The 114,425-nt window shown below is 38.9% G+C and overlaps 7 protein-coding genes across 13 annotated transcripts; 3 read left to right on the top strand and 4 right to left on the bottom strand.

Moving 5' to 3' along the window:
* Positions 1-858: 858 nt before the first annotated feature.
* Positions 859-15,449, bottom strand: slc26a11 (solute carrier family 26 member 11). 3 transcript variants are annotated; one of them, XM_041785114.1, is made up of 15 exons: positions 15,309-15,448; positions 14,219-14,436; positions 13,876-14,112; positions 11,331-11,523; positions 10,759-10,844; positions 8,179-8,401; positions 7,770-7,948; positions 7,573-7,645; positions 5,122-5,233; positions 4,976-5,031; positions 4,436-4,576; positions 4,232-4,359; positions 2,515-2,614; positions 2,180-2,313; positions 859-1,565 (listed from the first exon to the last, which is right to left on the bottom strand). In XM_041785114.1, exons 3-15 carry the CDS (start codon positions 14,083-14,085, stop codon positions 1,455-1,457), a joined length of 1,746 nt encoding a protein of 581 aa, XP_041641048.1. In that variant the 5' UTR covers positions 14,086-14,112; positions 14,219-14,436; positions 15,309-15,448; the 3' UTR covers positions 859-1,454. The 3 variants fall into 3 exon arrangements, with proteins under 3 accessions (XP_041641048.1, XP_041641049.1, XP_041641050.1); XM_041785115.1 differs by having other exon boundaries at positions 14,219-14,310; positions 15,309-15,430; XM_041785116.1 differs by lacking the exon at positions 4,436-4,576 and having other exon boundaries at positions 15,309-15,449.
* Positions 15,450-15,510: 61 nt separating this feature from the next.
* sgsh (N-sulfoglucosamine sulfohydrolase (sulfamidase)) lies at positions 15,511-26,685 on the top strand. 3 transcript variants are annotated; one of them, XR_005991799.1, is made up of 9 exons: positions 15,511-15,799; positions 17,157-17,335; positions 17,428-17,533; positions 17,631-17,962; positions 18,161-18,242; positions 18,330-18,533; positions 20,933-21,099; positions 21,194-21,526; positions 26,364-26,490. XR_005991799.1 is itself a non-coding variant. In XM_041785117.1 (9 exons), the coding sequence occupies exons 1-9, from the start codon at positions 15,721-15,723 to the stop codon at positions 26,545-26,547; spliced, it is 1,551 nt and encodes a 516-aa protein (XP_041641051.1). In that variant the 5' UTR covers positions 15,512-15,720; the 3' UTR covers positions 26,548-26,685. The 3 variants fall into 3 exon arrangements, 2 of the variants coding, with proteins under 2 accessions (XP_041641051.1, XP_041641052.1); XM_041785117.1 differs by having other exon boundaries at positions 15,512-15,799; positions 21,194-21,411; positions 26,364-26,685; XM_041785118.1 differs by having other exon boundaries at positions 15,514-15,799; positions 17,175-17,335; positions 21,194-21,411; positions 26,364-26,685.
* Positions 26,686-27,577: 892 nt separating this feature from the next.
* Positions 27,578-28,666, top strand: npb (neuropeptide B). The gene is made up of 2 exons (XM_041786112.1): positions 27,578-27,964; positions 28,506-28,666. The coding sequence occupies exons 1-2, from the start codon at positions 27,698-27,700 to the stop codon at positions 28,632-28,634; spliced, it is 396 nt and encodes a 131-aa protein (XP_041642046.1). The 5' UTR covers positions 27,578-27,697; the 3' UTR covers positions 28,635-28,666.
* An 18-nt stretch (positions 28,667-28,684) lies between these two features.
* On the bottom strand, positions 28,685-70,832 carry gnav1 (guanine nucleotide binding protein (G protein) alpha v1). 3 transcript variants are annotated; one of them, XR_005991838.1, is made up of 10 exons: positions 69,935-70,831; positions 66,649-66,740; positions 55,647-55,739; positions 54,926-55,086; positions 49,208-49,336; positions 38,936-39,065; positions 38,692-38,763; positions 33,690-33,777; positions 29,323-30,415; positions 28,685-28,774 (listed from the first exon to the last, which is right to left on the bottom strand). XR_005991838.1 is itself a non-coding variant. In XM_041786111.1 (10 exons), exons 2-10 carry the CDS (start codon positions 70,062-70,064, stop codon positions 30,225-30,227), a joined length of 1,086 nt encoding a protein of 361 aa, XP_041642045.1. In that variant the 5' UTR covers positions 70,065-70,180; positions 70,265-70,832; the 3' UTR covers positions 28,805-30,224. The 3 variants fall into 3 exon arrangements, 2 of the variants coding, with proteins under 2 accessions (XP_041642045.1, XP_041642044.1); XM_041786111.1 differs by lacking the exon at positions 28,685-28,774 and having other exon boundaries at positions 28,805-30,415; positions 69,935-70,180; positions 70,265-70,832; XM_041786110.1 differs by lacking the exon at positions 28,685-28,774 and having other exon boundaries at positions 28,805-30,415.
* Positions 70,833-72,545: 1,713 nt separating this feature from the next.
* Positions 72,546-88,351, bottom strand: pcyt2 (phosphate cytidylyltransferase 2, ethanolamine). The gene is made up of 12 exons (XM_041785826.1): positions 88,059-88,351; positions 84,947-85,035; positions 78,327-78,488; positions 78,073-78,224; positions 77,446-77,487; positions 77,159-77,297; positions 76,442-76,524; positions 76,070-76,147; positions 75,591-75,656; positions 74,670-74,735; positions 73,804-73,892; positions 72,546-73,714 (listed from the first exon to the last, which is right to left on the bottom strand). Exons 1-12 carry the CDS (start codon positions 88,181-88,183, stop codon positions 73,597-73,599), a joined length of 1,209 nt encoding a protein of 402 aa, XP_041641760.1. The 5' UTR covers positions 88,184-88,351; the 3' UTR covers positions 72,546-73,596.
* Positions 88,352-89,938: 1,587 nt separating this feature from the next.
* On the bottom strand, positions 89,939-94,660 carry sirt7 (sirtuin 7). The gene is made up of 10 exons (XM_041784255.1): positions 94,526-94,660; positions 94,234-94,371; positions 93,573-93,677; positions 93,426-93,496; positions 93,271-93,343; positions 93,084-93,182; positions 92,615-92,851; positions 91,890-91,970; positions 91,692-91,798; positions 89,939-91,466 (listed from the first exon to the last, which is right to left on the bottom strand). Exons 1-10 carry the CDS (start codon positions 94,628-94,630, stop codon positions 91,265-91,267), a joined length of 1,218 nt encoding a protein of 405 aa, XP_041640189.1. The 5' UTR covers positions 94,631-94,660; the 3' UTR covers positions 89,939-91,264.
* An 11,759-nt stretch (positions 94,661-106,419) lies between these two features.
* LOC121508812 (ubiquitin carboxyl-terminal hydrolase 42-like) lies at positions 106,420-113,096 on the top strand. Its single transcript, XM_041785905.1, has 12 exons — positions 106,420-106,750; positions 106,867-106,977; positions 107,100-107,199; positions 107,635-107,702; positions 107,816-107,886; positions 107,998-108,080; positions 108,198-108,309; positions 108,437-108,577; positions 109,830-109,930; positions 110,057-110,446; positions 110,758-111,756; positions 112,907-113,096. The coding sequence occupies exons 1-12, from the start codon at positions 106,420-106,422 to the stop codon at positions 113,094-113,096; spliced, it is 2,697 nt and encodes an 898-aa protein (XP_041641839.1).
* Positions 113,097-114,425: the final 1,329 nt, after the last annotated feature.

Genomic DNA, 114,425 nt, shown 5'->3' with positions numbered 1-114,425 from the left:
AAATTGTTCTGCCAAAAACAGTGCAATTTGTTTCTCCTAAATGGAAGATGAGAAAGACAACTTTACAAAAACATTTTTCGGTAGACTAGGTATACTGTCTATATTTAACTGGCTTTGATCAGGAGCTTTATGAGGTGCAATAACAGTCTGCTAAACAGTAACTAATGATGGACACAGCTGATGACATAATCTGGAGGTCAGTGAAAGTTACGGTAAAACTAATATTTAGTGCACACACACTTCCCTGAATTATGTAGTCAGCTCTTTTTGGCTGGACTTTTGGACTATACTGTTCTAAAAAAGATCAATCAACATGTGTAAACTAGGTGTAGTAAAAGATGTTATATAAGTTAGATGTTGCAGATTTCATGTTTACTTTTGGCATATGTTGAAATTCAAATTAATGATGTCCTCAATATTTTGAAAAACAAACAGCTTACCTTGTGGTCAATGCAATCTCTATAGCCCTTTGGACACATGAACACAACTAGAAAATAACTTAAAATTCTGAAAAGCATGTGTGTCCAGTTTTCAATGCTGAAACTTACAGTCTCTGCAAATCCACCTAAACTCTCTGCATGCAAAAAGTTGAATTTTGTTGATCTGTGATACAGTAGGTTATATTCACCAATTCAAAGGGAGCAAGAAGAGGCAACGAAACTGCTTTGTTATCATATAAGCATGTCCTGCCTCCTGCAACACACCCAGGAATAATGAATGAGCAACTTTAAAGGATTCAGAAACAGGTACATTTTCCCAAAACTTCAGAAGCACAAACAGTTTATGAAAAAGGTTTCTAAAAACTTCTTACTCTCTTTGAAACACCTTTGGCTTTGACCATCAAATTAAAAATCAAAATTCCTTTTGAACACAGCTGAACAGAATATATTTATTGCTAATTTTAAAACAGATCTCTTAAAAGTGATCAAATTAAATCACACACCAAACACAAATAAAATAGTGTTAAAGTTTACAATAACTTGTATATTTGCAGTTTAAGATATTAATAACATCTGTAACCTCTGCTTTCAAGAGGGCCAGTCCACTCTCTGACACTGATGCTCTGCAAGTAAATAAAGCGCTCATTTCTTTTGAGACCTTCACAACACAGGGAAGTCTCTGTAAGTAAAAAATGTGCAGATATTTAAGTCATATCTTTTATCTAGTTATCCTTTCATACTAAAATGTTCTCAAAAATATATATAAATATATATAAAACACCATCATACACTTCAAAAACCATTGTTTTTTGTGCGATCACAGTGTAGCGTTGGAATGTCAAAGATTTCTCAACTTCCAGTTTTTCAGTTCAATGCTCCCTTCAACAGGAGAAAGAGAGGAATGACTTGGTTACTAGCAGGTGCCATATGTCTAACAGCCAGTAAGTCAGAGTTTGGAGGTAGTTTCGAACTGTTCACCTTCAGAACTGCCAAATAATCCCAGATTAAGAAATGTCATTGATCCTTAAGGCGGCCTCTTGACTCCATCTGCAGTGCTGCCTCGACGGTGTCTGTGTACCTGAGGCCCTGAAGATCAGCCGCGAGGAGAACATCCAGAACAGATGGCTGAAGATGGAGGAGAACAGAGGAAATGAAGCGTAAGGAAATAGACCAGCACAGTGGAAGGAAAATATTTTTGGTAAAGGAATAAATTCTGGATCTGAACAAAGGCAATATCTAATTTTAGTGGACAAACATCCATCTGCAGAAATGTTCCTTATGTGTACTCCAGTCCATGAAAATATCTCTTGTATTGCCAGTAAAAAGCATGTCATGGCGTTGCAGTAACAAAAAAACATTTTTTGTTGCGTTTACTGTCTCTTTCAAATCAGCAGATTTAACCAACTGATCAGAACTCATACAATATGCTACAGAGCCAAAGTGGCCTGCTAAAAGCATTGAGAATATTCTACATAACAAACACTTAACGCTGATATTATTTTATGTTTTTTCCCCTCAAAATTAGCTGTATTACTTGGCACAAATGGCCGTGTTTGCAGCCACATTTCACCTAGTGCCTGTGCCCTTACTCTAGCTAGTTTCCCAATAGAGGGGCAATTTTAACCAGAATTAATCTACTATTATCAAGTACCTCATACAACCCCCCCCAAAACAAACTATCCCTTTAAAGCTAATACTCTGTCACTCTTCAATAAAAGGGGGAGAGCTGGAGGTCTTACCCGTAATCTGGAAAAGACCAGCTGCACTTCTCGTAGTTTAAACTGCCTCATCAAGTCCCTGAGCTCACTGATCACTGAGTAATCTATGACGCTGACATGATGGCAATCCAGGACCACCGACAGTGGGGGAGATACTGTGGAAGAGACAAAACTCAAATGTCACACACACGTACAGAGGCTGTAGTCCTTGGAGCAGGCAGCCTGGGTTTAAGTCTGACATGAGGCTCCTATCCTACATGCTATTTCTCACTCTCTTCACCATTTCCAACTCCATCTATTGTGTTGTCTCTCAAATATAGGCACATAGAGAAAAAGACTATCATAGAAATCCTCACCCTGCAGGGCCTGAGTGTGAATCATGTGACTGAGATATTCTGTAGCAGGAAAGCTGAGTCCGCTGCCCAACTCCATCAGTAGCACACCATGATCAGACACCTGAGAAAAGACGCACAGCTAAGGCATAAACTTGAAGTAAAAGTGTTTAAAATTTGTCAGTATGCAATACAAATATGTATTACAGTATACAGTGGGGAAAAGGGATACACTAACATTACATACAAAATAAAGAGATATGTATATCCAAAAATGCTGAGAATGGCGTCTGGAAGGTAAATTACTAAAAATTAGTGATGGGCAAATGACACCGAAACTCCAGTGTCAGTCTAGCGAAACGCCTACTTTGTGTCAGAGCTCGTATCAAATGCCATGTGACATTTGATGCCAGTTTCGGCATGAGCTTGCGATCATTATGGGTGGGATTTGCTGGTGTATCCAATGGCTGCAGTCGAGGTAGCTGTAGGACAGTGACGGTTTAATCACAAGTGGACCAAATTCCTTTTAAAAAAAGAGGGTTACACTGAAAGTCTGTCTTGGCAGAGAAGATGTTTGTGCATGCATCCTGACTGGCCTTGGCATCTATTTCATTCACTGAGAGGCTCCGCCATTAACAATCTATGGCAGCGGTAGCCTGTCAGCTCAAGAGTAGCTCATGCACAGAATGTCATTTTGTCATTGCTCTGATTGGCCCGTCATGAATGTGACAGAACGTTTCTCCGTTTACCTTACGAGAGTCCTGCCCTTCCCAAACGCTTTCTATGGGATCTTTCCCAGATTAATGTGAAACATATCCATGCGGTAGATATATGAAAAAGTATATCTACAGTCTATCAGTCACAAGCATGCTCTTTTGTGTCCTAATCATTCAGAAGTGACTGATAAATCAGAGTACCACTATGATCCCAAAAGCTGCAGTTATTTTAGTATGCCACTAGACGTCATTGAGAATGAAACCCCAAAGCTTTATGAGGCTTTGTCTACCCATCACCACTATAAATGCAAGAACTGTATATATTACTAAGAGGTGAGCTGTACTGCACAGAGATTCTCACTAATGGATTTATGAAAGTGTATGGCCGTCAGAAGAAAGTAAATCTAAGAACCTAACAAACAAGGATACATCTTATGCTTTTAACCAGGGGTATGATGAGGCACTTTACTCACGAAACGAGATGAGACAAGATTTTACGTAATTTCTTTTTACTTTGATAACAGACTTTATGACTAACCAAAAGCTTTAAAGAGGAAAAAAGGTAATAACAAAACCAGCACCGATATGTACAGCCCTAGACTTAGACTGTTTTTGAAGCAAGTTGTGACAGCGTTTATAGACATACTGGGCCATCAGTATTAAGTTTAACATCTTTCAGATACAACTAAAAACTCCTCACAGGAGTTTAAGGTCAGTTATGGCAGGATATGTCCTCCTATGCCTGATTTTAAATTAAGGAATGTGTATCAAACCACATTAATTGCTCAATTTACAACCCAAGTTTTTGGTTAGATCAAGTGTGAAAAATATGTTCCAAAATAACAAGACGCAGCAGAGAAGTTATTTTGATTTAACCTTAGTTTGCATTCAAAGATGCTTTTGTAATACTTATGTTGCCTCTAATACCAGTTTATGTGAACAGAGAACAAACAAAGCAACATTTGGCTATAACAGTCTTCATATGTCTGAAAATGAATTCCTCCTCAGGGTCACACACATGCTACCTTAATTTTTGGCCTTGCCGTATTGTAGAGAAGCAGTGCTCCTGATACAGCAACACCGCCCACAATTCCATACTGCACCTGCCAGAAACTCATCAGGAACGTCACCACAAATGGCAGCAGGTCCAGTTCTGAGGAAGACATGTTATCATGACACTATAATTAAATCAACAAATGTGACATACTTCAACACTGACAGACACCTACTGTGTATCCTCCACATCTTCCCTACAACACGGTAATCCACCATAGGAGCTACTGCACAGATGATGACGGCAGCTAGAGAAGCTTTGGGGATGTAGTAGAAGGCTGGCATGAGAAACGCTAGAGAAAGCAACACAATCACGCCTGCAAGTCAACACAGAAGAAAAGGTGACATTTAGAGGGATCCCTTATTTCTAGAATTTAAAAAAAAAAACAGAGAGGAAATCTCCACATATATGTACTTAACAACTAAAGTACCAAAATACCATTTTGTTGTTGTCCAAGACTCTCTATTACAGTTGAAGTGAAACATGTGTTTTTTATGCCCACATGCTGCTTCTATATAATTTTTCCACATCTGCTAGCTTTTAAAATTTGCTCTCTAACATGCAGGTGTACATGACAAATTTTACTGATCACAACAATAGCGAATGAGAGAGAAAAAGCAAAAACACAAGGTAAGTAGAGGGAAATGATTGCTGACACAGACCGCCACCAGAGGTCAGAAGAGATACCATAGTGGCTGCAAGGGTTCAAACTTACTGGTGACAATTCCTCCAGCTGGAGAGCAAACACCAGTCTGAGAGTTCACAGCCGTCCTGAATGTGAGGTGAGAGCACAGCACTTTAAATATAAACATCTGAACGCTGCCTCTGTCTTACAAAGCAAACACATATGGATACACAAACCTCCCAAAGCTGCCAGTGACAGGGTACGCTGACACAAAGGAGCCCATTATGTTTGTCACACCGATGGCCAGCAGCTCCTGGTTGGCGTCAATCCTGTAGTCGTTCTGACTGGCTGAGGAGGAGAAACAGGAAGATAGAATGAAACACTTTGCTAGCCACATTTATGATTTAATGCTTGAAAAGTGCTCTCGTAAGAAACATGACTGTTTCAAGAATTTTAAAAAATGCTGATCTTAAGTTTTATCTGATAAAACTGCTGGCATTGTGTAAACTTAAGTGTAGAGCAGTCTTTCTCAACTGTTGGGGCATGAAGCTGTTTGCTGTGGGGAATTTTTAAGGTCAGCATTTTTCATTAAATGAAATGGAGTGGTTGAAAGTTTGTGTAAAATTGGGTCTGTTATTAAGTAGGTGTTGGTGGGTCCTGAGGCTAGACCAGTAGAGAACCACTGGTGGAGCGACACTAGCCACACTGTCAGGCTCATTGGTGCTCTTATGGTGTATTGTGAGGTGCATAAGTGAAATGCTAACATCGATCTATATGCTCAGGTTAAACAAATACAATGCTTACCATCAGCGTTAGGTGTAATGTGGTACAAAGTAACACATTACTCTAATCAATTACATTTGTAGCGTGTAAATCCTCCAACTACATGTAAAATGGGAGCACAAAGAAGATAAATCAAACATCCCCTATAAAGCGCGCTCATGTGACACTCACTGATTCAGATGAATGACACATTAGCTAGAGTCTGTGGAGATGGGGGAGGGAAATGGCCAGGTGGTTCGAATAAGGGCATCTTTAAATGCATGGAGATATGAACACTACTTTGGGTGCTAAGGTCAGAAACAACTCCCAAATTCTGTGAACTCCTTATCAAATATATCCAAACACCTACAAAGGCAGCAACACAAAGAAAAAAGCTAAACAAGCCCGAGTAAGGCTCAAGATGACCAAATAAATACCTACCAATCAGCCAAAGCTCAATTTTCAACAACAGCAACAGGAACCACAAAATCTGAGATAAATAGGCTTGTGCTAGCAAATATGGTAGGGGATATGTTACCTACTTTGGACTTCTTCTGGACATGTTTATCTGTGAGGCTCTGTTTTGGTCTGATTTTCACAACTTTGCCATCACATTTTTGTATAAAAGAGCAGAAAGGAGAAATCTTCTGTATTTCCTCCTTATTGGAATAAGGATTTATGCTAAATGTGGTGTTGTTTAGAGTTATCAGGAAGCAGTCACTATCTGTTGTTGAATTTATTAACACAACTTGACTTAACATAACACATGACAGACGGACTGGACAGCTGACTAACTCATTGTGGAGCGCATACACACTAAGTCCTGTCTGGTAACATCACTTCTTGTGTTGACATCACTCACATATCCTTACAACTTTCCCTGTCAGTGCCATTACATTATATGACACTAAAACGGAAATATGTAAGGTTTAGAATTCTATTTCTATTTGAGAAAAAAGTTACAGAAGATCTCAGGTGACAAGAAGAAATGCAAAAGTAATGTAACTAGTAGTGCAACTAGATACTTTTAACTGTGAGTAACTAAGTAATGTAACTCATTACTTTTTTAGAGGGTAACTGGTGATGTGTAATGGATTACTTTATTAGTAAACTACTGTGTTTTTGGATTCCTTGTGAGCATTTCTACTGTTCTACTGTTCATACACTGCTTTTTTCAAGTCCCTGTAAACATAAAAAGCTTCAAGAGTTTTGGCACAAAAAATATTAGATCCTGACAATAATTTAAACTTTTTAAATATTTTTTGATGGCACTACTACTTTATTGTATTTAAATTGTATACATTTTATTTACAATGCACTTTAGGATTTACCAATTCTCCAAGTTTGTCCGTGTCTTAACATGACACTTGAATGCACTAAGGGTTTCCCATGACAAACAATAAAAGGTGTTGTAACTTTGTCACACCTTGAATACCCCCTTGTGCTTTTATTTTCCTTTACTTCCCTTCAGCCTCAGTTCATCATGTATATTTGTCTGGTGTTGTCATGTATTGGTCCTCATATTTGTTAATTTTGGGGGAAATTTTATTGGACACAAGGTTTTGCCCTTAATTTATTTGTTAAAATATATTTTTGTTTAGTTTTGCATCTGGATCTTTTCTCTGTTAAATCTTAACCAAGCATGCCAAATGTAAGCAGAAATCATCCTTTGAGGTCGTTAAAGCCTTTATTAAATACATATAGCTGTAAATATAGCTGTGGACACATTTGACTAAAAATCCAGCAAGTAAAGACCACAAAATCACCAGGATTTATCCTCTGAGGACCATAAATTCCCTGCCAACCCTAATGAAAATCCATCTTAAAGTTATTTCAGCTAGGATCAAAGTGATTGATAAATAAAGTGACAGAATGACCACTTTCATCCTTTGATCAATTCATCTAGAGTGACTAAAAACACTTACCAAAAGCTTTAGCAATAGCAATGCTCTCCAGCAGACCCATGAAGGGAATCACACCCAGCCCTCCTCCAAAGCCCTGCACAGAATCACATAGAGCCAATGACAGGCTCATAAGTTGCTCTCTTTGTGAAAAGGGAAAGGTTTAGTGAAAGTTTCATTTCAATGATTTAATAACAAAAGGATAATCTTCTCCAGTTTACCTCAATAATCTCTCCAAAGGTGATGACTGTGCCGTTGGCTGTGATGTCTGAGGTGGGTGGAGGCTTGAAAGGTGGGAGCCCCTGAGATGTGTGCCCAGTTATTGTGAAAACTTGATAACCGTAAGCATCCCATGAAAATGCTACACACGATGCAGCCACGACCACCAGAGCATTACGCACTGACAAAGATAGAGATGAGGAAATTTAGCACAGACACACAGTAAAATTCACATTCTGAAAAGTTATTTTTGTACCTTCAGGTAACACACACACTCATACACTGAATAGATTCAGATTTGCAAATTTGATGATGTTGCTGTGCTGTTTCTGTTTTTGATGCACGTTCAGAAACAGCACAATTCTATTCACAGGTAAGCACACACTCTGTCCCAAACACACAGGTACTGACTGGTAGCAACAGTCCACACTAGTTTCCTGGCGACACGGGAGCAGGTGGAGTCGTCAGAGTCGTCAGTACTCAGATTCTTCTTCATCACCACCAACATGGTGAGGAGAGTGAGGCAGAGCAAACCCAGCACCAAGTCACCTATCCTGGCCTCTGGGATCTTGTCAAAGGTGTAGTACACCTGCAGGAAGAACTCCTGAGGAACGCCCTTGAGTCCCAGAATATTCTGAAAAAAGAAACATCACTGCTGTCAACCAAAGTCACTAATGTTATCAAGAGGAATGGCTGAATGATAATGGAAAATGGCTTTGCTGTGTCTACTCCTTTTTGGAAGCATATTTTGATATGGGAAACAAATACAGAATGCAAATGAACGAGGCTGCAGTCTGTGGGCTTATGGTGTATTCAGCCTCATTCACTTTTTCATTTTTCTTATGTTGCAGTCCGATGATACAGTGAAAAAAAATCATATCTATTCTATTGATCTATACTCAGCATCCTATAATGACAACATGAAAACCAAATTTTAGATTTTTTTTTGCAAATTTATTTTTTTTTAAATGGAAGTTTAAAAAAAAAATAAATTAGTAACATTTTCTAAAACTCTGTTTTCACTTTTGTCATGATGGATTACTGAGTGGGAATTAATGAGATTTTTTGTTCCGACAATTGCATCAGGCTGCAACATAATAAAATTGAATGCACTGTACTGTATATATTGGATATGAACACTTGAATCATACAATTATGATTTATTAAGTCTTTACTAATCTTCGTACAGCACAGTATGAGAAAAAATGGGATGTGTAATACTGTTCTCTACTGTGATAAGTACATGGAGTGTAAAAAATAAGCAATATTAAATATTCTGTAAAAGTTTTAGTTATACATGTTTACAACATGTTCTCCTGAACAAAAAATAAATCCAAAAAGGCTATTTTTTTTCACCACATAATTCATACCAATTCATCTGAGGGTAGCTTCACTGAACTTGATCTGATTGCATCAAAATGGCATGAGAGAATGATTGCAATACTGAAGCCTCCATTCAGCAAGTAAAATGTACATGTGCTGAGGAAAAAGTATTACTTGTTTCATAATTATTGTCTGTGCAGTACACTTTAAATGGTGCATAGGCTCATACTGCAACAATGATACAATTGTGATTTACTGTACAGTCACAAAAAAAGGGTGAGGGTGACACACAGGAGTCTCACTCTGCTTTGTAGATCAAACAACGTAAACGGCTGTTTATTTACAATTCACAATTTATACTCCGGGTTGAGATTTGGAAAAAAGCTCAGGGCTAGCTAAAAAAAATGTTTTCCTGGAACTTGTACATATACTACGGGACACAGGCAAAGGAAAAACAAAAAAAAAAAGCTGGGCATGTCGAGATTAAAGTTAAAATGACAAGAAAAAAGTCAAAATTCAAGAATAAAGTGGAAACTTTTACAAACAGTGGATCTTAGACACTGTGTTTATGGGCTGAAAGAGAAAGAGCTATAGTTTCACATGTTCATCGATACAAGGCATTTTTTGGGGGGCATAACAGCGTTTGTCTCCCTTTTCCTCTTCCATACATAACGGGGGGAGCCAGGGGAGATTGTTCACTCATTTATTGATCATAAACAGTGTCTAAGAACTGCTGTCTGTAATAGTTTTGACTTTCATTCTTGTCATTCCGACTTTTTTCTCATAATTTTATCTCAACTTGATCCTCCAAATTTTGACTTTAATCTCATCATTTCGACTTTAATCTCGAAAGCCTCAGCATTATTTTCTTTCACCTGGGTCCCTAATCTTCTTCTGTAAATGTGGTTACAAGTGGTTAAATGGAGAAAACGCAGACATACTTACTGCTAACAGTAAAGCTTTTAAGTGAGTAAACTGACTAATATCTATAAACATGTGCAGAATCTACACAAAATGATGCTGATGATCGGGACTAATTCAAGATCAATATAAAAGTAAAACTTGACTTATCTTTAGATTTGTTGTGTGTTTAACTTTCAATTTGCACTGGTTGATAAAATTCATATTTTGTCTTATTGTGGTTATGTTTTTATTTTATCTTTAAATTGTAAAGACCTGGGCTGTTTTATGCTTCTGAGCAATTAATATTTTTATGTACTGGGTCCCAACCAGGGACAAGAGCTGGAAATTAGCAATAGTTAATCTACAGTGTCCCTATTGAATAAATACAAATTAAATTAGATTCAAATTTAAAAGGAAAAATTAATCATCATTATGGACTTCTAATTTAAAACAATGTTATACATATTTTTCTTTTGCGAGGTTGTTTTTTTGCTTGCTGAGTTCCTCCTTTCCAGTTTTATCTGTAGACATTGATTCATTTTATCCAGTTTTTATTGCTCTACTATTAAGCTTTCAGTCTTTGCTATGAGGATATAAAACTGTGATAAAACTGGGAATAAACTGGGAATGTGAAGCTGTAAAACTTATCATCTGATAGCAGCAGGAGGTATTAAAGCAGGATCTGGTTCTTCTTGTAGGTTTAGGTACACAAATATGTTGTTTTAGTTACTTTGTCTTGTGTGAGTGTGCGTGTTTAACTCTTACCTTAACCTGCCCAAAGCCAATGGTTATTGCAGCAGCACAAGTGAAGCCTTTTATTACTGGGAAAGAGATGAAGTCCAGCAGAAAACCTGCAGAAGCCAAGAAAAATCATGAATAATTGACAGAGACACGACACTGACCTTGACCTGAAATGTAAGCATGGCTGAGATCCACTGATTGTGCAGATTGTGTGTGTGGTTAAGAAAAGGAAGTCGTAGATGTGATGACAGGAAATGGTTCTCCTGAACACACAAACCAGTGTTTCATGTCTTTCAGTGTTTAGTTCATGACCATCAAATCTGCAAACATAACGAGTTATCGGTCTTTTCTTAATCAGTCATTTAAAAAAAATTGCTGCACAGAGCTCAACCTAAAACCTAAAAGCAGGGAGATGTAACCAAAACAACATCCCTATCAAGGAAAAACAACGCCTCACATTAAACACAAAACCCTTTTTACATTTTTCAAAACTTTGTTTTGCACATTCTTTGGGGTCACAAGTTTTGGCCAGTTTTAGAGAACCACCAAAATTAGCGTCACAGGTTTTTCACATGACTACAGCCCCCCTCCCTTACCTAATCTCAGTAATGCCATAACCGCCTGGATGAGTCCACAGAGGAGGCTGAGCAGCACGGCTTGGTTTGGGTGTCCACCCACCACCGAGAAACACAGGAGAGACATAATCGCTGTGGGACCCAGTGTCACGTCCTTAGAAGTCCCGAGGAGGGTGTAAACGAACCCCCCCATGAAGGCAGAGAAGAGACCATACTGTGGAGATTAAATAATAAATGGTGAATAGAGCTGCAATTAATTATTATTTCAACAAGGTTACTAAGTCAAACTGATAAAATAAACTCTTAAGTGTAAGGAATGATAAACCAACAAAAAGACTTCTTTTAGCCCAGCCTGTAACTCCACTAACTTAATTATTCACACAGCCAACATTTCCTGATCCTGAAGGATTTATCAAAAAGTTTTAGGGCACTTCCTATTCATCACAAGGCCCTATGTGCCACAACCTGGGGTTGAAAGGGGGGAGGAGGCAGAGTCTGTGTCTGTGTTTTGACACACAGGTGTGTCGCTTGGCAGCCAAAGTCAAGCTCAACAAAATTCCTTTTGTCTAGGCCCTTTCACCCCAGGTAATAGATCCATGGACTGCCTGTGGTTTTCGAGCCTTTGGGACATCCACAGCACGACCAGGGGCTTGTGGCAACCTTACTGTCCACCCGGACAGTACCCTAGGCCGTGCTTACACCCAGGGCCGTTTCTAGCCATTTTGGTGCCCTAGGCGAACTTAAAATTGGGAGAGCTGCATTGGGATCAGGTCTGAATTTAATTTTTGATTGCACTAAAACTGTTTAAATTAGTAAAAAAGGCACAGTCTAATTTCTTTAAATGCACACAGAAGCTTTAACGCTCCTCATAGCGCTGCAGACATACAGTATGAGCGTCTACACTGCTCTGATGTGCGTCATGACACACAGGAAGGGACTCTGGCGCCGAGATACTGAGCCAACATTCTGTTATTTGAGGGGAAATCCCTTCTATCCATAAAAGTTGGCCTCTTTTCATAAAGCGTTTAATTTACAGACAAGGGCAGGAGAGGACAGAGCAAACAGTAAAAACGAACTCTCAGAGAGAGCTGACGGAGCGCTGCGCTTTTTGGCACTTGCAAACAATGATCAGGAAAATAATTCCACCTACAGCTTAAACAACAAAGGATATGTACATAAAGTCTGTAAATATGACCCTAACATTACTCTTATTAATATAACCAGGGTTAAATTAGTCCAGGCTTCCAGTTGTTACAGTCGATGTTTTTAGAGTGTAATGGCTGATGAGGATGTGAGTGTTTTCTTTCATGCTCCATTCAGTGAGAAAACTGACTAGAACAGTGAAAAAACATTATTTGTCAAGGGCAGTGCTTAAGTGAACATAATATTATAATTTCTTAAACTGAACGCAGCTTCTGTCATTCTGTGTTTTACGTGGATGGTCAGACTTTAGGAGGAATTGGACACGCATGTTGCGGGTGGGATGACACACACTGCACACGCAGGTGTTAATGGTCAGGAAATCAGGGGGAATGGGCAGGTAGGGTGTTAGCTGTCCGACGCAGGGCTCTATCTTTACATCCTGTCCATTCAGCGCTGTTTGAACGAGGAAAAAGAAAACTTATTTTCTCTAAATGTCTTGCTCGGTTCCCAGTGTGTGCGTGCCGGGGGCACGCATGGAGAGAGAGTGGCGGAGATGAGGCTAGACTGTTTTCACATACGAGGGGAGCAGAGGTTACAGGTGTGCAGGAGATGATGATCTATTACATTGCTGGAACTATTCAAAATGTACAGGTCTGATGACGGCGCCCCTGTCAGTGTGGCGCCCTAGGCAACCACCTATATCGCCTATGCCCAGAAACGGCCCTGCTTACACCCCATATCCACCCCTGATTTCAACCCTAATGTGTGGACTTTGACATTTTTTCAACAGATTATTTTCCCATTTATTTTCCAATGCCCCTGGTGATATGCAGGGGCATCCAGAGCATGACCTGGGTTGTGTAAATCCTCCTTTCCACCCGATGGTGTCCTCAGGTGGGATTACTCGCCTATACAGGCCTGATCTCAGCCTCAAAGATGCCTGAAAGTCACTTGAAATAAACGTCTTCTTCATTGTTTTCTTCGTGCATCTCATCTTCTTATGGTAGTAGAAGATGAGATATGGCGGCGATTCTCTGACTTCCGGTGTGAAGTGGAGGTCAGCGACTGCAGCCAGGTACTCTTGAGAAATTTTGATATCTAGAAATTTTGTTTTGTTACCATGTTGATGATACAAGTATCTGTATTTTTATTATTTTTAAATTATTTTACTAGTATGGTACTGGTTAATATCAATACAAGAATAATACAGAATAATATGTTTTGATAGGGTGCTGTTATTATTGTTTCAAAATTTAAAATTTCAGTATTTCTATATCCCTTATTGTACGCAAAAATGATGAAAAGTAATATTGCAAATGACAGAACAATTTATGACTTTTTCAATTAGTAGTTAAAGTGAATATAAGACTTTATAGTAAATATACTGACAGAGTTTAATCCAAAAGCCCCAGTGAGGATTTACCTGCACAGGAAGCCCGGCTATTTCAGCATAAGCCAGCACCTGAGGTACACAGGTCAGGCCAACAGTGACACCTGCGAGCAGGTCCATCTTAAGCCACTTCAGGTTGTACCTGGGCAGCCAGGATAGGATTGGCAGCCAGGCCTTCAGGGTGCTGTAGGTGCAGCATCCCCGATTGCTGTCTGACCCCTGTGCTAACAGAGGCTCGTCCATCGCAAATAGAGGCGAGGGTGGAAGAACCTGAAAGGAAATGTGAAGAGACAGCAGCAAGTGCACAGAGATAAAAACATGTTATGTAATTTAAATGTGATTGAGTCAGATGACTGAAGAATAAAAAAACACTTACACGAAGGGATTAATTTTCCTCCTCTGCTTTAAATGTCACTGCTCAACATGTACAAAGTGCTGCTGCTTCTTCCGGCCTTCTTTCCCCACAGACTAGATAACAGAACAAAGAAGAGCTCTGTGTGCATGCATGTGTCGGTTTATCTGAGTGTTTTTCTTGACAGACACATGCCAAATAGGAGGAGGATGGACACCACATCTGCAGGTGCGTGCTATGATCTGTGTGCAGTGAACAAACAGAAGTCATCAGGGAGGAAAATTTGAAGCCGCCATCATGTGACAAAGATGAGTGACCACACCTCTATTTACAATTGAGTTATTTCTTAAATACCTGATGGCAGGTATTCCATGAATCTCTCAAAGGACCCTTGCACCTTTAAAAGCCATGGTATTTTCATAATCATATGATGGTCACATGGCAGGTCAGTGCTTTATGTAATTGTCTCTGACCTGTGATTGTTTTGCACTAGAAAGCTGTTCTTCTTCAACTACAGACCAAAGGACTTCCCATAAAAAAAGTCCATAAGCGTTCCTCAGATTCACTTAGTGACCATCAGAACAATAACGCATTAACTTCAAGAATGATATTCATGTTGAAAAATTTAAAGAACAGAAATAATCAAAATTAACCGTGCGTTACAAAAAAGGATACAAAATAGAGATAATAGGGCTGTCAAAATGTACAGTTACCTTTACAATTTCTGATGTCACATGTTTTAAAATAATACAATATCTATTAGGTTAGCTATATGTTATACTTAACAAAACATTTGATCGATTGTATTGGGAAAACTTCAGCTCATAAGGCATATTTTTCTCTTGCAGCATACCCTCTGTTGTCTCTCACAGAGCGAGCTGTCTAAATTAGACAAAAACACTGAGTAAAAATAAAAGAAAACATAAAACGAACACTGCATAATGAAGTAGGATATTAACAATTAAATAAAATCTAAAAAGAGCATAAAATAATCAACCCATGAACAGAATACAATCGAAACAAGCTGAATAACACGGGCAAATAGAGAAGAAAATAGCAACAAAGAACATAAAACACTGCCGAAAAAACAACGGAGTTCTAGCAAACCTCTTACCAGGCCTCATTTCTCCTTTTTTTGCATTATCAACCACCTCAGCTGTGATTTTCTGTCAAATATCTGCTGTTCCTTTCACTGAGCCCACTTCCCAAATTTAACATTTTTCTGATGAGGTGCCAGACTGCGGTTCCTGCTGTCTGCTCTCACGTGACCGTTGTCATGTGACTGTAAATGGGCGGGTCTAAAGTTGTTTGAGGAAGAAGTTGAGGAACTGCGCTGTGTTTTCTTAGATTTTAATGTCAGCTCTATCAGTCAGTAACTGTTCACCATGCATTGATTTAAACGAATACAATGACTCTATTTAAATGATGTATTTATTATGAGTTAGACGAAATGTTTAAAATCATAACCAGCGCAGTTTTTCAGCCTTTATAGACAGGTTTTAGGGAAGGTCTGAGAGAAAATCATCATGGTCAAGCTGCTTTTTCTCATTTTGGCATCATGTTGCATCGGAGAGTCAAAGAGGAGAAATGTCCTGTTAATAATTGGTGAGTGAATTTCAGTCTGGTGTTAAATAGTCTATCTGTCTATCATTGTGTCTGTTAAAAGACCTTCAATCCTTTACATCAGAGTTTAAAGTACGAAACCCGCCTTCCATTTATTAATCCACCTAGCTACACTGATAGGACAAGAAAAATCTGTTTACCGATAATTAACATACGTTACTTGATATGAACGGAATTAACACAATTATATAAATATCCTTCTGTAAAAAGCAACATTCAGAGCAGGGGTCAAACTCAATCACAGCAGGGGCCGGATTCTGAAAATGGGTCCAACCTGAGGGCCTAACAGGGTCAATATTTAACCAATGAGTGTCAACCTAAATGATTTTGAAATTAAAAGGTCAACATGACAAATTAAAAACTCAAAATCTAAGTTAAAATGTCGAACTTATAAGTTTTAAAAGTTAAAAACATGACATTTAAAGTCAAAATATTGTTTTTAAAAGGCAAAATATGAGATAAGATACTGAAACTATGATTTTTTTAATAGTCAAAAAATGAGATAAAAGTCAAAATCATAAGTTTTAAAGGTCAAAATATGAAATAAAATTATAAATCATGGGTTTTAAAGGCCAAAATATAAGATAAAAATGAAAGCTAGGAGTTGAAATGGTCAGCAAAACTTAGATAAAATTCTAAATCATGATATTAAACCATCAAAATATGAAATAAAAATCAAAATCGTGAGTTTAAAATGTCAAAATATGAAATTAAATTTCAAATTCATGAGTTTTAGAAGTCAAAATGTTACAATGTCATTTAGCAGACGCTTTTATCCAAAGCAACGTACATCTTAGAGCAAAATATGAAATAAAATTAAAAATCACGAGTTTTAAAGGACAAAAAACTGAGATAAACATCAAAATCATGACTTTTAAAGGTCAAGATAGGATTCAAAATTAAGATTCTGAAAGGTAAAAATATGAAAGTCAAAGTTATGAGATGTAAAGGTTAAAATATGAAACAAAAAGTCAAAACCAACTTTTAGTCATAACGTTGGGATGCAAAATTGAAAATATAGGGAAAACATAAATTTCTCCTACGTTCCTGACTTTTTATCAAGTTATTTTTAATGTTTACTTTTTCCAATTTTTATGTCTCAACAAGGATATTTTAAATAATCAAGATTAAGTTTACATTTTTATACTGGAGGAAATCTGCAGACCTCATACTGGTGGGCCAGTTTTGATTAAGATAACACATGATCTGGTGGGCCAGGTATAACTATACCACTGGCCGGATTTGGCCCCTGGGCCTTGAGTCTGACACCCCTGATTTAGAATTTAGGTTGTCAGTTGAGCAACATTCTGCTCTTTAGTGCAGAAGCTAAGAGAAGTAGGTCTTTTCTCTCCACCAGCTGATGATGCAGGCTTTGAGACGGAGGTGTACAACAACTCTGTGGTCCATACTCCACACTTACGATCTCTGGCCCAGCGCAGCCTGGTGTTCAACAACGCATTCACATCTGTCAGCAGCTGCTCCCCCAGCCGCTCCACCATCCTCACAGGACTTCCACAGGTGAAGAAAACAACAACACACAAATGTTGATAACATGCTCTTCTAAATTGGGTCATTGGAGTAAAAACGTCTACTTGGTTTTTGTTTTAAAGCACCAGAATGGCATGTATGGGCTTCATCAGGGTGTTCACCACTTTAACTCGTTTGATGGAGTACAGAGTCTACCGCTGCTCCTTGGCCAAGCAAACGTACACACAGGTAAAGAATTATTATTTTTTTAAATGCTTCCACACAGTCTTACATATTAGCCAAATTCCTCCCTTTCTCACTCTCTTTTCTCTTCTTCTCTTCACAGGTATAATTGGGAAGAAGCATGTAGGTCCTGGATCTGTTTACCCGTTTGATTTTGCCTACACAGAGGAGAACAACTCTGTGCTACAGGTGGGAAGAAACATCACCCGCATCAAACTTCTGGTCCGCAAGTTTTTCCAAACCCATAAGGAGGAAGACCATATAAAAGATGAAGAGAGGTCGTTTTTCCTCTATGTTGCCTTCCATGACACCCACAGATGTGGACATTCACAGCCTCAGTACGGGGCTTTCTGTGAGAAATTTGGAAATGGTGAAATGGGAATGGGAAGAATACCTGACTGGACTCCAGAGTATTACACCCCAGAACAAGTGAAGGTCAGTGAGGCTATTTAGGTACTTTACGTTCACACAAACTGATCTGATGTTAGAAAAAAATACATATGTTTTCTGGTTTAGATTAATGAATAACAGTGCATCTGAGAAATACAGACTTGAAACTTTGACACATGAACCAAAGACAAAACTAATACAGAACACTATGTTGTTGTCCTGTCTTCAACTTTTATATCTCAGGTTCCTCCTTTTGTGCCAGACACGCCTGCAGCACGAGCAGATTTGGCTGCACAGTACACAACAGTTAGTAGGCTGGACCAAGGTGTGTAATAACAAAAAAGAAAATAACAGAAGCATTTTTGTCAAACTCTCAGCTATAATGGGTTATTGTTGTAAATCTTCTCTACAGGTATTGGTCTGGTCCTGCAAGAGCTCAGGGACGCTGGATATGAAAACGACACTCTGGTCATCTACAGCTCAGACAATGGCATCCCTTTCCCAAACGGCAGGACTAACCTGTATCACTCTGGGACTGCAGAGCCCATGCTGGTGTCCTCTCCAGAGCACCGGGAGCGATGGGGCGACATTAGCCAGGCCTACGTCAGCCTGCTAGGTAAGAGTTTGGTGCTTGAAGAAGGCTGAAGATGTGTGTTTTTTTCTCAAGAAAACAGGAAAAATTAGTTGTACTTTGTCATGTCAGCGGTGTACAAGAACTAATTGAGATGAAATGTATGTTCCTCAAGGACTGTTGTGATGGTTTGACTTGTAGATGCATTTTGATTTTATTTCCATTATTTTTATTGGGGTTGCTTACTTGCCAGATAATTGTCTCCTGACATTAATGATATGTCCTCTCTTCATTTAGAGTTTAGGTTGTCCATATATCCATTTTCCTCTGCTGAGCTTAGTATTGATTTCAGCAAGTCGATCCAGACATCCCTCTCCCCAGCAACATTTTCCAGCTCTGCCCAAAAGCCCTGGGCACGTAAAAACTTGGGCAAAATTTACAGAAAAAACTTTAATGTCAAAGGGACAACATATTGTTATACAAATTAATATCAGTTAAATAAAAATATGTCATGTAAAAAAAGTGACTGCAGATATTCTCCCCATTTAAAGTGACTAACCTAATTCAAAAGATGTCAAGCCAACTGGTGCTAGTAGTCTCTCCATTAGAGAAATTGGGATCACCTGAGTGCAGTGAATATGTCTCAAGTATAAAGATACCTGTGTCTGGAAGGTCCAGTCACTGGTTAATCCATATTCCTGGCTACCATTACACCGTGAAGACAACAGAACACTCCAAGCAACTCAGAGAAAAGGTAATTGAGCAGTAAAGTCAGGGGATGGATACAAACAAAATTCCGAGGCACTTAACCCAGAGTTCAGATAAATCCATCATCAAGAAATGGAAGGATAATGCACATTTGTGTGTCTGCCTAGATCAGGCAATCCTCACAAACTGATTGAGCATGCAAGAAGGACACTAGTGAGAGAGTCCACCAAAACACCTTCAACTACTCTGAAGTTAGAAGCTTCAGCAGCTGAGATGGGAGAGACTATGCATACAACAATTTTTGCCCAGGTTCTTCACCGGTCAAAGCTTTATGCAAGAGTAGCATGTTGAAGAAAACTCATATTATCTTGACTAGAGTTTGTCAAAAGGCATGTGGGAGACTCTACGGTCAAGTAGGAGAAACTTCTTTGGTCTGATGAGACTAAAATGGTGCTTTTTAGGCCATCAGACAAGATGCTATGTTTGGCAGAACACTGCACATCAACACAAACACACCATCCCTACTGTGAAGCACAGTGTTGGCAGCATCATCTTGCATGATCATTTTTTTAATTGACATTTGTAGAAATCAGTTTGCAATTTCACATTAAAGAGAGTTTTTGTTAAAAAAAAAAAAAGCTATATCATATTGACCATGACTGATTTAAAAAAATCAATAAAAAGGGTGAATACTTTTTGTTGGCACTGTACATGGATGTTGCTTAGGGCTCTTGTTCTTTTATTTTTTGAAGGGCACAATTGCAACCCACTGAAAACAGCACCACAACCAACGTTTGAGTCCCAACCCACGAGTTGTGAAACACTGCTGCAGAAATGTCCATAGATAGGCCAAGACATAGATGGCAAAACATGAAACTATACACTTCTCTTTTATCATCTCGTGACCACTTACCTTAGTGTGAGGTCCAGACCTCAGATGTTGATACAGCACAGATAAACTAACAGGGATGTCAGTGTGTTTAACTTTGGTTTTAAATTGGCCACAAGAGGGAGACTTAACAACAAACATCAGCAGATCTTTGATGGATTCAAATCCATCTCCTAAAGTTAATGGGATGAAATAAATGAATTAATGTAAACTGAACCCCCCCCCACTCAAACAGGTTAAAACAAAGAGAAGATACAGATGTGATCCAAATGTGTGAAGAAGATGAAGTTAACAAATACAGTGAAAATGGCACATATTTAAAATAAGCAGGTGTTGTGATTAACATTGTGAACTACAGTACTTATTAACTGTATCCTTGATTAAAAATGTACTTTTTGACACATTTAAATCCGTGTGTTTCACTGATAGATTTACATCAACCTCAAGAGGGAAACTAACGAGTAAAGATGTATGTATAGTGTATAGTGATTCATCAAAAGATCTTAGCTGTACTGAGAATGATCTCTAAAAGATGAAAACTAAATGTAAATGGGAAAACAGCATCACTCATACTAAATCAAATAAAGAGGAGAAACAAGTGTGATCAAAATGTGAGCACAGGGTAACTGAAAAATTTCAGATACTATAAAAATGGAAAGTATTTAAGAGAACAAGTGAGGTGGTGTGATGACCTGTACGAGTTTGAGAATATATTTCTTGTCACTTTTTGAAATGTTAACCTAAATATACATCTAAGGTATTTTGATAAGTCATTTATAACATGATTAAAAGTTAAGGTATGACTTTTTTAGATAAATCTTACTTTCCCTTCTTCTTTTTTTGGCAGACATAACTCCCACCATTCTGGACTGGTTTTCTGTCCCCTACCCGTCCTACAGCCTCCCCGGCAGCCCTTCAACCCCCGTCCACCTGACTGGGCGCTCCTTACTGCCCGCCCTTGTCTCTGAGCCCAGCAGCTGGCACACGGTCTACGCCAGTCAGTCCCTCCATGAGGTCTGTGAGCCCCACTGTATTCAGACAGCTGTGATTGTAACTCAAGATTTGGGAAAAAAGCATTAGGAGAAAAAAACTGATGTCTTTTTTTCAGGTTACCATGTACTATCCAACCCGCTCTGTCCACCAGGGGGCGTACCACCTCCTCCACAACCTTCACTACCGCATGCCCTTCCCCATTGACCAAGATCTGTACGTGTCACCCACCTTCCAAGACCTGCTGAACCGCACCCACCTCAGAGAGCCCACACACTGGTTCAAAAGCCTGCAGCAGTATTACTACAGAGAGCGCTGGGAGCTGTACGACTCCAGGTCTGTCACTGCACTACCATGAGAATTGTTCTGATTCATACATACAATCATCCACAGCTTGTCACGTACTGGGTCTCAGGAGGCTGGAGTCAATCCCAGCTGCCCCCCTCGAGAGGTGGGTACTTCCTGGACTGGTGGTTAATCAATCACAGGGCTGACAAACAGGGACAGACAAGCAGTGACACTCACACTGATGGGCAACTTAGGCTACATTCATACTGTAGTTAAAAGTGACCTGAATCAGATCTTTTTGCTCATGTGTGACTCGTATCTGATTTTTTTCAGCCGCTGTGAACAGCACAAGTCACACTGAATCTGACCTTTTCGAATCAGATTCAGGCCACTTTCGTATCTGGTTCTAAATCAGATATGTATCTGATCTTCTGGAAGTTGACGGCAGTGTGAACAGGCAAACAAAAAAGTCAGACCTGCAGTGTGAACATAGACTTTGAGTCTGCAATTAACCTAACGAGCATGACTGTGGGAGGAAGCCCTTCGCACAGAATGGCCGTGACTGGCAGGGATATGAACCAAGTACCTTCTAGCTGTGAAGTATGGCACTGTTTAGCCCATATTATATTCCATTTTAGAGGATTTAGGATAAGACTGGAAACAGTATATTGATTGATATTTTAGGAGTAACAAACATCCCTGTATCTTATCTTGGTCCCTACTTCCCATGGTCTAACCTCTCACCTTGCAGCAATAACTAACAGGCGTACTTCACCCTATGACCTGAGACAGGGATGATGGTCTGCTTGCCAGAGCAGGCAGCTAAACGCTGCTTAGTAAACTAATCATATTTGCCACTGTATCCAGCAAATATATGTGTATTTTAAGATAAGGAGTTGTCAGCGCTGAAGAAGACCATGAGTCGAAATGCGTGCATTGCGCCTTACCCTAACAAAACTGCTAAAAGGACATTTTTGAGTGCTAACGTTCTCAATTCCACTATGACCTACTGTTGGAGGAACTTTCCTTTTTGCTGTCACTCTTACATGGAGGTAATACTCCAGAGAGGAGTTCATGTAAATGATAACTCATCTGACCTGTGAGACCGCTGACAACCACTCTCACAACTATTTATCCTAGACGCCGCATGTCTTAGAACGGAAATACACAAGCAACCTTCGATATAAAATTGGCTTAAACTTCTGTTTTAGGGTCAGGGTAAGAGTTAAGGTCAGGAAACCAAAAGTTAAAAGTCAAAAACCCAACCTGATAAACCTGATTACAAATGTTTAATAAAGCTGAGTAAACAGTCTGCTTACAGGAAAAAAACTTGTCCTCCATGAAAATATTCTAACGCTAGTTACATAGATCCATTAGCTGTATAGGTATGTAGCTAACTGAGCTATGTAGCTAACTGAGCTACATAGCTATGTTTTCTAAAGCTAACTTAGCTATAGATAACAGAGCTACACTGACATAGCTAAAGCTAAGATCACGAAGCAGTTACGTAAGTTGTGTAGGTATGTTATCTATGTAGTTATGTTGGACTTAGCTACAATTGCTGAAGCTCACATTGCTAAAGCTAACTAAGCTACACTGGCTCATGTAGAAATGTTAATTATGTAGCTATGTTAGCTTTAGCTGGAGCTAACAATGCTAAAGTGAGCCATGGTTTGTGTAACTACATGTAAAACAGGTCTACACATAATTTAACCCTAGATTAGACCTCTGACCTTTCTCTGTTTTATTTATGAAAGGCTAGTCTATAATGTGGTGATTCAGTGAATGTAAATGCCAGACTTTGTTTATGAATAAAGTTTAAGTTAATTTAAAAGACCTAAAACTGGAAGTTTGCTGTACCAGGAAATTACAGCATTTTCTATCTGAGATGTAGGGTGTTTCACATGAATGGTCTGTGAGAGCGACTATCAGACATGTACAGTCTACAGCCAGTCCCCTCCTGTCAGCCTTGGCACTCCTCTGTCTGTCTCTTTTAAGCTTCCAGTGATGAAATTTCAGCTCCACAAACATTTAGAGGTCACTGCACATTCTCTTTTCTTTGGATTCAGTGTCTGCTTTTTTTAGATTCAGAAATGATTTAACCTAAGATTTTGTATGCAACATTTCTCCCAGCTTTCAGATAAATATTCTCATTGTAGTTTAAGTAAAACAGCTTCAATATTTTTCAAACCTTATATAATGTGTAGAAAAGAGAGCACTTACTTTTAAATAACAGAAAACTAATGTTCAATCCACAGAAGAGCTCAGAAATCAACACTTGGGGGAGTAACATAGATATTTATTTACATCTTTCATGCTTCCTGCCATGCTTCTCACCTGTTTTTCCACATTGCCTTTGGCTGCTGCTCTTGCTGCAAAAATTCAAACAGCGTGAAACATTTGAATTTATTCAGATTGTCACAACCATTCATCACAGTGGCAGTTACATTTCTTAAAATACATATGGCCTTAGTAAATTGTAAATGCACATGTATAGCCCTTTTCTTGTCATCTGTCTACTTGGTTTAAGGCCTGTTCTGCATGACTCTGGACTGTTCAGATCTGTAACTTTAGATGACATGAAAACATGTTTTTGTATATTTCTCTGGCTATTTGTAGTTGCACATGGTGGATTTATTTTAGTACCTGAGTTTTTAGATCCAATGTATTTAAGTTTTTTCATGATCTGAGATACTAACACAAATTTACGGGTCATCCCCCTTGGCACTTATTTGTCCTGGTCAAAACTTGTAGATGTACTGTCGACACTGTTGTTAATGAAGTTTGAAGATCAATAGCTGTTTTACAGGAAATACCTTAGTCCTAATGTAACTAAGATTGCTCTGACTCCTCTTCTTCTTTTCTAGATTATTGACAGATAATTTGGGCAAATACCTCCAAAAAGTTTGAGCAGGCTTCAGCTTGTGTAGAACAAGGCAGCATGCCTTGCTCAGTGTTTATATGACACTAACATCATCAGCATGAAGTTGTCTTGGCTAGCTAAAGATTGAGGACAAGAGACCCCTTTGTTCATACTTGTAACCAACAAAACCTGTTTCAATACCAGTACAGTCAGATAAAACAGAATTTAGATTTGTATAATTATACCACCAGACAAGCAGCAAATGGCAGGGTTTCATTACCAACTAACATCTGTTTCCTTAAATGTAAAGATATACAACACAGATGGTATTCAGATCCCCCCTTTTTTCTCTTTTTCTTTACACCCTGTATCCCATCATGACAAAGTGAAAACAGAAATTTATAAATTTTTGCTGATTATTAAAAAAAAAGAAACCTCAAAATTGCTTGGAGTTTGCAGAAAAATCCACATGAAAGCCAAAAGGGCTTTTATGTTTTTTGCAGTGAAAAGAGAGTCTTGCCACATTGATGGAGGGAGGCTGTGATGGTTGTCCTGTCCAGTTAGAGTCACCATCCAGTTCTTGGTCACCTCTCTCACGTAGGCCCTTCTCCCCTGACTGCCCAGTTCAGCTGGACTACCAGCTCTTGGAAGAGCTGCCATTTGAGAATTATGGAGGCCACTATGCTCTTGGGAGCCTTCAGTGGAGCACAACTTTTTTTGTAACTTTCCCCAGATCTGCGCCTTGCAACAGGATCATCAGCCTGGCCAGTTATTTAGGCCAATATTTAGAATTTCACCGATTATTGGTATCTGCATTTTAATTTACCAATACATGATCAAATTAATCAATAAAAAAGTGTGCTTCTTTGGTTCCATTGCACAATGTCTTCCTCTTTTGCTCTATTTGAACTTTCCACAGTCTAAAAAATGTCCTTTATATATAACATAATCTGATTGGCAAGATATCCCATGAGCACTAGCAAATCATCACCTAACCCTGGGTACCACAGACACAGTGAGCCTTTGGCATTACTTGCTGTTTTCCTGTTAGTACTATGCTGCTCTGTGCTATTTCTCATGCTGATAGAGCTAGAGCTAAATTATTTATTTTCCTTCATTGTTTTGATAATGCAATTTGACTTTTGCCAAATTAAATACATTTTGTATGTCATAATCAATGCATATTGGTACCAAATATCAATGATCAATCTCATGAACAACTAATAATCGGTATCAGACCTGAAAAACCGATATCAGTCAACCCCTAATCCTGTGTCTGAGCTCTGCAGACAGTTCCTTTGATCTCATGGCTTGGTTTTTGCTCTGATATGCATTGTCAGCTGTGTGGCCTTTATGGAGAGGTATGGGCATTTCATGTCCAATCAAATTAATTTACCACAGGTGGACTCCGGTAAAGGTGCAGAAACATCTAAAAAATTAAATCTAAAATTCAGTTTTCTCTTTGTCATGATGATGACCTGAATGCAGATTAATGAGAAAAAAATTAATTAAATGACTGTAGCATCAGGCTGCAGCATAATAGGGAAAATAATAAGGACCAGTGAAATCATGAGATTCCTTACTGCTGTTGACGAAGTTAACAAACTAATCTTTTAAAAGTAAACAAAGAAATACTTTTGTGCATTTTTTAAGATATCATGCTCATATGTTTGTAGCTTGTGTTAATTAAATTTTAATGCATGTCTTGTGGTTGACGATATGTTTGTTAAAAAAATTACTAAAGTTTAAAGTATATTTTCACATTTCTTGACCCCTGTAGAGTGCATTTCTTAATTCCTTTTAATAAAAGGAAGTTTTTTGTGTGGACTGTGATACTTAAACATGTTTTCAAATGTACATTTAATATGCCTGTATGCTTTTTTTTAATGTGGACTGAAGGAAGTCAAGCTGTGCCCTAGCTGTATAGCTTATGGGGATCCTAATAAATACACATTTAAGAGTAACATTAGAATAAATCAAAATGTTCAGTGTATTTTCCAGCATAATGGCAGTCTTTGGGGGGATTAAACAGTAGTTAGGTCATCATATAGAGAAAACAGTGAACGGAAGTACTAAAGTGATGTCATGTTGTGGTTTGATAAAAGCCTCGACTCTCATTGATGTTTTTCTCTTACAGGGCAGATCCACTGGAAACAAAGAACCTGGTATCAGACCCCTCCTACAGCACCGTGCTGGAGAGCCTGAGGCAGAGTCTGCAGAAGTGGCAGTGGGAGACAGGAGACCCCTGGGTCTGTGGACCTGACTACGTCCTGGAGGACAAACTGGAGCCGCACTGTAGACCACTCTACAATGGACTCTGATGATATTTGTACATTTCTGACCGACTCAAAGTCTGCTTAAAGTGACACATTCTTCTAATGAAATAAATTACTTTTATAGGCATTTGTATTATATTAAAATGTTGCTGCTTTGTTCAGAAATAAAAAAAACTTGAATTACCTACTGTTTTAATACCATATATTTGCCTTTTTTTCTACCAGATATAATGTCATCATTTTCCTTAATGGTTCCTCTCATCTGTTTTTTTTATAATAAAGGTACATTACCCATCATCCAGACCCCTCTCATTATCCTGTTTCATTGAAGGGCAACGTGAATACACACTACTCCACGTTTATTTTATTCAATTAAACGTTTTCACCTCCATCACTGTTCTCCTGATCAGCTGATTACACAGGATATGGCCTTCATAACGCATGACCGGTGAGGTCGACAAATCAATCAGGAGAAAGTGTTTTTTTTATTGATTGATCAGGGATCCACTTTGAAGTGAGACAGATTCTCAATCTCGCTTTGTAAAAAGGTTTTAGTACAATTTGGATTAATCGATTATTAATTTATGTCAATTGATCCATGTCTTTTACTCAGATGTGTCCATTTTCACCCATGCTGAAGTCTGCTAGTTCTGCTTTGTTGTTCATCTTTTGATGGCGAAGCACTCAACCTCTTTAACTAATGTCTTTGCTTTTTGTGTCTTTAACATCCTCATCTTCTGACTCGTTAGTAAAAAACACGAGTTGTCTAAAAATTAAAAAGTGATCAGACTGATGCTTAAAATGTGACGTTTTAAATGCATAGAAAATTAACATCTGTATGCTGATCGTAAGTTTTAGGCTTTCTAGACATTTTTTAGTTTTGACGTCTGACGTCAGCGTCTTCCTCTTCACTTATGTTAATCCTTTTAACTTTCACCTGCTCAAACGTCAGAGAAGAGCTGACGTCCCCATACATTTCCAGCCCCCTCATGCTCTATACCACACACATGCCTGATCATAATCCACCCACGTCCATTGTGATTTGACGAACGTCCTGGGTCATGATAGCGTCGCCCAGTCAGCCTATATAAGCAGCACAAAGTTTCCTCAGACCAAACAAGACAGAAAGTCATCCAGACAGACGGAAAGAGCGCAAAGTCTCTTCTGCGTAAAAAGCGCCAAGACAGTTCCAGACATGGAGAGGTCCGTTAGGTTTGCCGTGGTGTGCGTCGGAGTGTCTCTGCTCATTTCATGCCCACCAGCAGAAGCCTGGTACAAGCAGTCCACCGGGCCCAGCTACTACTCAGTGGGCAGAGCCTCCGGTTTGCTGTCCGGTATCAGGAGGTCGCCCTACGTCCGGAGGGCAGAGTCCGAGGAAACTCTGATGGACAGCGGGGAGACGACAGGTAACAACAACGTGCTTCCAGAGACTAACAGGGAGATCTCCATTCTCAAAAGCCTGGTGAGTACATTAATTACTTTATTTTTATAGACCGCTTTATTTATCATTTCTAAGCTCGCACGGATGATAAGGTGAAGAAAAGACGCGCGTAAATGGCGCGTAAATATGAACATTTTATCTTCGAAATATTTAAGGTGAAATTTTTTATATATATATAAACATAGGGCTCCTTTACTCTTGGGGGGTTAGAAGACAATCGAACAAAAAGCTGAGATAAAGAAACTGATGGTAAAAAAAATGTAACAACTCGTGCGTAAAGGCGCACACCACCGAGAGCTAACAGGTGAAAGCACAGCAAAACATGTTTTAAAATTGTACAAAAACGATCATTTACACGTTGAGTCAAGACATTTGAAGCAATTTACATCAACATTTCATGTAGAAAAATATAACGTGAAGAAGTATGAGACTAATTTAAGACTTATATCAAAAACGACATTAAATTTATTTCAGTGTCCTATAGCCTGCCTTTATTGCTCTGCAAAAGAAAAGTTAAATTTGCACAACAATAAAAATATCTCTGTTCTCTTGCCCCCTTAAGGCCATCTGCGTAAGAGACATCTCTCCAAACCTAAAGAGCTGCGAGCTGCTGCGAGACGGGACGGGCACCTTCAAGTGCCAAGCGGACGTCTACCTCACCCTGGACTCCCTGGACTGCCTGTCTGCGTGAGCCCCGGGAGTGCCTCTCTGGGAACGACACATTTTGAGTAAGGAAGGAAGGAGGTGTGGTGGAGGGTAGGCAGGGGAGGATAACGGCGCAGAGGGAACCCCTTCACTGTCGACGATGGACCGCTGCAGACTCTGAATGTTCTTATTTAAAGGGAAAAAAAAGACCACAAACGTTGTTCACATTCTGTTTAGGTTTCAAAAAGTACTGTACATGAAAAAAGAAAAAAAGGTGTTATTTGAAACCATATTTTTCAGTGACTTCCCATCTTTGCTGTATATCCCTGACATGTACCCACAGTTGCCAAAATGTATTAAATGTCCTGAAGTTTGACTGCAGAGCAGATTTCCTGGAAAGTACTTTTATTTATTTTATCTATTAAAATGAACAAACACTGGTGACTGGTTGTGTGGCTTACGTTTGTCATAAATTAGATGCAAAAGTGAAATAAGAGATTCTAGCACTGCTTTATTCTTCAGTTTATACTGTATTTCTCAGAATAAAAGATACATAAACTTACCAGTTTATCATTAATTCTGTATTGCAGTTTTAAGTACAACACAAATCATAATCTATACAATAACATTCTGAGAACACACTACATTTTGGAATTGAGATATGATCTGGAGCAAACACTCTGAAAGTGGAAAAAAATCCCAAATCACACAAATGAAGATTCTAAATTACTCACCAGCCCGTCATCAAAAAAGGCACTTAAGGTTGTTTTCCTCTTGTTTTCTTTCGTATCAGCCATCACCTTATCTTGTTTACGACTGGAGTCAGAGAAGTTGGTGTAATAGAACAGCCCCCAGCAGGGTTAAAGCCACACAAATCACACATAGGAGGTCTGATCCTGGTTTACAAATCAGGGTTTATGACTGTGTCTGTGTGTGTTTGATATTGGAAAAATAATATCCAGAGGAAAACAAGTCAATTAAAGGCACGCTGGAGGAGCAAGAGATGTTTCTAAACAGTTTTGAATATATAACATGAACGTCATCACTGACTGGTACGACTTTAGGGAACATGTGACTTCATCTGGGAGTAAGTAAACACATTCTAGGAATATTCGGAGGGAGTGTGACGCACACGATGTGGACAGCAAAGAGACACAGTGATGGATGAGCAGGCAAACACACAGCCGTATGCATGAGTGAACCCTGTGCCGAGGAAGTAACGGACAAACAGTAAATCCTAGCACTCTCTGTGTCCTGCCCACACATGGAAGAAGAGACTGGTAAGTATATGGCATGTGTGTGGAAGAATATCAAACAATATCACCATTTAAAGTCAGGTATAGTACAAAAAAGAAAGCAAGTTCATCTTAACAAAAAAGTCAGCACATTAAGGCTCAACCCTAAAGTCTGATGACAAGAAAGAGGCCCTTCTCCTTCAGTATTTCCCTTCTCTGAGCTCCATGTCATCACAGAGCTTACAGGATACAATGCGACACTTGCAGAGAGCATCAAGGATTTAGACCAAGTGATCCTCATCTTCTCTTCCATCCCTTTTTCTCTTTTTGTCTCTATAAATGAAAAATCCCAAGATGGTCAGCGAAAACAGTTCAGTGATATTTCGGACCTCCGCCTGCAGCTATAAGAGCGACACGGCCTCCAGGTTCTCTCTAATGATCGTGTCCATTACCACCTGAAACACCACCTGGATGTTGGAGGTGTCGGTTGCTGTAGTGAAGTGGTGGTAGATGAGTTTGCTGGGTGTGGCATTGAGTGAGATGAAGGTAGCAGCGACGAAGCGGGCGGCAGAATCCACGTCACAGTCTGCACCTGGAGGACAGGTGATGGAGAGGGAATAAGGCTCTTAGGCAGATCAAATGGTTGCTTTACATAGAAAACTGAACAAGTGGGTAGGCTGGATGTACATGAAAAAAGTAGTAAAGCAGCTCTGTGTATTCCTAAAAACGGAAATAATGATAGACACGTTTGTGCTCAGGAAAGATGATAAAACAGAAAAAATAAAGATGACTTGTAGTCGATTTATTGTGACAATAACCAGTGAGCTCCCTGCTTTGAATAAACTGTTATGAACTGTAAACTGCCAAACTATATTGAATTGTATAGTATAATGGTGCTGAATTATGTATATATTTTTAATTTATGCAAATATGCTATGCATGTCATAAAAATTTTTCTTACTATTATTAGGGCTTTTAAGTCCTTAGTTTATACTTTGGTTGTTCCATCAAGTGTTACAAACTCTAAATAATCACAAAATAAAACTTTGGAGTAGTCGGATGATAAAGTGGACAAAGAAAAAAAACATTTCACAGAAATTTGTTTTAAAATGCCCGTCTTATCCTTTCCTCCTTGTTTGTATTTCTTTTTTCTCTTGGTAAATAGCTCATCTGTCAACATTTCTACATAAATCAGTTGTCTCTACAGTTCAGGGTCTGAGCTGGCACTAACACGCAAATAGTTTGGTCCAATCCATCCATCCATTTTCTATACCGCTTATCCTGTTGGGGTCACGGGGGTCTGTAGCCTATCACAGCTGTCATTGGGCGAGAGGCATGGTACACCCAGGACTGGTTACCAGTCAATCACAGGGCTGACATACAGAGACTGACAAGCAGGCACACTCACACCTTAAGTGTCACCAGTTCACCTTAAGAGCATGTTTTTGGTGCTGGGAGGAAGCCGGAGTACTCGGGGAGAACCCACGCATGCACAAGGAGAACATGCAAACTCTGCACAGAAAGGTTTATAAAGACCAGGAACCTTCTTGTTGTGAGGCAACAGTGCTAACCCCTGTGTTGCCGTGCAACCCCCAGTTCTCTTTCTCCTATCTGAAAAGATGCTTTTTGATCAGAAGTACCAGGAACTTTTAGAGCTAAGAACTTCTCCCAAAGGCACTAAATAGTTCCTGTGGCCTACTGTTGTTTGTGTGTCCATAAGGGCACAAAGTCCTGAAAGACTAGGCAAATCAGGCATCCTTATACAGCCAGGTTTCAGTATGACAAAGTACATTAATATGAACATTAACTATTAAAAAGATTTAAAATTTAACAGACCAAATGTAAATGCTTTGACTTGGCCACTCCAGAACATTCACCTTGTTTTCTTTAAAACATTTCTGTGTAGCCTTCGCTGTATGCTCAAGGTCATTATCTTCCTGGAAAATAAATATTCTCCTAAGCTGTAGTTCTCTTGCAGAGTGAGTAAGATTGTCCTCCAGGATTTTCCTAGATTTTGCCACATTCATATTACCCTCTACCTTTACAAGCATTACACAAGCATCTCCACAGCATGATGCTGCCAGCACCATGCTTTACAGTGGGAATGATGTGTTTGTGGTGATGTGTAGTGTTTGATGTGTGCCAAACATACAGGTACAGTGCTTAACAAATTTATTAGACCACCTGTCATATTTGTCTCAAAGACCATCCAGCATCATGAAGTGCTTTAATGCGGACTCTTTCATTTTCAGTGAGCTCTCCAGTCAGTGCTTCCTTCTGCTGACAAGCTTCATGGAGATGCTGATTTCCTTTTCCAGCAGGACTTGGCACCCGCCCACACTGCCAAAGGTACCAAAAGCTGGTTCAATGACCATGGTGTTACTGTGCTTGACTGGCCACCAAACTGGCCTGACCTGAACCCCATAGAGAATCTATGGGGTATTATCAAGAGGAAGATGAGAGACACTAGACCCAACAATACAGATGACCTAAAGGCTACTATCAAAGCAAGCTGGGTTCCATTACACCTGAACAGTGCCACAGGCTGATCGCCTCCATGCCATGCCGCACTGATGCAGTAATTCATGCAAAAGGAGGCCCAACCGAGTACTGAAGGCATAGACATGAACATACTTCTCAGAAGACTGACATTTCTGTTTAAAACATCCTTTTTATATTGATCTTATGTAATATTCTAATTTAACTCTAGTTGAGATTTCAGATTTATGTTTAATGTGGTGTAATGGTAGCCAGGAATACTGATTAACCAGTGACTGGACCTTCCAGGCCCAGGTTTCTTTATACTACAACCACGTGAGACACATTTCATTGAGTGAGACTACTAGCACCAATGAGATGGGCCTCTTTTCATTGAGGTCAGTCACTTTAAAGTGGGTATATCTTCATGCAGTCTCTTATTTTACATTACATATTTTTTTGTTCAGTAGACATTACTTTGTAGAAATCTGTTTGCACTTTGAAATTATTATTATTTTTATTATATTGACCATGAATGATTTATAAAATCAGTAAAAGGGTAAAACATCTATTAATTTTGCACCAATATTGTAAAAAAACCCAAATGATAACCAACCCCAGTCTGAGTGGACAATTGTGCAAGGTTTGAAGAAAATTCCTCACAGCATGAGGGATGAAGATTTGGGCCAGTGACTTTGACCTCTGACCTCCAAAATTTAATTAGTTTCTCCTACATTAGGGGTAAATTTTCTTTTTCTTTTAATGTTTTTTTGTTTTTTAGAAAATAAATAATTGTTGAAATATCGTTATTATGAACTTTGATTTTATTAAAAATCATACTGTACAGAAAACATGTTTGATGCCAATGCAATAAAAATAGAAGTCCTAGTCACCAATATTTTTGTCAGTTTTTCCTTACTCCTGCCAGCTGTCCAAACTGAACCAAAACATAGGCAACACTCCTCTATCTTGAAGTATTCAAAACTGTCTTTACTGAATGCCATGTGTTAGTCAAAGTGCATTGAGCAGGGTTTTTTAGGGCCGTGCTGGGGGGGCCTAATGTGAGGTCTTTTTATGAGGCCAATAATTCCTAGCAGAACTGCTGGTGCAGTGAAGCAGCAGCATAAATTATCACCTCGTTAAAAATATATTGTTAAACTGATGAGTCTTTGACCGTGTCAATCAAAACTGAAATTAATCATGTCTAGATGTAGACTTTATGGCAGAGCTTATTTCATGGATCAGATTTATCAGAAGGTGTAGTAAAGCGGTCATGAGTTCAGTTTAACTGATGAATGATTATAGTCTTTTGAACATTGCAGCAGTCACATCAATGTCACAAACTAGGAAGTTAAATATATGAGACAGAATGAATGAGACAGTCCTACCTTTAAACTGTGCCAGGTAGAACCTCAGGTGTCGGCCAGAGTGTAATATCTTGTCCTGAAAAAGGTCTATCTTGTTCATGAACAAAATCTGCAATAAACACAAACAAAGACAATTAGTGAAACAGAAGAAGCTCACTACAAGTCAAAGGCCTTCTTCTCAAGTGGAAAGGGAAAATCAATTCTGAAAATCAGGAGAAAACAGAAAATGCTGATTTGATTTAGAGATTCCCACCTGAAATGCAATGATAAATGAAAAAATTAACAATGAAACCATTACATCAGAGCCAACACAGTTTCAGTTACTGTCACTTTATAGATATTTACAGTACATAAAATGTTCAAATCAATGGCTGTGCTGATGACGATCATGGGGGATCAATAGACTTGCCTTACACATCAGTGTGATTAATCACCCATGTTGTCACCAGTGTCGACACTCAACAAGCTCAGATACGTCTTCTTTCAATCTAATTCTCTTGTCCTGCTGCCTTCATGTTTTACGCATACTTAGTCAACCAATTTAAACTGCACGCAAGTTCTCTCTGTTCCAGCCGCTTCTGAGCTCAAAAACAGACCCCCATCCAGAAAACATACCCGGATAATAACACTGATAATAACAGAAGCGGATTGAGGTAGAGCAGATTTTCAGTGAACCAGATCCTGACTAACGTCTAGGTGTGTAATTAGAGTTAACTGAGGTGGAGGTTACAAATCTCCCTCCCACGTTTAAAAGGTATCATTAAACACTTTTGTTTAATGAGCCTGTTAGCCATGTTAATGTGCGAGCCCACACACTACCTCGCTCATAAACACATCACACACTAAACACTGAAACACCCATTTGGCTCTAATGAAACCATGAATGGAAGTCTTCATGAGTTTTTTAATAAAAGGTCGTTTTTGTTTGTATCTTTAATATCTTCCTTGTTTTGGTGATGTTTTCATTGATCAAACACCAATTTCAAAATGTTCATAATCTTAAAGACTTTGTCACTAACTTTCACAGTGCCTTGGTGTGGTCAGAACTGAAGTTTTTTCTTGTTAAATGCTCGCTTAAGTTCAAACCAGCGTGCAGGAGTGAGTGAAAGTTGGCACGTCATCATGCAGTGACTTGTGTTTTAGGATAGCTTCAAATGCAGAGTTAAGTGGAATAAATTGAACAAGCTCGTTACGTGCTTGTTTTAATATGATCATTTACCGGAAATGAGGATGGAAAAACACAGAGAGGGGAAAGTGTCACCTCGCCAAAGCTCAGCCTAATTACAACTCGCTGTTTAATTACGAATGACAGAGGACGGGGGGACAAAGGGCCGAGGCTGGGCCCTGTTTGTGTGTGTGGAAACAGCATTCATCAAACACATTAGTGTTTTTCTTGTCTCATGGTGTCATAAAGAACAAAGAGACATTTTGCTTGTGTCTCCCCTTCTCATCTAGGCACTCTGTCCAGCCGAGCTATGGTTCCACCCCTGAAGCTGAACTTTGTTTTCTGGCTTCTGATGATGCAGATCGTTGCTGTCATACCTGTCAGAATTCACAATTTGAGCTTGATCTTAGTACAGGGCGCTGATGCATCACACAAGTGCATCAAATCCCTTATCTTAAATAGTTAGCAGAACATAACCTTCGTACAAATTGAGGAACAGGCCTTGGGGATTGGATTTATCTTAACTCATCATGGAAGTGTTTGAGTTTTGAAAGAAAACATGTCAAAATAAAGCATTAAAGTGAGGGAAATGGTTCAAACACTAAGCTTCTGCCACTGCAGGTGGTGGTTATCATAGAAATGTAAAATAAATGTAAATATATCAGTTAAACAAGAAAAAGACAGAAAAGAACAGCAGTACTTCCCTGTTTGTGCAACAAGCAGAAGTGTTCATTATGAACCTGCTGATGACAACTCGTTCAATGAATCTGTTTTATTAGTGAAGCACGAACTCAAGGCAAACATTCATCTGTTGTCTGTTTAATGGCATCAAAAATCTTAAACAAGAAACAAAAAGATCAAAAAGGTTAAAGGTTGACAACTAAAGCCCTAGCATATTATACATTTCCCTTTTCCATTATTTTTCAGCCCCCTTTGAATTTATACAAGGCAGTAGAAAAATAGCTTTCCTGCTAGCCCTGTGATATTTCCCCATCCCCCACCCCTCCATTGCTTGACAGGTAAACTGCAGAAAAACCTCCAGCTGCCTTAATATGTGCCTCTACCCAACTTGCATAGTAACTGCTCTCTACAGGTTGAATCTGTCTGCTGAAACAGATTTTTTTTTTTTTTAATTCTACTGGTTGTGCTGGTGCCATCTGTCACCACCACAGAGCTCAACATAACCACACACTTTTATCATGACTGTTAACTTCACTGATATCAGCCAACAGCCAAAATTTGAGTTCCACCAATCAGAGACCTTGCTGTGACAGTGTAGGATTGTAGGTAATGAAGGGCTGCCACCTGAGATTGTGAATAAACGTGTCCTTCTTAAACAAAGTCAATGATAAACTTGCTTGTGTCTTCTACATTATAGTACATCAGAGATGGAAAAAGTGCACAGCTGTTGTAATCCAAGTAAATATACAATTACCCTGGTTAGAATTTACATAAGTACAATTAAAATTACTGGTTTATAAATCTACTCAAACAAAAGCAAAAGTATTCAGTAAGAAAAAGTTTATTTTTAAGTACTGAGTAGCTACTGAGGAGTTGCACAGAAAAATATGATTGTTCCTTAATGGCTAGAAAAACAAGAGATTAGCTCTTAGCTACCAGGTTTTTAGGTGAAGTAACACCTCTTAACCTTGCAAAGCAGATGGATTCGCCTGTTTCCATGTTTCTCACTGGTAAATCCATCTTGCAAAGCTCCTGTCTGAACAGATTGGGCCCAGTTAGAAAGTTAGAGAAGTGTCAGCACTCAAAATGTCCTTTATAGTGGTTTTTATTCAAGGCAGCAAGGCACAACGGACGCGTTTCGATTTAGTCTTCCTCAGCATTGTGACAACACTAACTCTAGTAAGTATTTTGTCTAGCACCTTTTAAAAAAGTTTTTGTGCTTGGAGGGTGCTCCTTTTTTTGCTTTTATGTGACCCGGTTAGAAAGTGACAGGACCAGTCGGTGATGAGGGACAGTACATTGAGGCGCGGCGGAGCTGTGACGTAAGCAAGCAGCAACAAGAGGCCGGTACAATTATGGCAGAAGAGATTAGCGTGGATGCTGCTAAAACATACGTTTTATCAGAACTTGATGACATTTCTTCGTTAAGAGAAGAACAAAGAACAGCATTGAGTTGTTTTCTTTTCAAAAATGACAAACATCGTGTACTGACATGTCTATAGTCGCCATGGATCGCATTATGCAGTTCTCTGAGTTAACTCCTTCGGTAGGGGCGCAGCTCGGTAGCGGCTACATCACGTGTTTTGTTGCTCTTATTGGCCCGTAAAGATATGACAGACAGTACGTTTATCCAATCACCCCCTGAGTTTTTTTAAAGGCTCTGACCTTCCTCAAACACTGTCTATGGTGGTTTACCAGATGGATGCGTGCCAGGTTAAACACCTCTATAATAAAGTAAAATACACAGCAAAACTGCCAATGTTGATTAAACTCCTGTAAAGCTTAATTTAACACTTTAAATTATCTAAATTAGTCCACACAACATAATTTTAAAGTATTTTATCTTTTACACTTTGACAGAGCTGTTATGTGTCCATTAGGAGCCCCTAAAGTCATAAGTTGGTATTCTAACTCAGTGAATAACTTCACTCATGGTGTAAATGTGTCTCACATCAAAAACAACAACAATCTCATTGAAACATAACCAAAAGAAAAAAAACCATCAGGGATCACTGTACAACAGGAAACATCCAAACAAAACTAAACACTCTGCCTGAGGGCATGATGGGAAACTGCCCACACATCCCCCCGCTTTAAAATCACAGTATGGTCAAAAGGTAGAAAACATACAGGACTATTTACTCAAGTAAAACTACAGTTGCTCTGGTTAAAACATACTTAAATAAAAGTAAAATGTACTGATTTTAAGAAGTACTCAAAAAATACATGTACACAAAAAATACTCAAAATCAAAGAAATTTAAGAAAAAAATAGTTACTTTCCACCTCTTCCATAATTCATTGTTTCCCCCTTTTTTTTTTGTAGGTTTGTTTTTGGGCCTTTTCGTGCCTTTACTAGATAGAGGATGACAGTGGATAGACCTGGAAATGTGACGAGAGTGTGGGAGAGACATGCGGCAAAGGGCCTCAGGCCGGAGGCAAACCCGGGCTGCCCGCGTACATGGTGCATACCTTAACCACTCTGCTACCAGCGCGCCACATTGTTTCCCCCTTTTAAACTGTGTTTCGCTGAAAGCTAATTAAATTCACTAGTAACAGCAGTGCCGGACAGATTGCAGAAGAATTAAGAATAAACCATGTTTTTCTAACAGTAAAGTGGATAATATATGGACTCATGTCTTCTACATGATCATATTTTTCTTTTCCCCTTTTTAAACTGTCTCTTGTGAAAAAGGATAGTTAAATTCACTAGTAGCAGCAGAAGTGGGCAGAACATTGAAGTTTCAAATGTAAAGGGGGGAAAAAACAGAGATGCAGCTGTGACACTTTAGGATTGTGGGTAATGTAGTGCTATTGATTGAGATTGCAGCTAGACCATGTTTTTTCTTGAAACGGGGTTGATAACATAAAAATTTGTGTCTTCTACATAGCCAGATTTCATCATCTCACACTAAGGTAGCTTGTGGCAAGTCTGCATTGAACAGGGTTGTTTAGTCTTGAATATGTGTGCTCTGGGCTATGTGTAAGCAGCAAGCTTTAAAATAAAAGCTTTCGTGCAGCTTGACAAAATACCAGCCAAGTGACACACCAACACTGTTGATTATTTTAACTTATAGAGTTTTCTGAAAAATATCACCAACACTTGTTTTGATGTTTTCATGTGTTAGAGTGTGTTCCTCCTGTGGTAGAGGAAACAGGTGACTGATGAAAATCTCACCATTGATGTGCTGCGGAAGAAAACGTTGTTGCAGATAGAAGAGAAGAGTTTTAAACTCTCCTGAAGACGGTTCTGCAGACAGAAGAGAAATACAACATTAGACATCTGCAGAGGTGCAGAAGAGCAGACACTTGGATGTGTTAACAATCTTAGTTTCATCTGAGGGATTGGCTAAAATTTCACAAATGCTGTCTTTAACTGGGTAGGGTGAACATTCGTGTGTCAGCTTGCGTGCTTGCTGTACCACAGAGGCGTCTTCTGCCAGTGTCATGTCATAGTCACTGAGCGACACGACAAACAGCACCGCCCTGACTTCCTCAAAGCAACCAATCCACTTCCTCCGCTCAGTTCTCTGGCCTCCAACATCGTACATCCTACACACATAAATGAAAACAACAACAGGAAAATATTACTTACAATGAGAAAAAAAAACTCAAACATTCAAGAAAAATGGTAGAATTTTTGTTACTTTTGTTTCTTTTTCTTTCTTCCATACTGCCGAGTTCTTAGCTGCTTAAAATCAAACCATGACCCCAGTATTTCCACCTTTTTAATACATGACAGTTGAAATGGATTTCTAAACTGATTTTTGAGTCCTAAGACATGCAGACAACACAGAGCAACCCTTAAGTATGGAGATTCTGGTGGGAGCTAAACAAAATGTGTTTGTCTGTAGAGTAGATCTGCAGTCGAAGATAATTGATAGCTTAAGGCTATATATCATCACATGCTCCTTGCAGATACATGCATTGATACAGGTGTTACAGAATAGATATCACTGCAAATGCTGGGATAGCGGTTTTTAAATACACAATCACTATGGGTGGGCAGCACGACGGTGCAGGGGTTAGCGCTGTTGCCTCACAGCAAGAAGGTCGCTGGTTCACTTCCCGGTCAGTTTGCATGTTCTCCCTGTACACGCGTGGGTTCTCCCCGGGTACTCCAGCTTCCTTCCAGCACCAAAAACATGCTCATTAGGTTAATTGGTGACTCTAACTTGCCCATAGGTGTGAATGTGAGCGTGCCTGGTTGTCTGTCTCTATATGTCCTCTTAGCGATTGACTGGCGACTAGTCCAGGGTGTACCCTGCCTCTCGCCCAATGACAGCTGGGATAGGCTCCAGCCCCCCGCAACCCAGAACGGAGTAAGTGGTACAGAAAATTGACGGATGGACAATCACTATGGTGCACTTAACCAAAAAGGCAGCAGATGTGAACTGCTTGATGCAGCACACGCCTCAGACCAAAACAACAGTACAGTTCAAAACAACAGATGAGAAAGACTGTCTATTATTATCTATTATTGGACATGAGTCATACAATATACAAGCTGTACAAAAAACAAGGTAAAATACTGCAGCAACACCAATCATTATCCACACATGACAAGAAATCTGGCTAATTAGCACTTAGCAACAGCAGCTAGGCTCACGTCACTGGGCCAGTTTGTGCTGTCATATCCACTACTGAATGAAGCTGTAAAGTCAAAATCCCCCTCAACTTCGGTGGGATCAGGAGATCATGAGCATAGTATTTAATCCCAACTTGTCAGTTCATTACAGAAACTTTGGAGCTGTTTTACAGTCTATAGATGTAAAGCAAAAAGACATTTATGCAGATACAAGTGGACTTATAGCAAAGTGAAACCAGATTATTATTGTAGTATGACAAACAGAGAGGGTGTTTTTAAGTTGCTATGTACTTGCATTTATTCATAGCTCAGTGATTATAAATAAGATCTATTTTTTAATTTACCTACTGGATCTCTGACTGAGGTGGAAAAGGAGAAACAAAGAGGAAGAAAGAAATAGAGCCAATTTAATACATGGTTTCATTTGACGTTAGACTGCACCATATTCAATGCCTATAAAAGTTCATTTTTTTTCTAATGAGGCTTATTTGCATGTGAGGGGAGCAAATTTTGAATACCCCTCCTCCTAAATCCTCATTTATGTACATTTAAACAGCATTTAAACAGCTGAGCAGTTTGCATGCATTTTGAGAGCAGTTTGCATGGTTTCCCCTTTGCACTTGCTCTGTGGATCCATTTCCATTTGCACAGCTTAAAAAACGTGCAAAAGGCAGTGCAATGCTTTGGTTGATGTGTCTGAGGTTTCTGAAAACGCAGGATCCTTGAACTTTTGCATTGTTGTTATTCTCTACAATAAAGTACAGCTGCTGCAGTGAGTTCATCATAATACATGTTTATTATCCAAAATCAACCTGTATCGTGATACACACATCTTAGCCTCTGTGTTGGGACATGTCTTGTATTGTGAGGCTGTGAGATAAACCCAGCCCTAGAGGAAGACCAAGAGGAGGTTTACGAATCTGTTTATACAGATATATATTGTATGTGCTAGTGTGTGTGTCAAGTGTAGTGTGTGAAATGAAATCTCATTGTGACTGACATGTTCTTTATCAGGATTCAATCTCCAGCAGAGAAGCATGCAGCTGTCTACGTGTATGTGTTCATGACCTTGCATACTGATGGTACAGCCTACTGTAAGGTGGCTGATCAATAACAGATTGTTAGTTTTAGATAAGGTCACATACTCCTAAAATATGGGATTGCACTTACACACAGCATCCCAGCAAACCCAGGAAACCTTTTCTCAATTTTCCCCGAGACAATCACAACATTTTCCCTGAGACAATCACAACACGACAGCACAAAGAGCGTAAAGGTCAATGCTCTACGAAAACGATGAGAGAAAAACAAAACAGAGAAGTGCAGAGAATCAAACAGAGGAAAACACTGAACCCTCATATTTTGCCAATTTTTTAAAACCAGCTGTGACACCTTCTAGCTCCCATCTGAGCATCCGTGGAGGTAATGCAATTCTTTACTGAGAGGGAAAATAAACATGTGGAAACACACTCACAGAGCGGGAAACAAACAGCAAAGATGCCTTTTCCAGTGGAAATTTTCTGTGGAAATGGAAGAACTGCACTGACTGTGTTAGTAAAGCTGATGCTTCATTACACAAACATACTCACAGGCACATGTGCTTGCTTCCCTCATAGCTACCTGACTGGTGATAAACTGCTGCTTTACAAGTGCTGACACAGGTGAACAGCGACAGCAGACTCCTCCTGCTGCTTCTGCACTGCAAGCTTTCAGATGTCATTTTCAACAGCGGAAAGGATACAAATGATAAAAACTGAAAAAATACTACATTAAATCAGAAAGAACCATGCACAGGTATGTATCACGACAAGACTTGGCCTTAGATCAAACTTGTGACATGAGTGAGAACTTTAAAGCAGGATAGGGCTAGTTGTTAACAGCTTTGCTATGGTAGCATTAAAATAAAGGCCTTTAGGCAAGACTATGCTGACAGTGTGCTAACATCAGGACTTTCCATAAGCAGAAACTGTCAGCCAAACATCAGACTGGTCACATAAACACAGCTGGTTAAACTTTTTTTTTTAAATAAATAAAGTAGTTTCAATAATGCGTTAACTTTGCAAAATAGATGGATTGGCCAGATTCCATGCCCATCATCAGTTAGATCCATCTTGCTAATCTCAATCTGTAATGATTGTGACAGGTGTGAGAACAGACCAGACCAATCAGGGTCATTTCAGGAGAACGAGGCTGTAGCTATAGATGGGGTTTATTTACTGAAAGGTGGTAGCAATTGCACCGTTGTAGCAATTAGCTTTGATGTAGCTATAGTATGGTGGCAGTTTATTCAGGAATGGACAACATTTCTTTATTAAAACAAGAGCGGGGAATGGCACTGAAACCTTTTCATATCAGACAAGATGTTTTCACTCTTTTTTCTTTTCTTTCTACATCATGACTCTGCCATGCCAGAAAGTACTGCCCCTCATCGCTGATTGGTCCTGTCACTTTCCAACCAGGCCCAAATGGTTCAGATGGGAGCTTTGCAAGATGGATTTGCCACTTTCTGGCCTTTTTTCCACTTTATGCCTACTTTGCCCCTTTAAACCCAATTTTGCCACTTTTTTTTGCCGCATTTTGACCATTTATGGCACCTTTCACTTATTTTTATGTCACATTTTTGACCACTTACATTGTGGCCCTTGCAAATGTATTTTTCAACTAGAAAAGCACTCAGAGAGCGCAGACCTCTGCCATTAGCCTTATCTCCCAATAGTAAAGAATCCTTTAAAAAATTCCTGGATCCAGACAGTGATCCGGATCACTCCCAAAATCTGATCAGTTCTTCCTTATGCCATTTCAGACATTCCAAACTGACAAACAAACTAACAAACTGACTAACAAACTCTGCCGATCACATAACCTCCTTGGTGGAGGTAACAATTTGGCTCTTTTGTTTAGCAGGGTTGAGTAACACTGCTTTAGACAGAGACTTTATTCATTCCTGCCTACTGCTGTTTCTCTGTGAGTTAAAAAAAAAACACTTCTTAGAAAAAAAAAAAAAAAATTGCCAGAATATTTCACTACTTTCAGGACACAAAGTAGCTTAAGAATTAAGAATTTTTATATTTTTACGCTTTGAACAATTTGCATAGTCATTAACAGCTCAAAACTTGGCCTCTTTGACAGCATTTCTCTACGTAAAAATCACCTCTTGCTCCACAAGGGGAGTTCACAACGTCATCTGCAAACAAACTATTCAGACTGCAAATGCAGTATGCTGAACACTTTGAACACGGCTGTATTGAGGACTTTGTTTTTACCTATAACACCTTGTCTTCAGTCTTCATCTCACAAGCTCTGACTTTCTTGAGTGTATGAATTCATTCGCCTTGTATAATTGTAATTATCAGACCTCTTTATGTTAACGATGCAGGAAAAGACCCAGACCCTGGTTACAAATAGGGGCCAATGGTCAAACAGGACATCTGTATGCAAAGTAGGCTGGGTGTAACGTTTCCAGACGTCACGCTCCTCCACACACATAATTCTCACTTGCATACACTCACACACACAGAAGAGATAATGCTTTGATGAAGGACTACAACCCTGTCTACTGCTCATTTATAAATATAATGAAACCAAGATAATTTATCAAGAATAAAACTTTTTCTGAATTTCTTTCTTTTTGTTCTTTTCAAATGAAATATTCCAACTCTTCAATGAAAAAAATTAGGCCACCAATGCTTTAAATGGAAGTTTTTAAAGGTTTTTTCTTTATAGTACTTATGGGAAGCTTATATTAGCTTCCAAACCCCCTCAAAACCCCCTACAGGTTTCAAAATGTATGTTTATAGAAAAACATTCTGGATGTGAAGGATTGTAATTAGAGAAAACCTACATCATGAGTAGAGAGATATAGATATTTTTATTAGATTAAAAGATTATTATTGAAAAGTTATTTATGATATCAGCATATATCAACATTTCTGCCCGTGTATTAGCTGTTAATATCAGCCTATATTGGCTGCAAATGTCTGCTGTGTGTTTCAATAAGTTTATGGATTTTAAGGCTGGACCAACAGAGGTACGCAGACATAGAAATATTTTTCTTTGTTCACTCTTAAAATTTAAAGAACTCAAATTTGTCCTTTGGCTTTAAAATGTGTTTAAGGACTTAAGTTTAAGTTCTGAAACACATTTAAATATCAGTATAGGTTAAAATAAATTCGTAAATATCGTCATTTTATCTATTGGCAAAGATACTATATTGTGCATCCCTAATTTAAAGCCATGAAAGTTTGATTCCTTATTTATGGTTGATAGGAAACGTTATTGGATTGAAACACATCCTCCACCGTTACAAAAAAACTGTAAAGTTCAAAATGAAATATTTCTTACTGAAAGCAGTGAAAGCATGAAGCAGCAGATGCAGGCTCAGAGGAGAAATCTCAAGTATGAACAAATAAATGAGACCGTTTCACACTGTGTTAGCTACAAGTGCAGCCTCAAAATTTACAAAACAAGTCAGAGCAGAAATCTCCATCGCTGTATCGCCTCACTGCTTTCTAAAACCTCTGCTCTTAGTGCAGTGTGGTATTTTAGGTATAAATACGTCACTGGAACAACACCAATAATTCTGCTTAGGATGAAAGTATTTTGTAAATGTATTATGTAGGTTAGTCCTCTACCAGACAATTGTCGGGTGTCCCCTCCGGTTGAGGAGAAAGTTTTTGCCCCAGGTGAAGGAGTTCAAGTATCTCTGGGTCTTGTTCACAAGTGAGGGTAGAATGAACCGTGAGACTGACAGATTGGTGCAGTGACAGCAGTTTTGCAGGCACTGTACCATATGGGTGAAGAGGGAACTGAGCCGAAAAACAAAGCTTTACCAATCAATCTTCAGCACACAGCAGAGCATGTAAAGCAGGCAATCGAGGATGGGGGAAGCACACTTCATTTTAAAGTAATAGTCGGTAAAGAAATGAAAGTGAGGGAGGAAAAAGTGATGTAGTAGCTTGTTTCACTTTAGAAACTGCACTGTAATAACAAGAGTGCCTTGTATTTTATTTGACATTTCGGTTTTATTGTAATGATAATGTTTTGGTTCATGTAACAGATTACGCTGCTACATTTTAAAAGGGATTGTTGTTTTGAACCTGTAGGATTTATATGTTTTGATCCTATTCAAATTAAACTGTTTACACCACTTTAAAGTGGAGTTAGGATGTTTTTAATTCATTTTTTGAGTTCTGTTTTTGTTGTGACTAGTATAGTCAAGTCCAATTACCACTTCTAAGCGGATTTATAATATTTCAAATTCATTTATTGAATTAATGTTATTGTGACTACTGGCTAGGCTTTCACCACCTCTAAGTCAAACTGAGGTTATTTGAGTTCACTTTTTTTTACTTTTCAGGTCTGTCAGCTGTTTTGACCACTTTAAAGTGGATTTTTGATTGTCTGCTTTAAATCAAACACTGCACTAAGTGAAAAAGTAACTTCCTTTTTTTTTTTTTACAAATAATTAAAGTGAAACAGAGCTATTACACGATACTGAGCAGAAATGTGATTCTATGTTTTTTACAACAATATTGACTGAACTAAGTTAAATCGAATAAGTTTGAGATATCTAGTAGTTATTCAGTTTACTTCAGTTTTTTTTGCAAACAAAAAAAACTGAAACTCAAATCTAGGTAATTACGAGTATCGGATCGGGACTTGGTATCAGTAGATGTTCAATATTAAAAAATCAGGGACAACCCTAATAAAAATTACAGTTATACTTTTTTTTTCAATTTTCATTTAAACTCGAAAATCATTGAGGGCAAGCCCTCATTTACAATGACGTCGAGCATGAAAATAATGAAAATGCATGACATCAAACATATTTAAAAGACATATTGTACATTAGCAAGTAAAAATACATCATATCAATCAGAAAGGGCACATTAAAGTCAGGTAAAACAAGTGCAATCAGAGCACAAGAAATTCAGCAATAATTATTTGAAATGCCCCACAGTAACCAGTTGACTAGGATAATGCTGCCCTAGGACAATGCTGCATATTTTCCTGGTAAAGAGTACAAACAACTCTTTGACATAGCATTTTAAGGCTCCTGGCTTAACACCCTATGTTAGCTATTTGTGTTGCCTCCAGCTTCTATGGTGGATATTCGTGCTCTGTCTGAAACATCAATTGTGTGCTTGCTTTCGGCACAGCTCTTCTAAATCCCTTTCATATCCATTTTGTTGCTTAGTCTAAAGTCATAAATCAACTTATGCAAAGCTCTTCATCAACCCCAAAGGCCTGATCTCTCCATTTCACAAACATGAACCTGCACACATGGCAGTCTCAAGGTGCCTTGTGTCAATTATCCTAACTGCATTATGATCCAGAATTTCTGCAGATAAGAGAGAGTGTATGAGAGATGGGAGGGTGGGCTTCATCCTGCAAACCACCTGGGACTCACCCTCGCCTCTTTAGATCTGGCACTGTCGCCCGGTGACGTCATTGTCACAATGTCTTACAGAAAAACCTCGGACACAAACAAATTAAAAAGCAAAAACGAGTAATGACTCAACAGTGACGCAAACGGTAAAACTGTGGGGAAAATGCAGCATTTATCTGCAAAGTCCATACATATATGATTATAATGAGATTTTGTGGTGTGATGTTTCCCTCTTTTGAAATACTTCACATCAAATGTGTGAGAATTAGACACAAAAACACGTTTGTTACATTGGGAGATGTACAAGAAGAATTTAGATATGACACCAGACTGAAGTAATCTGCTGACAAACTGACTCTCTCCAGTGTTTATATGCTAAACAGAAACCTTATGAAAAACTGAGTTTATGTGCTTTATTGGTATAATTCCATGTGAGATGTGATGTGGAGCACACAGGAAGGGCAGGTTGTTTTTATTGTGGCTCCTCAGGTACACATTATTGAGAAAAAGGAAGAAAGGAATTAGATTTTCTTGATATGATGGATACACTGTGGACGGACACTGACACAGACAAGCACAACGATATTTGTACTGTGCTGCCTGCAAACGTCCTCATTAACCCTGCACCACACATTAGCCTTCAATTAAAAGCAAACAGTGGAAAATCACCCATAATCAATCCTTCATGTTGAATTACGAGCCAACACTCAAAATGACTTTTTAGTTTCTCTTCTACAGACCACAAATGCTCTGAAATTGCAGTTTAGTTTTTCTCCTCAGGATTACTGTGACAACTTTAATCATTTTTAAAAGGCCAATAAGAAGCATATTAAGTCAAAATGAGTCCCATACTTGGCTTAATGAAAAAAAAAAAAACCTGCAGAACTAATGACAACCCCATCATCATCCTTTATTGTTTGTTTGCTAACATACGTAAGAAAAAACTCAAAAAACTCCTGCACACTTGTGTTTATTTGCAGTGTAGCACAATAAGATAGGGTATGATAGGGACTATCCTGTGGCTGTGCATTGGAATGATGCACCACATTACACCACTACGTTTCTGTGGGATTGAACAAGTTACCCTCACATCAAGAAGGACTATCTTGAGAAACTTTTACAAAAGGGTTCTAGTGTTCAAACGCCTTTTCCAAACACTTTTCAAGTACATTTACGCTGCATTATCAAGCATTTCAAACAAATTAAAGCCATGGTAAGTTCTGTGTTTATATGAAACATGTATTTTTGGGATGCAAGATATCAGATTTTGGCTCGTATCCAATGGGCTTATATTTTTAAACTCATTTTAGCCAATACTGACATATGCACACCTTTTTTTAACTGTAAAAAAAACACCAAGTGTCTTTTGTGCCTAGAGCAAATGGGTCAAGCAGAGCTGAGACACCAGCAGGGAAGTCTGGTAGTTGCCTCACGTTTGGGACTTCTTTAAGAGTTCACAGATGGCTCCCTTGAGTGTGTGGCACTTTGGGAAACCACCTACAGTTGTACATTTTGCCCGACTGGCATACACTCCCCTCCAAAAGTATTGGAACAGTGAGGCCAATTCCTTTATTTTTGCTGTAGAATGAAAACATCTGGGTTTGACATCAAAAGATGAACATAAGACAAGAGACCAAAATTTCTCCTACTATTTCTAGGTATTTACATCTGGATCTGAAAAACAACTCAGAAGATGGCAACTTCTAAAAAAGCTGAAATGTTGATCTCTTTATCTCATATTCATCTTTTTGTGTTAAACCCAAGTGTTTTCAGTCTACAACAAAAATAAAGGAATTGGCCTCACTGTTCCAATACTTTTTAGGGGCGTGTATATGCTGTAAAAATTGGCAAAAATGTACATCTCTAATAATACAGATACTTGACTTTTTAAGTAAATATTGCCAAAATATAACTATACACTTTCATCATTTAAAAACAGATATCATGCTAGAAACCATCACTATAGTCACAAATGCTCTACAGAATGAATGGGCACAAATTCCCACAGAAATACTCCAGAAGACCCCTAAGAAGAGTGGAAGCTGTTTTAGCTGCAAAAGGGGGCAGCTACATAGAGTACATGAATTTGAATCATTTCAGTCCGTGTTGGTGTAATAGTCAGGCAGCCAAAAACTTTTGTCCATATAGTGTATAAGCACTCAAACTGAGCTAAGCACTGCCTACACACATTTAATATTTTATTCATATTATGAGCTTTTAGTGTCATCTTTGATGTTGGTTTACTGTGCCATGAGTCAGGCTGCAGAGAAATCCCGTTCATTAACATCAGCCTGTCATGCCCATTGGCAGCTTCAGGAAATGAGTTCAGCCACTAGAAGATGATAAAAAAGTTGGTATTATGTGACAGCAGCTCATTGATTAGAGGTGAATATGTTGATCTGACATCAGCCTACAGCACTCAGATACCTGCCCTCTGCTGCTTCACTGATAAGAATTTTCAGTGTGTGTGTGTGTGTGCAGCCAGGAGATGAGCGTAAAATCAGCTGATAGGTGCCTTATTGACTTATTGAATGAAGATGCAAATCTCCATCTCTCATCTTGGCCCTATCACACATGTCGACAAAGATAAGAGAAGCGAACTAAGTTGGTGAGACAGTGGATTGCCTACCTTGCAGCAGCTCTAAGTGAGTCAGTGATCATAAACATCCTCTTTCTCTTGTATGAAGTATTGAAGTATATATTGTGAAAAGTGGCTACCTGAAAATGAGGTGGTTGACGTTGAACTGGGTCTCTATCACACCTGTCGTCCTCAGCCGTACACGTAGAACATCCGTCTCTGTGGGCACGTAGTCTGGAGATGTGATGCGGGTCATGTTCTCAAAAAAACTATGGGAGAGGAGGTAGAATGACACAGACAGGAGGAGAAATAGGGAAAAAACAGAGAAAAATTATGAGGAACCTGCAGACAAACTTGAGATCAAACGAGTACAAAATCAGGTTTTGAGTACTGAGTGTGAAAATGTGTCCAATATGCATGTGTTGAAGTTGTGTCAGCTGCCAGGCTGCAAGTTGGGTGTGTAGTGATAAGGCTGAAGCCCTAGGGGAGCAGCTGTTCATCACGATGAATTCTAATTAAATTCATTTTTACTGGTTTACCACAGTAATACACTGAGGTTAAGCTTTCAAACACAGGTTCATTATTAAAACAGACTGATCGACTGTATCGTGTGTGTGGACAGGGAGATGTGATCTCTCTCAGAACACACACCGCAGTCTCTCTGTGACATTCTCTCGCAGTCATCCTGAATCAGTTTCCTGGACAGTGTAAAACATCCTGCTGCTAAGAAAAACTACAGCCTGCCTATAGGATGCTGCACCGTGCAGAAGCAATGCTTTGATTTTCATTCTCTTTAGACCATTTTTGCATAAAAGAAACTCATCAGGTTAATCTTTATTCTTTTGAAGGATGTATTTAGTGGTTTTAAGATACTTGAAAGGAAGAGAGGTAAAAACTCATTTTGGACAATCCCTGTGAGGTCTGTCGGGATACACTAGGCAAAGGCTTCCTCACAGCTCTTTGGTGAAAGCACCTGAACTCATCAAGCTAGAAGGAGGCATCATCTGTAACCAAATGGTCTGTATGGTTTGGATAGTTTTATCATCAATAAAACAAAAAAGAACCACATAATGTGCCAAAATAATCAGATGGAGAAAAAGCAGAAAAGTGTGTTACTAATCAATTATAACCTGGGGCGGGGCTTATGCTGGCACAACAGAGCTCAATTGCCCCCTTTGGCTTTTACATGGAGTTTTTTTGCAAACTCCAAACAGGCTTACATGTGTTTGCACTGAAAGGCCTCTGTCTAGACACTCTGCCATGAGTCCATATCATAGGAGAGATGCAGTGGTTTTCCTTCTGAAACTTTGTCCCATCTTTACACATAGGATCTCTGGAAACCAGTCAGAGTGACCATCAGTTTCTTGGTCACCACTCCTACTAAGGCCCTTCTCCATCGATTGCTCAGTTTGACTGGGTGACCAGCTCTTCATGGTTGTGCCAAACTTCTTCCATTTAAGAATTATGGAGGCCACCAGGCTTTTGGGAACCTTCCTCAGACCTGTGTCTTGCAACAATTCTGTCTCTGAGTTCTGCAGGCAGTTCTTTTGACCCCACAGTAGGGATGGGACTGATCTGATCCAATATTGTTATCAGGTCCGATATGGACGTAATTAACAGATCGGATATCTGACTGACGGCACCGATCCAAATCCATCCTACAGTTTGCGGTAGACCATGAACACACCGGAGTCTAACACGAGACAGTCTGTGTGTAACTGAGCTAGTATTAGTAAGGATGTTCTTAGCGGTATAACTACCTAGTCAATTAAACATAAATCTATATTTAGAATAGTCAAAACTAGTCTAAAGATGAGAGAACACAAAGAAGAGTGGGTGTGACGTTAGCCTGATAATACTCTCTACAGCGTGGCTAGCATTGAAAGATAGCGCCGCCCGCCTTTGTTCCTCTTTGCAGATTAATATCGTGCTTTGATATTTGGTCTCTTTTCACTTCAGGTGAGTAGTCATACGTGAGCTTAACCCTTGACAGCCCACATACCACTTTATTTCCATTTACTACTTTGGAAAACCGTCGTACCGTGGTCTTCCTACTATACACTAACTGCTTAGCCACTGCCGAGCTTCTCATTGTTTATATCCAGTAAAGGGTCAGAGAGGAAGGCTGCAGCTATTAAGGTACAGGGGTCTCTAGTGGCGGGAGGTTCATTAAAGAGCATTATAGACAGGGATTTCAAGCCCGTGTTCATAAAAAATGATATGTAATTAGTTTAACCGACTAGTAAATCCCTACTTGAGTTATGATATTTAGGGTAAGCATTGTTGTTAATAACTTAAACTCAGTTGTTGTTTTTTTGGATAATGTTGATATTTATTTTTCAGTAGTTCAAATAAATTTGTTTGGAACACATTTAAATTCAATAATTTTTTTTTGCTTTTTAATAAGAGGAGCTGGGTGGTTTAATACAGCCTCATGTAACCTCACACATTATACCAACAACAATAATAATAATTGTAAAAAATAAAAAATAATAAAACATATATATACACACACACACACGTATATCTGAATCAGTATCGGCACATATTTATCGGAATCTGATTGGAACTGAAAAAAAGTGGATCGGTGCATCCCCATAGCTCGGTTTTTGCACTGATACGCATTATCAGCTGTGAGGCCTTCTACAGAGAGGTGTGTACCATCACAAATCATGTCCTGTTATATAATGACATGCTATCTAAATATGTTTGCTTTTTCAGGTCTCTTCATCTGTCACATGTATTGCTCCATATAAGGTTGAAACTTCAACATTTTTATTAAAGTGTAAGTTAACACCCAGCTCAAAGCTGACTGCGTCCACTTCAGTAATTCAAAAAATGCACAGAAAGTGAGCAGTTTGGTTCTGAGAGGAGGGAGAGGAAAAGGACAGGGTTTTCCCTGAGGCGGGAGTGACAGTGACGTGCCCTTGCTAGAAAGTAACACAGAGTCCTGCAGAACTGCTGCCTCAGAGCGATCTTTAGAGGTGGAGGATTCTTCCTCTCCAAAATCCCCTGAAGCAGGCTATAGTGTTGTGGTTGCCTGTGGTGGTCCTGAGCACTGCCCGTTTGGGCCGTTGACTCCAGCACAGCGTTACTAAAGCCGTAGCTCTCTGAGCTCTCCATTCTTGAGCCAAGTCTTTCCCGTCTCTCTCCCTACATTTCCTCTCTCTTCAGATGTCCTATAAAATAAAGGCAACAGGGGCCTGAAAGAAAATCTTTGGAAAAAAAAGAAGCTGTTTTTTCTTTCAGTGGATTCTTGCCATATTTCCAGATTTCTACAGAAAATACTTTATCTCAGAGTCCGGTTATGACTCGTAAGAAAAACAAATGAAAACTCTAGCTGTAATTATGTGGAACCTCCCCTAATTAAGAGTCTGGAGACTTGTTCTGCCAATGAGGGTCCTCACAGAAACAGAAGCACTACTCAGAGTGTGTGCGTGTCGAAGGTTTGTTTGTGTGTGCATATGTGTGTTCGAGCAGAGGTGAGGGTGATGTACGGTGATTCTCAGTGGGAACCAGGGAGCCTGTCGGTGTAGATAACCCACAGTGGAGGCCTCTCATCGGGATAGAGGATGAGAACAGACGGCCTCCTGGTGGGATCACCTCTGCCGTACTTATGCATCACACACGCCATCCCCTCAGCAATTTTTTTATTTTACTCTTCATCCTCTCTCTACTTAATAACTGATCCTTCTAATTTCCTATTCGCACAGGATTAGTATTGCCTCTGGGCACCTCTGGTAATTTGTAATAATCGCACAGGACGTCTGTGTTTTTAATCCTGTTTGAATCGACAATGTCTGTAATTTGCAGAGTAAAAATTCCTGGGAAAATTACCAACTATATTTCAGCACACAAGGTACGCAGGTAATTCTAATACCGTGTGAATCAGCATCTCTGATATTTAGGGTGGTAACTGTGATTTTTTTAAGGTCTTTACGGCTTTTTGTGTGCCTTTTCCTGATCGAAAAAATAAAAGTAACATAGGAGATAGTAAAAGTTTTGGCACATACAGATTAGAAATAGTGCTTCATTTTCATTTAATTTCAGCTTATGTGTAAAATTGGCTTTATTTTACTTAACTTATTTAAAATTATGCTGTCAAAATGTGTGTATGTGCACCACTTCTTCATGCACAGAGCTTCTGCTCTGATCTTATATCGGTGATATTTAGCTCTGTATGTCTCATACACAGATAAAGGCATAATGACAAAGGTTTCTGCCAAACAAATATATTGGATTAAGAGAGCAGATGCTAAAATGTCACTACAAAGCAGCAAACAGGTATTTGAAACTGCTGGTGCATCTGGAGTACCATGAACTTAAAGGTGTAGGATCCTCCAGAGGCTTGCAGTCATGCATAAACCTACTATTCAGCCACCCCTAATCAATGCTCACATGCAGAAACGGGTGCAGTGGGCCCAGAAATAAATGAAGACTAATTTTCAAGCAGTCTTGTTTACTGATGGGTGCCGTGCAACCTTGGAGTAGTGGATGGTTGGCTGATGGCCATCATGTCCCAACAAGGCTGCAATGTCAGAAAGGGGGTGGCAGTCATGTTATGGGCTGGAATCATAGGGAGAGAGCTGGCAGGCTCCTTTAGGATCCCTGAAAGTGTGAAAATGACCTGGACAAAGTATATAGAGTTTTTGACAGACCGCTTTCTTTCATGGTACAAAAAGAAGAACCGTGCCTTCCACCGCAAAATTATCTTCATGCATGACAATGCACCATCTCGTGCTGCAAAGAATACCTCTGTGTGGCCCCCATCCTCCCCTGACCTCAACCCTATTGAGAACCTTTGGAGCATCCTCAAGCAAAAGATCTATGGGGATGGGAGGTGGTTCACATCAAAACAACAGCTCTGGGAAGCTATTCTGACGTCTTGCAAAGAAATTCAAGCAGAAACTCTTCAAAAACTCACAAGTTCAATGGATGTAAGAATTGTGAGGGTGGTATCAAAGAAGGGGCCCTATGTTAACATATAATTTTGACTGTTAAGATGTTTTGATTGAAATAGCTTTTGATTTCAGTAAATAAGACCTCCTAATGCTGCATATTCAACAAATGATTAGTTTGAAACTCTGTTGTGCATTATAATTTGAAACAGTGCATTTTGAGTTTTTTTATTTTTGAAAAAAAAAAAGTTATTATTGGGAGGTTTGTTCAATAAAATTTGATTTATGCTCTAATTCTAACAGTCATTTGCATCGAATATTTAGGAAATTCAGAAAAAGTATCATTTGCATTTACATTATTCTGGAAGGTGGTGTCAGTCACTTCCAGTAGGGTAATACACCCTCTTTACTTTGTTGTAAGACTCAAAGCATTTTGTCAAAGGACTGAATGAAAGCTCTGGTCATTGTGCTTGCACATGCACGCCTGCAAGTGCCTGGCTGGAACTGCTTGTTGTTAATGTGGGTTTTAAACACCTTGCAGTAATACCAAATAACACTGATAACACAAATTTAGGGAAGGTTTAATAGTATTTAAAAATGGATACTGCTCAATTCTAGATCCTTCACATTTTTGTATTTTATTAAATGTGCACATCTTAAACCACTGTGATCAGATTTGGATGAATAAAAATGATTTGCATTCAATTGATTTGGTATGAATACACACAGGTAATATGTTTATATATTACTGATAACTAATATTAATATCTTTTGTATATTACTGGTGTTATTTACTGGCCTGAGAGCTACACCCTTCTTGGGTGTCTCCTTTCTCTTCCTCCCTCTCATCAGACTAACTCCCAGTGACACTGAGCACATAGCCAGACATCAGACAGTCTGGCCAATTAGGCTCCTGCGTCTCCTCAGCAGAGCCGCAGTGTTCTCCAGTGTAATACTCACTAAAGCGCAGAGTCATTGAGCTCGTACTCGTAACCTCTGGACGCCGCCATCCTCACCCCTTGGTCAGCCCAAAGGCAGGAGAGGGCGTGGCCGAGGAAAGGAAACAGCACCTGATCTTCATCAAAGCACCGCCCACACGACAGCACAGAATGAGCGTGGACCTGCGAGGAGAAACGGAGACAGATATGTGGACAGGCGGTGTGGGAAAAGCAGAGGCCAGATGGAAAAAGGATGTGACAGAAAAGTTCAGTCTGTCTTGGGTCTTTAGACTCTGTAATTAAAATAGATGAACAAATGAATGGATAAGCACACCAACACACACACACCAGTGACATTTAATAGAGGAAATATGTTGGTCATCATCTTCCAGCAGGATGTGTGGAGTGGGTGGGGAGAGAATGAGCATCAATAACTTTGACAACAAAGTTAAAATGTAATTGAATCCCACATTCAAACATCCACCTATTTTCTAACTTTTGTTTTCTCACATAGAAACAAACTGCTGCTGTTTGTGGGTCTGTCTGTGTGCATTTGTGTTTCAGCTGTAGGGGTGCTGAGCTGCTGCTCTCTGGTGGAGATCTGGGTGAAGTGCAGGAAAAATGAGAGAAAAAAAATAGGAGGTTGACAAAGATGGAAAAGAATGGACACATTTAGGATAACTAATATGTGGAATTAAAGAAAGATGATGAATCAGCAACAGGGACAAATTGGGACAGCCTACCTTATTTCTGCTGTTAGCCAGGTTGATCCGCAGGATGCCCATACCATGAAGGACGAACTTCATTGAGGTCAGGAGGTTATCCAGCACTGCAGGCTGTTAAAGACCAAACATCACAAGTTATGTTCGTGAATACCCTCGGCAATGAGAAAAACTTATCATTCAGACAAAAGGCTGGTTTGCCCCCCATACAAAAACTTCAGTGTTGACTGTAGATCAGTTCTGGGGCGACTGTGGTTTAGTAGGTAGAGTTGACTGTCTCGCAGGCGGAAGGTCATAGTTTTGATCCCCAGATCCTGCTGTCACATGTGTTCTTGGGTAAGACAATTAACCCCAATTTGCTCTCACTGCTGTGTGGATGGTGTGTGAATGTATAGAAATGGGATTAGCTAATCATAAGCAACCTCTGCCATCAGTGTGTGAATGTGGAGTGAATGGGTAGGTGTGAGTTGCAGTGTAAAAGCAGTAGTCAGATGACTAGAAGATACAAGCTGAAGTCCATTTATTAATTATTATTTTTTATCTTGATTCACTAAAAACCAACACTGTCCATCAATGTTAGATATACTTTCCTTGATCAAAACTAACAACCAGCTAACTGAAGTTTCCCCAAAGAGGAGTGTGGATTTCTTTGTTGTGTGTGAGGGCTGTATGGTGGCGCAGGGGTTAGCACTGTTGCCTCACACTGCTTCCCACTGCCATTCAGTGCAAAGTTTGCATGTTCTCCCCCGTGCATGCGTGGGTTCTCTTAGGGTATTCCAGATTCCTCCTACTGCCAAAGGCATGCTGGTTAGGTTAATTTGTGACTCTAGATTGCCTGTAGGTGTTAGTGTGGGCGTGCCTGGTTGTCTGTCTCTATATGTCCGCTCAGTGATTGACTGGATGCAGGGCAGATTGTGAACAGAACACAACATCCAACTGTGCTTTAAGATTGTCTGAATCCTGAACTGAATCCAAAGGAAAGAAAGTTTAAAGGCTTCAGATCAGTTATATGATCTGCATCCCATGGCTCAGTCACTCAAAATAATCCAGATAGACTATAACTTGCAGATAGGTTTAAATCTTGAAACTTTTTTTTTCTTTAAAGAAAAGAAAACAATGATCCCATGATCAAAAAGGAATAAACTGGTCAAAAGAGACAGAAAGCAGAAAAGATAAAAGAGTGTTGTTAAAGTATGGAGGATTTTGTCCTTATAATAATAATTCCTTCAAATAGCACCAGAGTCAAACATTAATAAATATCGAATTAACACATCTTAAAGTTTATGTGGATTTCACTCCATGAACAGCTGTTTAATGATGTGTTTAAAACTTGTTTTAATTCGATGATCCAATTCAATTTATATAGCACATAAATAAAAACGTGGAACCACAGTGGACATAAAAACATCATAAAATGCATTAAAAACTTAACAGAAACTAAAATCATTAAAAACATGTATAGTAAAGTAATAAAACCAGATAAAAGCAAGTAAAGAAAAAGACACACAGGGGATCACACAACTCTACTGCTGAATTAAAAGCCAAGGAATAAAAATAAGAAAAGTCAGAATTAACACAAACACAAAGACAGCTGACAGAGTCAGACGGCGTGCCACACTCTGGTGCCATCTTCCAGTTATCGATGATAATTCAAAGCTGGCTGTAGAGTTTAATGAGGTCCGAGAAGCAGCCGTAAAAAGTGACAGTGCTGGCTGTAAACACGCCGCAAACTCAAATGCCCTCACAAAGTAGTGACTACACAGAGACTTACAAAAACACTCTTCTGTGATCTAATACTCAAACATCAGTTCAGTATGCAATTACAGGTTTGTTTTAAGGGGAGAAGGGGGATGCAGTACCTAAATATGCATTTCAATTACTCATCTCTTTTAGTTTTGTTATACCTTGATTTAATACCATCACCGCAAAAAGCAACGGAAATGTACATTCCTTCCTGATATATCCTGTGTAGTTGAAGCATTGATGTATTAAGAGGGTTTTTAGTTTTAAGGGATATCTACAATGTCTACAAATTTACTTTTTATACCATGTTACACTTTTGTTTTAAATATTCAGCTTGCTGCAGTAGAGCTGTCATGCTGGGCTACTGCATGAAATAGCAGTTGCTGCTATTTTCACATTGTACTGCATTTTTAAATGCTCAGTCTGAGAACATTAGGTTTGTTGCTGCTAGGGCTGTTGCCTCACAGCAAGAAGGTCCCTGGCTCGCTTTCTGATCAGGGCCTTTCTGTGTGTAGTTTGAATGTTCTCCCCGTGCAGGCATGGGACATGGGTCATGTTGGAACAGGAAGGGGCCATCCCCAAACTGTTCCCACAAAGTTGGGAGCATGGAAGTGTCCAAAATCTCTTGGTATGCTGAAGCACTCAGAGTTCCTTTCATTGGAATTAAGGGGCCAAGCCCAGCTCCTGAAAAACAACCCCACACCATAATCCCCCCTCCACCAAACTTTACACTTGGCACAGTGCAGTCAGACAAGTACCGTTCTCCTGGTAATTGCATCAGATTGCAAGATGGCTAAGTGCGATTCGTCACTCCAGAGAACGCGTCTCCACTGCTCTAGAGTCCTGTGGTGGCGTGCTTTACACCACTGCCTCCGACGCTTTGCATTGCACTTGGTGGTGTATGGCTTGGATGCAGGTGCTCGGACATGGAAACCCATTCCATGAAGCTCTCTCTGCACTGTTCTTGAGCTAATCTGAAGGCTACATGAAGTTTGGAGGTCTGTAGCAATTGACTCTGCAGAAAGTTGGCGACCTCTGTGCACTATGTGCCTCAGCATCCACTGACCCTGCTCCGTCATTTTATGTGGCCTACCCCTTCGTGGCTGAGTTGCTGTCGTTCCCAATCGCTTCCACTTTGTTATAATACCACTGACAGTTGACTGTGGAATATTTAGAAGAGAGCGACCCATTCTTTCACAAATGTTTGTAGAAACAGATTGCATGCATAGGTGCTTGATTTTATACACCTGTGGCCATGGAAGTGATTGGAACACCTGATTTCAATTATTTGGATGGGTGAGAGAATACTTTTGGCAATATAGTGTATATCAGTGATATAACAAGATCACATTTATTGCATTTAAAAATATATTTATGGTCTTCAATAAAAAAATGGTTTTAGGTTTACTAGAGCTTTATGTTACCTTACACATAATGCCATAAACAGCAATAAGAATATCGATTATGATTTTAAAAAATGGAATTAATATCAAAGTCGGTACGTACCAGAACTGGATATGGACTGAAAAAAAGTGGATTGGTGTATCTCTAATTCTTGCCACCTTTTCATAAGTTTTTGGCCCTCTGCTGCACTTACCTTATTCTGCCTACATGATACAAGTTATATCATATTACTGTTTGTATCATATAAAGTTTTATGATGGCTGACCTTTAACACAAGCCCAGAGAGATAAACACGTAGGCACATCGACTCTGCAGCTACACCTTAAATTGTGCATCATAAGCATAAAAACATGAGGTTGAATTCTTTGTGTTCATATAGAGTGCAAGTATCTCACGTCAATTAAATTCATAACTCTTCTTAGTGTTCAGGAGCTTTGAGACTTCAGCGACTCCTGCAGAGAGTTGTGAAGTGTGTGTGCAGCAGTGTGTGTGTATTGTGTGTGTTATACACTTTTTGTTTCTCCTGCCAGCCAAAGATAAGCCTCACATTCCATCACAGTCTGGCTGCTCTTCTCTGGGAGCGTGTCTTTGTTTCCAGATTGAGATGTGTTGTTCTCGAGGTGAAATGTGTGAGGGGAGATAACTCAGTGAGGTGACACAGCTTCATCTGATGAAGAGAGCAGGGTGGAGTGCTGCTGACACCACAGCATGAGGGACGAATTAGTCTGTTTAAAGAGCACCTTTGCTGACAGCACTGCATTGATTTGTGTCACAAATAAGCTGCTTTGTGCACTCGTCTCCCTCACTCAATCGACACTGTCATCTTCTGAGATATGCGGTTTTATTCCACACAATACTTATAACAAAATCTAAGCACATTCTTTAACTCTAAAAAACAGAGAGCATTTGTGTTGTAATGAAACTGATCCTTGTGTACTTTGATCATCTCTTAGTTAGTTCACACCTAATGGACAGGATGTTTAACAGACAGTACTAATTCTGACCAATTCTGGTTTGAACCACTGTCTGCTAAGCTGTGACATTCTGCCACTGGCAACTGCAAACAGTGCAGAGTTTTGTGCACTTTAAAGGTACAGTGTGTAAGACTGCACAGCAAAATCACCAGTGTTAGATTAACACTGAGATTGGTAAATCTAACACTAGAAAAGTGTACATATGTGTCCACACTTTGGAGTGTTTAATAACACTTTTCAAAGTGTTACCTTTTTTTTTTACACTGAACCAGTGTTGCTCCAACACTGTATGGTGTTAAAAATTTACACTGGTGAACATGGAGCTAATAGTACTCTACACTAGTGTCTGTGTTAAAAAATTAACTCCATCAGACTACACTTAACTCTGGTGTGTTAACACTAATGAGTGTATTACAATTAACTCCAGTGGGTGTACAATATTGTGGATGACCACTGCCCCTCTCCCCTATTAAAAACAAGAAACAACTTACTTAGTTTGATCAGCTAAATGCTACAAGGCTACATTTTACACACTGTACCTTTAAACTGAGAGCACATTTTGCAAAGACCAGCAATGTCAAGACCTATAAACCAGAAAGAGCATGCTGCCAAAAAGAGAGACCAGCTTTGAAAATGAGGGCCAACACCAGTAATAACTTATCAAACTGCTGATAAGACTGACATTGTGATAGTTTTTCTTTCTGCAAATGATGCAAAATTAAATTTATGTTGCATAAAAACTAGTCTTATCAGCTACATATTTCTATTGTGAAACAATTCTTATCAGTGATCAGTGTCTTGATCTGGGATTGCTGTGTGTCTAAACCTATTTTAACTACGATGTCTAGTCGATAAAATACAGTAGTGTTGTAGAGGGGACATTAGACTGTGGTGAGTCAAAAAAAAGGTGGAGGGAAAGGTACACATCACAGTGGATCCAAAGTAGCACAGTTTCTGATAAATTTATTTGATCTATAAGACAAAACAGTCAGAAATGTCAATATGCATTCATCTGTGAAAATATGAATGCATTAATGGTCATATTCTGCCATTTGTTTATAGCTAAACCTGATTTAGAAATTATTTTGATGTCTTTCAAAGAAAAAACTGAACCAGATTTGTAAGATCTCACATTTGCACACAAAGGCCCTCATTTATGACCTCAGAGAGCTAATGATAATACCTGAACAGAGGTTTACAGCCACTCTCACCTCAGTCTGCAGCAGTTTCAGCCTGGCCTACTGTTTGGCTGCTGCTTCTTATAAGAGCTGAAACCCTCTTTAAATCCCTTTCTTAAGAGCTGAAAATGTTTTTAAAACCCACATGTAACAAATATCTATTATATCATAATCTGAATGTAAAGAATTATGATAACATCATATACAACTTATATGTCACAGACATATAAATGAAATATTCTAGTGTCACTGGCGTTCGGTTGACTGCAACAACTCTGTGAACCACAGCAGTGATTTCCTTCCACACACAGTGCTTCTGATTCCTTTAATGCCCATCTTTAAGCTGAAAAACAACATTAAACACCAAACAAATGTAGTGTTATAATCCTCACTGGATCTATAAATAACAAATTTAGTGTATATAGTAAATTTTCTTCTATTTTATGGATATTAATGTTTATGTGTCCATCCTGTGGGCAAACAACAAATGATATTACTGCCTCTCTAATGTCACAGATATTTCTTAGCCTTCTTCCTTTTTTAAATGAGTCAACTCTTTTTCCTTCCTCCTTTTCTTCTTTTCCATCCATTTTTGTCCTCCTAAAGTGATTTTAGGTTCCTTCCCCTCTGACTTAAAGCTTTCTTTATTTTAGTGTTGGCAGAAAGGTGGACAATGCCGTCTTCCTCTGGGAGGAAGAGAGCATGGTGAACCTCTAACATCAGGAATATTGATCTTCTTGATATGTGCAGAACATTTTGTAGCATTTTTAAGCAGCTGATTTTCAGCTTGCACTTTTTCTTTCTTTCTTTCATTAATACCAATGCCACATGTTTGTTTCCACACCCCGGGGCCACAGGTGTGTCAGCGTATGGTAATCTGAATCTACCATCAGCCATACGTCACCTCTCTGGAAAAGCATCGAGTACAAAGACACCGTGTTATTGTGTGTGTGTGTGTGTGTCATTTCAGAGGAAATCCAGCAGACAGAAACTCTCCTTTGTTTCCTTCAGGACACACACTCACAGCAGCACATACCAAAGTGGGAACTTTGCAGCCGAATGTACATCAGTAGAGATCTGACAAATCAACAGTGTAACCTCTTCAGCTATCCAGATACAGAGACATGCAGTGTTTGCCAAAATAGATCATCTCTGAATACAGAAACAAACAGCTGCTGACTTTCCTCTCAGCATTCACACTGAAAACACAACAAGAAAGAATGTGGTGAGACCAGCAAGGGTTTTATTTAATCATTAACCTCTGACTGCTCTGCTAACAATGCATAACTAAGAACACATCTAAATCCTTATTGCTGTGCCAGGTGAGAGAGCCCAAAGACTTCAGGAATGAACTGTCTCCTTTATATCCATACAAACACCTAAAATCAACAAAGATCAAGCGCAGGAAAATTAATCAAGTTTTAAGTCCATTCACAGTTTTCTCTTCCCATGATCATGCTAACAAGCTAATCTTGATTGAACAGTTACTCTGCCACATGCTTATTTATGCTCATTTTGTCCATAGGTTTTGTCATGTGGTAAATGTTTTAGTGTTTCTTGTTATATTTGGACCATGATTCATCGTTATTATGTCTCATTAGGGCCCGAGCACTGACCTGGGTTGGTGACCCTATTGAAATTGAGGGGTTCATTATCAATTTTCTTAATCTTCCAGCAAAATTGTGAATTTGGGGACTTTAACTTGCCCCCAAACTCACCAAACCTTCCCCAAAATTCACCAGTGCGAGATTTACAAGTCAGTTAAACTAAATCACCTATATTTTTTAAACACAGACTTGAAATCCTGGTCTATATGTAATGAACCTCCCGCCACTAGAAGCCGCTGTAGCTTCAGGCCACTGCCTTCCTGCCTGACCTTTTATGAGAAACTTAGCAGTTAGTGTGTAGCAGGAACAGCACAGTACAACAGTTTTTGAATAATAAATTGAAATGAAGTAATATGTAGGCTGTCAAGGGTTGAACTCATGTTTAACTACCCAGTTGAAGTGAAAGGAGGCCACATATAAAAGCAGAATATTAATCTGCAAAGATGACCGAAGGCTGGCGGTATTTTCTTCTCTTTGGATTAGTCGGTTAAATGCCATATTGATGGGCATTGAGCCAAACTGGGGAATAGCGCCTAGAAACATCCCTACTTGGGACCATCCTCTAAAATGTAAGGGAAGCAAACAGCTAAAGGTCACATTTTTGAACAGGGTGCACATTTTAGGAAACTAGTCTGGGGGGTTTTATCCAATTGACTCCAGACGTGTTTTGCTCACTAGACTACTTGGAGACCCAACACGACTTTTTGTACATTTTTTGCAGGTAAAATTCAACAATAATACCTTATAACTTTTAAGTGCTTATATCATCACCAGCCTTCACAGGCATGAGCACACATTGATCCTGAATACATTCAAGCATCAATATCATTACTGTGTCACAGCGCTCCCATCTGCCAGTTGAACCTTTCCATCTCTGATTTTTGATTTGAACCTGAAAAACATTCAGCCCTCTCGAACCTTTTATCCTAGGCTTAATATTTTGGGTCTGCATATGGCTCATCATCAGACCGACAAAAAAAAAGTCCCTTGGACCTGTGTCCAAATCCCAACAGAAAGTCAACCTGCTTCATCTTTTTTTCAAATAAGTCATTTTTTGATGGTGCCAAACCACTTTGACCTGTTGTAGCTTGTATACACTATTCTGTGTTATTCAACATTATCTGGCAACCCCACAGTATCACTCTGGACACACCCATCAACTCCTCATCATAGCGCCCTCTACTGGCAACAGGAAGTGACCCAAATAGGCCATTTCATTATTTATCATACTGTACTGAACCTAAGCTTGACTTTAAGAGAACAGCCTTAATATTTGTCTATAACACTGACATGTTTTATTAAAGAACGTCTCAGTGGTGATGGTGAGTATATCAAGATCTTGCCAATCTGACAGGAAGTTTGTATAATTCTTACATGCCACATACGATACTCATATTTCACATGCATGATCAAGGTCTGCCCCGTATACATTTCAAGGTCAATTTTATGCTTTTGCTGTGCCACCTACTGTAAGAAGTCAGGAACACATTATAAATTAATTCCAAACTTCTTTGAATTTTACATGATAAAAATTTCAGTCCTGCCCTGATCACACCAACAAATTAGTATTATACTGTCCCCTAGGGTTGACAGCCAGTACTGCATCATATACAAACTGCAACATTTTCATTATTTTTTAATTTCATCCCGGTCATGGCAGGACCTCCCTGCTCTCTCTGCTGTACATGAGCATACTGTGTGGTTTACAAACACCCAGCAGCTTTACACCAGCAGTTGCCTGATACCCCAACATGCCTTGGGGTGTGATGTCCTTCAGTGCTGCCTGCTGCCCTGGTTATGTTTTATATATTTTTGTTTTTTTTCTACTCTTTTATTTTCATTTAATCCTTGTTTTTCCAGTTTCAAGAGTGTTAAAATTTGTGATCTCAATACAAATGAAAATAATAACCATTTTGATTTTCACCATAATCATGCAGCTCTGGAAGATCCTGGACTGAAAAACAAAAGGCCCACTTATAAGAGTTGTCCACACCAAAACATGCACACACACCATGATTTGTTGGCTTAGAGCTGTGTGTTTTGGAGGAAATTGAAAAGAAAAATCTCAGTCAATCAGCATGTTCGTGGCAAAAACAACACCATGGCCTCAGGCTGCAAATAAAAGAGGGATGAAACCAAGACGAGGACCTCTCCTCTTTCTCCTCCTCTCATACAAAGTCTTGTCATGATCCTGATGCAACACAAACCTGTGCACAAAAGCTGGACTAAAAGGACTTTTTCTCATTTTACTGGGGGAAATTTGAGAGTAGGAAGACCTCTGAGTAGGGGATAACCTGTCCAGCCAGGCAAGGTCAAAGTGTTTACTACACACACTGAAAGATAGCAGTCAGGATGTCAGAGACCCACACAGGTCTGATCAACAGCGATGAAAAGCTCATGTTTATGTGAGAGAGTGTGCAGGAGAGGGTGTGTCTGTTTGTCGTTGGAGGTTGGGGCAGTCAGGACAAGAAGGGAAGGGCAGGTTTATGGTTAGTGTCATTTTTTCCTTCAAAATAAGGGCGTCACCTGAGAACAAACACTCATCCAACTGACAGTGAAGACAACAAAGACATTTGACAACTGGTGTTTAGGAGTTTAAATGCACAAGTGCATGCTAGCACACATTTAATATTATTGTATAGAGATTAAATAAGTACAGAAAAGCGACTCTAAAGAGTCCTGAAATCTGTAGACTATGTTCCTTGTGATAAGAAGTCAGTTTCTGAAGTATCTGACAGACAGTAAAGCACTAAGAGACAGTGGAGAATATTTTAGATTAAGCTGGGCCAAAGTCATTTTAAATAAAAGTTCTATTTTGTGACACTCACACTGTAACTGTTGGGTGATCATCAGAGTAACTCTGTGACTGTTGAGTATTCATCTGAGTAACTCTGATGAACACTCAGAAGTTAATAAGTAAACATCTGCTTTCATAGCCTATCAAAACAAATGACTGAAGACCTTCATTTTTGTAAAGCTTTGGTACTTTTGATACAAACCTGTTACAACACATAGTATCACAAAGAATTAAAGTATAAAAGATTCATTAGTACCAATAGTTGTGGTTTAATATCCAGCCATACCAGACAGTTTGATGCTATGGTGCAGGACAGTAAAGTGATGACAAGATCACAGAGAGGCACAAGAACTGAGGCGAGCACTCGGGAAAAAGAAGCGTCTTCAATATCTAAGAATGCATTCAAATATAACAGCTGCCTGAGAAAACAGCTGAGAGTTTCATATTTGTGTGAAGGAGCATAAACTTTGAGAAAAGTTTCAATCCAGTTGTTGATTTTTCTTGTGTCCAGTTTCCTCATTGTAGATTGTTAATATTTCTATAAAAAATAAAGTTAGTGTAAAATGTGTTTGGATAGGATGAAAGCTTGTGAAATGGTCCCGGCTCCATTAACAGGGTTGTTGTTATGAAGAGGGTATTTGAGTCATGCTGAAGGAACAAAAAGGCCTCTTCTGTCAACATAAACTCATTATGAATAACTAGAAGAAGAAGCAGGGGAAGAAAAGAAGGAAAGGATACAAATTAGCAAAGGGGAAAAGTGGGAATAAGGCAAAAATATGAGATGTGGTTGTTGGAGGAGGCTTATGAATAAGATAAGCTGTAAGTAAAAACAAGCTGGTGTGTGCTGAACCGTTTCCATTTCCCCCTCATCCCACCCTTGCATACAACAGAGGAATTTGTCTTTCAGTCTCTCTCTCACACACACAAAGTAAAGAGAAAATGAGAGCCAAACCACTGCATACCAACTTGGGTCTGACCCTGATATCATAAGAAGTCTCAATCCCCAGCAGGAAGCGAGAATTGCCTCCATTACCAGTACCATCTCTATGGCTGATCCCATCTTTATTATCATCCAGTGTTTCACTTAGTTTCTCTGACTTCCCTCATAAAAGTGAAACTGTGATGACGACTTAAACAAAAGACACATTGATCATCTTAAATCACTGATTTCATCTGATTACAAGACAATTAATGAATGTTATCCTGGTCTTCTCCTAAAGCCCAGAACAACAAGCCCACTGTATGCTAATAGATTATCTCATAAATAGGGTCAACCAAGTGTCCTGGGTGAGTGTGGGTGAGTGAGTGTGGTTTTCCAACCTTGAAGCTGGTGAGCTCCTGCTTTGTGAATCCATTACTGTGGATGATCTTCATCTGTTTGACCAAAGTACTTTTACCGCTCTCTGCTGCACCTAGAGGAGGTACAAAAAGGTTAAACAGGGTCTACCTGTCATTTATATAACAGTAAATAAACAACAAAGGGATGTATTTTACAACTCTGATTCAAAAAAGTTGGGGGGCTGTGTAGAATGCAGCGACATATTAAAAAGTAGGGACAGGGAAACTAAAGGCTGGAAAAGTAAGTGGTACTAATGAAAAACAGCTGGAGAAGCATTTTACAGCTAATTAGGTTAATTGGCAACAGGTCAGTAACGTGAATGGGGAGGATTTAGAGATGCAGAGTCTGTCAGAAGTAAAGATGGGCAGATGTTCACCAATCTGTGAATGTGGAACTATTTCAGAAAAATGTTCCTCTACTGAAAATTGCAAAGACTCGGAATATCAAACCATCTACAGAACATGATATCATCAAAAGATTTAGAGAATCTGGAGAAATCTCTCTGTGCAAGGGGCAGGGCAAAGGTCAATATTTAATGCAGGTGATCTTCAGGCCCTCAAGTGGCACTGCGTTAAAACAGGCACAGTTTGCCCTTTCATCCACAAATGCAAGTTAAAGCTGTATCATGCAAAGTAAAAGCCATACATGAACATGATCTAGAAATGCTGCGGTATTCTCTGTGCTAAAGCTCATTCAAAATGGACTGATACAGAATGGAAAACTGTTCTGTGGTCAGATGAATCAAAATTTGAAATTCTTTTTGGATACCAATGACACCATGTCCTGTGGACTACAGAGGGCAAGGACCATCCAGGTTGTTATCAAGGTACAGTTCAAAAGTCTGCATCTCTGATGGTATGGGGTTGCATTAGTGTCTATGGTGTGGGCAGCTTACACAACTAGAAAGGCACTATCACTGCTGAAAAGTATACATCGATCTATAGCAACATATTTTCCCCTCCGTGCTGAACCGGCCAGCCTGTAGTACAAACCTTTCACCAATAGAAAACATTCTTGCACATGTACTGTTGAGCAGCTAGAATCCTACATCAGATAAGAAAGGGACAAATTCTTCTCCTAAAACTCCTTAACCCAATTCCTAGATGTTTACTAACTGTTGTTAAAAGAAGAGGGGGTGTTACATGATGGTTAACACGGCCCTGTCCCAAGTTTTTATTAGATGTGTTCCTGCCATCAAATTCAAAGTGAGCTAATATTTTTCCTGAAATGGTAAAATATCTTAGTTTCAGCATCTGATATTTTGTTTGTGTTCTACTGTGAATAAAATATGAGTTCATGAGATTTGCAAATTATTGCAATCTGTTTTTATTTACATTTTACACAGTGGCCCAACATTTTTTGGAATTAGGGTTGTAATTATAAAATGCATATTTTTGGCTGTAGACAGATTTGATGATATAAACTGGTGTCAGTGATGCCCCTGTTTACAATGCATTACCTCTCTGTACTGTAAATGTGTCAGTATCTTTGTGTTAACTGAATTATCTCCTTTAAATATTTTGCCTAGTCTGTGAAAATTTTGCTGTGGAAACTGTAAACAAAAGCCTGTTTTGGCAGCAACAAGTTAACACATGATGCATGTCCACTAAGCAGTCCAGTTTGTTTCAGTGCAGCTTGGCACTGTTTGGTACAGTAAACACTAATCTTACTTGCATTTCCACTGCCAATGTCCAGCTTTATTCATAGTAATGGGAATTCTGGCTCCCCTGAATCCAAATCATTTGGATCAACTTAGTAATGATAACCTATCTTTTGGCTCCTAAGCAGCTACTTATTTGCTACTATTTTGACTTTTAAAAGTCAATAAAACAACAAAAATGGAAACTAAAGAAAAAATAAAACTCTAAAATCAGAGTTAGCCCCTTGTCATTCTAATATAAGAGCCGGCGCTTCGAGGCAGCAAACAACACATTACTACGGCTCACTACTTGTTGTCTCGTTCTTTCAGTTTAACCAGTGCGCCACAAACTTTCGTTCCTAAATGGTGTGTTATTCCTTTATTCTAAAGCTGGGGTGTCAAAACTTTTTCCATTGTCCATTTTTCCACAGAAATATATAATGATGCTGGGGCCACTTTCATACACCTCACCTTGGTATTAAAGTAAGTAAAACCAATCTAATGTAGGTTAAAATATGCTCAGTGATTGGGTGTGCTTAAATGGCTAGGTGATGGCTGACAAGGCAATAGCCAATCATTTTTAAGGATTTTGGGGAGGCCAATCAGATTTAATGGGGGGCCCTGGTTGGCTCTGGCTACCACTGGCTCCGCCCCTGGAACATCATTAGTGCTGCTATTTTCTGCTGCAATCCATTAGGGTGTTATAAATCAAGATATCTTTATTATTTTGGTTGACAGTGTTTACTATTTGTAGTTTTGTCCAATTTAATCCTTAAAAAACAGCATAAAAACTTGTCAAAATGTTTGTTTACAGTGCTAGTATGGTAGCACTGCCTTTTGCTGAAGCTAAGAAGAATAATACTGTCTAACACAAGCTTCATGCTCTGTTGATGGCCATATTCATTTAATTTAAAGAATTTTTCGGGGGGCCACATTTGGCCCCAGTTCATAGTATGAACACCCCTGTTCAAAAGGATGTTTCTGACAAAATGAGGGAGTAAAGCTATACAAAACATCCCATTTTGTTTTTGTCTATTATATCTGCTGTTGCACAGGAAGTGAAGATTCTTTCGTCCAATCAACGGACAGCAGTGAGTCTAGCTTCACTCTTTAGGTCAGACAAGTCGGCTTGGTACCCCAACAGAAGGGTGCCAAATAACAATGGTACAGATCAGTTGGTCTGCTGCCTTTCCCAACTTTTGACAGTGGAAACGCACGATTGCATATCTTATCAAACCAAATTGAACCAGAATATTTTGTGGAAGTGTAGCTTTAATCTAAAACCTGCTCCTTTTTAAATTACTTTATAGAAATGATCTGTTTTGTTGATTATGATCTTGTTCACTTTAGTGGCTCATATAGAGGCATTGATGTTACATTCAGCACATTTCACATCCATCTATAAATTCATCCCAGGAGCTTTAAATGTTTATTGTCTCATATACAGATAGTAAACTTCAGAGCCAGTGGATATTCCTTATTTTAGATATGTATCTCATAGACAGAATGAGGATTTTATGATGTCATCCACAAGGATACATCCGGTTAAGGACACTGGTGCCGTTCATAGACTGTTACATGTGCACTCAGGTAGGTTTAAGGTGTGCTCGTGCTCCGTTCAGTCTCACCTAGCAGCAGTATTTTGACCACATTCATCTCCCTCTTAGCGGACTCGTACAGGTCCCGGTCTATCTTCGCGCTGTGGATCTTCGCCTTCTTCTCCTCCGTGACTTCGGTGCCGAGACACAGTCCCATCATGAGCACTCATCTCCCCCCGGGCCGTCCTGAGAGAAGGGCTGATGCAGGGAGTCCAGACCGGGATCAGCCCAGCTTGTTTGTTCGTACAGGCTGCATGCTCAGAGCTCTGCTGTTCTCTACATCGAGCGGAAAAGTGAACTCTGTAGCAAACAACCAAAACATGCTTCAAACTCAAGCCGTCCGCACTAAACTCAACTCACACATCGCTCCCACACTTTCCTCTTCCTGGTCCAGACAGATTTTTTACAGGATGCTAACTTTTCAGCGTCTCTCGGCGAAGAAAACACCCTCGGTCCAGAGTTGTCACTGACCGCCTCCGCGGTTCAAACTCTGCTCTGCCGCCTTGGCAGAGACCCCGATCCTCCTAAAGGTGCCTCCTCCCACCGGGGCCTGCTGCTGCCCAGATGGAAAAGTTTTGGACTTCCCTGGGAAGTGACGTGCCGGGGACCAAAACTGCTGAGTGCACATTTCCACGTTTTTCACCTGCATCCAGGGGCGGTTTTAGTAATTTGGAGGCCCAAGGCTAAGACCAACATGTTCTTAACTGGGGGGTCAAAGTGGATAACAGAGCTGCTTTCACTAATTAATGTCTGGAAAACAATTGTAGCAAAGTAGCAAGAATGTATAGAGGTTCTTGGCTGACATGTTTTCATTTATTTTTATTTCACTTTGTGTTGCTGGACAAATGTGGAGTAAATTCTTGTTTTTTTAAATTTAGAATTTGACTTGAGAATGTCTTGATTTTTGAAAATATTTTTTAAAAACTACCTAAATCCACGTTAATGGTAAATAAGAGTGAAATGAAATGTTTGCATCCAAATTACAATGTATTTTTATTAAATTAAATTTAGTGGCTGAAAAGTTTGGAGATTTCCCGTTCAGGAGGTGACCAGGGTTGAACCCACAGTTTCTCTCGCCATTACTCTCTAATTACAGTGCCTAGAGAAGTTGGTTGTTTTACCCTTTTATGGATTTTATAGATTCATTATGATGAATGTAATTTGGCTTTTTCGACAAAAAAAAAAAAAAAAAAACAACTCACAAGTAATGGCAAGAAAAAGTATGTATGGTAAAATAAGTGGCTGCATAAATATTCACCCCCTTAAAGTCAGTGTTTAGTAGATGCACCTTTGGCTGCAGTCACAGCCCTGAGTCTGTGTGGATATGTTTCAATGAGGTTTACACATCTGGGCACTGTAATTTCACAAAACTGCTCAAACTCTGTCAGATTACACAGGGATCAGGCATGAACAGCCCTTGCAAGCCCAGCCACAAACTCTCTACTGGATTGAGGTCTGGGCTTTGACTCAACCACTCCAGAACATTCATTTTGTTGTCTTTAAACCATTTCTGTGTAGCTTTTGCTGTTTGGGGTCATTGTCTTGCTGGAAAATAAATCTTCTCCCAAGCTTTAATTCTCTTACAGACTGATTAAGATTGTCCTCCAGGATTTATCTCTATTTTGCCAAATTCATTGTACCCTCTATCTTTACAAGCCTCCCAGGGCCCGCTGTTGAGAAGCATCCCCACAGTATGATGCTGCCACCAACATGCTTCACTGCAGGGATGGTTGTTTGTGGTGATGTGCAAGGCCTGGGAAATATTTTTGTATCCATCCCCTGACTTAAACTTTTCAATAACTTTTTCTGAGTTGCTTGGAGTGTTATTTTGTCTTCATGGTGTAATGTAGTCAGGAATATTGGAAGTGACTGGACCTTCCAGACACAGGTGTCTTTATACTACAATCACTTGATACACATTCACTGCACTCAGGTGATCCTCATTTCACTAATAATAAGCATACTAGCAGCAATTGGCTTGACTTCTATCAAAGTAAGTAGGACACTTAAAGGGGATAAATATTTATGCAGTTATTTTACATTACACTTTTTTATATGATTGACATTACTTTTTAGAAATCTGTTTTCACATTAAAAGGTGTTTTTTTGGTCAAAAAGCCAAATTATATTGACCATGACTGATTTATGACATCAATAAAAGGGTTAAACATGCACGGGGGTGAACAGTTTATATAGGCACTGAATCTGAAAGCAGGGTGTTTAAATTGTTAGCCACAGGCTGTTGAGAGGCCCCCGGATTAAATTATTGTCTTGAGAATTTCATTCACCAAAAACCAAATCACTTTAAATATTACATCCCCTCAGATTACATGCATGTTACAGAAGAGTTAGTGGTCTCTCAGTGTATAGGGTCTTTACTGGAGGAGCCCCTCCAGAGGCACTGGAGCCAGCATATTAAAGTCTTTTTGTGTTTGTAATGAGGCGACAGTTTGCTGTTTTGTTTAAATCTGAGATCACCAGGAATGAAACAGGACAGCTTAGATTTTGTTTCTGAGCGGCCATGGCCTCATTTCACTGATTCAGTGAACTGTGAAAATGTGCTGATCCAGCAACAACCTCTGTCATCGGACTGCACAAAGTACAGTGCACACACTGCTGTAAAACAGAAACCAAGGGACACTTTACAATAGAGCAGTTTATTTATTAAAAGGGAGAGTACACATCATCATATAGTAATTGAGAGGTTGAGAATTCACAACTATAATATTAAGAAATTTGATTCCTGAGCCTGCCACAATCCCATGAACACACTTAAAAACACACACTGTCTCACATCATTATTGATACTGTAAGCCCCAGTAACACACAGCGAGCTTCAACTATGTAAAAGGTTTACAGAAGCAGTTTAACGACAACACTGGGTCCCATGTTCTTCAGCTCTTCGATTGTCTTTTCAAGAGAAAATAGGACATCCTAGTTTCTGAAAGTGGACAAACTGATGGACAGTTCTGGAGATACTCTGGTTCAAATACAAGTCAAAGCCCTTAAATTAGTTCTAGCTTTAGGAATGAGGCACTAATGTCATTTATTACAAGCTCAAACACACTCACTAAACTCTCTCTCACCACACACACTTGGTGCAAATTCAGGTAGTTAAAAATCCACAGTTAAAATCAGACTACATCACAGATCATTTCACACAGAAGCAACTGTTTTGTTTTCAGGATGGATAACAACTCAATGATGCCGCAGATAAGACTGATCAATAAAAACAAATGGGATTACAACTGAAAAAGCAAAACTCACACAGATATTAAAATGTTATGAATAAGTTATGGCTTCTTAAAAACGTCATACACTGTTTTTAAACTTAGACAAGAACAGGTAGTGTGATTTTATGGTTAGAATTCATGAGAGAAGAAAACATTAACAAGCTCTCTGTGGGTGTTTAAAGGAATTCTGCAGGTCAAGTCATATGAGTCAGGTGTTCTTGTCTATTCTAATCCCATTACGCTGAAGGAGTCTGTATAGACAGAGACGCTAACGCTGCAGTGTATAAAACACACACATACGCCACCTCACCAAACATTCAAACAGGATTTTGCACATAGCGGACTTGAACAGACAGACTAGCTTTGCTGGTCGAATCATGAAGTCCAGTTTACATCGACAAAGGCCGTCCATCCACCCTCTTAAAGCTGCATGCCCACATTACCAGGTCTGAGGTGTCATTAGTGAGCAGCCTCAGCAGCAGCCTCACGCTGATCCTCCTGCTCTCTCCTCTTCATTGCCTCGAACACCGCCATCTCCTTGGCCTCCTTCTTTTGGTTCCTGGCCTCATACTGCAGCCTGGGAACAAGAAAAGGACAGCAACAACACTCAGTGCATTCAAAGTGTGGAGAGCATTCACTGTTGGAGAGTAATGGGGAGTTCCTGACCTGTTTTCAATGATTCTCTGAACAATGTCATCAGTGGTGAGATTATTCCCACTGTCGATGGTCCTGAATATTCCTCTTTTCTTTGGCTCCTGAAGAAAAACATAAACTGTAACAAAACAGCTCAAGGAGAAGGTTCCCGTCCCACATGTGAAAAAAGAGCTCAGTAGATGAACCAAAGAAAAGAAAGTTCAAAGTTCAAAATATGCTTTAATGGCATGAATGGTTAAAACCTTTGTTGCCAAAGCAGAGTACATAAGCAAAACAAAACAAATAATAATAATGACGAAATAAAGATGAAGGTTAAAAAGAGAAGATAGTAGATATCCCTGCAACCCTGAAAATGATAAGCAGTGTGATCTTGGCAGATCCCTATTTAAACAAAATAAAAGTTGTAGGCTCATTAATTGTGCATAACAATTATTCTAACACTGTTTTGTGGCAATAATGTATCTTAAAACAAGGCATTCGCTTTGAAATCTTCTTTTTATGACATAAAAATAAGGAGGTAAATACAAGGACACTCATGTTATGTTTAAATGAAGGTTATGGTGGACCCCATAACATTTTCAGGTCTTAAATTGGGTAGCAGTGCTTTAAAGTCTGGGAAAGGCTGCTGGAGTGTATGGTCCTTTAATAAAACTATGCCACAGCAATATTGCACATTTTTAACGAAAATAGAATGAAATAAAAGGGCTTATAAATAAAAGAGCTTTTGTTGTTCCCGACATTTATGATAGGGACCTATGTTTGATGATAAGCTGTTACAATGCAGTCAGGCCAAAATCTGCCTGAATTCGTGTAGTCATGTAGTCTTAACTAACCCAGCTCTTTGTTTTAAATTTGGATAAAGATGAATGCATACTCACAGCATAAGGGTCTGATCCATCCTTGTCTGGGAACACTTCAGTCTTACCATGACACACCAGGTCCACCTGCACAGTTCGTATAAACACAACATTTAAAACCATCCATGATGTACAGGGATATCAATGAGCATTTTGCTGTGAATTGCTTATAAAACATGCTACATTTACAACCAAACCAATTCATTCAGTCATTTTTTTGCTTTCTCAAATACAGTTCTTTGTGCTTCACACATAAACTGGCATCTACTTTTAGTTTTGCCAAGGTAAGCAAGTGATTAACTACATCTATATCCACAAATACTTTAATATTGCTGTCTACATCAGGCTCACAATTGTAAATTAAAGCAGCAGGAAAAAAACCTGCTTGCGTTATTGATTTGTTAGTTGCATACAGTAAATTTGGCAGATTTTCGTGTCCTAAAATAGTTGATGTCTATCCTGTCCACCAGGGGTCAGTACATGTTTCAGTATAAAGCTCCTTTTGTCAGTGAAATTTAAACAATGTTTTCCATCAGGCAAGGACTCTTGAGTGAAAGAGATTTCTGTATCTCAATGGGAATTTTCCTCAAAAATACAGTTTTTGTCTGTATTGTTTTGAAGTGGCCATAACTAACTTTCTTCTAGGGCTTTACTTTTAGGCTTTATCGTAGATTTTACTTATGAAGCCTGAGCTTAATGCTTAGTATTAGTGAATCTTTCCGAAACTTAATTGGAAGTTTCCCCCTTTTTTTTCTCACCCTCAAAGTCAAACTACAACATGTTAAGGAGCCCTGATGTGATGACTGAAATCTACATGAAATAAACTAAAAGAGACAACTTTAACTCCAAACAAACACACAGAAGTAGGCCAAACTATAGAGAGAAAATCTAAAAAATAAACAAACAAATTATCAAAAAATATAGTTCTCAAACGTAGCTCACCTTAAAGTGATCCAGCAGGTCTTTTCCCACTGCATAGGGTGCCCCAATCACCACCTCTGACACGTACTATTCAGAAACAAGCAAAAACAAAGCAAAACAACAGTTAATGCATTAATACATGCATTTTAGTTAATGATTTAGATTTCCCCGATTTAAAACGGTTAAAAGTAGGAGAGTTCATCTCCCTGTTTGCTGATAGAATTAATCTCTACTTCATCATTATCATAGACTAAATCAGACTGTGCAGTGTGGCAGTTTCAGGGTTGTGTAACATGTTTGGTTCGTCTGATGTTTTAATAAGTAGTCTCAACTTGAACATAAACACACAAAGAGCACAGGGGGTGCAGAGACTCATTGTTCAGATAGTTAAGCAGCAGGAATGAATGGAACCGAGCCAGGCTTAGACTTAAGCACTGTGGGCGTTCATGTTAGAAATACCTCCTGCTGTTCTCAATTTTTAAAGGTCTGTGAAGACTCACCCGACAGGCCAGCACACTCAGCGTTCTCTCGTGGATGTTCATGATTGGGTAGTTCTTCCCCTTGTACCGATTCACTTCCTGAGGAGGACAAAGAGTTTTTATCTTCTTTCACATTTGACCTCTTAGATAATACACACTTTGACAATCACAGAGATCGGGGGGTAAAAATTGGTCTTGGTTTAAAATCTTAGCCAAATAAATCGGCAAAGAAAAGTTTCTTTCAAAACCGTAAACATGTCTGGGCTGTCTCACATTGGCTTGTTCCAAATGTTTCTCTTACAAAATGCTGAAACAGCAGGGAGCAGTAATTTTCTCACCCTGTTAAAATTGTTTTGCTGAGATGTAAGTGTGTGTGCCTACAATTCCGCATACCTGGTCAAAGTGCAGGCCTACGATGACATAGGGCCTCTCCGCCTGCTTATAAACCATCTCTAAGAAGTCAACATGGCCGATGTCTGCAGGAGTCCATGTTAAAGGCAAAAACAGCAAAATGGCAGAAATAATTACAAAGACAATCTGAAGTATTAGTTGCACTGACGTAAAAGCCAATCTCTTTTTGAGTCTCGTAATGGGAAAAGGGTTTGAATGTCAGCAAACTCCACAACGTGAGTTTCTGTGCAGTTGTGTTGCTCCTTTAGCAGTCTGGGGCTTGCACATCTATTAGCTTCGGGATGGTAGTTCAGCTCCCAGCTTCTCCACGTGGCCCTTGTCCTTAACTAATGAGTGTTTTCAGACAAACCAGCACTCAATAAGGTTTATTTAATACCGCATATCCTTGTGTTCTTTAAATACAGGATTCTAAACTAACAGCTGAGAAAAGCGGTTAAAAAGTGGTGCCACCCCTGCCGGTCTGGTCTCCATTGTTGTGTAGTCCAACATGTTCTGAGCATCACAGCAGCCGCTTGCAATACGCAATGAATGGGGTGATTTTTCAATTGTGCTCGGTCTCGTGTAGAGTGCATCAGTGGCACCTGCACACAGTTATGATCATAACAGCACATATGAAAGTACATCTGAAACACTGGATTTAAGGGTACTTAAAACTGTGTTTCTGACTCATATCTGGTCATTTCTGTATGATAAGGATACGGAAAAGGTCGAATGCCCCGGCCACATAGATGATGGTGTCTCCAGGCTGAGGCTCCTTCCCCGAGGCAAACTGGATAATTTTCTGAGATGTCTGGAGGAACTGAGACACTCCTGTCCATGGGCTGTGACCTTTAGGACCCTTTAACCAAACAGGAAGAAAAGCTTTAAAAAAAGAAAATGTAACAAAGGCCAACTGTCCTTCAATGTGTGTACTTTCCTATAGTAAGACATTTGTGTTTACTGATTTATTTAGAAGTTTTGATTTAAATAAAAATCCTGCTACTTACTTTCCCAAAGTTGTCTGTATGCTGCTGGTAATCTGGGTTATCCTACATAAGTTATTAAGAAAGAAAAGGTGAGATCAACAACAAATCAAGCTTATGCATGTGCTGTCATGATACCAGAATTTAGTAAAAATCAAATCATATTGATATCTGTTTCAACGAGACAGCAACAAAAGTAGAACTTCAAGGCACCCAATATTGGTTGATTTTTTTGCAGTTATTAAAAGTTGCAGGCAAACTCCTCACACTAAAGGAGTCAAAATTTTACAAATGCATTGTCAACATTTTGGTAACAAAATGCTAAGAATGCATTTGCACAACTTTTTGATGGTATGCAAGAGATTGCCTGAGAAAAAGGAAGTTTCTTCTAGACTTTGGTTCTTTTTGATACTTGGTTCCCGACCTGTATTTTTGAGGAAGACAGAATTGAACATTCAGGTGTTAAGAGTGTAGCTATAAAATCTTCATAACCAGCTGTAGTATTTGACATGCGCTGTACCTCCTTTACAAACTGAAACCAAAGATCAGGACTAGGTGAAAGCACCTGTCTATTAGACAGTGTTGGAATAAATCTCATATTCTGCTCAATCATATGTTACAAAGCAGCAATAAATGTCTGCGATTTGTTACCATGTTGCTGTGATGGGCTTTGGTCATCAGCAGCATCCGTCCAACAAGGTCAGTGGTGGAGACGCCCTGAGTGCGCCTACACTCCTTGTAACGGCCTTCACGCTTCACCTCTGCATAGGTGTCTTTACCATCCACGGTCAGTGTGATGTCATCTGGTGAACAGAAAAATTGACGTTAATGATCGCATCTGTAAACGTCTCTGTGTGGCTGATAACAACAGACAGGCGTCAGAGAGCTGCCCTCTGCTGACTCACCTCCGTGCACACAGAAGTCGCAGTTGTATTTATCCAGAGTCTCCAGCGTTGTGACGTACGGTGCTCCCTCTACTATCTCATCCACCCACTTGATGGCACGCACCATCTTGTAACGTTCTTCCTGAGTGAAGACCGGAGGGCCCTTGTGTTTGGAGATTTCAGCTTTGAGAAAAGAGAAAGGGCATTTGTTAATTATTGGCACATTACTAAAGTCTGCACTCATCCTGAATCACTGCTTTGTTACAAAATAGATGTTCCACTAACTCTTTCTTTGTTTAGCTTTTTTGTTCTTGTCTCCTAAATCACAGCCCTACTACAAAACTTTGGCCACTTTTTTTTTTCAAAGGTTTATTTTTGGGCATTTTATGTCTTTATTTGATTTGAGGAGAGGACAGTGGATAGAGTTGGAAACAGGGAAGAGACATGCGGTGGAGGGCCCCAGGCCGGGTTTGAGCCCGGGCCGCCCACGCACATGGGGCGCACGTGCACGCCCCATCCATTCTGCCACCTGAGCCCCTGGCCACTTTTAACACAGCACACAAAAGAGACTCTTCTGATTGGTTACAACACCAAAGCATTGGCAGACGGCTGTTCAACATGAGTCTGGTTCTGGTCGAGGTTCCTGCCTGTTAAAGGGGAGGTTTTCCTTGCCACTGTAACTTCACAAAACTCTAAACACAATCTCTCTCTAAAACACATTTTGCATTTTAATGCACCTGTGTGCATAATGGTTACCATTGGTGGCAGAAGTTATACACAATTCAAGCACAGCTGTCACTGAAATCCCTGGTCTCTAATGATGTGGAGCCAATTTAGGACTGTGTATAGAGAAAAAGTGAGTTAAAGTTAATATCAAATAAGGATGGAGTCTGATAAGGAGTGTGTGGGAGGTGGTAGATTACAAAAAGGAAGAGAGGGAAGTCAAGAGAAGAAGACCAGGAACAGAAATTTCAGACAAAATTTTTACCGTTTTTGCTACATTTGCTAAGACACATTTCTTTAACTCTTCCTCCCTTTTCTTGAAACATTAAACACAAATCTCAGGTTTCAAGCTACTTTTAACAAAACCTCGAAATCCATGGTCAATATCAAACAATCACATCAAAACAATTTTAACTGAGCTCAGAATCAAACTCTGTTCTCACATCATAAACACAGCAGTTAAAAGTCTAGCACAACTGAACAGTCATTAAACTAGGGATGGACCAATCATTGGCCTTTCCAGTTATTGATGCCAATATTTGGCATTTATGAGATTATCCGTATTTTATTTTACTAGTAAAAAATATATATATATATTATTTAGAAGACACATTACATTGGCTCTACTGCAAGCTATGTCTTCCCCTCTGGCTTTGTTTCACTCTCTGAGACACCTCATGTCCTGCCTACAACACTATCTGACTGGCTTGATGTCACGACACTGAGGCCTGGGTGGCACTGATACAGGGCGTGTGCAGCATTACCTCCTGTTTCCTGCTGCTACTGTGTTGTTCTGTGCTGTTTCTTTTAATTAACATGTCGTTTTACTTGTCTTACATCAAGAGCATTTTATCATAACAAATGGATACCGGGTCCACATGTCGGTTATCGGTCTCATTCACTACTGATAATCTGTATCTATAATGGCCCTGAAACACCAATATCTGCTGACCCTTACATTAAAAACTACAGAGCATAATATAAAACACTGTGGTCAATGACCACTCCTTGAAGGGGTTCATCTCTGAGACAGCAATAAGTAAAGTTCATTATAACAGATGATATAATGGTCACAGTGGTAAAATTACAAACAAAAATATTTAAATGCAGTACCAGTATTATAATATAATGTCATTAAATGTTAATGGGCTAAATAATCCGATTAAGAGGAGTAAAATGATATCTAAAACAAAAAAGGAGAGGATAAACATTGCATTCTGGCAGGAAACACATCTTTCCGATGTCGAACATGATAAATTGAAAAAAACAGGCTTTAGAAACACCTTCTTTTCATCTTATAGGAATGGAAAAAAAAGAGGAGTTGCCATTTTAATCTCAAACTCAACTCGCTTTGAATTTTTATCAGAAATAAGAGATAAAGAAGGCAGATTTGTCCTTATAAAAGGGAAATTAGATGAAAAGGAAGTGACACTGCTTAATGTCTACTCTCCTCCTGGGACTGATATTTGTTTTTATAAAAAGATCTTTAACCTGATTGCTTCGAGACGGTTGGGACCCTGATATGTGCAGGAGACTTTAACATGCTTCTAAACCCTCCTAGACACAACTAATAGGAAAAGAAAGAGGAACTCAATTGAAAACGTATAAATAGGATTTTAAAAGATTTGGGATTGGTTGATGTGTGGAGGTCCATGCGTGGATCATCCCCAGGGTATACCTTTTATTCTGCTCGGCATATGGCTTATTCGAGATTGGACTACTTTTTTATGTTTAAAAAAGATATGCATCGCCTGAAAGATTGTAGAATAGGCCAGAGAGACCTCTCGGATCATTCTGGTGTTTACTTAACATTACATTTAGATGGCAGACGACGTAAAACACTATGGAGGTTAAACACTGGAATGCTAAATGACACTCCTTTCAGAAATGCTATGGTGAAAGACCTAAATCTTTATATGCAGGATAATAACAATGGGGAGGTGAATCCTTGTATATTGTGGGACGAGCCAAAGCTGTTCTCAGGGGAAAATCATAGCCAGAATGGCTTTATTGAAAAACTAAAACCCAGAAGCTATTAACATTGCAGGAAAAACTGAGAGATTTAGAAAAATGAGCATTACTAATAAGGATCCATATACAACACAACAAATCAGAAATGTGAAACAGGAAATAGATAAAATATTAAGCGAGGAAGTTGAGAAAAACATTAGGTTTATGAAGCAAAGATATTATGAAGCAGGCCCAAAAGCTTCTAAATTGTTAGCCTGGAGGCTTAGAAAACAACAAGCAAACAACTGCATTCATAAGATTAGAGACCCGGCAACAAATAAGATTTCTAGCAACTTAGATGATATACAAAAAGTGTTTGAGACATACTACAAGTCCCTTTATTCACAGTCAGAACAGCCAAATAGACAAACCATTAATGAGTTCTTGAACTCCCTAGACCTTCCTATGCTAGGTAAAGAAGCTAACGATAAACTTAGCCTACCAATAACAGTAGAGGAGATAGAGAGTGCTATCTCAAGTTTGAACTCTAATAAATCTCCCGGTACAGACGGGTTTCCCACGGAGTGGTATAAATCAATGAGAAATCACCTACTCCCCTTATTAGAAGCATGCTTTAATTTTATATTGAGGGGGGGATCTCCCCCTCCCTCTTGGGGAGAGGCTTTTATATCGGTTATCCCAAAAGAGGGAAAGGATAGGATGGATTGTCGGGGATACAGACCTATAAGCGTCTTAAACACAGATTATAAATTATATGCAACTATCTTAACAAAGAGGATGGAGGCAGTGATGCCTCTGTTAATTGATGAGGACCAAACGGGTTTTATAAAGAATAGACAAACTCAAGACAATATAAGAAGAGCATTACATGTAATTGAGAAAATACATGAAGGAAAAATTAGCTCTATTATTCTGAGTTTGGACGCTGAAAAGGCTTTTGATTCCGTGGGAATTCCTCTTCCTTGTTATGAAAAGATTTGGTTTTAGCCTGAATTTCATCCGATGCATACAGGTACTTTACTCCTCTCCTACTGCAAGAATAAAGATAAATGGTAGTCTCTCTAACTCTGTAACCTTGCAAAGGGGCTGTAGGCAGGGCTGCCCTGCCAGCCCTAGCCTCTTCAACTTGTTTATTGAACCTTTGGCCCAAATGATTCGACAGGATAAAGAATTAAAAGGAATTATGATGGGAGGAGAAGAATATAAAGTGAGTCTGTACGCAGACGATGTTCTGGTCACGCTTGTGGATCCAGATACAGGTCTGCCTTTACTTATGAAAAGACTTGAAACATATGGTCTATATTCAGGTTATGTTCTTAATGTCCATAAGACTCAGGTCATGATATTTAATTATGCTCCATCACAAGGACTTTTGGCGAAATATAACTTTAAATGGCACTCCTCGCATATCAAATATCTTGGAGTAAACCTCCCAAAGACCTGTCACAGTTGTATAATATCAACTATCACCCCATTAACAAAGAAATATACAGGGACCTCAGTGGCTGGAGCTTGCTCCTCTTGATTTCGCAGCAGAATTAGATCAGTGAAAATGAACATTCTTCCCAGATTATTATACCTCTTCTTATCACTACCAGTGGAAATACCTCAAAAACAGTTCAGAGAATGGAATAAACATATTTCACGATTCATTTGGGATAAGAAAAGACCAAGAATAAAATTTACCACCCTTCAGCTGCCGGGAGAGAGGGGGGGCATGGCTCTTCCATCTTTAAGGGATTATTACATGTCAGCACAAGACCCCTTTTACACTGGTGTAATCCAACCTATATAGCGAAATGGAAGAATATGGAGTTGAGCATGATGGATATACCTACTCAATCAGTGCTTGGATATGTAATGAGGGAAAAGGATTTGTCACAAACAACAAGTAAATGGGTAAATCATTCATTAAAAGTATGGGCAGAGGTAGTCAAAAGTTTTCAACTCCAAAATGAGATTAAGCTACTTCGATGGCCAGCGTATGATCCAGACTTTACACCGGCATCGCAAGATCTTAGATTTAGAGAATGGGCTTATAAAGGTATCTCTTCACTGTGTAAGATTGTTAAAAAGGGGGAATTTAACAGTTTTGATACCATATGTCAGTCATTTGGACTAGTTGGGGCTGACTTTTTTAGATATTTACAGCTCCGTGATTACTTTTGTAAAAAGGTGAAAGGCCCTGGTACAAGAGAACCACCAATACTTGTTCAGCTGTTTATTGATGCTTATAATTCCAGTAGCAACAAAGGCCTCATAGGTAAATTGTACAAAGGTATCTTATTACTTAAAAATGATAATACGGATTATGTTAAACAAAGATGGGAAAAAGAACTGGACATTACAATAACAGAGGAAATGTGGCTAAAAGCGTGGGAGACACGGTCATCTTCAACAAACTCCTGGACATGGAGGGACTTCTGTTGGAAGAACTTGATACGTTTTTTCCTTACTCCTAAACAGAGATCAAAGCAAACAGGCAACCAGCTTCCCTGCTGGAGGGATTGTGGAGAGACTGAGGTTGACCACGCCCATGTGTTTTGGACTTGTCCCCTCATTCAGTCCTTCTGGAAGGAGGTAGCAGCAATTATTTCAAAAATTTTGGGTTTTACTATCAGTACAACATTTACATCCTCTCTATCTTGGACATCGTCCTAATGGTCTCAATAGTAATGATACCTATCTTCTAAAAATCTTGCTTGTTGCAAGCAAAAAAGCCATTACAAAGTGCTGGTTACAGAAAAATGGTCCATCGGCTGGTCTCTTTGTTAGCATTGTAAAACAGCTGCATATTCTGGAACAGATGACTCATTCTATACGACTTCAAAAAGAGCTTGGAGAGAAACGATGGGAAAAATGGAACTTTTATTTGGCCAGCTAGTGCTTTACTGGTGTTTTGATAACTGCCACATGTGTTTGTATGTTTGTACGGATATGTATATCAGTGTATGTGTTTACATATATAGATATGTGTATATTGTAACCACAAGGTTTTGCACTCTGCATTTGAATGAGGCAGTTTTGCTGCCCTCTAGTCTGGACCAATCCAAGACCTCATGATTATCTGTTTTTTTTTTTTTTTTTTTTTTTTTTTAATGTTTTATTACGCCTGCCTCTTGTTCTATTTAAAAAACTACAAATAAAAAGTTAAAAAAAAAAAAAAATGACAACGTCGTGTACTGACATGCCTACAGTTGCCATGTTTCGCGTTATGCAGTTCTGTATGAAACTTACTCCTGGATAGGGGCGCTCCTCACTAGCGGCCACGTCACATGTTTTGTTACTCTGATTGGCCCATCAAGATGTGACAGACAGAACATTCATCCAATCACACTCCAAGTTTTTTTTCAAAGGCTCTGCCCTTTCCTAAACAGTGTGTATTAGAGGTTTTCCAGATGGATGTATGAAACAAATCCATCTGGTGTGTCAGGTTAATGTATTTATATATAGTCAGTTATTTTTAAAAATCTGATTGGCAAAGGCAGGCCTGCAGGGGTATACTTCACAGCCAAGGTACAAATGAAGCAGCAGCATGTCTCTTGACAATTTTGACCCTAAAAACAGCTAGTGCAACAAAAAGTAAGCTTGTCAAGTCATATTAGTCATAAGCTAGTACATGCTCAACTTAACCTCTGCATCCATTCTTTCGTTTCCAATTGTACATAATTTTTTGGTTTCCTGTTTTTCTTTCTTGTTTACCATCTTCATCTACCCTCTTTAAAGTAAGCACAAGTCCCACCACACTGTCCTAGAAGCGCCAATTTATCACTTGAAAAATTAATGTCTCTATAAATACCCATGAGAAAGGTCTCTATATCCTTGTACAACAAAGATTAACTAGATTTTAATCAATAATAGTTCTATTAGTTTACAGGAGTTACACATGATTCATAAAGTTTCACAGAAGTGTCCACATCGTGTCTGTTTATGTTTAGCAGACTTACCGTCGGTGTGCACTCCTACAATGAGGTAGTCTCCCATGCCCTTGGCCTGCCGCAGTGAGTTGGCGTGACCGTAGTGAACCATGTCATAACTGTGGAGAGAGAGAGAGGAGACAACAACCTAATCAGCTTGGAAACGAGAGATAATGGTAAAATATGTTTCAAGAATACAAGGCAATAAGGATATGGTTTTATCAATAAGCATACTTTTTGTCTTATCAAGCACCCTCTGCTGGTCAGCCTTTAGTGGCCAATGCTTCTTATTTAAAACTGTTTTGCGGTCTTATCTTTATTTTATTCTGTTTTTCAGGAGATTTTGTTGCTCAGGGCACAGTGTGTGGTCTAAGCAGTAAATCACACATTTTTAATCTCAAAACCCACAGATTATTTATACTGTGATGGTAGTAATAATGGTAAAGTTTACTGGGAGAAAGGTGATGACCTGAGTTACCGTGTGCACCATGTGCCAATGTTTATTTGCTTCCTGCATTCAGTAACCTTACTAGTTAATGTTTTGTACAAGTTGATGAGTTCTCCCACACTGCAACATTTCAAAGTCTAAACCAACTGTAAGTAAAAGAAAAATAAGTAAACTAATTTTTCTTCAAAACTAATTATAATATAATCTTACCTTGAGGACAGACCAGAGGTTGCTTTCTTTCAGTAAAGTTTGCTCAGCTTTTAATGAAAATGTGATTAGGTTTAGTGTCCTGCAGCTTTAAATTCTGACATTTTCAAAAAGCTCAAATGTCAGGATGTTCAACTAATCCATGAGATGAGCAACTGGCTGCACCAAGCATACAGGAAGTCTGTCTGGCATTAAAGAAGGGCTTGGTACTACACACCCATTGCTATGCAAACTTAAAAAAAATACATCACACAAAGCTAATTTAAAGTTAGCTTGAATAAATCACACTGAGTGCAGCACTAAGTTACATGTATTTAGTCACTCTCCTGTTCTCAGTTAATCCAGGGATTTACTTTATCCAGTTCTATTACTCAGACCCTTAGGTCAGCATTATTTTCACCTTTGGATTCATTAAAAATTCTTTTAATAAAAGACGTCATCTGTTACTGTACTTCTTGTGGACAGACTTCTCTATAATGACATTACCACAAGCTGTTAGTGTTACACTGTAAACCATAATCCCCTTACATCCCTCACCTCACCTGGACAGGATCTGCTGCGCTCTTTGCTTGCACTTGCAAGCAATCTTGTTTTGTAATGTGATGTAAATTTGTAATTAAATGATTTAGCAGAAACAGAAGTGATGTATTAGAACAGTTATGGTGCTCAATGAGCATTTTTGAGATTCCAGGATACCTTACAACCAGTCTCTAAAGTTTGACTGAATAGAGTCTGAAAACCTTAAAGAAGAAAAAATGTGTTGCAGCCTGGAGAATTAAAGTTACTTTACATATGTGTAAAATAACCTAACATAACTTGATATCTTTTAGAGGCATCATCAGAAACCCTATCCATCAAATTCACTTTTTATTAGGTATTAACACAATATAAACTTTCTTCATATGATCACATGAAACCAGTAGAAGTGAATATCACATAATGGGCAATAAAGTGGTTTAATATGTTTACATGGTATTCAGTAATGCCTTATCAGAAAAACACAATATGTTTACAAATATTTCTTTCCACAAGTCCTCACATTTGTAGTAAGTTAGTCGAAGTGAATCTGCTATATACGTGTTGTAAACCCCACCTTGGCTAATTTTGTTGTCACTTTCTATAGTATTTCACAATATCTACATTTCCTCCCAATCTACTAACTGAAAGATTTCCATATCCTTCATTTAGCCGAGTATGAAATTCATTTTTGTGATACTGCAAAAAATGCTGCTCCCAATACTTTTGCTGCCGCTGGCTATGTTTGCTGAAAGAAAACAGATTAAGTGTATACATGCACTGAAAAAACAGACTATTTGGCCCAAAAATACAAGTTGTGTTGACCACATTTTTCATAATCTGACAATGGCCTTTACATGATAATGCCTAACAGATTATGCTTGTTCACAGGAGTACCTGAAACTCCAGGAATAAGATAACAAAGAGTTTTTTAGTGTGCATGTAAAAATACTTAATGTCTCATTGACATTTCTTTTTCTAACCCCCCAAAAAGAGAGAACCCTTGTCCACTACACTTCTGGTTTGCATCATAGTGAACAACATGTGCACTATGTTAGTTATTTATAACATGAGGTGAGTAGTGTCAGACCGGCTATCTGCGATTGGTCACTTCCTTCTGCAGCCAAATGGACAAGACAAATATAAATACACAGCATGTTTAAGTCAGGTGTCTTCAGCTGTAGCTCCATCATGAGAGGATGTACCAAACAGCACAAGAAATAAGGGCAAATAACGAGATATGTGTGTCTCACTGACTAATGCCACAACCAGCACAGATCTTTGGATCAGTAAATACCAGTATGATATAGAGGCCATCATTACCCATTGCAAACACTATCAAGCATCTATGGCATCATGCACGCAAATGTGCTGTAGAGATTTACTGGCAAGGTCCTCTCTAACCTTTAACAACAACCATATAATTCTGGTTAGGATACAGTTTCATATTCACTGTAATAACCTTCATACCCTCAGCCTCGCCATGATGAGTCTGTGAACATACAAAATGTTGTCCCCAACTAACCCCGCGTCTGAAATATGAGTTATCTGCAACAGAGACATGAAAAGATGATCTGAATTGATTTTCTTTAAAATAAAGCATTTATGCTCTCGGACTAGCCACACCTTTCTGTCTCATGCCTTTACAACCCGTGAATGACTTGGGCTGGGGATAAGATAAGTAATGAGGACGGAGTATGAGAGAGTAATGGAGAACAAAAAGGGTTTTTTAGCGGTGGTAATACAGCTATAAAGTCGTAATAATGTAGTAATGGACGGCGTAATATCAAAACTCCTGTTGCTTAGTTTTTAACTGCCTAAGTAAGTAGCTAGCTAGATACCATTAGCATTTAGCCACTATGCGTTCCTGGTATGTATGTATTACATAATAGTCGCGCGTAGAGTTACAAACTGTGAAGAGTATGTACTTTACTAGCTCCAGCAGTGTCAGTGTCAGGAACACAGACTCACCAGCCGTCACACCACAACCGTACCACCCTCTTCCTTTTCTCCGGGCTGCACATTAACCCTCCCGGCTTACTGCAGCCGGCTTCATCCCGCTGCTCATCGGTCGCGTGGTGGCCGTTTTTGATCATAGCGACAGCTTCGGGAGAAACACTATGAGATATTATTAATAAAAATTAAAAAAATATGTGTAAGAATTTTCCTCCGTGCCCTTTAGGAGTGTAAAAAGATTATCTAAAGGACGTCTTCTTGACCGTCTCAGGTTTAACTAGAACAGTCACACCAAGCAGCCAACGCCTCCAAGCCTACGTCACATCGAACGAATCCTCTCGCACTGACGTGATGATTGCGTGTTCACTCCTGTCACGTGATCAGATACGGCCTATAAACAAACATACACATCAGTCACTTTGAGTAAAACTATTTTCTGCCTGTAAAAACTTCTTCTCTGTAACAATTACTCATGAAGGAGCAGAAGTGTTTCTTTCTTCTGATAAATAATACGATAATCTAAATGTTATTTTACAGACCAAGGAGCTAAATATTTACAGAGCTTAACAAATTTATTAGACCACCCTAACCCTAACCAAAGTAAGGTTTATGCCACAGCTGCCCTAAATTAACAGCATTGGTAACCATCAAAGCATTTTTTATGCTTCTGCAATGGTTAATACGCCAATATGTAGAAGCTCTTTAACCCAAATGATATTTTTAATGCTAAAATATAATTATTATTGTTACCCATGAACTTTCAAATTGACTGATTTACAAAAAAACTGAAAAAATAGTAAAGCACATTAATATTTCTTGATTCATATGTCAAAATATAATTATTTATTTGCATTCCTGAACAGAAAAATGAGTTTTAGTGGTTGAATGTTATGCTTGATTAATGTCTGACTTCTCAGGGAAGCCCAGTGAGCCGGCTCAAATTTGGGTGAATTCAGTTTGAAATTCCTCATTCCTGTTCAAAAGGGTAAAACGTGGGAGCTGATTGAAAATGAAAGAGTCCGCATTAAAGCACTTCATGATGCTGGATGGTCTTTGAGACAAATATGACAGGTGGTGTAGTAAATTAGTAAAGCACTGTATATATTTCATGATATTCCAACCTGAGGATCGGCAGTTCAACTGCATTTGGGATTTTTATAGATTATTTGGTGATTTTATTTAATGAGTTCTACGACGTTTGGTATCTGAAGTGTACACTGAAACCAGTCATGAGACATTTTATTTTAAAAGACTGTATCCTTTTCTTCTTTATTGTACTTTGAGTTGTAGTAAAGTATCAAAAAACAGTTCACTGCCTTATGCAAAACACAGTGTAGTATGACTTATACCTCTTTGACACCAGATATAGCTGCACAATTATAATACACTTCATAAATATTGACTCACAAGTCACCTATTTTATATTATAAATAAAATTCTTAAAAGATAAAACATATGGGAACTTACAATTACCTCTTGCACAACTATAAATCACCTGGTTATCGTAAGGCTAAGGCTCAGTAGGTAGAGTTGGCCATCTCACCACCAGAAGGTTCCCAGACACTGCTACATGTGGATGTGTCCTTGGGCTAGACACTTTTCCACAATTTGCTGCTGTGTTAGTGCAAAGTGAATGTGTATGGACGACTCAGCAAACACTCTACATAGCATCAGTGAGCATATAAGGAGTGAATGGATAGGTGTGACCTGTGGTGTGAAGGGGTTTGCATAATCAGGAGACAAAAAAGGCATTACACAAGCTCATGTCCATTTACCATTAGGATTTATGCTAAATCTATAAATCTAATTTGAATCTACTAAAAATGATATTGGTTCAATATCCGGGTCAAATAGCCTGCCAATAAAATATGACATTAATTTAAACCAGGAGCATTTTATTGGGTCACAAATATAACAATCACTTTTTTTCAACAAAATACACTGAAAACCACAAGTATCCATGTCCCATCTTGGGTTTTGGTATTAAGAATACTGAACACTGTTTCCTAATGGCTAGTCCTGCATCATTAACATCTGACACCATGAACCAGAACATTATGAGCTTATTATTTACACTGAGTTTTCCTGAGATTTTTAAGGGAGACATGCATTGCAATCACTCAAGTAAACAGTAACTTTAACATAACAAAAAGAGACATTTTCAAAATTTAAGTTAAGATTCAAAATTCTTCTGTAGACAAAAATAATGACAGCAGCTGTGTGCCTGCATCAAGATCAATATGTAAACATAGGATAATTCACCAACTTCAGTAAACAAAGGTACAGTAGTAGTTGTACTACAGAGTCTGCAAACCTGAGGAGGGGTGACAGCCAAGGGAAGGTAGGCTGTAAGTTTCGGTAAATAATTTAAGTAAACAAATGTATTAAAAGGAAACAGAAAAGCAAAGAAGCTACATTCAGCAACATTTTAAAACACATGGTGGACTACAAAAATATTGTTCTCTAACAATGCGTGTAGAAACTGATCGACCAGTTTAATTATTTAAAATGTTTCATCAGTTGAAGTTTTGCAGCTTGAAAAACAGAAACTTGCCATTGGTTTCCTGCTGTAGATATTTTGATTATTTTAAAATCAAACACTGCATAACTTTGAATGAGCTAACATACAGTAACTTTAGACGTCAGTGATTCTGTTAACATCTACTGTAGATAATGTTAAATGTAGCAGCATGTTGCATGTTAAACTACTTACTGTAATGCACCAATTCAGAACTTGTTAAACACCTTATCTTGTGTTTTTGCACTGAGCACCACTTATTTTATATTTCAGATGTCAGGACTTTAAACAAACCCTGTATTTTTTTAACAAACACAAAGAGTAGTCAGCTAGCAGATTGTGCAAAGGTATCTGCTGAGTTTGACAGAAAATGATTTGTATTAGAAGCCCACCCCTAAGCTTTAACACCTTTAGCTAAGTTTTCATTTCACTGTTAGGTCTTGCTGATACTTTAATCTAAAGGTTGTACAAGATTTTAGGCTGATGCTGTTTACAGAAGTACAGTTTACAAAATCACAACCATATTTCTCTATCTTTCACACACACAGACACACCCAAGACCATATATACATAAATTGCTTTTGGCTAAATGAAAGTGAGACATAACAGCACCCTGGAATCGATTTCATCCTCGTGGTAAGACAGAAGTTTTAAATCCGTTACTGGGATTAGTAACTTTACAAATGTCCATGTGTCTTTAAGACTATGCAGCTTTTTTCTTCTTTCTCCCTTTGCCATAACCTCGTCCAAACCAGCCACCCTGCACAGCTCTGGCTCCCTCTACCTGCTCGCTGCAGTCTGGTAAACTGTCCTGCCCGTTTGGGGGCACTATGACCTCCCGAGTGCAGCTGGTAGCCTCTTCTGGCAGCAGAGGTGTCGCTAAACTGAAGATGGGGTCCTCCTCCCTGATGGGACAAAAAGAGGGGAACTGAAGTTTGACTTGAAAAGCTGGACTAATTTTGCTATTCGATATAAACATGAATACAAGTATTGACAAAAAAGGAACAAAATATTCGACATTAGGTTTTACTTTTTCGTCTGACATACAAAACCTTCTAAATAAACACATAGAGCGTATGCTATACAAAATGTGGCCACTTTGAGGGGCTATTAATCAAAGTGGTCCTTACCGATCATACGCAGGAATCTGAATCCCCAGCTCCTCCATTAGGAGTTTCATGACGTCATCACATTTGCCATTTATTTTCAGCACAGCCAGATCATCTTTTGGAGTCCACTGCAACAAAAGCAGAACCATATAAAAAACATGATTGACAAGAGCTGTGTTTGCATCTATTCTGTTAAATTCCACTACAAGCTAAAAGTACCTGGAGGTTGACGATGTAGAGTTGAGGCCGTCTGCTTGCTGGTTTGTTCATGCACCACAGACAGGCATATTTCTTTAACACCTAGAAGAGTAAGACAAGTCATGAGGATGATGACATGACAAATCATACACAAACACATAAATTAAAACAATACTCCATTTATTAGTGGTATTTGAATTCTGAGTGAGTATCTATATAACCCATATAGCTGACTCATTGTATCCCAACATGCACCGTGAAAAGTAGCAACCGATGGTGATAAAGCCAACAATATTTACCCTCATGCATTGCATTTGCAAGCTTTTGCCTTTCTTTGAGAGATTGGCCAGTGGATAGAATGGGAAACAGGGATGAGAGAGTGTGGAATGACATTCGGTGAAAGAGCCTCAGGCCAGACCTGAACCCGGGTTACTTTTGTAAATGGGGCTCGGCCTATCCAAAAGGCGCACCGTTGCTACATGTTTTAAATGTGAGAAAGGGATAACATTATTTTCCGCGGCCTGAGTGATGTCCAAAAACGTATTTTTTATTGTGCTGATGATTGCACCATATAGCCCACTATAGACAGCTCATTATACAGGAAACAGGGAATGAGTGTGTAATTTGGGGCAAAATAAATGTGTACGTTCAGGCCTGGACAATGGCCATCAAGAGACCAGAGCCATACAATATAAAAGCTGATGTGCCGAAGTGCGAGCATACTTACTGTGATTTGTTATCCCTACCTTTAGACTGGAACCCAAGCAAAGAATAACATCGGCCATCTTGGCAGCATCTGCAGCACCCTTCCAGTTGAGAGGCTGCTCCAGTGTCCCACGTTCTCCAAAGTGCACGATGGTGTCCCTGAGTTCAGCTCCACAGTGTCTACACCTGCGACCTGTCCCGTGTCTGTGCAGTGATGTCCGCTCTGTAACGTCAAATAAACGCACATACTCTCTGACTGGAGAACAGGATGTGCACACCTGAGGATAGGATAAAAAAAATAGCCTGTAAAGAAAACTTTATAACTACAGTTATAACTACAGCAAAACAGTCATAATACCTGAAAATCAACTGCATATTCTGTTGTAATTTTTGTAGTTTTGCAGGAGAGTTATTTCATTTAATTTTAGAGACAGGAGGAATGAAGCTGAGGACCAGGCTGGTGTGTGTTTGACTGACTGAAAATACAGACCAGGGATGTGCATTTCTCACCTCAATAAACATGTTTCCATGAAGCTCAGAAAGGGCCTGTCTCGACAGTCCACTGCGCAAGTGGAGCCCATCACAGTTTTGAGAAACGACATGCTTTACCTTAATAAACACAAACAGACACACTCCATATGAACATACAAGTTTGGCAACAGACGAATAAAACATTAACCATCTAGGTCTGACTTACCAGTTTTTCCTTGTGCAGCATCTTGATGCACATGTGTGTGAGTGTTGGCTCAGCTTTACTCAAGTCAGATGAGCTGTTTGTAAAATTAAACAAGTTGTGTAAGAGTCTAATTCTTTTTAAAAAATGTATAAGCAATGAAAGATTTCATGTCTCACCTGACTGTCCGTCCTTTCTGTAGTTGTGTCCACACACCGTTAGGACCCCTGTAGTCTGGGATGGAGGCTGCCTGAAAAGAAAAACAAACATCAGTGCAGTGAAAGTTTAAGAGCAAACGGGACTAAAAAAGGCAGAGTTTGGCGTACCGTACTGATGCCAGCTCCAGTGTAAACAACCAGGTTTTTTGCGTGTTTGACTGCATCAGCAAGCTGTCTGACTTTATTTTTCAGCTCATCTGCATCGTCAAACACCTGCAGGTGGTTAGAGGAAAAGGATTTTCAAGTTTACAGCCACACATTTGCTTTGTATCAAGCAAACAACACCAGACCTGCATGATCACATCAAATTCAAACAAATATGGGAATATTTTAGCATGTTTTTTTTTTTTAAAACAAAGGTGTGCTACTAATCTTATGTTTTAAAGTAATCCACTGATTTGTGTATAATATTACTTGTGAACCCACTGACTTTGATCTAATGCTGAAGATATACAGGCAAACATTAGGATTCCTTCTTGGGATATAATAAATATATGCCTTTGGCACAGAAATCTGTTACAGAAACAGCTAAATTGGGACATTATGCTTAAATATACAGTGCCTATTAAGAGTATTCACCCCCTTGGATGTTTCACTCTTTTAGACTAAGACTGGTAGAAATTTAAGTTTGACAAGTGGTGCACCAACTACAGTCAGGAACCACTGGAGTAACCAGTAGTTTATTGACTGAACACAAATTATGGTAATTACAGATCTCTACAAACGGGATCCCGACCAGCCTGTTACCTTAACACTTCATCGGCCTCACCTCCTCCTGCTTCCTCTTGAGCACATTTCTGCGGACTTGTCTCCTGCAGAGCTCCTCCACGGTGTCCCTGTGCAGCAGTAACACGGCGGCCTCCTCCTCTGAACGCTCACACTCTGGTTTCTTCAGGACCCGTCCGACCTTCAGTTCACAGAGAAAACAGAGAAACACGCTCACACTCACCGGCTATTGATCACCAAATACACACAACTAGCCTACTGCTAATAGCCGGCTAGCTCGATTTATCTAGCTAGCTGGAGAAACAGGCTCCAAATATGCCGCTAACTTGTCTTACCAGTCTAAAAGTCTTCCTTTCGCTCTCCCGCTGCAGTATTTTGGCTTTTTCTAAAGCTTTCCTCTCCGCCCGTAGAGATAAACCAGAGTCTCCATCTTCTGCCATCCTGGTTCAAATCAGCTGAGAAGAAGCTCTCTATGGGCTCTATGCACGGCCGCCTCTGACGTATATCCGGTAAAAAAAAAAAAAAAAAAAAGTTAGACCGTAGAACAACTTCCGGAAAGCGGAGCGCTAGGCTCAAACACCATCGCTATTCAGCAGGCAAATAAACTATACACTTCTATAGAAAATTTTGATTTATCCTGACCCCTTGTAATTTTGTTTTCTTTTAGTTTTGTTGTTGGTATTGCATTTATTTACCAATTTTATTTTTTATCTCTCATTCTCTCCTTGCTCCTCATTCCAACATTTCAAGCCACAGTTTTGTACTACAATTTAGAAAATTGTACCTAGGAGGTGTGATAATTCTTTAAATCCGATGTTGGAAAGTTACATATGAGTATGTTTTTCTTGTTTACTGTACTCACATTATACAATGTTCTACATTTTGTATAATACCCTGATTGTTCGATTAAAAAAAAAAATCGCTATTCAGTAAATTAATCAATCTATTTTCCAGAAGTTATATTTGTTGTTTTGTTTGCTGTCGGTTCATTTTTTTCGATTAATTTTCTGTGTTTACGTTGTATTGTAATGGCGCCCAAACGTCTTAAATTGACTTTCCAAAGACGATAGGATAGCACTTCTGCCTGTCATTGCTGTGTGCCGCAATGTTCATCTTCGGCTAAATTTATCTCGCTTCTCAGTTTCCACACCTTTCCTCGAGACAAAGAACAACAGAGAAGATGGGTAATTAATACAAGGCGCGATAATTTTACAATTACCAACCACACCATACTCTGTAGTCGACATTTTCTAAAATCCGACCTGATCGCGCCTCAAACTCCATCTGGAAGAAGGCGTTTGAAAAAAGGAGCTGTCCCTGTGCTGTTCCAGTGGAATAACTACACTCTATCTGCCCCACGGCCCGGAGTTTGGGAAAGGACAGAGCGACCGGACACAGACGAAACACATACTGATGACCCCTCTATGATTTTGAATATTCCGACCATGACTACTGCTCCACTACCGAGCCTGCTGCTCTCCATCTCGCCTTGGACCAAACGGAATATTTCCATGCAGAGATCTCGAGGCTACAAAAACAAATTGAGGAGATGGCTATCACCAACAAGTTTGGTTTGGAGCGGTTTGCAGCATTTGATGATGATATTCGCTTTTACACAAGGTAATCATTTAAAGCGTTTTATAAAGATTGTTTAATCCATAATTGCAGTGATGCAGTTCATTATCTCCCCTCATCTTATCTTCACCTTTTCTTTACATGCATGTTTTTGCTATGTTGAGAGAAAATGACAAGTTGTATGTAGCACTTCTAAACAGTAAACAAACGTTTTTTACAAGGAAATTTGAAGTTTCACAATTAGATTTCTATATATCTTAATAAAGCAGCTCAAAACAAATTATTGGTTCAATGTTATAAGGAATTTGATGTTGGGAGTACATGTGAATTTTTGTCTTCAGTTTTGGGGGATCACTGAACCCCCTCAAACACCACTTACAAATATTACATATATATGAATGTATTACAGGTTTGCTAGTCACGCCCACCTGATGGCATTTTGGAGGCAGATAGAACCAGCGACGCACAAGATGGTCCGTGTTACAAGCTGATGTCCATACTCATACCTCATACTGCCGATGCAACGGTAAATGTCTTTTTCTTATAGAGCAGGTAATATGATTCTGAACACACTGCATTATTTTGGTTAGCAGTACAACTTCTGATATCACTTTGGTTTGTTTTGTCTTAATGTCTGTAAGTCATTCTCTTTAAGTGTCTTAAGTTAAATTCTATGCCTTGAAAATCCTGATAACATTTTTCTGAAAAATGATATTTAACTCTATAACTATGTATACCTCGATCTATTGGAAATTGATAAGGCTTCATGTAAGAACTCAATTATGCAAAATTTAAAATCACAATCTTTCTCTTTGCTATTAACATCACAGTTAAACACTGTAAATAATTGATTTTACAATAGCTGCATCACATGCATTACTTGAACTTGAACAATCTTTACCCTTCAACACTGAACACTTTAAATACATGACAACAAAATCAAATAATACATCTCAAAAAGTGAAATGAGGAATATGGCACAGTAATAATTTTAACTTATCTATGATTGATCCTAGATTTTAATGGACACAAGAAGTCAAAATTGAAAATGAAGTTCAATCATTTGCCCTGCTCTATATTTGGAGCCTCTCACACATGACTCTGTGCTGATTGAAACTAAAACCATTCTTACATAGTCCACAAGTGTGTAAGGGTTCAATCAAGCCATCCTGTTTTTTTTCTTTTCTTATCATAATTTGCTTATGCTTTTCATTTAGTTCATCTAAAAATAATGGATGGTTTTAAAGTTACCTGATAACTTTTTAAGGTTAATTTACTTCATTTTTTTAGGTGATTAGTTACTTTATTCAACCAAAATAGTAACCCTTTCAACCCATTATCTGTAAAATTGTTTCGAAGATATTGGATTTTTTTATTCTATTGTTTGCATGGTAATTAGTTGCATCAGTTATGGTCTCTATTTATGAGGTAACTGTTTTGTTTTTTTTCCACTGTCACTTCAGCCCATTGACGAGTTTTTTCTGTTCATGACCTACCTATCATTGGGTCTGATGCAGAAAGATCTGGCCCACAGATTTAAAATTCACCAGTCAACAGTGAGTCACACCATCAACACCTGGGCGAACTTTCTTTACACTGTACTTGGAGCTGTGGGCATTTGGCTTTCTAAGGAGGAAGTGAAGGTTCACCTGCCAGATGTTTTTCACGGCTACGCTGATACTCAGGTGATCTTGGACTGCACTGAACTCTACTGCCAAACACCAAACTCTGTTCTCCTTCAGAGTGAGGTGTTCTCCACCTACAAATCACACTCCACCTTCAAAGGTTTGATTGGTATGGCCCCTCATGGTGCAGTAACCTTTGTGTCATCACTTTATGAAGGCTCCATCAGTGACAAAGAGATCTCGAAGCAGTCCGGCATCGTGTCACAGCTGAAACCAACAATGGCAATCATGGTGGACAAGGGTTTTCTTGTGGAAGACTGTGTGCCCTGCAAGTTCTACATACCTGCCTTCCTGTCAAAGAGAGCACAAATGTCTGGAGCTGAGGTCAGGGAGACTCAGTCTATTGCAAGACTGAGAGTCCATGTTGAGCGGCTTATTCGAAGGGTGAAAGAGCACAAGATACTCAGTACAGTAATCCCTCTTTCTCTCACAGGCAGCATCAATCAACTGTACTCAGTAACCTCCCTCTTGGTTAACTACCAAAATAGACCTTTAGTCAAAGCCTGGGCAAGCAAGTGCTAGTAATGCAGATGTGGAGCCACTCCGAGGATTCATGCATCACAAAACAGACATTTTCACAAGAAAAATGTTTGATTTTTGTATTGTCATTTCAATAACTTTGTCAGCATTGTTCATGTAAATCATCCTTCAGATCTGTTAGAGAGATTCTAATATTAAAGCATAAGGCTTGATAAACTCTAAAAAGTCCTCTAGTGCTCTATAGCAGTGGTTCTCAAATGGTGCAAGTCAAGGTGTGCCTTGGGGATCTAGCCGGGCCCCTGAAAAAAAACAGAGAATGTCCTGCCCAGTTGTGGTTTATTGATGATATCAGTGGCTACTTCATTTGGCAAGCTATTCTTAAATTGAAATTGGTGTTGAAACTATTAATTTTCTTCCCATTTGTCCTCTTATTTTGATAACTTTAACCATTTTTTGCTTTTTTCCCAATTTTGCAACTCTTTTTTTAATACTGTTGATCAATTTTGCTACTTTTTAAAAAATCTTTTTGCATCATGTAACCCATTTTTGCTACCTTTTTGCTGTTTTTTGCCTACTTTTGCTTTTATTTGGATTTTTTTGCCCTTTTTTTTATCACTTTTAACACCCTTTTACAACCAGTCAGCAATTTTAACTCTTTTTGCCATTTTTCTGCTAGTTGTAACCTATTTTGCCACCTTTTTGACACTTTCAACCAATTTTTTGTCACCTTCTTGCATATTTTCACCCTTTGCCTTTCTTTGGCCAATTTCCAATTTTGCCCCTTTTTTAGATAACTTTTAACCAATTTTTTTTTAACCACCTTTTTACAAGATTTAACCATTTTTGGCCATTTGTACCCAATTTTTGACACTTTTTTGACACTTTCAACATGTTCTTCTAACCCATTATTTTGGCCCGTTATGCCAATTGCTACCCTTTTTTGGCTTTGTCGTTCCACTTTTTGCCCACCTTTGCCATGTTTTTTTTCATCACCAATTTTTTCCTCCCTTCAGCCACCTTTTGCCACCCCCAGGTGGCTGGGCCCTAGAAACCTCTCCCCTTTATCCCCCTGATGGGCCACCTTGACTGTTATATTATTTAAAAGTCTGTTTTGTACTGATATGAATATGGTGTGCCTTGAAATTTTTGTTTAACCTCGGGTGTGCCTTGGGCGAAAAAAGTTTGATAACCACTGCTCTATAGAGATCACTGAAATTGTTACTGTGGTGTTTGTAGCTCCCAAAAAGGCAGGTTGGACTTTGTTTTACTGTTAATGTTAATATGCACTGTCTGGATATAATATACATGAAATCGAATCAAATTAATTACACAAGATGTTTAATTAAAAAATAAACACAGAAATCAGTGTAGAATCAAATGTTTGTCATTTTTTGTCCGTTTTTAAAATGAACAAACTGCCAAAATACAGAACTCAGTTTTCAATAAAGTAAACTATTAGACAATGATGAAAAAATGAATTTGCTATGCGTAGTGTCTCTCCAGTCACTGACATATAGAGAGGTATCTGGGCAGATATGTGTAAAAGAAAAACCTGTCACATCTCTGTTTCAGGGTGTTTAAAACAGTGTTATCTCTGTAAATGTGCTGAACAAACATGTCATCACAGGCACAGACAACAAAGTCACACCATTCAAGACCTGTGGTCAACAACTGCCCCTGAACTTGCCAATAATAAGGATGGCTTTCCTTTAGTTTGTGTGTGCCTTGGTCAGTCCTGAGGTACTTGCAGTCACTGTAGCTTGGTGTATTTGGGCACTTCATCTCCGCTAAGCCAAATGATGGTCTTTCAAGTGGGTTATACACCAGCCCATCAGGGGATGCACCTAGCCATGGTGCATCTGGATGAATCACCAACTTGCATTTTCTAAAGTTAAGGTTTTTAAGAGTTGCAAAGTCCTTTAGAGCACATGTCTCCATCTCCAATCCTCTCTTCATTAGTGCTGTTTGTCGTGTCCCTCAGATGATCCTCTCTGCCAGGTTTTCGGCGGCACTTTTGCCCTCTAACATGACTTACCTCCCCAAAATTTGAGGCAGTCACTCTCTCCTTTCTTAGGGCATGCCACTCAGGTGTTGCACTTTGGCACCGTGTTGCCTCTTCAGTGGTGTCTGACTGTGACAAAGTCACAGAGAGTGATTTCAGATGCAGCTGTTCTTGGTTTGTTGGAACATATGCACAGTTTGTCAGCTTCAACCGATAGCTCTCTGGTGGTACTTTTGGGAATGGGGGTGCATCTTCATGGAGAGTAACACCATCAGATGTCGGGGTGGATGCTGATATGAGAGAATGCTGCCAGCTTGCACTTTGCCAACGATGGAATCCACAACAGGTTTGTCGGCTGAGATATCCACTGTACATATGAGTGGCATAGAGTCTGGTGTGAATTCAGAATAGGCTGCCTTAGGGTTAAGGGTTGACAGAACTGGCAGCTCACCACTGTATCCTTTGTATAGTGACGATCTGGAATGACATTTATATAAATCAAAGAGGACTACAACATATAATTGGTAAAATGATGGAAATCAATACTTTAAAGGACTAAAAATAGTTTAACAGTATTGTCATAAGTATAAACTTAAGAGTGTGACTGGCTAAAGCTGATTTTTAACACGTTATAAACCATATTTAGTAGCGTGTTTGAGTTTGTCCATGGCCTGTTTTTACAGTTGCCTGTTGTGAAGCCTGCCAAAATTAACATTTCAAATGTATATATTTTAATGAATATCTAGAACTTCAAATGCTCAAGACCATTTGAATATTTTTTAATTTTGAATAAAGGCATAGAAAGATTTTTATTTTTCATCTGAGTTATTGATTGATCCAGAAAAAAAATACTGGCCAACTAACCAATTATTTAAATAATTGTTAGTTGCAGCCCTACAATTTAGGTAATGCATAACTATTTAGAAACATATTACAATATGGTTGGCCTGTACACAACGACTCTGTTAACCTTATTCCCCCTGTTGAAGTAGCACCTGGCTTGGGCTTCACTACCACCATGGCATCCACCGGTCCAGGCTTTACTCCCTAATGAATCAAATTGTGTTAACGTAGTTACGGTTTTCAAACTGAGAAAGATATCCAAATAAAACAAACCTTTGTTCGAGGTTTATGCCACTTTTATTCTGTTTCGGTGCATGAAAGGACAGGAGGGACAACAGACATTCGGCACTGTGAATAATGGGCTGTCTGATACAGCAAAGCAACCAAGTGATTTCACTCCCTGCCACACAAGAGCAGGAGCTGTTGACCAGCACAACGGGATCTGAGTCACATAATGTAATCTGAAACAAAGAAAAAAAAAACATTTTAAATAAACTGGTAAAACTGTCAACCAAGTGTCATCAACCCATTAAAACTCAGTAAAAGGTAGTAACAGATAAAGAAGACTGGAAAGAATTAAGTAAAACATGAACAGTTTTAAAGATAGCTGAGTGACATTACCTGCTTTAGCAGGCCCTCATGTTTTAGGTCAAATAAAATGACATGTAATCTTGTCTTAAAATGTTATCTAAATAATAATAATAATTTTACATTATTATAAAATAAAATTATTATCAATAATGATAAATTATCTAAAAATATATGACCTTAATGCCCCACTTGTTTATTATTCAAATACTTCTAACAATTTCCTTTTTCCTCTCTCAGCTACCCTTAAGCTGCATTACCATTGTTTCAGCTGGATTCTGTTTTAGGGCATGTCTCCCATGAGTAGCATTTTTTATGATCTTATACTGAGATGTTAATAATTCATTTATGACCCTCCTGTTATCACAATAATACAAATTTCGGTAAGAAAGATCGAGTTTCACATATATCATGTACGAGACAACGGCCCAAAACAAGCCTGTGATGAGACACTGAACTTGTGTACACGAGAGTAGAGAGAGATGTTTTTAAGTCTCTGTGTTTTTAGTTATCAGGACGTTAAAGCAGACTGCACTGAATCACACAGATGAGGAGGCTGGCACACTGAATACTACCAGTATCTTATTAAATAAATATCAAAATGCACTGAACCAAAAACAAACGGGACTAGAGAACCAAACGGGACGGATTTTTTTTTTCCATGAACTGTTCCACCACAAGTGATTATCCAAACTGAAACATGGTAATTTCATTGAACTTACTTAACAAGTGTAAACTTGTAACATGTTCAACAGAACCTTGAACCTAACACTTAAGGTTCTAGTCCTACTCTCAGCTGGTGTGGAGTCTCTGCTTTCTTCATCGAGCAGTAGCAGTGAGCTCTAACAGAGATCTCGCCTGTGGTTCTGTTTTTACCTGACACTTTAAATAAAGGTTAAACAAAGAAAACAATATCTGATACTTGTGTGCTATTAGTACATGGAGTAAATGTTGATCGAAAACCAGAAGAAACACCACAAAGGTTGCCAGTGGGACCAGACTTAACAGTAATGATACTTTTGTCAGGAAAAATATCTTAAACATTTATAATTGTGCTAAAATAAACACACTGTATAAAAACTTATAAATATATAGTGACAAATACATCAGTCTTTACTTAAACTAACCTCACATTAGACAGAGATGCAGAAGTAACCTTAACCTTTCCTTCCACCTTGGTGGTTTAACATCCATACTAAACTCTCTCTTTCCTAGAGGGGGCATGTCAGGGGGGGTGGCCCAACTCCTGTTCTGTCCTGGATCTGAATGCGTTCTTTTTATACTCATCTGCCTCTTGCTTACATGTCTTCTAGATGACAAAAAAATCTAATATGTAGGTATTTAGTGTAGCGTGAGGGTCGGTTTGGAATTAATAATTTTGTTATTTGGTTGCAACAGCACCACCTGGGGGAATTTCACCCACAGAAAATCCTAAAGCTACGTTTAAAATGTATAAACAAAGTCACACAGGTTGGTAAACACCACTGGCAGAGACAGTTTCAGTTTTAACAAGAAAATCAATTTTATCTAACAATGTAAACGTCAAAATTATATCAACAAAAACAACAACTCCCAAAAAAACCCAAATCTTTACCCCTCTGGTACCCCTTGTGCCAAAAATGCACACTTAGTTGATGTTCCAAAAAATTTTTTTTGCACAATTTTCCAAATTCTGTCCCAGCCACAACAATCAGCCCAACATAAATAAACCTTTTTTATAGCGTTAATATCTCTGGTGTGCAAAAATGCGCATTGAAACCCATTTAAACCACTTCTTTTGATCCATACGCCATTAAGGCATGAATCATGCATTTTCTGGTTTCCGGGCTTCATTTGAGAGTTGGGGCTTTACATTTGCACCTGGACCATTTTTTTTACCCTGTGACGTCACTTTTACCATATATGGGCGAGGGCAGGAAATACATGTTTTTTCCACCAGATTTCAGTGTTACACTGCCCTTTGCTCCCCTTCTCACTAACTCTCTGAGGTTTTGTTTAAGTGCAGATCAGTGTGTGAGTCTGTGAGAGTGTCTGTGCAATAATCAAAAAATAAGTATCTGCTTACCTGGAGACTAGTACGTATCTAATTTTCATGTAGTAACTTGCAAAAAAATCATTTTTTTTGTATTTTGCATCCAAAAGTGTGGTGACATCATCAATGAAACATGGCATTTAAAGGGTTAAAAAACTTAAAAAGAATGAGTATTTGACATTTATGATTAGGGCTGACCTTAAATGAGAAAAATATAATTCAACAAGAGTAAAACAATTTTGAAGTGTATGATATTTATAACATGATTTAAAGGTGTGCATTTTTTGTGCAGAAGGGTGAAAACGTGAGTATTTTAGAATAACTGACCTCACAAAAAAATAAAAATGTAAATGAAAATAATCAATGACATATGCCAGGCTGCAATCATTTATAGATAAGTTATTCACTTTCAGTGCAGTTCTTTAAAAAAAATCAATTTGTGTTTTTTTTTCCATCAAAAATGTTGTTTGTTTACATTACAAACATGGCAATTAAAGGGTTAAAAGATATGACAATTATTGAGTATTTGGTGTTTTGTTAATGGCACAAGTTGATGAAACAAGGAAAAAACTTTAAACAATTAAAAATAACTAACTAATTAACTAAGTAACTAACTAACTAGCTAACTAATTAACTAACTAAATAACTAACTAACTTTCTAACTAACTAACTAATTAACTAAGTAACTTACTAACTAGCTAACTAATTAACTAACTTAAAAAACTAACTAATTAACGTACTAACTAGCTAACTAATTAACTTACTAACTAGCTAACTAATCAACTAAGTAACTTACTAACTAGCTAACTAATTAACTAACTAAAAAACTAATTAACGTACTAACTAGCTAATTAAATGACTTAAAAAACTAACTAATTAACTTACTAACTACCTAACTAATTAATTAACAAAATAATTAACTAACTGATAACAAAATAATTAACTAAATAACTAACTAAGTAACTTACCAACTAGCTAACCAATGAACTTAGTAAATAACAAATAATTAACAAAGTAAGTTACTAACTAGCTAACAATTTACGGACTAATTAACTTTCTAATTACCTAAAAAATTAACTAACAAAAAACTAACTAATTAACTTACTAACTAGCTAACATACTAATTATTGAAATAACTAAATAATTAACTAACTAACTAGCTAGCTAACTAATCAACTGACTAACTAACTAAATAAATTAATATATAATCAGTGCAGCTGTAATATTTTTGGAGGCCTGTATCGCCCGGGCTTGTAGTAATAGCCTAACAGCGGGTCTCGGTCATGTCGGAGAGCAGCGCAGTGAGCACACAGCCCCTCCTTTATATGCTAGGCGCCCCGTTACTCGGGTCAGTGATTTTAAATCACATTATCTGTGAATTAGAAACACCAAACTGCTATTTGGCGTGAACAATAAAGAGTCATGATGCTCTCTGCCATGTCAGTTAGCTTCCACCGGGCTGAGCTAGTTAGCGTTAGCATCTCTTTTGCGCACGGCACCAGCTCCGCCGAACTAGATGAAAGCCTCGTTCAAGAGCGTTCCATGGAGACTGTGACCTCACTAAGAACTTCCAGTCATCAGTGTATAAAGTGGCATGTTATTAAGTGGATGTTCACTCCACACTTCAACTCCGACAACAGCAAACGAAGATTTTATTGTGAGCCTGAAAAAAGCAAACGAAGATTTTATTGTAAGTATTTTTGAACATTTTTTTTTTGATCATTCAACACTGCGTGTTAAAGACTTTGTCTGTTTGCCAATGTGATTCAGTTTTACTAGAGCAGATGGGAGGGAACAGCTGTTGATGTAAACGTGTTTCCAACCAGACAGGACATTTCCTCTCAACTTTGAACTGCTTCCCTCCAATTTCTTACTTTTACAATAGTTGGTGATATTTTTTGTGAAGGTTGCAGTTACGAACTTAATTACAGCTATTTGGGGAAATGTAATTAGTTATTTTTCACCTTTGTATATCACAATAGTAACTATTGGTAGATTACAAGATATAACCAGAGGTGTAGAAGTATCAAACTATTGTACTCATGTAAAAGTACAGTTACTTTGGTTCAAATTTGCTCAGGTAGAGGTACAGATACCAGTCTAAAATTCTACTCAAGTAAAAACCCAAGTTAATTAAAGTTTACTTAGAGTACTGTCCACTTTTCATACCCAATGTGCTCTACAGTGAATCTCCAACAGGTCGTTTATAATAAAGGTGTGACTTAACCTCAAATAAAATGCAGCAGCTGCTTTGGGATGAAATGTGGGATTATTTTCTCTGTCAGTTTGGTAAATTGACTTAACTTTAACTTTGACACAGCACTTAAAAACTTGCTGTCAAAAGTTTGATTTGGCTGTTTATGACAACACTGCTACAGTGTAGAAACTTTCTCTGTTTTTTTGTGGCTTGAAATATTAAAAGGCTATTTTTCAATCAGATCTGATACACAATTATCAGCTGTTCACATCAGATCATGGGACTTGATCAGCATGAAAGTGGGCATTACAATCAGAACAGTGTGTGCTTTTGAATTTTTCATAGTGTTTGAAGTTTTAATGTACAATCTTAGTTTGTTGTAGTGTGTATGATTTATATTAGAGGTGCATGATACTATCGGTATATTATTGTCCTCAGATATTAAGTGAGAAAGGGGATTATTGTTATCTGCAGATATAAAAATTATTTGCAAAAAGATAAAAATATTTGCAATCTTGGCATTCCAGCAAAATTCTGATATCGTACATCTCTAGTTTGCAGTGTTTATGTACTGTTATGCTCTCTCAATTTATTGTAGGTGGTATGATTTGCACCAATAAATCATGCATAATTTACTGTGCAAATTTGCTATACAGAAAAGAAAAATAAAGAAAACTTTACCACACTTATTTGAACACAGTTTCTCCAGGCCAAGACACTTACATGGCTTTATAATTACTCTCATTAATCTATGATTTGATCAATGTTTTGTACATCCGTCTAACTCACTTATTTGTGTTATTCTGCCCCTCTTCCAGCTTTGAACAATGACCATAGTTGACAGATCACCAGAGAAGTCTGACCACGAGTCAGCCGGGTGTCAGCGATCTCCCTTGACAAGTGGAGACGTGGAAATGGACGGTAGCTGGTTTCAACCCACTCAACCCAGCCTGCTGAGCTGTGATGATGGCCTTGACTTGCCCCAGATGGTCCTCTTCCCTGCAGAGTGGCTCCACCTGAAGTGGACACAAGTTCACCCCATCGGTGCAGGCTTGCAAAATATGGGGAACACCTGCTTCCTAAACTCAGCCCTGCAGTGTCTCACCTACACTGCTCCGTTTGCAAATTACCTGCTGACACAGGAGCACTCCAACACATGTAAGTTATTGGTTCATGATGATGCCAGTCATGCAGTTGTTTTTATATCAATCTTTGTCACTGTAACTCTGTTCTTGTCTTACTTAACATGTTTTGTTCATATTTATCCGCCACAGGTCACGAGCCAGGGTTTTGTATGATGTGCACCATGCAAAACCACATCACTGAAGTTTTTGCAAACTCTCGAAATGTTATAAAGCCCACTGGTGTGCTCAACGAACTCACAAGTAAGTGGATTTTAGGAAGAATTTATAGCCTGCTGCTAACTGGATCTTTTTGTTTTTACTATTGCAAGACCATATAATAAGTCTTTGTGAAGCTAACTGTTGTGCATTGTTTTCATAAACAGATATTGCAAGTCACTTCCGCCATGGGCGCCAGGAGGACGCACATGAGTTCCTGCGGTACACAGTGGATGCTATGCAGAGGTCCTGCTTACCTGGAGACTAGTACGTTTCATTAATTTCCAAAAACACACAAAACATAAGCTAGTACACAATCAGACCTAAACTCTGAGCGGTTGGTCATATTTAGGGTCTTTTTAGTGGATGTTTAAAATGGATTTAAGCCCTAAAATGTCCTTCATATGCACTCTGTATCCTGTTGATCTTATAAAAATTCTGCAAAGGCTGTTTAGTCCTGATGAAGGGGTTTATGAAAATATAACAACCTAGTTAGTTACTTATTCTTATAAGTAAATGTGACCTTTCAACTCCTTTTTTTCTCACTCTAGCTCTTTGAGCTGTGATTTTGATACTGTAAGGGCACAGCATTTTTCTTCTCTGTTCTACTATAGTTAGAAAAACATAATCTTTGCTTGTTGGGTGCCGGGCTATTATCATTAACTGGTTGTTTTTTCACCCTTCTACTTCTCTTTGTGACAGTTTGGACAGGCAAACGCAGGCAACCACTTTCATCCATCAAGTATTTGGCGGGCAACTGAGGTCCAGAGGTAAATTATTAGTGCAAATGTTTTTTTCACTGCACAATATCATGCCATTGTTGTTGATATCTCATACAATTTCCCTGGACTACCAAATAAACACTATCTTTCCTCTTTTTCAGTTGAATGTTTAAACTGCAAAGCAGTCTCGGACACATTTGACCCGTTTCTGGACATACCTCTGGACATTATGGTAATTACCCATACCATTATTCATATTTCTGATATTTTTCTGCCAGTGTGTTTCAAACTAATTCACTCCAAAATGTTACAACAATACTGAAAACATTTTCTGTTTGTGCAGACGGCTCTCAGTGTCTCCCAGGCTCTGGAACAGTTCGTCACACCAGAACAGCTGGGTGGAGATGACTCCTACAAATGCGCCAAGTATGTTTCACGTCAAATACAAACACTTTCTTTTCCCTCATTGACTTAATGACTTTTGTTTGCTTATTATAATGTCTGTTTCTCAATCACTAACTGAAATTTCCTTTCCTGCAAAAGGTGCACAAAAATGGTCACAGCGTCAAAGAGACTTACCATCCATCGCAGCTCCAACGTGCTCACACTCTGTCTCAATCGCTTTGCAAACTTTAGTGGAGGCAAAATCACAAAGGTATTTCACATACAACCATGCAGAACCATGACTAAGTTATAGAGGATCACTTTTTATGGAGTTTTAATGCAGTAATGCCCAGATAAATTTGCTAACAACCTGCTGTTTTTCTAATTTTGGTCATCAGTGTGTGAAATATCCAGAGTACCTGGACCTGCGGCCCTTCATGTCTCAGTCTCAGGGGGAGCCTCTGCTCTATGAGCTGTATGCTGTGCTGGTCCACTCTGGATTCAGCTGTGATTCTGGGCACTACTATTGCTATATTAAGGTACTGGCACTGCTACCATTCACTCTTCTAATCTATCATGACACTACACTTGCTGAGTACACATGCAAACATTTGTCAACACCTCACAGAGACGGTCACATGTAGAGCTCCTTTGAGAACTTTTGCTTTGCAAAGTCTGAAATCAGTACAAACAAAAGGAAAAATAGATTTAAACACAGAGGTTTTGTAGTATTTTATTCTATATTAAAGCATGTTTACAAAGCAGGGCACGCGTAGGGTTATGAGAGTATTTAAAGAGGGTTTAATTTTGTATTTCTAAATTTAGGCCATAAAAGTATTAAATGTACTTTTACAAAGCGTATATTTTATTGATAAAGATCTTAATTTAACCCTGTGCAAGACCACGGAAAAAATCTGTAAGAGTAACTGAACCCTAGAGTTTCAGCTGAGCTGCATCTACCTTGGAGCTTAAAAAATGTCTTTATAATATCATAACTAGAGAATGGAGGGGGGGATAAGACACACCCACTTGCATCAGCCACAACATATAGCCTGTGTGACTTTTGCTCATTTTCAAAAATGTAAAACCCGTCAAAGGTAAGCTTACAAGCTTACAAGCTACCCAAGTGTGAAATGATGATATATGATCCCGACACAAGTTTGTATACTATCAGGTTGGTCAATAAAGATCTTGGCTAACAGCTACACAACCCACAATCCTAGAGTCTAACAGCGGTGGAGCCAGCTATTACCCACAAATATTTCAGCTATCAAGCTGCTACCATCGAAGTCAGCTGAAGGGAAAGAGTGGGTTGAGACCGTTGAGCTCTGTCATGATGAAAGCTGTCAACAGATGCATCACCTGCCACCAGACCAGAAAGATTCAGTTGCAGTAGCCATGATTAAATCTGCAGAGGGTATTCCCTAAGCATAATTCTAGCACAAAAAGTAGAATTAAAATAGTTTGTACTTAAATGTTGACATTTGGATCGTAACTGATTAACAGTACAACTAAATACCCATTTACATAGGTTTTCATAAAAAAAAAAAAAAGAGGTCTGAGGGTTCAATTACTCTTGAAGTTTTGTATAAAGTGGTCTAGAGAGTCTTACATTTAACCACGACAAATCTAAAGGGTACTCTGCATATGAAAAGCTGTTCTCTTTTCTCTGTAAAATTTCAAAATTAAGAAAACGTTTGAAGGAATAAAAATGATAAAATGATTAAGTTTTAGATGATCAATAGTGAGAATTGTGGTTCTTGATTATGTAAAAATCTGTTGTGTTTCCAGGCCAGCAACAATCAGTGGTATCGGATGAACGACTCGGCTGTGTCTGTCAGGGACATCAAGTCTGTTCTTAACAAGCAGGCCTATGTCCTTTTCTACGTCAAGTAAGTAGAAAATTGTTGCATTGTAAAAGAATACATTTTTTAATCAGTAAAATGTCTCAATTTTGGGAAAATGTCTCACAAACTTGGTCATTCCACTTATCATATTCCTTTATTTTGTGTCATTAGATCCACTGATGTGAAGAAAAATGGGGACTACGGCCTGAGTTCTTCCTCCTCATCCGTCTCCCACCCGATCAGTAGACCCACAGTGATCCCTGATCAAGACAAAGTCCGGAAGATTTCATTTGTCTTCGGGCTAGGCAAACAGAACAGCCCATCCTTGCCATCCTCTGACAGCCAGCCGTCCTCTGCCAACAGCAGTAATGGGGAGCATCATACTGGAGGGAATGGAGCCTCGTTTTTGGTTCAATATGGCCAAATTGGAGCCACTGATGGTGTCACCAAATCTGGTCAAAATGAGCACCAGTACGGACACCACAAAGTGAATAAACACCAAGGACTCCATGTGACTCCCGCTGCAGCTAATGGGCTGGACAGTGACCACAGTCACTTCAGGTAAGAAAAGCACTCTAACACTGAACTAGGAATAGGTATCTTTTAACCGCTTATCATACAATACAGTAGGTTTCAATACGATGGGTTAGTATACACTTTTATCTTTCTTAGACTTTACTGCTGAACACATTAAGCTACCTTGAGAATTGCATCAATTAAAAAACACTAAAATTGCCCCTTTTTGAAGTAGTAACTACTAATCAATGATTGTTTTAAAATTAAATTGAATTAACATGATGAACTTCTAGAATGAAGCATATTCCACCTAAAAGAGTGACTAAAAGCATTGTTTGTCTGCTTTCTTCTTCCAGTAAAGAGGTGCGTAACTATGCCTCTCAGGCTCGTTCTTCTCAGAACAGCCACAGCGCTGCCAGTGAAAGCCAGCACCTCTCCAATCCTGACACAAGGGCTAAAGCTGTATCTGAGACCCCTCCTCAGCACCGACCATCCTCCACTGCTAGCTCTCCATCTTCAGCTACGGCCACAAAGACCCATTCTGTCACATTTGCAGAGTCTGGCTTCTTTTTATACCATAATGGCAACTTCAATGCGGCCTTATCCACCTCATCAGACTACTCCCAAAGTACCAGTGGGCCCTCTGCAGCTTCGTTAAAAGTCAGCAGAGATGGCGATGAAGTGAATGGTCTGCTTACAGGGACTGATGGGCGTACAGATGCTAAAGAACAGCACCAGTACAAGCCCACTTTTAGAGGCAATAAAGGACAATCTTTCCAAGACAGGGAGAGAAACAGCCTGTACTCTGTGTGGAGCAGAGACAAAGAGAAACAGTACAGAGACAGAAGTAAAGAGCGAGAAAGTGACAGTGATCGTCACTATGACAGGGGGCACTACAACTGGGAATGCTATCCTCATCCCAGAGAGCAGGACCATGACAAGTGCTCTAACCATTACCACCACTACCGGTCTAGAGAGGACTGGGAACGCGGACAGACGGGACATGGTTATCCCTACCGCGATCAATCTAACTGTCACAGGAGGTGGCAAGAGGAGGGTCAAAAATCCCGGTCAGTGAGGGGTAAAAACAGCAACGGAGAGAGAGACCTTAACCTGCCTAAAGACAGAGATACTGCTTCATCTGCAACAATGGCAGAAACCTCAAAATCCATCGTCTCTCCCCCTAAAGCTCATTTCTCCTCGTTTGAATCCGCTCAAAACAAGGCGGATCGTACTCGCAAGAGGAGCCGGAGCAAGGAAAGGGAAGGCAGCCCTGAGGCGCATTGCTCTAAAAAACCCAAAAAGAGCGAGGAAAAGAAGAGATCAAAAGATAAAGACAGACACCGTGAGAGAGGGTAAGTGATAGTCTCTCTGCCTTCATGCTACACAAAGTTTCTTTTTCACATTTTGTCTTGGGAAAGTAATATTAGCTAATGAGTGGATATTAGAGAGTTTTGTCAACATTCCTTTGGACTGAACAATTGGTCATTAACTTAAAAAAGCTGAATTTCTTTCAAGAATCATATGTCATGTCATGATGCAATATTAAAAACAAAAACCCGCCTCCAAATTATGCTCTTCAAATCTAGATTTGTAACATAGAAAACTGAATAATTGGGGGTTTTGACTATGAAATGATAAACCAACATTATCGTAAGCTCTGACCCAGTAATGTCTTTTTACTGCATTTTTTATTTTTATAGACCTTTTCAACTTTTTACAAACACATGAAAAAAACTTTTTGGCATTTTTGCATTGTGTTGGGAAGGTCTATGAATAAACACTTTTGATTTGAGATGCGCAATATTATCCGAGTGATATCAGCATTGGCATGTCTTGAAACTGGATTTTAATCTGGGCTTTTGGGGCAAATGTGGATAATAAAAAAGTGTAATCAGATATTTTTAGTCCACAAATTAGACGTATAAATTTTCTTTGTTTTGAGTTTTTGCAGTGTAGCACCTAAAAATCTGAATCAAAGACTTAATCGATGAGTTGTACTTGAAAGCATAAGCTTAAAAACTTTATTAAGAGCTAACATAGTTTTAGATGACATCCAACTAATTATTTCCAGTATTGCATTACTTTATGGTCTAAATCTTCTGGTCTTTGTTCTCTCCACACTGGTTTTCTGTATGTTAACAATTTCTACTTAACACATGTGATAAATACAACAGAAGAGAGAAGGAGACAGCCCTGTTGCTACATATTTTTCAAGTCTAAACCCTGTAACTGTTTGCCAGGGGCTCAACATAACAGTTAAAAAATTAAAGGTTATCAGGGATGTTTGAGACAGATATTTATAAGGAAGGGGTACACACTGTTTTCATTATTGTGGAAACTCTTTCTCATGCACTGAACATGATAAACAGCACTGAGTGCAGGTCGCTAACAAAGTTATAACTTCTTGTTTGTGCTGGGTGTCTTCAGATGACTGCGATGCCTGAAATCAGTCACTTTAGTCTTGGATGGATTGTTGACTTTGTGTCGTCTGTGTCCTTTCAGAAGCTCTGATGATTCTGACAGAGCCGCAGAAACAAAAAAGAAAAAGAGGCGGCAGCGGGACAGTGAGGCGGAGCACCACAGCCCCCTCAGTCACAAGAACAGGAGCAGCGAGGAGAGGGAGAGCCGTAAAAGAAAATATGATGATATCAGGAAGTCTGAACATGACAATTATCCACCTGAAAAACGCTGACGCATTGACCGCACTGGCAACAGTGGATATCATCAACTCCCCTTCAACTATGCCTCTCCCACAAATGTCACCTCCATCTCAACGGGGTCACAGGTATGACAGCTGATTCATACTGAGATTCACTCTTTAAAATAATCATTCAGTATTTTTACACACACTTAACAAAGTTGCATTATTGTTGGTCCGACTGAACAAATAATTTTGTTTTAGCCTCTTTAGCTTTCATATCACAAAACCCTGATGGGTGAAGTTTAAAAGTTGAGTAGTGTTAAAGACGATGGTTGACAAAGTGAGTTACATAGAGGCCGAACAAAGCTTTATTTTAGATGACAAGAGTAACAACATAAATTACTAGTGTCTAGAGACCCACTGGTCAAGGCGCGGTGGATAAGGACAATGTTTGGAGAGGAGATTGTTTATGATTTTAAAATTGCTAACAAGCTCAATAATTGACAATTAAATGCAGGTGAGAAGTTGGTTATTTCATGTCTCTATCTGCTACTGAGGCTGAGAAGTAAAGATTAAAGCTAATGTTGGAATTCTGTGCAGTTTTTAAGTAAATCCTCAGGTTTTTGGAGGTTGTTTTCCAAAATGTCTTAGGTTTAAGAGGGTATTTTTAAGGCAACTTTAAGCATTTTTGCAATGTTTGACACATCATAAACATGAATTTCCTAAGATCCGCTCCATCCACGAACAGCACATCTCTGTCGAGCCAGACTTTGATGCTGTGGTGGGACAGCTTTAAGCGAAGTGTAGCAGGAGTCATGACGTTGTCTGCATTCAGATGTTATCTGCCATAAGCTAGCATTTGTATCAAAGATAAAACAGAGTTTGTATGAAATGTACAAAGCTGTAAAGTTTGTCCAGGTTCTCATGAAGGCCCATAGTGACTAGCTGAAAGAGGATGTGTTGTCACCTACATGAGGAGAGGCAGACATGCTCCACTGAAAAAATCAGGTCTCCTGCTTTGTATATATGCTGGGACAAGAACAGTTGTTCAGTGCATTGCCTAATCAAGCTCTAACCATCACCCATCATGACTGTCATGTAAACATTTGGAATAGATGGTGATACTGTATCCAGGGGTGTGAAAAGATACTGCTTTGTTTACCATCATGGTGATGATGCTGAGTAATGAACACACAAAGTTATGGCCTGTCATAGCATCGGCACCGCGCTGTGATCTGCTCTAAATTCCAACTGTGAACATGCACCGTTGGTAATAATTCTGTGGAGCTGGTTGATTTAAAGTGTTGGTAGTGTTTTGCAGGAAATGGCTACAGCCCAACCAACGGGGACTCCCACTGCTTCTCTGGTGGATACAAGCTC

The sequence above is a fragment of the Cheilinus undulatus genome, linkage group 4 (genome assembly GCF_018320785.1).
Source record: "Cheilinus undulatus linkage group 4, ASM1832078v1, whole genome shotgun sequence".
Taxonomy (NCBI): Eukaryota; Metazoa; Chordata; class Actinopteri; order Labriformes; family Labridae; genus Cheilinus; species Cheilinus undulatus.
The sequence above is the reverse complement of the archived record's forward strand: the minus strand, read 5'-3'. Positions and strand labels throughout refer to the sequence as shown.

Coding starts and splice junctions, on each gene's coding strand:
- slc26a11 (XM_041785114.1), bottom strand. CDS start 14,085: ATGGACGAGCCTCTGTTAGCACAGGGGTCAGACAGCAATCGGGGATGC. Junction 7,949..8,178: donor AGTGTGGACTGTTGCTACCA/GTCAGTACCTGT, acceptor TATCTTTGTCAG/TGCGTAATGCTCTGGTGGTC. Junction 4,577..4,975: donor AGCTGGAGGAATTGTCACCA/GTAAGTTTGAAC, acceptor GTTGACTTGCAG/GCGTGATTGTGTTGCTTTCT.
- sgsh (XM_041785117.1), top strand. CDS start 15,721: ATGGTCAAGCTGCTTTTTCTCATTTTGGCATCATGTTGCATCGGAGAG. Junction 17,534..17,630: donor CCAAGCAAACGTACACACAG/GTAAAGAATTAT, acceptor TTCTCTTCACAG/GTATAATTGGGAAGAAGCAT. Junction 18,534..20,932: donor GGCCTACGTCAGCCTGCTAG/GTAAGAGTTTGG, acceptor TTTTTTTGGCAG/ACATAACTCCCACCATTCTG.
- npb (XM_041786112.1), top strand. CDS start 27,698: ATGGAGAGGTCCGTTAGGTTTGCCGTGGTGTGCGTCGGAGTGTCTCTG. Junction 27,965..28,505: donor TCTCCATTCTCAAAAGCCTG/GTGAGTACATTA, acceptor TGCCCCCTTAAG/GCCATCTGCGTAAGAGACAT.
- gnav1 (XM_041786111.1), bottom strand. CDS start 70,064: ATGATGGGACTGTGTCTCGGCACCGAAGTCACGGAGGAGAAGAAGGCG. Junction 66,741..69,934: donor GGTCAAAATACTGCTGCTAG/GTGAGACTGAAC, acceptor TACCTCCTCTAG/GTGCAGCAGAGAGCGGTAAA. Junction 49,337..54,925: donor CTCAATGACTCTGCGCTTTA/GTGAGTATTACA, acceptor CCTCTCCCATAG/TTTTTTTGAGAACATGACCC.
- pcyt2 (XM_041785826.1), bottom strand. CDS start 88,183: ATGATCAAAAACGGCCACCACGCGACCGATGAGCAGCGGGATGAAGCC. Junction 76,148..76,441: donor TAGGCCTGCACTTTGACCAG/GTATGCGGAATT, acceptor TGTCCTCCTCAG/GAAGTGAATCGGTACAAGGG. Junction 73,893..74,669: donor ATGGATCAGACCCTTATGCT/GTGAGTATGCAT, acceptor GTTTTTCTTCAG/GAGCCAAAGAAAAGAGGAAT.
- sirt7 (XM_041784255.1), bottom strand. CDS start 94,630: ATGGCAGAAGATGGAGACTCTGGTTTATCTCTACGGGCGGAGAGGAAA. Junction 94,372..94,525: donor AAAGGAAGACTTTTAGACTG/GTAAGACAAGTT, acceptor TGTGAACTGAAG/GTCGGACGGGTCCTGAAGAA. Junction 93,183..93,270: donor TGCTGCACAAGGAAAAACTG/GTAAGTCAGACC, acceptor GTGTTTATTAAG/GTAAAGCATGTCGTTTCTCA.
- LOC121508812 (XM_041785905.1), top strand. CDS start 106,420: ATGACCATAGTTGACAGATCACCAGAGAAGTCTGACCACGAGTCAGCC. Junction 106,751..106,866: donor ACAGGAGCACTCCAACACAT/GTAAGTTATTGG, acceptor TATCCGCCACAG/GTCACGAGCCAGGGTTTTGT. Junction 106,978..107,099: donor TGTGCTCAACGAACTCACAA/GTAAGTGGATTT, acceptor TTTCATAAACAG/ATATTGCAAGTCACTTCCGC.